Source organism: Sus scrofa, chromosome 5, assembly GCF_000003025.6.
Source record: "Sus scrofa isolate TJ Tabasco breed Duroc chromosome 5, Sscrofa11.1, whole genome shotgun sequence".
Taxonomy (NCBI): domain Eukaryota; kingdom Metazoa; phylum Chordata; class Mammalia; order Artiodactyla; family Suidae; genus Sus; species Sus scrofa.
The window spans coordinates 36,920,065-37,064,243 of record NC_010447.5 but is presented as its reverse complement, the minus strand read 5'-3'; the positions used below and the strand labels follow the sequence as shown (position 1 = coordinate 37,064,243).

Below are 144,179 nucleotides of genomic sequence, written 5' to 3'. Positions count from 1 at the left end.
TGTTTGGAAGCACAAAAGACCCAGAAGAGCCAAAGACATCCTGAAAAAGAGAAATGGAATTGTAGGAATCAGGCTCCCAGACTTCAGACTATACTAGAAAGCAACCGTCATCAAAACCATATGGTACTGGCACCAAGACAGAAATATAGATCAGTGGAACAGGATAGAAAGCCAGAATGAAACCCATGCACTTACATCCAACTAATCTATGACAAGGGAGGCAAGAATATATACAATGGAGAAAGGACAGCTTGTTCAATAAGTGGTACTGGGAAAACAGGACAACCACATGGCAAAGAATGAAATTAGAACACTCCCTAGCACCATACACAAAAATAACCTCAAAATGGATTCAAGACCTAGCTAGAATACCAGACACTGTAAAACTCTTAGAGGAAAACATAGGCCAAACACTCTCTAACATAAACGACAGCAACATCTTCTCAGATCCACCTCTTAGAAAATTGACAATAAAAACAAAAATCAACAAATGGGACCTAAACAAACTTAAAAGTTTCTGCACAGCAAAGGAAACCCTAAACAACACGAAAAGACAACCCACCGAATGGGAGAAAATCTTTGCAAATAAATCAACTGACAGGGGATTAATCTCCAAAATTTATAAACATCTTGTGCAGCTCCATACCAAAAAAACAAACAACCCCATCAAAAAATGGGCAGAAGGTCTAAACAGACAGTTCTCCGAAGAAGACATACAGATGGCCAAGAAACACATGAAAAGATGTTCAACATCACTCGTGATTAGAGAAATGCAAATCAAAACCACGATGAGGTACCACCTCACACCAGCCAGAATGGTCATCATCTAAAAGTCTACAAACAATAAGTGCTGGAGAGGGTGTGGAGAAAAAGGAACCCTATTCCACTGTTGGTGGGATTGTACATTGGTGCAACCACTGTGGAAAACAGTATGGAGATGCCTCAGAAAACTAAACATAGGACTACCATTTGATCCAGCAATCCCACTCCTGGGCATCTATCCAGAGAAAACCACAACTCTCAAAGACACATGTACTCCAGTGTTCATTGCAGCACTATTTTCAATAGCCAAGACATGGAAACAACTTGAATGTCCAACAACAGATAAGTGGATGAAGAAATGTGGTACATATACACAATGGAATATTACTCAGCCATTAAAAAATTAAATACTGGCATTTTTAGCAATATGGGTAGACCTAGAAATTATCATGCTAAGTGAAGTCAGCCATACAATGAGACACCAACATCAAATGCTTTCACTGACATGTGGAATCTGAAAAAAGGACAGACTAAACTTCATTGCAGAGCAGATGCTGACTCACAAACATTGAAAAACTTGTGGTCACTGGAGGAGACAGTTTGGGGGATGGGGGAATATGCTTGTGTTATGGGATGGAAATCCTTCGAAATCAGATTGTGAGATCATTATACAACTACAGAGGTGATAAATTCATTTGAGTAATAAAAAGAAAAGAAAAAAATAAAAAGGTGTGGTATATATACACGATAGAATAGTACTCAGCCCTGAGAAACAAAATGATGCCCTTTGCAGAAATGTGGTTGGAACTAGAGATCTCATACCAAGTGAAGTAATTCAGAAAAATAAAGTCAAATACCATATGATATCACATATCTGGAATCTAATATATGGCACAAGTGAACTTTCTCACAGAAAAGAAAGTCACAGACATGGAGAACAGACTTCTGGTTGCCAAGCGGTAGGGGGACAGAGTGGGATGGATTGAGAATATGGGGTTAAAAAATGAAAACTGATTAATCTTTGACAAGGGGGGCAAGAACATAAAATGGGAAAAAGAAAGTGTATTCAGCAAGCATTGCTGGGAAACCTGGACAGCTGCATGCAAAGCAATGAAATTAGAACACACCCTCACGCCATGCACAAAAATTAACTCAAAATGGCTGAAAGACTTAAATATAAGACAGGACACCATCAAACACCTGGAAGAGAACATAGGCAAAACACTTTCTGACATCAACATCATGAATATTTTCTCAGGTCAGTCTCCCAAAGCAATAGAAATAAGAGCAAACATAAACCAATGGGACCTAATCAAACTGAAAAGCTTTTGCACAGCAAAGGAACCAAAAAGAAACCAAAAAGACCCCTTACAGAATGGGAGAAAATAGTTTCAAATGATGCAACCGACAAGGGCTTAATCTCTAGAATATATAGCAACTTATACAACCCAACAGCAAAAAAACCAATCAATCAATGGAAAAATGGGCAAAAGACCTGAATAGACTGTTCTCCAAGGAAGATATACAGATGACCAGCAAACACATGAAAAACTGCTCAACATCGCTGATTATAAGAGAAATGCAAATCAAAACTACCATGAGATACCACTTCACACCAGTCAGAATGGCCATCATTAATAAATCCACAAATAACAAGTGCTGGAGGGGCTGTGGAGAAAAGGGAACCCTCCTGCACTGTTGGTGGGAATGTAAACTGGTATAGCCACTATGGAGAACAGTTTGGAGATACCTTAGGAATCTATACATAGAACTTCCATATGATCCCACAATCCCACTCTTGGGCATCTATCCAGATAAAACTCGACTTAGACACATGCACCCGCATGTTCATTGCAGCACTATTCACAATAGCCAGAACATGGAAACAACCCAAATGTCCATCAACAGATGATTGGATTCGGAAGAGGTGGTATATATACACAATGGAATACTACTCAGCCATAAAAAAGGATGACATAATGCCATTGGCAGCAACATGGATGGAACTAGAGACTCTCATACTGAGTGAAATGAGTCAGAAAGACAAAGACAAATACCATATGATATCACTTACAACTGGAATCTAATATCCAGCACAAATGAACATCTCCACAGAAAAGAAAATCATGGACTTGGAAAACAGACTTGTGGCTGCCTGATGGGAGAGGGAGAGAGTGGGAGGGATCGGGAGCTTGGGCTTATCAGATACAACTTAGAATATATTTGCAAGGAGATCCTGCTGAGTAGCATTGAGAACTATGTCTAGATACTCATATTGCAATAGAAGAAAGGGTGGGGGAAAAATGTATATATGTAAGGATAACTTCATCCTCTTGCTGTACAGTGGGAAAAAATAAAAAAAATAATAAAAATGCAAACTGTTGCCTTTGGAATGGATAAGCAATGAGTTCCTGCTATATATCACTGGGAACTATATCTAGGCACTTATGATGGAGCATGATAATGTGAGAAAAAAGAATGTATACATGTATATGTGACTGGGTCACCTTGCTGTACAGTAGAAAATTGACAGAACATTCTAAACCAGTTATAATGGAAAAAATAAAAATCATTATAAAATAAAAAAAAGAAAATAGTATTTTTAACAATGGATGAATGGATGAACAAATGGATAAATAAATGTGGTGTACCCATACAGTGGATATTGTTCAGTGTTAAAAAGAAAATCTTGTTACATGGTACAATATAGATGAACATTGAAAACAATGTGCTCAGTAAAATAAGTCAGTCACAAATGCTGCATGCTTCCACATATAAGTTATTTAAAGAAGTACATTTATAGAAAGTAGTACATTTATAGAAATTTAGAGAAAGTAGATGGTAGTTTTGATGAGTTGATTCAATGGAAAATGAGTAACTGTTATTAGAAGAGAATTTCAGATTTGTAAGATGAAAAAATTCTGGACATATTTTACACTAATATGGAATTACTTAACACTTCTTAACAGTACAGTTAAAGATGAGTAAAATGATAAATTTTATGTAGTATGTTTTTAGCACATTAAAAATCATATTTTTATAAGAAAGAGGATGTATGTGTATCACCATAATTATCATATAGTATACATTCCATAAGAATATTGGAATACTGGTAGAATAAAATTTTTCCCAACCAATCTTTGGGAGAACTAGGGTTGGAGCTCTTTTGCTTCTCTGTCAGGTAATTGACCTTTGAGTTACTTCTTGGAAGAGGCAGAGTTCTAACAAGATTTTCATTTCAAACCAGAAGCTAGGTATGTTGGGCACAGTGATGTCTAAGGACTTGTTATATCAGCTGTAAGTCCCTCCATGGATGTCTCAAATGAAAAGGCATCCCTCCCACAAAGTCACACCTCTCCTATGGATGCCTATGTCCAATGAGTGAAAAAGTCAGAGGAGTAAAGTTGTAAACATTTAAGCCCAATATGGTCACTTTAGTTGTGGTGCTACCCATGGGGTCTGCTACGGCTGTCATTGGCCTTATTGCTTTCCTTCCATAGGCATTGATTCCAAGTATAGTCCTGCCAATCATTCTGTTCACTGTATCCATTGCAAGAGTAATCTTTTCAAAGAACTCACTCTCCAACACCAAGTTAGTAACAGTAGCAAGAGCCCCAGCTGGAGCAACAAGAGTTTCATAAATTCTATAAGTTATATCAACAATAGGTCATATTCATATTCTTAAAAAAATTTCCTGAAGTATTGGTGACCTAGAGTGTGTTAATTTCAGGTATACAGCACAGCAAATCAGCCATACATATGGATTTATGTCTATTCTTTTACATATTCTTTCCCCATAGGTCATCATAGAATATTGAATAGATTTCCCCAAGCTATATAGTAGGTCCTTGTTACCAATCAGTTATAGGTACAGTAGTGTGTGTATACCAATCCCGATCATATTCCTATTCTATGCTAGATTATTTCCATCTCACTTTCTTCACAACAGCATGTCATATAAAATATTATAACCCTCATCTTGCCAATCAGAACATGGAAACCCAATGATAATAATACTGTACCCAAGCAGTACCATCCCACTAGAAAATTTAAATTGTGTCAAGAGTGAAGGGAGAGAAAAAGACTTAAAATTAAACTATTAATTCACTGGGCAAAAGCTTTTCAGGAAAGCACATATGTATGCTATCATGCTTATGCTTTCTCTAGCTCTCTTTTAAAGAATGACATTAAGATTCTTGATTGATTGACAAGCTTTCTTTTGCAGGTGTCCTGTTCTACAATGTTTTGCCACTGTAGAAATAGACAATGGCAAGTTTTATCATTTTTTCATTGAGTGAATCATTTATTTAACATCTACAATATTCTGGCATTGTTAAAGGTTTAGGAGTTATAGCATAGAACAAGAAATGCAAGGTCTCAGCTTTTATGGAGCTTGTATTCTCAGAATGGAAAATTAAAAAATGAACCAAAGGTACACAAACACACAAAATAATTTGGGATGGCAATTGCTAAATGCTGCAATGAAAATATATCAGGAGTACAATGCATAGTAATTTGTGCAAAATCATATTCAGTGGTCACTTGAAATGGTCTAGATCTTCTTTTATCCCTACTTTTAAGTCAAATATGACTGCTTTCAGTCTCTTTTGCTGAGCATGTTCTTCCTATCACAGGAAGAAAGGAAAAGGCTGATCCCCTTGCTTGAGATGGGCTCTTTCCCAAATTGCAGGCCAATTAATAGTATCACAGGGAGGTTTTGCTTACCTTAACAATCAGTTTATATTCCTTGATTATAAAAAACTTGGATGTCATAGCACTGGCCATGACCATAGGTTACCTTTTTTTTCAATGTTTGTTGTTGCTTATTTCCTTGACTAGACTGTAGGCTACAAGAGTGAAATGTTAGTAAACTTGTCTTTTTGTTACTTTTATATTCTTAGTACTTAAAAGTGTGTCTGACACATAACAGAAATTCATTCAATTGTGTTAGCTATATTCCCAGTGCTTGGGATACAGAAAATAAACCAGCACATAATTAAAACTGAATCCCAGACCTCAGCGGGCACACAGTACCTTGTGAATGATCAACAGTCAGTACTTTCAACATGAATTAGATGCTCTGTTAGAGCTATTGTTTTAATATTTAATCTATTTCTGTGTAATAATTCTGAATAATTAGATACTTTGCAAAATCTTTACAGACAAACCATATACTCTAGTCTATGCATTATTTTATGGTATAGTTTTACTCAAACCATAAATTTTTAAAATATCTGTGTGAATATGATGCTAGTTGAGTAATACAATTGCAATGTAAACTTTATGCTTATCATCTCCTTAGCTTGTTAGTTATTTATTCCATTGGGGAAGCTATATTCATTAGCAGTGACTTACATAATTAGAGACATATAAATTTACCCTTAAAATGTTAAATGTTGTTCTTATTGAAAGGAAACACCAAAAAGTTATCCTCTGTTCTCTTCAAATAGATGTGAAAACCATCATGTCTTCTGGCTGCAAAATAAAAACTATAAAATTCTGGAATTATTGGTTTTATGTATATTTATGCAGAAGCATAAATTGTGAAGGTACCAAATACACATAGAACAAACCAATCCTATTGCCATCCGTCCTGCTTCCTTTCAATTGTGTAGTAACCAGCTCTTCCAAAGATTATTTAAGGAATGATATATTTAAGTTATTCTAGGTGTTACTTTTCTATCTGAGATCAAAGTTTAATTCATTCTACACTGTAAACCTACACATAGCAAGAAATAAATATTTCTTATGTTATTTTTCAGGATTTTCATTTTTCAATGCAGCCATCAGAATTTATCTCTGGATCATGATGATAGTAAATTGTCTTTCTTCAAGTGTCCAACCAAAAAATCAAGGATGGTTACAAAAGAGAAAGATTTACTGGCATGTGGGCACAAAACTAGCCTAGAAAGTTTACATGTTTTTTTTTTTAAATAAAAACAAAACTGAGATAAATGTAACATCTGATGAAGTTATGCAATATTAGTGAAATAATTTTCCTTCAGGGATATCTGGTTAAGGTATTGATTAATCAACTTAACCAAGCTGAGCAGTTATTCAATGGCAGAGCTATACTCTGCCATTAAAATGCATGCTTTAAGCGTGTAGCTCTCTGCAGTTTTACTAGCATGATGGTACTTCTACAACTAGTTTATTCTACTCATCTCTGAAATATTTGGAAAATATTTATCTCCTATACTTTAATGTTAATACTAAAATGGTGATTGTGAGATATATTAACAATTCCTTAGAAGCAGTAAAAAATTTAATATTGAACATTTTTTTTCTAAAGGGCCATTTATATTCTGTACCGTCTTCTCTAAGCTAGCATCAAGTTCATTGAGAATTTACATTAGGCTATCATTTCATCCTCTAAAAACAAATTTCTAAAATTATGTGATTGGGAATTCCTGTTGTGGCTCAGCAGTGACGAACCCAACTATTTTCCATGAGGACACAGGTTTGATCCCTGGCTCCACTCAGTGGGTTAAGTATCCAGCATTGCCAAGGGCTGTGCTGTAAGTCACAGCCCCGGCTCAGATCCTGCATTGCTATGCTGTGGCATAGGTTGGTACCTGCAGCTCTGATTTGACCTCTAGCCTGGGAACTTCCATATGCCATGGTTGCGGTCCTAAAAACAAGCAAAACAAACAAAAAATGATGTGATAATGTGATTTTTGCAATCAAGTAGCAAGACCATTCACGATTTTCATGACGGTTTTATATGTAAATCCAGAAATCACAAAAACAAAGCAATCAATATATTTATCTACATTAATTTATTTTTCTTTCTATTTACCCAAGGGTATATTCTCCGTTGTCCCATTAATGTTTATGTTAATGAAAATATTGGAAACTTTATATTCTTTTAGATTTTAAAACTTAATTCACATGTTTGGAACTAATACTTTTAGACACTTCTGATTAGTTTCTTGCAATTTATGTGGATTGATATCTTGAGGCCAACATAGTAGCATGGTATCTTAAACATTTCTCCAGTGAAAACGGATCTTTTAAAAACCTGTTATCCTCTCCACTGACCTGAGAAACCTGTTTACAGTACTGCATTCAAGACTGAAGATGGATTAATAGATTCAATTATTGTTTTTTTCTTTTTGGAATCTTTGTTTAACTCCCAATTTCCAGACATTGGATTTGTTTAAGATTATTGATGATTTTAAGTTTTCGCTTGACAATATAAGAGTTACAAGATGGACCTTAATTTTTTTTTGTAAATATCTGACTTAAGTTACATTCAAAATATGATGTGAAGAAAAATAGACCCATTAATATTTGCATTAAATCATTCTATTACAAGAATTTAGAGACAGTTTTAATAATTTTGTACATTTTCTGAGTTTATCTTTTTTAATGGCACATATAATTTGATTACTTATAATAGAAGAAATCTCAGAGCAAATGCTAGAATATGTTTAGAAGAATATAAAATGTTCTTATACATAACATTTGATGTACAGATCACTGAAAATTACCTTCATTACTAATGTCTTGAGATAAAAGACATTGTTTCATAGATCAAAAATATTTCTAAATAATCATATTTTTAATGAACAAAGGAGTTTTGTAATATGCTTCTTCCCTTAAAAATACTTGACATAGACTGTACAGAAAGAGTTATCACTAATGTAAATTAGGACTTGAGGTGATAATGATGTGACGGTGTTGGTTCATCTGTCATGATAAATGCACCATTTAAGATCTCGATAGTGGGAGGGGCCATGACTGTGTGGGGACAGAGAATATGTGGAAACTCTCCATACTTTTCTCTCAATTTCTCTATGAACCTAAAACTACTCTCAAATCTATCTATAAAAGCATATATTATATAGAGAGAATGGACCATCATTCTATGTTCAAAAATACTTTGCATAATTATTATAATATTAATGACAGTTTAGTTTATTTAAACAGATGTATTTTATTTGTGTACATATATTTATCATTGCAGTGGACAAACCTATATCTCAGATAAATCCCCAGATATAGAACTGTTGAGTCAGGGAGCTTCACATTCCAAATATTTTGATTTATATAGCTTCATTTTTTTTCATGTTTTTTCATTTATATAGCTTCATTTTCATCATGTTTAGTCTTAATTCATTTTTCTCAATTTAAGATCTATTATATACCATGCTTATTTTAACTTGCACTGTTATGATTATTTATAAGATTGAATGTTTTTATACATCCCATCCATTCACTTATCCATTCTTTCAACTAAAATTTCTAGCTCTAATATGACTGAGGAGTTCCCATTCTGACTCAGCAGAAACAAATCCAACTAGGAACCATGAGGTTGCGGTTCGATCCTTGCCTCGCTCAGTGGGTTAAGGATCTGGCATTGCCATGAGCTGTGGCTCTGGCGTCGGCTGGTGGCTATAGCCCCGATTTAACCCCTAGCCTGGGAACCTCCATATGCTGTGGGTGCAGTCCTAAAAAGCAAATATGTGTGTATTTGACTGGCAATATCTAGGTCCTATATGCCTAGTCACAGACAAAAGCAAAATGAACCCCTGTTTTACATTTTTTTACATTATACAAAGGGAGAAGCAATGTTACAACAGTTGAGCAAAATATATATTATGCTAGTGACTGATATATGCAAAAGTGAAAACATACCTTGGAAGGGAAATACTTGAATGTATAGGTATGCTGTAATTTAACTTAGAAAGGTTAGAGAAGACTCACAGATTTCATGACTCTCTTGAGCTATGGGATTTTGCTTACCTCTGGCAAGTTGGTCATAGTATTTCCCTCCTTTAAACTTAACTCAGGAAATTCTTATTCCCTTTATTCAATTACCTCATATTGTTTTTTTTTCTTATTGTTGCATCTCTAATTTCTTTGAAAGCATAAAGTATATGATATATAAAATAATATTAGTTTTATCTAAGTAACTTTTAAAACATACACTCTTCCCAAATTTCTTTGTATACTAATTTTATAGCTTTACTTTGCAGATTATTTTTGTTATTCCATGGCTTGTATTGTTATTTTGTTCTCTTTGTTTATGCTGGAATGTTGTTAGTGTCTTTATTTAGCCTGGTCTAGAGCCATACTAAGTTATTATTAATGAATTTCTATTATATCCCTTCATTATTCACTAATTAGATCTTCCCTCTGTTTTCCTCTCAGAGTTACAAAGACAATTATAAATTGACACTTAAATATTTATTGTGGCGTTCCTCTTGTGGCTCAGCAGTAACTAACCTGACTAGTATTCATGAGGATGCTGGTTTGATCCCTGGCCTTGCTCGGTGGGTAAAGGATCCGGCATTGCTGTGAGCTGTGGTGTAGGTTGCAGATGTGGCTTGGATCTGGCATTGCTGTGGCTGTGGTGTAGGCCAGCAGCTGCAGCTCTGATTCAGATCCTAGCCTGGGAACTTCCATATGCTGTGGATGCAGCCCTAGAAAGATGAAAAAAATTAAAAAAAAAAAACTTTATTGTGAAAAACAAAATAAGCAATACACATAAAGTAGAATTCCTCTTGAACCATCTACTTCTCCAGTATTCACCCTCCCCCCAAGAGCTATGAATATTTTCTCTTAAAGTTAATCTATTAATATATATAAATCTAATTAATTGAAATAAGAACTTATTTTTTAAAACTGATGAATGAATTCTAAAACTAATATATAAAATATATTTAGTTTTTTATGGCTATTTTGTGAAAGTACCTCATTGTTTTTCATTCTCTATTTCTAGATATATCATCTTAATCTCTATTAATAGTGATTCTTTTTTTTCTCTGTGTAATTTTTTACACTTTTTTGTTGTTGTTTTGTACCTCAAGTCTTTGTTAATGAGGATGCAGGTAGAACCCAACCTTGTTCCATCTATTGTTTTAGTAATATGTCGTTAAATAACCTTGTGGTAATATCTTATACCAATGTAAGTGTTTTGCATGTATTATCTCACTTCATCTTTCTAACCTGCCAGTGGCATAATGTAGAAACTAAGAGTTTTGAGGGCTGACTGGGATTACTTAGTGGTGAGGTAAAACTCAAACTTAATCTATATGAATATATGAATTACTTAAGTAATTACTGTGCTATTTATCAAATAACATTTTTAAAAGTCCAAGACTTATAAAAGGGAGGGGGGTTGTTTTCCCATTGCAGCTCATAAGGTTAAAAATCTGAATAGTATCCCTGAGGATGCTGGTTTGATCCCTGGCCTTGCTAAGTGGGTTAAGGTCCAGCGTTGCCACAAGCTGCAACATATGTTGCAGATGTGGCTTGGATGCCACATGGCTGTGGCTGTAGTATCAGCTGGCAGCTGCAGCTCTGATTCAAATCAGCCTGGGAACTTCCATATGCCACAGGTGCAGCTCTAAAAAGAAAAAATAAAGTCCAGGACTTATGAGAATGGTGAATCAAATATCAAAGCAGGTATATTTAAGTGTACTAAGATGTCAATGATTCAAATAGCATGTAATAGAAGGTAAATGGATTATTTTAAAAATAAGAGCAAGATTAGTTGAACTTTTATTTCCCTTTTTCACTATTTCTCCCCCCCCACCCCCGTGTTTATGTTTCATCTCTGTCTCACTTAAATTACACTTCCATAAAATAGAGTTGCAAACCTTTGGAGTAGATGAAGCCTATAACTTTGAGCTGAGTTCATTTCCTTGCCTGTAGGCCTTTGTACATTTGACCACCACCTGTATTTTGATTATACTACATGGTCACTTGAAGTCCTGGGCTTGTATTTTGCGTAAAAGTTGTTCTAGGGTTCTCCTTTGGCAAATATTCAAGTCTTAATCTTCTCCTTCATCCTACTAATTTTTCATGGGACAAAAATTACATTTACTTATATCCCATAATATTTCCTGGCTAGAAAGCAAAGCAAAGAGCAAAACCCAACCACTTTCCCAGCATTCTGGCAGGCATTTGAAAGAAATCAGTTGGACTTTGTATTATTTCCCTCATATGCATTGCTGTTGGTGCCTGTTTTGCTTATTTTGAACTAGTTTTTTTCTGAACATTTGCATATGGGAGACAGCACAGCATCATTTATAATAGACAGAGCTGCAGAATCAAGCAAGAGTGGCCTAAAGCCTCAGCAAACACAAACATTTGTCTTAGGTTTTAGGACAAAAAGACCAACAAAACCAATGTACTTCCACAAGCAAAAATAAAAATGAACTAGGAAATAGAGCCAGTGGTGGAGGAGGTAAGATGAGAGGTAGTGAATTTAAGAGTCTTACAGAACTGAAGAGAAAACACAGTTGCACTCATATAAGTTATGTGATTTTGCTAAAAATTACTAGATTCTGAGTCAAGCACCCTCATATTCAAAATGAGCATAATTCAACCTTGGGAATAGTATTTAGATTATATATAAATATAAAAATCAACCAAATATCTGGCACATAGGACATAGCAAGCCATGATTAAGTGCTATCTTTTATAATTGACAAGTCTATATACTTGAAGTAAATCTGCAAGGCATGACTAGCATAATGAAATCATGAAGCCAGTGAATATAAGAAAGGCTGAGGTTGAAGTGGCAGCAGTGCCAGAGGCAATGGCCAAGGTCCAGCTGGCTCACAGGTCCATGGGATGCACACTGTCCCCATGATACTATTTATTGGCTACGTCTTGCCTGCCTTGGCTATTGCTCATGATTGGTTCTCTAGCTTTCCTACTTATTCTATCTATGGTTCGCCTGAAACCCTTCCAAAAAAGTCCATTTCTGCTTTTTTTAAATTTTATTTTTAGCTACAAACCATGACTACTATGGAAATTGGAGTCATTTCAAAGAACAGACCTTCAGGGACATAGAGAAATCTGGGCTTTATCTCTTGTATATTTGGGACTGAAAATAATGAACATCCAGCATAGCATTAAATAGAGAGAGATTTGTGATTCTACAGTGTACAGTAGGGAATGAACCATCTAATATATTTCTATGATCACCTGAAATAAAGTGCCCATTGAAAAACAGTTTTTGGGGTCTGAGTGGCAACTGCCATAAACCAGTATGAAGGGCAAGTGGGAAATAAAATGATCATTTCCTTCACGCTTAATAAGAAAGAGAATGGCAAGATCAGATTTCTAAATTCTCAGCTCAAGGTTAAGGGTGAAATTGAAGCCTCTCCTAGACCCAAGGAATCTCTATAAACGAAGATAACATTTGTTCCAGGAGGTTGTCATATTACAAAAGGAAATACTTCCCTAGCCTAATTTAGTCTCTTACCTGAAATCTGAGACATTTGTGGAGAATGAGTTGAACACTGATAATTGGAAAGGGCATATGGAGTAGATCGAAGAATCAAGGTATTCTGAAACCCAAATCATCTTATCTCCCGTGTCTGAAAGATTATTTTACTGGCTTGAAGATTCTTGGCTGATGCAGTTTCTTTGAAAAGTGAAGCCATTTCTCCTAATGTCTCCCACTCTTGACCCCTCTTGGCTTCTAGCTGGTAACTCCAGATTTCACTAGGAGAAACATTTAATAAACAAAAATGCTAGAAGAGGAAGTCTTGTAACTCTAAAATAACTATGATATTTTAGTAACTTGAGAGAAAACTCCATGAGATATAATTCAGAATGAGTTTTGAGAGTGCTGGGTCAATGGAAGAGAAATCAATTTATCAGTGATTTTTTTTTAAGTTTAACTGGATTAGAATTAAAACTCTAGTGTTTTAGAAAATAAAAGAACAGAGCAATCAGAGGCATGGCAGCCACACCAGCACCAGCAACAACAATCATTAATAATCCTGTGCTCCTATAGAGCTCTCTTGACTTCACCTTGACCTTCTGGCTCCTTCCTGAACCCAGCCTTCCAGTCGATTCTGTGACTTAATAGACTTATGAAATGTTTCTTTCAGCATAAGTTAATCAGTATTTGTCCCTAGGTAGTACAGTACAGTTCAATAATATTAAAGCTATGGGAGTTCCCGTTGTGGCTCAGTGGGTTATGAACCTAACTAGTATCCATGAGGATGTGGGTTTGATCCCTGAACCCGCTCAATGGGTTAAGGATCCTGCATTTCCATGAGCTGTGGCGTAGGTCACAGATGCGGCTCCAATTGAACCCCTCACTTGGAAACTTCCATATGCCACCGGTGTGGCTCTAAAAAGAAAAAAAAAAAAATGAAACTCTATTACTAATTCTCAGAATGACATCACATAAATGGATGGTGTTATTATGAATAATAATGAGTAAAACTTCTAATATGAATCAAGATGCATTTTGAATTTGCTAATATGTAATCAAACTCTAATAAATAGATTATAGAGTGGATCTTACATAAGCATGCAACAGAGAGAAAATAAATTATTCTATTGCCATTATTAATCTCTTATATCTCTCCAGTTATTATGGAAATACAGCCAGGATTTTTTTGCACAGTTAAAATTTTAATTATAATTTTTCATAATAGGCAAGGTTGTTCAGCATCAGTGCTCTGCAATATAAATAAATGGCACTGCCTATAACTAGAGAAAAAAATTTTCATATGGTACCCCAAGAATATGTTTAGTAATTTGCTCAATTTTTAATTTCCTAATTGTCTATTAAGCATCCTGAAAATACCTAGTTACCAGAATCATAAAATCAATCTGAAATCATCAATCACTAATGACAACGTAAGGATGTTTAGGTATTCTGAGACTATTTACCAACATGTGCGTGTGTGCACAAAGGGGCTTTCCCCACACCACTGCTAATAAGCAGTGCTCCCAACACTAGCTGGGTTTCCTACAATTCAAGTTGATTCTGACACTATCTTTCCAGAACCCATATCAGATCCCACAGGTCAAAGGCTTGGTCTCACAAGACTGCCCCAAGCCCGCTTTAGGTATCAATCACAACCTCAGACATTTCTAGCACTTTGAACCAATAGGCTATATAGATTGAAGGGTCCAGCAACAGTTTCTGATTTAGCATGTCAGTCCCAAGTCCAGGTTCCCTATACATCTGAACTAAGTAAAACAATTTACTTACTAAATTACTAGTTTATTGCAATTGGATATAACTCAGGAACAGACATATAGGAGAGCTGCATAGAACAGGATATGTAGGGGAAAAGTCAGAGCTTCTAAGCCCTTTCCAGGCACTATTTTCCCTGCATCTCCGTATGTTCACCAACCCAGAACTGTCCTTCAGGCGTTTTATGGAGCTGTTGTAAATAGGCATCATTGATTAAATTTTTGGCCATTGAGGACTGATTCAGACTTCAGGCCCTCTAATCCTCTCACCTTCGCAGAGGTTGAGGGGTGGGACTGAAAGTTCTAGCAAACCAATCACATTTTCATATCTCCTGGCAATCAATACACATCCTTAGGAGTAGTATAAGAGCCATCTCATTAACATTAAAATATTTTTTATTTTACACAGTAAAATACACAGTATTACAAGGAAATAAAGCTTCCAGCTTTTGCATAAATTAAATTGTTTATTTGATTATATACTGTGTTAACAAATTTGAAATAATTTGTTTTATATTTCTTAGCTGATAGAATAATATATATTGCAATGCAGTTAAGTAGCAATATTGTGTAAATGTTAATAACTAATATTTTAAAACAAAAATTTCAGAATTATAAATTATTTTAATTATTTTTAACATTTTCTTTCAAATTCTAAAGACCTCTCTTATGTAATATTATCTATCCTACTCAAAATTTACTACATTGTACCAGAATTTTTTTCCTTACGTTCATTACTATCTAAAATTATAATATGTTCTTAACTTGTTTAATTTTTTATTTTAGTGTAGAAGTAATCTCCATCAAGTAAAAACTTTGTTGGTCATTATCACCACTGTCCAACCATCACCTAGAGAAATATTCAAGGCAAAGTAAAATAAACTCTTGCTGAATTTCTAGTTCCTTTGGTACAAAAGAAACACAAACTCTGAACTAACTAAATCTACTAATTTTGATAAATACTTTCCTTTCTGAGGGTCTCTTTGCTTACAGGCAAACTAAAGATAATGGTATTTCCTCTCAAGATATCACAAGTATAAAATTAGGTAATGTATAAAAAGACTGACTCACAGCAAGTGTTCAACATATGCTAATTATCTTCTTTCTTTAAACTATTGTATATATTAACTCCATCATATTTTTTATATACCTGCTAGCATTAATAATGAATATAGAGAATAGAATTAGCACTTAAAATACATTAGGCTAATGAGCTAATTTTTCCTATTACTACATTCTATATATTTCCATTAATTGACATATCATTCTCCCTATAAAGTATACCATTGATAACCAGGGTAAACTAAAAGCTCACAGTTAACACTCTGGTGTACTTTTGCATATTTTTCTTCCAACAATTAAATTTGCATGTTCACTAAGAGTCATCAGTTTTTCTCTATTTTCTATTTATGCAAATTGCCCTGTTATCACATTACATAATAAACTGTATTATTAAATAAACCTTAGAAATTAAACCAGTGAAATATATTTAAAAACAAGAAATCGTTCTAGTTAAATTTAAATGAATGTCCTTGAAAACTTTAAAAATAAGAAGTTGCTTAAAAATTACACTTCCAAATTCAGTGTGGGCCAGACAACCAAAAGTATCAGGGAAAAACAAGTCACAGGATCTTTAAAGGTTTATACCTTTACATTGCTTCTCAAATATTATTAATTCTTTCAATTTTTAAGAAATAAATATTTAAAAATTTTCACAATGTTTTATGCAAAAAAGAAATTTAAATAAAAGCAAACTGCCCTGGACTTACAAAAATTAATGGTCATTTATATGTTTTTGTTTTAAACTAAACATTTAATTTATGTATATATCACATTTTATGAGTCCTCATGAAACCGTTTTTTTCAAATAGACAATATACTTCCAGTCTTGATTATGTGTGATAAGAAGCTTTCTCCCAAATTCTCAATGTAGTAATTGGGCAATAATACATAAGACCTCCCTGCCTCAATTAGAGGACATATTGATCCATGCTATTGCACAGATTAGAGTTTGACAAGATTTGATATAATGTATAGTGTAGTGAAAAGAACACAGACTTTAAACTACTGTAGGCTTGATTTTAATCCTTAAAGCATTTAAGTAGCCATTATTCTGAACTTCCTCAACTTCACATTTCTTCAGTATAAGATAAACTTTGTGAAATTGATTAACAGTGGTGGCCACATAATAATAGGTCCTGAGTAAATTTTGTTTTATTCATATTAACCTGTGTATTTAATTTTTTCACTTATTCGAATGAATATTTTTAGTTTTCTCAATTGCCATATCCTTAAGTAATAATTTATAGCTCCATGTTTCTTATTAATGTAAAAAAAAAAGTTTCAAGCCAAAAATGGAATACTGTATATACTCAGAAAGATTGTTTTCCTTCCTACTCTTTTAGAGAATATATATGATTACATATGCTATATTAAATGTCAAATGACAATGTTCCATATTTGCTTACAGGAAATGTTTTTAAACTATCACTGAACAAACCTCACAAAAGTTCTTACATATTTTGAAGTAAAATAGAAACTTACTTTCACTCTATTTATGGCATCTTGACAATTCGTTAGTTCAAATTCCAGCAAACATATTTTTGGTCTGTCTAATGTTGAGGTGTTCCTTTAGCAACACTGCTGGAAAGAAAGAATCTGTGATTTTTCTCTACTTTGCTGTTGATAATAAGCAGGAGGTAGTCACAGCTCAACTGCTTGTTGTTGGTATGTGCATGGTTTGGAAAGGAGTTTTACTTGGAAGAGAAAAACAGAACTATTATCTGTGGAGTAAGAAAATGCCACCTAGTGCAAATCTGAAAGTTTTGTGTGTAAGCCAAGTAATTAGATTTTGGAATGTATCCAATGAACTTCCATTAAACAATCTAACCCATGAAACTCAAGGGTACTTCCTAAAAGGATGTGTAAAAATAAAAAAATAAAACAGAATAGAGAATGTCAACTGAATGCATCTATGACTAATGTACTATAGGATCAAAGATATAAAAATATGTTTTCCAAATTTTTTCACAGCATAATACCTTCTAATCAATTTTACAATGGAATTATACTTCTAAAAGCAATAAATTTGTGTAGTCTTATGCTATTATTAACAGATTATGCCTTTCTAAAATGGAATGGCCTTTACCAACTGTGACTTTTTTTTTTTTTTGTCTTTTTGTCTTTTTGCTATTTCTTTGGGGCCGCTCCCACGGTCGAATCGGAACTGTAGCCACAGGCCTACAGCCAGAGCCACAGCAACGCAGGATCCGAGCCGCATATGCGACCTACACCACAGCTCACGGCAATGCCGGATCATTAACCCACTGAGCAAGGGCAGGGACCGAACCCGCAACCTCATGGTTCCTAGTCGGATTCGTTAACCACTGCGCCGCCACGATGGGAACTCCAACCAACCGTGACATTTTATACCACTGTCTGGTGGAACACACGTTCTCATAAAATGATATCATCATTTTTTATAATAGTATTTTTGCAATTATAAAAATCAGTCATTGTTTCTTGGTGTTAGATTAGCTGACAAAAAAGTAGTGGAAAATTTATAAATGAGAAACTTTTTTTCTACTAAAGAAAAACCTTAGATAAACATTTTAGCCTAATTTAATTCTCATAACATCTCTAAGAAGCAAAACGGTAAACATCTCAGTATTTAAGTCATGAATTAAAATTAGAGATATTTAAAATAGTTTTCTTTTTAATTTAACATTGGAAATATCTCACGTTATGTCCATTCTCCTTTTCTTACCTGCACTTGTCTGTATCTTCTTGCATTTACTTTTGTTTTATTTTCAGAAGGAAATATAATAGTCAGAAGTTTGTATATATATTTAGCCACCCTCCCTTTTTCAAATATCTGGTATTGTACAGTTCTATACTGTCAAAGAGAATCAATATTAGCAATGATGAAAACTGTTCAACAAAATAAAACCATATTTATTGTTACAGCCCAGTAGTCACTGTCATGATGGAATGTAAGTGCCACCTGTGTATAAGGAGGACATACAAGAGCACTCAAATGAAAATACCTTCTAATCAAGAAAGATAGCTCTTCAAACACCCCATGCTTAAGGACAATGCTCTGTTAGGGGTTACAGACAATCTCTGGATATTTTCCCCCAGACATATAATGGTCCCTGAAGATGCCCTGTTATTTTCCTGTGTACCTCTCAGAAACAAGGTAGATGTATGTCAGAGCCAGCAATACACAGTGTGCCAGTGGAAAATGGTACCTTACACTTTTGCAGAGGTTTAGCAAAGAAATGAGGAGTGAGAGGAATGGCGATGATATTTATCATTTAATAGTACTATGGAACATGCTTTTACACTCTGAAGTGCCAAATGGGAAAAAAAAAATCAGGTCGAATGAGAAAGAAAAGCAAATGTAAAAGCATCCCACATAGCTATTGTAAATATTACTTAGTAAAATGTTTTATTTTTCTTGATAAAAAGACAATGAAAATCTGCTCAAGAACCTGCCACAGAACTCCAAAACAAAGATAAGTTTGGACCATGTACATATGCAAGATTGATTTCAGAGAGTTTTGTATGAGCTAAATGAATAGAGAAAAATGGTCATGGCCCCACTCTGCTTATCCTTTCTGTCTGATCTCCAATTGAGATAGTTGGTAATAAGATTATGAAACTTCTCTGTAGAAATCTTTCTCAACTGGACATCTTTTACCTTAAAAATAGCTGAGTGTTTCAGTGTTTAATCACTGGATCTGAATCTCCCATGGCCCCTGAATGTTCATTGACTTGCTGTGACTAAGAACCAAGGTATCATATTGAGAAACAGGATGCCTTCTCCCACAATAATACTGCAAGTCTCTGGCCTTTGTCATTGATTACCTGAACAATCTGGAGGTCAAGAAATTCAAGGGCAAGTTCTAAGTTGAGCCCATGGACTCCATCCATCAGTAAGACGGGCTCTTCTCCAGGATTGTTCTTTTGTTCAGCAAGATTGGATGGGCCAATTGGAGGAATTCATACTCAACAGCTAAATCTATTCTGATACTATTCAAATCTATTTTTTCTAGAAAGATTATATAATTTGGTGTTAAATTAGCTGTACTTACTTATTAAGTCTAGGACTCACTGTTGGTACAATCTTGGGATCTCACTGGCAAGTACCACTCCTAGAAGGAAAAGGATGGGATAGTGATATCTAATTTGGACCTTAGCAACTTGGTGAGAATTTATAGTGGACATTGAGCTCAGGGAAATAGGGAAACACTCCCCTTCTGGCTTTTTGTTTCAGGGCTTTTTTTTTTTTTTCCAAACTTATGTCTATAGCAGTTGGGGAATAGATGAGATAGTTACAAGGTCCCTGAATTATCTCTGCCACTATTCTATATTTGCCTTAAATTTTAAAGAATGTGTCTTGGGAAAATTTCCATGGTAAAGACCAACAATCTGAGGAAACTCTGCACAGGTAGATGGAAGGAAACTTGAGCAGGGAAAGGTGACTATATCCTTGTTTCAATATGGCCATTATTAATACTATCCTTGTGTTTGTCTGGACATCCTTCTGCTGTAACTAAGGGATTTGAAAGAAACCTTATTCAAATGCATGCATCAATTTCCATGTGGATTTCTAAGAATTTGTCCATATTCATTGCAGCAGAAAGCAGCAGTTACCAAGTAATCACCTTAACAAGAAAGGTGTGATGTGCATGTGAAAAGAAATAATTTTATTTGGGCATATTTTACATATCATAAAATTCCCTCATTTCAAATGATCAATTCAGTGATTTATAAATAAATTTACCAAGGTATGCATCACCATAAATAAATTCTACAATATTTTACTCACCCAGTGTGATCCCTCATGTACATTTACTGTTAATCTCCATCTTGCCTCCCTCCCAAGGCAACCGTTAATCTATTTACTGTCCCTATAGATTTTAGAGACTAGATTTGAAGAGCATTTGACATCATGTTTAAATATGTGAGCGATAGAGATCATTAAGGGGACTAAAGGAGGAGAATATTGTATTTCAGATGCTTGTTTCAGAAAGATTTTTTTTAATAGCCTGTAGATTAAAGAGGAGAGCCTAGGCATCAGGAGACTGGTTATGGGAGTGTAGTAATAATCCAGCTGCAGATGATGAAACAAAGGACACATGATCAGGGCTTGGGCAAGGCTTGGTTCATGTATATCCATCTTGAATAGACAGCTTTCTTTGTGATGTGGATTCTCTTCAGCAGCCTGGACATGAAGAGAGTTTCCCAGAGAAGAGCAAGATCATCAGGAAAACGTTGTCCCATTTGTTTAGAGGTCTATGTAACAGGTAGTAAGTGAGAATTAAAAAGAAAAAAGATATTTGGTTTGTATGTTTTCTAGGAACACTATGCATAAGAGCAGAAGAGAAGAAAGTGAAAGAGAAAATACTCAATTGTGACTTTAAATGGTTGCACACAGCAGATAAAAGCCTAGCACTGGTGCACCTAAATGGCGGGGGGGGGGGGGGCACCAGGAGGAAGAGAGAATGCAGGCAAAGTTGACCATCCCAAATACCTCAGAACAAATTGACACAGTGTGAATATTACTTTTACTCGTGTGTTAAGGTTGCTAAAAATCATACCTATCCATAATTACTTCTGCCACAGATCTTAGGGTTGAGATTTACTTATTTCCTTGTATTAGAGCCTGCTCTCTCAAATACCTCTGTTAAATGGTTAATATGTTACTTAGACAATTCATAGTATTAATCCATTATCATCTATTGGCCAGTAGCAAATAAGATGGTAACAAGAAAAGAAGGTACCTATAAGAAGATGAGAAACAAGCTGAACATGTTTGATTGGGCAGATCCTGAGCAACAGCACTACCAAGAATCCTGAATTGAGCCCAGCGGGGACTCCAGAAAGAGACTTTCTCAGTCATGACATGTACAATTGTACCACATATTGACATTCTTATTGCGTGTGACATTTCTTTCGAAGATAAACTTATACTTCTATATACTCTAAGTGAACTCTAGAAGTGAAACTATTATGGCAAAAAAATACTGCCTGCCTTTCAGTAAGCAACAAATTGTACCTGCCATCAAGCCATCAGCCAGTGTAGCCCCTCTCCCAATAGTATGCCCTGAGGAGAATTCAGGATGAACAAAAAGAGGATTTGTATACTAGATAGTTAAGATGCATATCAAAAGAACAATTTCTTTTAGTCCAGGCTTTTGCATCTTCCCATACATGGACAAGCACTAAAGTCATTTATTTGAGATGTCTAGTTTGTGTGTGCATATGTGTGATTAGCAGTAATCTTTTTATGCTTGACTACATTTTTTTTTCAGCAAAAACTCCTATTTATCCTAGCTCCTCTCTTAACTCTTTGCAACATTTCCTCAGAGCTGTCTGAGGCTATAGTCCTTAGTGTTGTCCCTGAATAAAACATAAATCTCAACTTTTAGGCTGTCCATTTTTTTCAGTGGACACTATCCTTTTGCATTTATTTTTTTTTCTATTTCTCCTGGTGATTTCTTATTGTTTTTCCTTTCCAAATCAGCCTATTGACTTGCAAACATTTATTTAAATTTATTGTGCAGAAAGGTCCTATGAGAGCCACAAAGAAATGTTAAATAATAATGACAAGAGACATAGAAGAAAACCAGCATTCATTCTTTTCATCCTTACTAATAAGCTCTGTTTTATTCATGGTAAAAATGGATCCAACAAAAAAATGTGTTATTTTCTAGCTCTCCCCCTGTAGCTAGAAGTATCCACATAACATAAATTTTGTCCAAATTTATACAATTGAAAGTAATATTTGAATATTTAACTTAAAAATTCTAAACATAACTAACTCACCCAGCACATACTTTTACCTTCTGCCATTTTTTCATTGTGTAGAAACTTGTTTTTTTAATTTTTAAATTGTAGTTGAATTACAATGTTCTGTCAATTTCTGCTGTACAGCAAAGTAACCCAGTTATACATATATATATATATATATATATATACATTCTTTTTCTCACAGTATACTTCATCATGTTCCATCACAAGTGATTGATATAGTTCCCTGTGCTATTACATTGCAGGACCTCATTGCTTATCCACTCCAAATGCAATAGTTTGCATCCAAAAACTAGAACAACACACGGCTTCTTTATGTTGCCTACATTCCTAATAGTGTGGTGGTCACAGGGAATTCAAATTTGTTTCACTGGAGTTCCCGTCGTGGCACAGTGGTTAACGAATCCAACTAGAAACCATGAGGTTGCGGGTTCGGTCCCTGCCCTTGCTCAGTGGATTAAGGATCTGGCATTGCTGTGAGCTGTGGTTTGGGTTGCAGATACAGCTCAGATCCCATGTTGCTGTGGCTCTGGCGTAGGCTGGCAGCTATAGCTCCGATTAGACTGCTAGCCTGGGAACCTTCATATGCCGCAGGAGCGGCCCAAGAAATGGCAAAAAGATAAAAAAAAAAAATTTGTTTCACTTACACTTTTTTTTTTTATTCTGAGGTAAGCAGTAACTACTTGTTCACAAGTAGTCTTTTATTTTTTATTAAAGTATAGTTTATTTGCTATGTTTTTTCAAATTCTATTGTACAATGTGACCCAATCCCACACAGAGTCCTGTTCTGTACAGTAGGGCCGCATTGCCCATCCATTCCAAATATAATGTTTTGCATTCCCAAACACCAAACTGCCCATCCATCCCACTCCCTCCCCTTTATCCCCCAGGAACCAAAAATCTGCTCCCCTTGGCCATGATCTGTTTCTGTTTTGTAGATAGGATCATCTGTGTCATATTTTAGATTTCACAAATAAGTTATATCATGTGGTATTTGTCTTTTTCTTTCTGGCTTACCTCACTTAGTATGAGAATCTCTAGTTCCATCCATGTTGGTACAAATGGCATTAGTTTATCTTTTTTATGGCTAAGTATATTCTATTGTATATACGTACCACAACTTCTTAATCCATTCATCTATTCATGGACATTTAGGTTGTCTCCATGTCTTGGCTGTTGTAATGGTGCCACTATGAACATAGGGGTGCATGTATCTTTCTCAATCAAACTTTTGTCTGAATATATGCCCAGAAAAGGGATTGCTGGGTCATATGGTATTTCTATATTTAGTTTTGTAAGGTATTTCCATACTGTTTTCCATAGTAGTTGTACTGATTTACATTCACACCAAAAGTGTAGGAGGATTCCCTTTTCTCTACACCCTCTCCAGTATTTGTTATTTGTGGACTTAATAATGATAGCCATGCTGACTGGTGTGAAATGCTACCTTATTGTAGTTTTGATTTACACTTCTCTAATAGTTAGTGATGTTGAGCATTTTTTTTCACGTGCCTGTTGGATATCCATATATCTTCTCTGGATAAATGTCTATTTAGGACTTCTGCCCATTGTTCAATTTGGTTGTTGGGATTTTTCCTTTTGTATTGAGTTATATGAGTTTGTTCATATATTTTGGAGATTAAACCATTGTCAGTTACATCATTTGAAAGTATTTTCCGCCATTCTAGGCTGTCTTTTTGGGGGTTTTTTTTGTTTGTTTGTTTGTTTTTTTTTTTTAGGATTTTCTTTGTTGTGAAAAACTTGTAAGTTTGATTAGGTCCCACTGGTTTATTTTTATTTCTATTGCCTTGGGAAACTGACCTAAGAAAACATTTATACAGTTGATATTAGAGAATGTTTTGCCCATTTTCTCTTCTAGGAATTTGATGGAGTACTGTCTTATGTTTAAGTCGTTAAGCCATTTTGAGCTTATTTTTTTGCATAGTGTGTGGGTGTGTTCTGGTTTCATTGATTACATGCAGCTGAACAATTTACCCATCACCACTTGCTGAAGAGACTGTCTTTCCCCAATTTATATTCTTCATCCTTTGTCAAAGATTAAGTGACCATAGGTGTCTGGATTTTTTTCCGGGTTCCCTATTCTGTGTCATTGGTCCATATGTCTATTTTTGTACCAGTACCACAGTCTTGATTTCTATGGCTTTGTAATATTGTCTGAAGTGTGGGAGAGTTATACTTCCTACTTGGTTTTTGTTCCTTAGGATAGCTTTGGCAATTCTGGATTTTATGCCTCCATATAAAATTTTGGATTGGTTGTTCTAGTTGATAGGGATTACATTAAGTCCGTAGATTACTTTGAGCACTATGGCCATTTTAACAATACTAATTCTTCCAATCCAGGAGCATGGAATATATTTCTATTTCTTTGAGTGGCCTTTAATTTCCTTTCACCTCCTTGGTCAGGTTTATTCTTAGGTATTTAATTTTTTTAAGGGGTGCAATTTTTAAAAGGTATTGTTTTTTATATTCCTTTCTAGTATTTCATTGTTAGTATACAGAAATGCAACTAATTTCTGAGTATTAACATTGTAGCCTGCTACTTTGCTGAATTCCTTGATCAGTCTGAGTAATTTCTGTGTGGAGTCCTTAGGGTTTTCTGTATATATTTTCATGTCATCTGCATAGAGTGACAGTTTTACCTCTTCTCTTACAATTTGGATACCTTTTATTTCTTTTTTTGTTCTGATTACTGTGGCTAGTACTTCCAGTACTATGTTGAATAAAAGTGGTGAAAGTGGGCATCCTTTACTTGTTCCATGGCTTTTAGCTTTTCCCCATTAAGTATTATACTGGCTGTTGGTTTGTCATAAATGGCTTTGATTATGTTAAGATATGTTCCCTGGGAGTTTCCATTGTGGCTCAGTGGTTAACAAACCCGACTAGTGTCCATGAGGATGAGGGTTTGATCCCTGGACTCACTCAGTGGGTTAAGGATCTGGTGTTGCTGTGAGTAATGGTGTAGGTCACCGATGCGGCTCAGATCTCTTGTTGCTGTGGCTGTGGTTGTAGGCCAGCAGCTACAGCTCTGATTCAAACCCTAGCCTGGGAACCTCCGTATGCTGCAAGTGCAGCCCTAAAAAAAAAAAAAAAAAAAAAAAAAAAAAATGTGTTCCCTCTATACCCATTTTGGTAAGAGTTTTTATCATGAATGGATGTTGGATTTGTCAAAAGCTTTTTCTGAATCTATTGAGATGATCGTGTCAGTTTTTACTTTTCTTTTTTAAATGTGGGATGTGATGTTGATTGATTTGCATATGGTGAACCATCCTTGTGAACTTGGGATGAATCCCACTTGATCGTGGGGTATGATCTTTTTTATATGTTATTGGATTCTGATGGCTAAAATTTTGTTGAGAATTTCTGTATCTGTATTCGTCAAAAATATTGGCCTATAATTTTCTTTTATAGTAGTACCTTTGTCTGATTTTGGTATTAGGGTGATGGTAGCTTCATAGACTATCTTTAGGATTATCCCTTCTTCTTCAACCTTTTAGAAAAGTTTAGGAAGGATGGGTATAAGTTCTTTTTTGTATGTTTCTTAGAATTTTCCTGTGAAGCCATCTGGTCCTGGACTTTTGTTTCTAGGGAGTGTTTTTATTATATGTTCAGTTGTATTTCTAGTGATCAGTCTGAAACAATGATCTGTCTCTTCTTGATTCAGTTGTGGTGGGTTGTATGTCTCTAGAAATTTGTCCATTTCTTCTAGGTTGTCACATTTATCAGCATATAATTTTTCATAATATTCTCTAGTCTCATTATGTGAGGCAAATGGAACTTCACAGCAGAAAGTGATTAGTAATTAGTGCAGGAGAGTCATGCCAATATCTAGCTGAGAAGTAATGAGAACAAGATATTTTAATGTTACAGCTAGACGTTCACATTTTTAAGAACTGCCAATCTTATTGGGGATGGCAGGTATCCATAATTAAACTTTTACAACATAAACTCTGTAATAGTTAGGCAACCATTGTGTTACAGGTCACTGACTTGATTTCAGTGAATGTTTTTTCAAAGGAGGTAAGAATTGAACAATGACTTAAGATTGAGAAGTTTTCCAAGCAATCTTAGAGAAATGAAAAGGATTACTGGGACATGAAAATCAAGCAGAGTGATCAGTCTGTTAAAAGGGACAAAGGCTGATTGAAAAGATGAAGAGAGGTGGATGCACGTATTTCAGTGCAACTGGTATCTCATGTGCATATCATGAAATGGCAGGAAGATGGGCTGAGTCTAAGAACAAAGGCCAGATGTTGAAGGACAGTATAAGGCATGCTGAGGGGTTTGTGCTTCATCCCAAGATTTATAGACTAGCATTCAGCAGTACAATCCCTTTTTCATTTGGCAAGCATAAAATTCAATGTTTCAGATTTGAAGCATTTAGGTAGGATGTGCTCTATATCTGCCACGGTTCCGTAACTCCACCTCACATATTCAGCTTAGACACCTGGCTCCTGAAAATATTGCTGTTTGTGACATTTTAGAGGAAAATTAAGCCAAGTGCTAATGGCCCTGAGGAAGACAACAAAGGTTGAATATGCTAAGTAGATTATAGTGAAGACTAGAGATGTGCAGGAATAAGTGCAAAGCAGAGTCTTCAAATGAGAAAGTCTTGATGTCATAGACAAGAAAAAAAGTATTCCAAGACGTGATGAAAGAAGTTAAAATTTTCTAATGAACTCCACAGAGATAAGACAGGATAAGAAATGGTCCCATTCATCAGTGTAGAAAGGAAACAGAGTAGCCAGGGGGAAGATTTATTTTTATAAGTATTTAATAAATTGAATTTTTACAGACAATTATTTCATGTTTAAGAAATAAAACTTTCAAATTTCTAAAAAAATCTTTAAAATATTGGTCTGTCAGTCAAAATGCTAAACACTTGATGTGTAATTCAATCAAAAATAAACAATTGGTAAGTATTTACCAAGTACAGACATACATTTCTAAACTTTTGGGAGATATTATATTTTTGCCTAATAGACATTATAGCACCTTAAATACCAATGTGAAAATAGTAATTCTTCATTATTGAGAGAAATAAGGTGTATAGAAAGAGGAAAATTAAGTATGAAAAACAGATAAACAGTCAGCATACAAGGTAATATTAATAAGTTAGCAAGATATGCCAATATGTATTATTTAACTCAAGTGGTTTTAGCATCTTTAATAATGAATATAATGTATAAAATGCACAAATAGAAAGTCATAGTATAGCCTGTGAATATTTTTACCAGGATGCTAATGACCTGCTTGGCTAAGCACCTTGGGCTTTGCCTCCAGCCTTAAAATACAGTCAATTATTACCTGCTCAAATTTTAACTAGACTAAATACACTCTAAGGAGAGGTAAATATTATATTGTTTCATTTTTATTCTCAGCTTCTAAAATTATAGCAATTATTCATAATTCAATTGTAGTTTTGAGTATGGCGTAATATACCTTAAGTGAAAATCATGTGCTTGTGACAGGGTTTAAGTTTCTTGACTCATATAATTGGAAATATCTGAGTCTGAAGTAGATTTAAAATAACTTCTTATATAGACCTAAAGAGCATATAATCATTTTTTTCCTTTTTCTTCACATATAGTTATATCTTGGATTATAGCTCTTTGAAATGATATTGAATAACCAGTGGCAAATAAGCCAAAAATAACTGTGATGTTAAAGCCAATGCCAAATTAAAATGGAGACATACAGCATACAGAGCAAATTTCATTTATTCAAGTAACAATTGTCAACTTTTTCATTATTTGGACTAACTCTTTCTTCTACCTCTTTGCCCACAGCCAAAAAGAAATTTTCATTTTGTTAATTATTCACAATTTTTTTTCCGCAGGGGAAAGGCGATATTGAAAATTTAAATGGTCAATGCTGTCTCTGCATTCCTTGTTCATCCAAAATAAAAATAGATAATGTTTGTATAAACAGCATCTTATTTGATACCTAAGAGATTACTATGTTTTAATATTTAGAATTTATTGAAGTGTTAATTAGATTAAGGTCAATATAATCCAATATCTTCTCATGAATTTCCATGGTACCATTCATATTAGTGATCATAATAATATGATAACAATAACAGCCAAGCTATTAAATTAATTAGGCAAATACAGTGTGTCAAGTACTGCATTAAATATTTTTTTCACAAATTATCTCATTTACTTTTCAATGAGTAAACAGATAAATATTTGAAACAGAACTATTATCTCTGTTTTACAGCTAATAATAGCCAATATTTCCTGGCTTCTAATTGTGTGTTCGGTTGGCAACATCCCAATGAAATAGTTACCATTTTCTAGAGGAAGAAACCTAAATTTAGAGTGAGAAAGCAATTTGCCTGAATTTCCGTCTGTAGTGAGGTTGGATCCATGACTCATTTGTAATTTAAGAACGCATGTTCTTAATCAACCACAGTGTTATAGTTTTCAAATGTATTAGTCACCATAAGTAAGTCTAGAAGCTTTAACTACAGAATCTCATCAGAGCAGCCAAATAAAGTTTACATTGTTTACTCATGTAGAGCCTGAGATCCAGTGCAGTTGAAATGTTGTTTATAAGTAATAGAATCTGAGAAATGGAGATCAGCTGTGTGCCCAAGAGAAAAACAAAATGGATTTGTAAGAAATAGGGCATTTTCTCCATCATTCTTTATTTTAAAGTTTTGACTTTTCTACATAAAAGAGGGAACTAATGAATTATTTTAAGCATGGAATGATATAAGTAGATTTCTACTTTACAGTTATACCTGCAGTAGTAGTTCAGAATATAAATCTATTCTTTGGTCTACTCAGGATGAGACCAGAGAAGGGGAAACTGTTTAGGGAGAAAATTTTCTATGAGAAAAGATGAGAGCAGACACTAATACAGTGGCTATAAGAATTAAGAGAAAATGTATGTAAAGACTCCAAGAGATGTTTAGGGGATGGAATCAAAGGGCCTTCTTGAATATTGGGTATAAACAATTAAGGAGAAGAGGATCATTTCTGAAGTTTTACACTTAGGGCACAATGTGTATGGTGGTAAGATCATGGTATAAGTGAGGTATCTATATGAATGGAACAGTTTCAGCTAGGAATCCTTGGTCAGATACATTGATTGTGCTGCATATGGGCTTGCTTGAACAGTTATTAAAACAGACAAACAAACAAACAAAAAAAAAACTAAGAGCAAAACCAAGAAAAATTAAATGAATTGCAAATTAATCTAGTATAACCATTTATACAAAAAATACATGTGAATTGTGAAGCTGTGTGCTAACCTCTGTGCTAGAAATTAGAGGAAACAATGTAAAAGGTGCGATCTCTAGGTTCCGGATGTATAAATCTAATGGAAGACAATTGTGCTTCAACTTAATTAGTGCTAAGTAAAAGCAAACATGGGATGCTATGGCAATTGGTAAAAAGCACACAAAAACCCAGAAGCATAGCAGGGAGGGTGAAAAAAAAATCTTCATAAAAATTGGAAGGAAGGATAAGAGTTAGTTAAGCATAAAAGGAAGATATATTCAGACTGAAGGAAGAACATGCGCATAGACTCAGAAAGAAAACAGGGAATGCCATGATTAAAGATAGCTGGAAGGTAAGTATGGACTGAGTAGAGAACTGAAGAAAGGCTGGCAAGTGAATGGGCTTGTGAGGTCAAAGTTGCTGAGATATGAAAGATTCTTACATGCTAAAGCCTTTTGAAGATTTCAACTTGAAAGTTAAAAAGCCACTGAAGGATTCTTAGCAGAGAAATGGCCTGGTCACATTTACACATTATGGAAGTCGTTCTTACAACAGCATGGAGAGTGGATTTGATGAAAAGGAGATCAGAGGCATGGGAACCCATCAAGGGGTTTTTAGTGAGATCTAGCAGGAGTTGATAGTGGTCTGAAATAAAGCTGTCACAGTGAGGATGGAGAGGAGAGGAGGGATTCAAGAAATATTAAGGTGGCAAAGTGGATAGATTTTATCCCCAGTGAGATTAAAGGCTAAATGAGAGGGAAGAATGAAGATAATTCTCAGCATCCTGACTTAGGTAACAAGGTATCTGATGGTGCTATTCAAAAAGAAGGGGGAATGAAAAGATGAGCACAGGTCTGGGGAAAGAGGAAAAAAAAAACAAACTTAGTTTTGGATGTACAGGTATCTCTGAAGCATTCAAGTAGAGATGTCCAGGAGGAAGCTGGGTATCATTTTCTAAGTGCAATATAATATGACTGGAAGCTTCATGAATAATCTATTTCTATGTTTACTTAGCACTTTAATGAAATCAAGTAAAGGGTCTCAGTGTACTTTCTTCTTCTTGACTTGGCTGGTCAATTTCTGCAAGTGACAAGTAAGAATAGTTAAGAGAGAAGAAAAGATTAAGGGCAAAGTACATTGCCTTAACTAATTGTTGGTCAGGAGTATCATCTTTTTTAGAACTTAATTATTAATTGGAGAACGTAAAAACTTTTTTATATCTTATGCCTATTTTGAAAGAAAGTAACTTGAGAAGAAAAATTTAAGCCACAGATAAAATGACACCTAACAAAAACCCATTAATAGTTTAGGCTGATACCCATATATCTATCATTATAAACTATTGTAAATTGAGCCCAACCTTTTCCTCATTTCCTAAAAGAAAAACCAAATAATGAATATAAAAAATGGACAGATATCAAACCACAAGGAATGTTATGTAATACAGATTACAAAACTACAATGTAGTTTATAAAATTACAGTCTTTATGAGATAGGATGAATGTGTTCAACCAAGGAAACCGCATAGTTGTGGAGCAGAGACTGAAGCATCTAGATCAAATAATCAGAGTTCTTAAAAAAGGAAATCTTTTAGACAACATAGCTTTCAGAAAAGTTTTACAGAAGTTATCAGTACAGTCTACATATCTTAACACATGTATTTACAAATCTAAATTAAGCAAGGAAATTAGGACTAAGGAAATTAGAAATGGAGCTCTCTGAAATAGAATCTAGAGAGACTCTCAGTAGGCCCCATACATATGGACTGGTAGGGTTTCCAGACACATGAAGCAATTTAAATATGTCTGAGTATTTGATATCACTAACTCAAAGTCTCTGAGTCACTGCCAGCCAGTGTGGGTGACTGTTCCATTTTTCCCTCCTCAGAAAGAATAATGAGAGTCCTCACCTGGCCACCTTAAAACTGTATAATATCATTAGGAGATGATTTTTCTTTCTTCAAAAGAAAAAGAAATTCTCAGGAACTTGCATTAGAGCTGTGCTTTCTTTGCTCTCTGGAGCATGTGGATGTGGTATCAGTAGTTCCAATCTGTTTCTTTGCTCCTTTATGAAAATAATTTGTCTGAAAAGACTTTTTCTCTAGAAATTATGACTATTTCAGTTCACAATTTGAGATCATATAATCTCTAAGCAAGCTCTTATGTTAGCGCCTTAATCAGAAAATGTCTCTGCTGAACAAAGTTTTGTTATTAATATGCAAATGAATGCTGTAAGGCAGATGACACTTTTCCCCAAACCACATTCAATTAACATACCAATAACTTTAGGTGCTCCTAGTGTAATCAGAATTAGTGTTTTACATGACAGGTTTTTTAACACTTCTTAGGTTGTGAGAATAAAGAATCTGAAACTATCATTTATTATCATGATGCAAGAAAATGTCCAAAGATGACATAAATACAACAGTGTTATAAATGCTCTTATACAGCTTCCTGAAAGGATTGCTGAACCGGGGAACCATGTGATTACCTTAAATAAGGCATTTCTTTAACAATTCTTAATCATTCATTTTAATACTATAATAGAATTATATAATAAAGTTCTCTTCTACCCTACACATAAAATTGAAACAATAAAAATAAAGGCAATCACACCAGATCATATGATAAACTGACTGCTCAAACTCTTCAAGTATCAGCTAAAGCAAATTAATACAGCTGAAGCATTTTAAGAGATTTGAGTTCAAAATTAAGAATTAACCTGAAAACATTGTCTGTACACTCTTTTTTATAAGTGGAAAATAAGCTCTTCAGTTTCTAAGCATGTTATTAGTCAGTGTTTCTGACCATAGACTCATCTACTTGGCCATCAGGCAGGTTAAGCTCAACATGGAACGAAATACTGAAGTCTCTTGTTTTATTTTCTACGCGTTGACAAATGATTATGTGAAATTTATTCAACAGCCACTTGTCACCTATTATACTTTAGTCACTAATGGAGATTCTGGGGCTGTAATATGAAAAAAAAAAAGTCTTTTAGTATTCAAATGTAGCTCTTTATTTTTTAGATAGCATTTGAAAAAAATCTAGGTTATATTTCATAATACACAGTGCTATTATCATAGATGTAAAAATACAGTTTTGTGGTTTTTTTTTTTTACTAACGTCATTGAATTGCTCCATATGTTCTACTACAAAATTTTTGAGCATTCAAACATATTAGTTCTAATAGGAAGATCTCTGTGTGTCAATTTGTTTTCAGTGTACTTACTGCTTTCTGTGAAGTGTTGAGTTTGATCATGGTTTCTCCTGGGGAAAAGGCTGGCACCCCATTTCCCTGTTCTAGTATTTCAATGTGAATCTAAATCACTCAAGAAGATAAAAATTATTCCACTGAACATTTCCAGTGGTCATAATCAGCACTTACGTCATTAATATTAAGTGAATTGGGGTAGCTTCTCTGTAGTCAAAAACAAAGATTTCACTTTTATTTGAATCTCAACCCATTATTCACTTCAAACATTAATTTGGGGGCAATCTGTTTCAGACATAATGTAAACTATAGACATTACCAACAGAAAGTTGTTCCCTATAGCACTCCCACCCTCAACACATTTTTAAGTTTAACATATCACTTTTCAGCTTAATACGTCACATGTGCTTGTTGTGTTTTATTAGGCTATTGTTTTTTGCCACTTACATGATTGACATCTAATACACTGCTGTCCAGTAGATCAGCAACAACATAATTTTCAGCAGCTCCTGTTGGCATGCTACTATAACTGCTTTAAGAGAAGTATCACATTCCCTTAAGACACTACTCTGCATTTTTTATGTGTGTATATTATTTTTAGCTCTAGCAAGAGTTTAAAGAGTGTTTGCTTTTACATCAGAAGAAGTTAGAGAGGAAAGAAGGACAAAATCCTAGGGATATGGATGCATAATTATGTAAACACACAATTTATTTATTTTTGTTGTTGTTTGTTGGTTGATTGATGTAGTTTTTTAAAATTTGTTTTGTGGTAGTGGTGGTGGGGGGGGGTCATTGGTGACTTTCCCATAAAAATTAAATGAAATGTAAAAGCAAAAGCAAACAAACCCTTCCCAGAATACTTTTACCTAAAAGCTACCACTTAACCTCCTAATTTTAAACCAAATCATATTTTTCTTTATAATATTTTAGGTCAGAAATGAGTATATTGCATGGAAACTTTTCAGTTTTCATTTTATTGGATTGAAATGCATCATTTGATTCTTGCCTGCTTGCTTCTTATTTGAAGCACATTCCTCAGTTGGCTCCTTGACAAGTGTTCCCTTGCTTTCCTCTAACTTTTCCAACTACTACTACTTCTTCTTTTCTATCTTCCTCTTACTTTTCTTTCTACTTCTCATGCAAACTGACCTTCTTCTACTTGAAATTTTTACGAAGACGTAGCTCATCAATGTTTCTCAGTATTCCTCCTATGTAATTTCATCTGCTTAAAATGTTTATCCCCAGCAGGAATCTCTCTCTAAAATTCAAATCTTAAAAATTCAATTTTCTGATTACTATCTATTTTTGGATGTGTCAAAACTACCTTCAATTATTATTTCCAAAGCAGAACTTCTTATCATGATCCAAATCTTTAAACCTGGTGCCTTTCTGCTGCTGCTTTTTCAATGAATGACATCATCACACAAATTATCAGTCCAGAAAACTCACAACCCTCTTCACTAACCTCCTCTCATTCTATCCCTGTAATCAAGGTATCATTAAATTTTATTGATTGTATCTCTTAAATATCTTCCAAATTCATCCACTTTTCTTTTTCACCAGCTCTCTCATCCAAGTCTAAGGAACCACAGTTTATGAGGATTACTACAGAGTTCCTCTAGATAGATGGATAGAGAGAGATAGAAACAGGTAATTGCACACCATTGTGCACACATAGATGTATAGATCTTATTCCTCAATATTATATAAAAATACTTGTAAAAGTTAATGTTATCATGTTATATTTCTGTTCCCTCTCTGCCCTCTTTCTCCTAGACACACACACACACACACACACACACACACACACACACACACACACACTAAACCTTTTCCATAGCACAGTACATTATTAGATGAGCACTCACATTTTTTCACTGTTTTTCCATCCCCAACAGAGGAGTGAATACATTCTCCCAACTCCTTGACTTTTTGTTTGTTTGTTTGTTTTGTATTTTCTAGGGCCGCCCCTGTGGCATATGGAGGTTCCCAGGCTAGGGGTCCAATCGGAGATGTAGCTGCCAGCCTACACCACAGCCACAGCAACACCAGATCCGAGTCACATCTGTGAGCTACACACAGGTCATGGCAACACCAGATCCTTAACCCATTGAGCAAGGCCAGAGATCAAACCCGCAACCTCATAGTTCCTAGATGGATTTGTTAATCACTGAGCCATGATGGAAACTCCTCAACTCCTTGACTTTAGATTCAGCTGTATGGCTTGCCTTGGCCAATAGCTGAAGCTGGAAGTAAAAGCGATCCAGTTCAAAGATCAAGTCTCCAGAGGCCTTGGAATTTTCCATCTGCCTTCTCATGCCTTTGCATCACTAAAAAGAATTTGTCCATGCTAGCCTATGGCCAAAGGAGAATAAAAGACATGAAGAGCAGATTTGAACTGCCCCTTTCAAGCCCAGGTCCCCTCAAAACATAGGTTTGTGAGCTAAATTATCTTACTATTGTATGCTGCTGAGATCTGCGTGCTTGTTTAGGCAGAGTTATTAGGGCCGTTGCTGATATTTATGATTTCTTATTTTTCCAAATATGCAGTAAAATGCCTTAAACATGGCCAAAAATACCCTCCATAGTTTGTCCTACAACTTTGTGTTTATCCTCATGTCACACTCAGTTCCCTCTCTCCCTATGCTCAGTCAAGGTAGCTTTCTTCTAGATCTATGAACTTGACAATACTTCTTCAAACCACTGGAACTTACACTTTGTTATGTTTCTTCTTTTTTTACTCCTTTCCTTCTCATCCTTTAGAATGTCAGCTCAAGCACTACTTCTTCAAGATTAGCTTGACACAATTACTATTCTCCTTTGCTTACGTGATTTTTGTAATTTGTTTCCATCACTAACTTTTAGTAACAATAGGGCTGTTTAAATGTCGAATGAAGTAATTAGCAAAAGAGGTGATCCAAACCTGATGTGAATCACATTCAAATGTGCCATGAATTATATTTTTGTACACTTGCTAGCCCAATAGCATCTACACAGTATTTATTTTGCAAATAGTTACATGTGTAGTAAAACAAAGTATAAGTGGTATGAAACAATGTTGATAAATATATTCAGAATTACTTTTTTCTCTTAACTCTAAACAAATAAAAACAATATCTTTCTTCATCAACTTCTCTTTGATAGAGTAAATCAGTCCAGTTAAGAATCCATTCAGGGAGTTCCCGTCATGGCACAGCAGAATCCAATCCAACTAGGAACCATGATGTTGTGGATTCAATCCCTGGCCTTGCTCAGTGGGTTAAGGATCCGGCATTGCCGTGAGCTGTATGTAGGTCACAGATGCAGCTTGGATATGGTGTTGCTGTGGCTGTGGCACAGGCCGGCAGCTATAGTTCCCATTAGACCCCCTAGCCTGGGAACCTCTACACACCACAGGTGTGGCCCTCACAAAGACAAAAGTCAAAAAAAATAAAATAAAAAGAATCCATTCAGCATCCTGCTCTGTCTGCACTTGCATGGTGTCCTGTCCTCTCATAAAATGCTTCACTTTCTATCAAGAAAAAATAGTAACTTTGCCTCCTGTACCAAAGCTACAGTCTTTAATATTTTCATTTAAATAATAATTAAGCTGTCTTTAATATTTTCATTTAAATAATAACAGATGTGAGTTAACAAATTTCTAGATTTTCTTCCCACATTCCAGCCTAAAGAATCAAATCATTCCTATATCACTGAACTGGACTTAAAATGAGTTTTTCAGACCATAATTAGCATACTTGTGGTTTGGAATCCTTATGCAAAATTGTTCCATATTTAGAGTACAGTCAATATTTTCAACTACTTTTATCTCTTTCTCAAGTTCATACATTATGGTGTGTGCAGATCTGTCTCCCTAACTAGACTGCAAAGTCATCTTAAGGCTAAGAAATTCTTATTAATCTGTGTTTCCAACTCTCCACCCCCACTCCACTTAAAAATATGGTATAGCTTTAAACATGTAACAGATGATTAATTTGTATTTGCTACATGTTAAAATTTATTAATTATAAGAAATTAGCTTTTGCATTCATACCATGTTAGCACCAGGACCAGATGCTGGATTTATCTTAATTGCCTCCTTCCATTTCAAAAAATTGTTCTACCACATTCAAAAAGTTCTCCTTTTTGGAAGTCTATATCATATAATTTTAAAGTTCTTCTATTTTTGTCACTTTCTTCCTTACACTCCCCAATTTGCTCAAGATCATTTTAGTCACTCATTCAGTTTTCCCTTTTACCCAAACTCTTGTTAACATCCTGGTATATAAATAATTCAATATTCATATTTCAAAAATGCTGTATCATTTCAAAGCCAAGGATTTTTATTTCCCCCATATCAAGAACCCACTAATTTAGGCTAATTTTGGACAATGCCAGAAATTTTCTATAACAAAACTGATAATATCTTTTCTAGTGTTTTTATCCATCCAGATGGTCAGTTATTTCCTTTCTTCCAGTGAAGTTGCACTGTTTCCTCAGCTGTCCTCTCTTTCCCATGCTAATTTCTAATCATTGCAGCCTATCATCCCCTCCTAGTTCTATAATCATTTCAATTATTCCTAACCCTTTTGAAGCACTGTTGCAAATACTTACTCCCCAGCATACTGGATATTCTTATTTACTTGATTTTTCTTTTTATTTTTTTCCTATTATTTGTTTGTTCCTATCTTGCTAGTTTAAATTCCTGGATAACTTTATTTATATTTTAATTTATTTTTTATGTAATGATTTTTATTTTTTTCTGTTATAGCTGGTTTACAGTGTTCTGTCAATTTTCTACTGTTTAGCATGTTGACCCAGTTACACATACATGTATACATTGTTTTTTCTCACATTATTATGCTCCATTGTAAGTTAGCAGGCAGAGTTCCCAGTGCTACACAGCCGGATCTCATTGCTAGTCCATTCCAAAGGCAATAGTCTATATCTATTAACCCCAAGCAACCAATCCACCCCACTACCTCCTCTACCCCTTGGCAACCGCAAGTCTATTCTCCAAGTCCATGATTTTCTTTTCTGTGGAAATGTTCATTTGTGCCTTATATTAGATTCCAGATATAAGTGATATCATATGGTAAATGTCTTTCTCTTTCTGACTTACTTCACTCAGGATGAGAGTCTCTAGTTCTCTAGTTCATGTTGCTGCAAATAGCATTCTTGGCCATCTGTACATCTTCCTGGGAAAAATGTCTATTCAGGTCCTTTGCCCATTTTCTGTTGGGTTGATGGCTTTTTTGCTGTTGAGTTGTATATGTTACTTGTATATTCTAGAGATTAAGCCCTTGTCAGTTGCATCATTTGAAACTATTTTCTCCCATTCTGTAAGGGGCCCTTTTGGTTTCTTTTTTGCTCCTTTGCTGTGCAAAAATTGTCAGTTTGATTAGATTCCATTGTATTATTTTTGCTTTTATTTCTGTTGCTTTGGGAGACTGATCTGAGAAAACATTTGTAAAGTCAATGTCAGAGAATGTTTTGCCTATGTTCTCTTCTAGGAGTTTGATGGTGTCTTCTTTTATATTTAAATCTTTAAGCCATTTTGAATTTATTTTTGTGCATGGTTTGAGGGGTGTTCTGGTTTCATTGATTTGCATGCAGCTATCCATGTTTCCCAGCACAGCTTGATGAAAAGACTGTCTTTTTCCCATTTTATGTTCTTGCCTCTTTTGTCAAAGATTAACTGACCACAGGTCTCTGGGTTTATTTCTGGGTTCTCTATTCTGTTCCATTGGTCTGTATGTTTGTTTTGGTACCCGTACCACACCATCTTGAGGACTGTGGCTTTGTAATATCACCTGAAGTCTGGGAGAGTTATGCCTCCTGTTTGCTTTTTGTTCCTCAGGATTGCTTTGGCAATACTGGGTCTTTTGTGGTTCCATATCGATTTTTGGATTGTTTGTTCTAGTTCTGTGAAAAAATGTCCTGGGTAATTTGATAGGGATTGCATTGAATCCATAGATTGCTTTGGGTAGTATGGCCATTTTTACAATATGAATTTTTCTAACCCAGGAGCATGGACTATCTTTCCATTTATTTACATTTTCTTTATTTTCCTTGATTAATGTTTTATAGTTCTTGGCATATAAGTCCTTTACCTCCTTGATCAGGTGTATTCCGAGGTATTTTATTTTTGGGGGGTGAAATTTTAAAAGGTATTTTATTTTTGTATTCCTTTTCTAAGATTTCATTGTTAATGTACAGAAATGTGACTGATTTCTGAATATTAATCTGACATCAAAAGCAAAGAATGTGGGGAGGAGAGGATTAAGATGGTGGAATAGAAGGACTGGAGCTCAACTTCTCTCCTAAAAACAACAAAATGCACAACTAAAAGCTAGGCAGTCTCCACCCAAATGGACAGGAAACCTTAAAAAAGATACCCTACTAAAGAAGAAAAAGAGGAGGCCACATCAAGAGGTAGGAGGGGTGATTTTGCAATATAAAAAACTCCATACCTCCTGGGTGGGAAGTCCCACAGACTGGTAACTAACTGGTTTACAGAGACTCACCTACAAGAGTGAAAGTTCTGACCCCACATCAAACCCTCATGTGTGGGGCTCTAGCACAGGGAGAAAGAACCCCTGGAGCATCTGGCATTGAAGGCCAGTGGGGCTTTTGTGCAGGAACTCCATGGGACTGGGAGAAATGGAGACCCCATTCTTAAAAGGCGCACATGGACGTTCACGTGCACTGGATCTCAGGGCAGAGCAAGGTCTCCATAGGAATCTGGGTCAAACCTAACTGCAGTTCTTGGAGGACATCCTGGGAAAACAGGGGTAAATATGGCTTGTTGTGAGGGAAGAACATTGAGAGCAAAGCTCTTGGGAATATTCAGCAGTGTGCCTTTCTCTGGAGGTGGCCATTTGGCAAAAATCTGGCGCCACCCATCAGTCATTTCTGAGAAGCCCCAGGGCAAACAACAATTCAGGTGGGATCACAACCCTGCCCCTCAGTAAACAGGCTACCTAAAGACCCCTCAGGCACAAAGATGCCTCTAATCCCATCCAGAGACTAAGCCCCACCCACAAGAGGGACTAGAATCTGCTTCACCTAGCAGTGGCCAGGCATCAGACCCTCCTGTCAGGAAGCCTACAGCAAGCCCCCATACCTACTTCGGCCACAAGGGGGGCAGACACCAGAAGTAAGAGAGGCTACCACTCTATTATCTGTACAAAGGTCACCACACCAAAAACCTATAAAAATAAAAAGACAGAGAACTATAACTCAGATGAGGGAGAAAGGAAAAACCCCAGAAAAGCAATGAGGAGATTCTTAATCTTCAGGAAAAAGACTCTAGACTGTTGATGTTGAAGATGATGCAAGACATTGGAAATCAACTGGAGGCAAAATGGATAACTTGCAAAGAGATACAAGATATAAAACTTAAACAGGAAGAGATGCAGAATACAATAACTGAAATAAAAAATTCACTAGAAGCAGCCAAACAGAAGAATACAGGAGGCAGAAGAACAAATAAGTGAGGTGGAGGACAGATTAGTGGAAATTACGGATGCAGAACAGAAAAGAGAAAAAGGATTGAAAACAAATGAAGAGAGTCTCAGAGAACTCTGGGACAATGTTAAATGCACCAGCATCTGTATTACAGAGGTTCCAGAAGGAGAAGAGAGAGAGAAGGGGACAGAATAAATATTCGAAGAGATAATAGCCAAAACTTCCCTCACATGAGAAAGGAACCACTCATTCAAATCCAGGAAGCACAATGAGTACTATATTTAAAAAATCCCAAGGAGGAATACACAGAGAGATTATTAATCAAACTGACCAAAATTAAAGACAAAGAGAAAATCTTGAAAGCAGCTAGGGAAATGAAACAAATAACATACAAGGGAACCCCAATAAGGTTACTGGCAGATTTTTCAGCAGAAACTCTGCAGGCCAGAAGGGAGTGGCATGATATACTTAACATGATGAAAGGAAAAAACCTCCAACCAATGTTACTTTACCCATCAAGGCCCTCATTCAGATTTGAAGGAGAAATCAAAACCTTCACAGATAAGCAAAAGCTAAGAGAATTCAGCAATACTAAACCAGCCTTACAACAAATACTAAAGGATCTTCTCTAGGCAGAAAAGAAAAGAAAGCAACAGGAAACAAAAATTCCTCAAATGACAAGGCTGACCAGTAAAGGTATACATACAGTAAAGATATGAAATCATCCATGCACAATTATACCACCACAATCAGGAATCATGAAAAGAGGTGGGTACAAATGCAGGACACTTGAGATGAACTTGCAATTAAGAAAATAGCAACTTCAAAAAATCTCATATACCTATAGGCTCTTATATCAAAACTTTAGAATAACTGCAAACCAAAAATCTACAATGGATACACAAACAAGGAATCTCTGGAGAAGAAATACATCTCATAATAAGTAAGTCCATAATCCACCACAAAAGGGTTAATTTGACATCATTCTTGGAATGCTGAAGTCTTCTTACATCAGATTCTGATTTCCTCTCCATCAAAGAATTTATGATAATTATAATTAAATAATGCAACTGTACAATTAAATAATACAGTTCTACAATTGTATTATTAATAACCATTTCTCTCCATGGTACAATGTAAGGTCTTAATGTCTTATCACATCACCTAGAATGGTGTAATGCCTATATTGAAGAATCAATAAGATGTAACAAATTGTGAGGACATATTTTATAGTTATGCTGTTTTTTTAAACAATTTATGCATTTTGTATTTTACTTATTTTCAGAGGGTGTATTTTTGTTATTCTTACCATTTAAGTTATTCTTTTTATTATGCTATATAAAATATTTAATGGTATATAAGGCTTTCTTCTTTATAAATTTTAGTTGCATAATATACACAATTGTAATATAATGCTAATTTTTAAAGAAAAATTGAAATGTAGTAGATAATACTAAATAGTAAAGATGAAAGCCATACAAAATGGGATAAAGTATAGAATAAATTTCCTATTTGTCTCAGCATATTTTCCATTCCACTTCTCCAGAGGGAGTCACTTAATTTGTTTCTTAAGATCTATGATATAATAATCTGTGTGAATGTAATTTTATTTAAATATATGTATTTTATGTTGTGAAAAAACAAAAATAAAATTTCACAATAAAGATATACTTATTATTTAAAAAAGCATACAATGTGGGGAAGAAAAGTAAGAAAATATAGATTATTTTTTATTTTAATGATGTGTTTGAGGCTATATGACTATTAGGCTAAAGGAAGCAGATGTAGGTAGGGTTTAACATACTTAAAAAAACAGGACAACCACAAATCAAACATTGCATTCACAAAAACTGAAAAGAAAAGTACTCAAGTATAAAATAAATGGAAACCATCCAACCCAAAAAAGAAAAGAAGAAAAGAGAAACTTAGAATCAGCTGGAAAATACGGTTTAAAATGCCAATAAATACATATCTATCAATAATCACCTTAAATGTCAATGGACTGAATGCTCCAATCAAAAGATACAGAGTGGCAGATTGGATGAAAAATCAAAAATCTTCAGTCTGCTATCTACAAAATACTCAACTTAGGGCAAATGACACATATAGATTGAAAACGAGAGGATGGGAAAAGATATTTCATGCCAGTGGATGAGGCAGAAAAGCAGGAGTTGCAGTACTCACATCAGACACAATAGACTTTAAAATAAAGGTCATAAAGAAAGACAAAGAAGGACACTATCTAATGGTTAAATGATCCATTCATGGAGAGGATATTACAATTTTCGATATATATGCTCCTAATATAGGAGCACCCAGATACCTTCAACAAATACTAACAGACATAAAAGGAGAAATTGATGGGAATACAATCATAGTAGGAGACTTTAACACCCCACTCACATCAATGGACAGATCAGATCCTCTAACAGAAAATCAATAAGGCAACAGAGATCCTAAATGGCACAATAGAAAAGTTAGACTTAATTGATATTTTCAGTTCATTACATCCAAAAAAAAATCAGAATATACATTCTTCTCAAGTGCACATGGAACATTCTCAAGGATTGATCACATACTGGGGCACAAATGTAACCTCAGCAAGTTTAAGAATATAGAAATTATTTCAAGTATCTTCTCTGACCACAATGACATGAAACTGGAAATCATCCACATGAAAAGAAATGAGAAAAAACTGACTACATGGAGACTAAACAACATGCTACTAAAAAAAAACCAAAGGGCCAATAAGGAAATAAAGAAAAAAAAATAAAGAATACCTGGAGACAAATAATAATGAAGACACATCAACTCAAAATTTATGGGATGCCGCAAAAGCAGTGCTCAGAGGGAATTTCATAGCAACATAGGCCTTCCTCAAAAAAGAAGAAAGATCTCAAATTGACAACTTAATTCATCACCTAAATGAATTAGAAAAAGAACAAACAAAACCTAAAATCAGCAGGACGAAGGAAATCATAAAAATCAGAAAACAAATAAAATAGAGATTCAAAAAACAATAGACAAAATCAATCAAACCAAGAGCTGGTTCTTTGAAAAGGTAAAAAAAAAAAAAAAAAAAAAAAGACAAACTCCTGGCTAAATTCACCAAGAAGAGGAGAGAGAAAACCCAAATAAACAAAATAATAAATGGAAAACAAGTCACATCGAATACTACAGAAATACAGGAAAAAAAAAAAAAGAGAATACTATGAACAATTGCATGCTAACAAATTTGATATCCTAGAAGAAATGGACAACTTTCTAGAGACTTAGAGCCTGCCAAAACTGAATTAAGAAGAAATAGATCAACAGACTGATCACTGGAAATGAAATTGAATATGACATAAAAACACTGCCTACAAATAAAAGTCCAGGACGAGATGGCTTTACAGGTGAATTCTACCAAATATACAAAGAGGAACTTATATTCATCTTCCTTAAACTTTTCCAAAAGTTTGAAGAAGAAGGAAAACTCCCAAAGACATTCTGTGATGCCACCATCACCCTAATTCCAAAACCAGACAAAGATACCACCAAAAAAGAAAACTATAGGCTAATATCTTTGATGAATATAGATGCAAAAATTCTCAACAAAATTTTAGCCAACCAAATCCAAAAACGTAAAAAAGATCATACACCACGACCAGGTGGGATTCATCCCAGGTTCACAAGGATGGTTCAACATATGCAAGTTAATCAAGGTCATATACCACATTAACAAAACAAAAGTCAAAAACCACATGATCATCTCAATAGAAGCGGAAAAAGCATTTGACAAAGTCCAACATCCATTCATGACAAAAACTCTTACCAAAGTGGCTATAGAGGGAACTTTCCTGAACATAATTAAAGCCATTTATGACAAACCCACCGCAAATATAATACTCAATGGAAAAAAGCTGAAAGCCTTCCCACTAAAATCTGGAACAAGACAGGATACCCACCCTCACCACTGTTACTGGAATATTGCAAGACCTAGCCTCAGCAATCAGACAAACAAAAGAAATAGGAGGCTTCCAAATAGGAAGAAGAGAGGTAAAACTGTCACTACATGCAAATGTCAGGATACTATATATAGAAAACCCTAAGGACTCAACCCAAAAACTACTTGAACTGATCAACAAAGTAGCAGGATATAAATCCCTGGATAACTTTAAACATCTCTGTGTCAACTCCTCTTTCTGAAATGCTACTATTTACAAAAATAATGAAACTGATACTTTTACCATCCCAACCCCATTGTCTCAAAGTGTTTGGCATGGTCATGCAGTGCTGAGAGTCTGCTGTAATAAAGAAGTGTCTGAAGAAATGATGAAGTAAAATTGTTGCTCCAAATTTTATCAAAAGGGATTGAGTCTGTCTTTAGATAATAGTTATTATTTGAAGTTACTAGAAAAAGAAAATAATCTTAGTCTGTTCCAGACATTAGAAAGTGTTTATCATGATATGTAAAAAAAAAAAAAAAAAAAAAAACCACAACAAATTATTACAATGAAACTGTATAGTATATAAAATATATGGTATACAGGACATGAAGATGATAAAATAGACCTCATGTTGAGTAGAAGCTAAACATTTTTGAGGGACTACCATAAATTTTTTCCTTAGTTTTGGTTCCAAAAGTCACTATTTATGATAATCATCTATGAAACATTTTAAAAATATTGAGACCAAGGATCCATCCTTGAGGTTATAATTCTCCAGGTCTGCAGTGAATGTGAGGAATCTTCATTTTTCATAAACATCACTAATCACCATGACTTATGTGCAAGTCTGGGAATCATTACCTTATAGGAAGCAAAATTCAGGTCACCTTTATTTCTCAATATGTGGAGTTCTACTTTTTTTTCTTTCTCATAATAAGTCATTTTAGGAGAAATCTCTAAGCTAAGATTGTTTTCCTATTTATTCTAGTAGAAACTATTTCTCAGGAGTTGAAAAAGCTCCTCTATGGGTCGCATTTCCCTCAGTCAGAGATGTTTTGCGTTGTCCTTCTGTCAATCACTTTTTCAGTAGTAATCACCTATCAATGTCACCTCTCCTGTCAAATGATTTTTATGGTATCTAAGATTTATGTGGCAGGAACTGCATTCCAGAGCAAGTCATCAGATTTGAACACTGTTTACAGGGCTAAGATCTATTTCAATACCTTGCTAGCAACTAGCTTGATTACTCTGAATGCTGTTCAGAAGTAGTTTGAACAGCCTGAGATTCAGTGGCAATTCTCCCTATACAATCATCAGACAAACTCGACATGTTGAATTTCTTTTGCCAAAGGAGGTAAGCAAATAAACATCTCCAAGTTCAAGAGAGTTTGGTTTATAATTCAAAATATACTAAATATTATTATATGAATTATTAAATAATATGTGAGATTTCAATACATAGGGCATCAATAATGGTATAATGTGACTTTTTAATCATTAAATCCTAAATTTTTTATCATTTAAATAAAAATAAAAATATTTTTATTTTTTTGCAATGAGATTTTAAACCTGAAGTTTTAAATAATTTAAATCTGACTCTGATATTTTGGTCACTAATTATTTGAAGAAACCATTTACTTAGACCCAAAGAGCAAGTTTCATTTCATGAAAAAATTAGCTTTCTGTTTATCCCATCAACAAAATTAAAATGTCTGGTTTTATGTGTCCTTGCTTTGTGAATACCAAAAATTCTCCCAGCTCCCTTCCCTCTACATACCCAATAAATAATAGAGGAAAATATTCAATTTTTTCTTACCTAACATACCTGAGGAAAGCCAATATATTTATATTATAAGTGTATTAGGTGCAAGATGATGAGATTTAAGTATCATTGAATATATCCTGAATTGCTTTAAATCCATCTTCACATATATACAAAATTTTGCTACATTATCTTATTAATTTCTTCTTGGGGCATATTCCCCTATTCTTGTCTTGAGGAGTGTTTAATAGAGCCAGTAAATGCCAAAACATAACAATATCAGAGAATAAAATTATTTCTAGAGCTATCATCTTTTTCTTTTGTAAAAATTATGATAATATATTTTTTAATGTAATATTTCAATTTACTGAAATACTTTACAAGGCCTCTTTACTGGTCTCAAGGAAGGCTGAGGTGGCTGGTAATCTAACCACTCTACTTGAATAGATTATGTCACTTTAGGAAACTATGGCCATGTGAGCCACATGTAGGGTTGAAAAAATGTCCGTCATTGTACCTTATCTCCATAACTTTAGAGAACATCTAAGTATACTGTCCATAGGAATTCTTATTAAAAAAATTTTTTATAAAATTGTTGAGAGGGGAGTTCCCATGGTGGCACAGCAGAAATGAATCCAACTGGGAAACATGAGGTTGCAGGTTCAACTCCTAGCCTCGCTCAGTGGGTTAAGGATCTGGAGTTGCCATGAGAGCTGTGGTGTAGGTCGCAGATGTGGCTTGGATCCCAAGTTGCTGTGGCCCTGGCGTAGGCCTGTGGCAACAGCTCTGATTAGACCCCTAGCCTGGGAACCTCCATATGCCACGGGTGTGGCCCTAAAAGGACAAAAGAAAAAAAAAGTTGTTGAGAGGCTCTCATCCCCAGTGAGCTCACTTTCCCATATCTCTTCCCAATTTATTTCTCTTATTGTTTTGCCCTCTGCTATGCTTGAGTGGAAAGCAGTTCATCCTTCACTCTGTCCATTTTCCTGTGATATTCTTAGCTGCCATTTTTCTTTCTCCCCTTTAGTCCTTCCACAGTCCTCATCCTGCAAGTATGGAAAAGCAAATTTGGTTAGAATCTCAGTGATCAAAGAGAGGAGAAAGACTAAGAAATTCATTAATTTTTTTTAGTCTTTCCACAAAAATATACATAACAGAAATAGTACAATCAGTTAAGTCTTAAACTTGATATATTAAAAGAGGGAAAGAATTGCTTAAAAAATATTGTGTATGCTAGATAAAATATGAAGTTAATACATAAGTAAAAATAAAATTAATACTATGGTTACCTATTGAGTACAATGTATTTTATATTGTAAGGCTTATATATGTTTCCCACCAAATTAATTTTATACATATATATGCTTATGTAAATATTTATTTATATACTATATGTTTATATGTAAATATAATACATATTATGTGTATGTGTGTGTATATATGTGTGTATATATATATGCACCACACATATTTAATTGGTTCATTCCAATATAAAAAAAAATCATAAAATGGATTGTGTTTAAAAAGAAGACATCTATTGGTGACTCTCTATCTCAGGACTAATGGAATAACCATCTCCTTTTCTTGTTCCACCAAAATTTCTAAAATTCTTACATGGCCTTAGCCTCTGTTGTTTCAGCATGAAATCTAATAAATTATTGAAAATGAGAGAGCGGACTCTCCTAAAAAGTTCTAGTTTATAGTCCATCTAAATGTTCAAAAGATGGCTGGTGTTTAAAGAACTAGCATTCTTAAGTATTATTTGAAAGATGAAATTGAAAACCTGGAGGTAGAACAAGAAAATGTTAAGATAATACTCTCCTTTATTCTTTTTCCTTTTATCCTTAAACTACTCATTAAGTTAAAAAATCAAGATGATCCATGGATATCTAATCCTTTCTTTTTTTTTTTTTTTTTTTTTTTTAAAGTAAAGTATAGATTTGGAGTTCCTATTATGGCTCAGCAGCTTTAGAGCCTAACTAGTATCCATGAGGATACTGGTTCAATCCCTGGCCTCACTCAGTAGGCTAAAGATCTGACGCTGCCACAAGCTGCCACATAGGTTGCAGATGAGGCCTGGATCTGGTGTTGCTGTGGCTGTGGCGTAGACCAGCAGCTGCAGCTCTCATTTGACCCCTAGCCTGGGAATTTCCATATGCCATGATTGAGGCCCTAAAAAATCAAAAGTATAGTAGACTTACAGTGTGCCAATTTCTGCTATTAATCAAAGCAACTTATTGTCTATCCATTCTAAATGTAATAGTTTGCATCTGTTAACCCCCAAATCCTAATCCATAATATGCCTCCTAATTAGAAATTTGCAAATTTGAGAATTAAGCCATTATGTGGGAAGAGGGAATATAACAGAAATGAGTAAAAAATATAGACAGCAATGAGAGTCCGAAGCACGGTACTAATGATTCCAATTTTCATTTCTTTAGAGAGAGTCTTCATCATACATCTCAATATCAAGCCAAAGCCACAGAGATTACTTAAGTATCAGAAAATATTCTATATAGAATTTAAAATAATGTGATTATATTCTTATCTGCTGATTTAGTCCTGGGGTACCCAATCTGTCACTCCATTAGTGATTGTTGATATTGTTAATTAGCAATTCTCTTTGATGTGTTCCTTAGAGATCTGAAGACTCAGCAGTGCAGCCTAAATTATTTCTACTAACCTATCCTATAAGTGTTACTTCTTTTATTTTATACAAAGCTTTACACAGCCACATGCCTTGGGAAAGACTAATTAAAATTACTGAAGGAAATATGATCAGCCAGATTAGGCAGAAAATAAATCTAGGGAAAAAAATTATTTAGTAGTGGCTGCATTTTTGTAATAACATGCCTTTCTTAGATGCTGAAAAAATATATTTCATTAGAAGTTATTAGCCAGACTTTGTGTGGTCTTCCCCATTTTATTTTCATGTATAATAACATATTTAAATGTTAAATATATTTTAAATAAAAATCATACATATTAAGTAGGAAAAAATATAACTTAAGGCTTTGTTCTAGAGTGTAGAATGCACATAAAGAAGTAAGATGTATGTTTAGTAGGCTAAAGAGCTTTCTCTAAATCAAGGTGATTATCAGAATTAATTCTAGTCAACAGTGATCCACAGGAGGAAAGAGTGTGGCCAGGTTGGGCCTTGATATTATCTAATATATTTTAGGTCATAAAATATACATTCCACTTACAAAGACAATGTAACTTCTACTTCCAAATAATGAATCATAGCTCAGAAAGCTTCCTCAAAAGATATCTCTTTCTGGAAAACATAACCCCCAAGCTAAAAAGCTGGAAATCAAAATATGTGATTCTATTTAGTAACAATGCCCACACTAAATTTTATAGTCAGTAGTCATGTCACATAGTTTCTAGAATTTCGAATTTCATGTTTCGTCTTTCTAAGAAGATTGATGATAATGATTTTTAAAGTAATTACCATTATTTAACTAAACTAAACTACTAAAATTAAAATTTTCACACAAATATACACACAATTACATATGCAGAATCCTAGAGAGATTATATTAGAGAGAAACCTCAAGAATCATCATGATACAATTATTTTTATTTTTTACAATTTTATTTTAAATATTATATATTCAGTTTCTAAAATCTGTTTTGTTTCTTTTTTAAGCAAACATTTTCAAACTACCTCCTTCTTGTGTTATGAGTTTAGTTCTTAATTTTTATCTTCAAATATTTCAAACATTTATCTTAAAGTTTCTTAGAGATTGCTTTGTTAACACCAGCCTATCACTTGTGAATGCTTCAGTGACTCACTCTCATGATTGTACTACATTCTTCTGATCTGGAATTTCTGCCAGTTCATCCTCAAAAGACCTCTCTCTTAAGCATTTCTATACACATTGGCCCTGGAAGGCCAAGTTGGTCCTGTGATGTTATTTTGGATCTACTAAAGGCTGTTCAGAGGATGTTCCCTTTTGGTGCAGCTGGTTAAGGATCCAGTGTTGCCACAGCCATGGCACAGGCCACAACTGTGTGTGGGTTCCATCCCTGGCCTGGGAACTTCCACATGATGTGGGTGAGGCCAAAAAAAAAAAAAAAAAAGTGGTTCATAGCCTAAGTGTGTATTTTTAAATTCAATAAAATAAGAATATTTCCAAATCGAATGTAGAAAACAGAAACACTAAACTTATGTAGACTTATCCGGAAGCATGTGGCTAGTCTACAGAATTTCTGAAAAGAAGTTGTGATTAATTCCTGCATTCTACAGGAGCATCTCCTTGCATGTGTGGATATTAGGTAGGAGATAACAGTAGGACTAACTTTAATGATGTTATTGGTTTGACCAAATATGGAAAATATATTTCAAGGCACTACATCTTATCAACTTCTGTGTTAATGGAAGTGTAAGCATGTGTTCTGAAAGATGCAAATTACAATTTTTCTCAATATACTAAAAGAGTAACAGGGAAATATCCTTCTCAAGTCACATGAACAGAGAACAATTTAAATTATGGTATTACTGGATATCACAAGGCCTAAAATAATGGGCTGTAAAATCAGAGACTTAGGTTTGAATTTTTTTTTTGTCACCTGTAAGCTGTGTGACCTTGGGCAAGTTACTAAACTTATCAGTAGTGTTATATGTAAAATGAGATAAATTATAGCTTCCTTATTAGGCCGTTGCATAATTTCTTTATATTACTCCAGGTTCTCCAGGTAAACAGAACCAATGGGAGCTCTTAAAGTATAGAAATAGTCACATTGTTATCTGTTTAGAATATCTGTATCTATCTATATATTGAAGAAAGATGCTTATTTTGAGGAATTGGCTGGCACAATTCTAAGAGCTGGCACATACAAAATCCATAGGGCTAGCCCCAGGCTAGAAACTGTGGTAAGAGTTGATGCTAGTCTTGAGACTTAATTTTCAACTAGCTGGAAACTAGGCAGGGTTTCTATGTTGTAGATGTATAGACTATCCCTTTGAGGGTGCTGGGGGAGAATTTATTTGATTCTTCTCCCCTATCTTCTGCCGGTTTGCTGAAAATTTTTGGTATTCCTTGGCTTGTAGATCTCACCCTTCTCTTCACACAGTGTTCTCTCTGCATCCAAATTTTCCTTTTATAAGAACACAGTTCAGGAGTTCCTGTTGTGGCATAGTTTGTTAAGAATCCAACTGCAGCAGCTTAGGTCACTGTAGAGGTGCATGTTCAATCCCTGGCCTGGCACAGTGGGTTAAAGGATCTGGCTTTGCTGCAGCTGTGGTTTAGGTCACAGCTATGGCTGAGATTCAGTCCCTAGCCCAGGAACTTCCATATTCCACAAGTACAGCCATACTTTTTTTTTTTTTTAATTTTTAAAAAAGAACATAGTTCTCAGGGAGCTATATCCAGTCCCCTGGGATAGACCATGGTGGTTAAGTAATAGAGAAAAGAATGTGTGTGTACATGCGAGTGTGTGTGTGAGAGAGAGAGAGAGACTGGGTCACTTGGCTGTACAGCTGAAATTGGCACAACATTGTAAATCAATTATACTTTAATAAAATTTTTTTAAAAGAACACAGTTATATTGGACTAGGGCCCATTTTAATTACTTTATTTTAACTAATCACATTTGCAACAACCCTAATTCCAAATAAGGTCACTTTCTCAGGTACTAGGGCTTAGAACTATAATATATGAATTTGGGATGTCCAGAATTTAACTCCCAATATCCTTGTTATAGAAACTGCTCTGTATATATAGGTACCATTTTCAAATACAATAAGGAAGACTGAATTTAGATCTCTTTAACAAAATAATATATAAATTAAAAACTCAATCTAATTCCAAAAAAGGATGCTTATTTTCCTCTTAGTTCAGGATATCAATAAATAGAAAGATAAGATATGGTGCTTTCTGAAGGAATACAGATTTAAAAATAATAAGTTGTATTGGCTCTAGAAGTAGCTACTGATAAATTGAAAAAAAAAAAAGACAAATTCTACACGAGCCATAGCTTTTGAGTATATTTTAACACCTCCTCAATTTCTGAGTTCTCAGATTTATAGTTTCCCTCCACAGGATAATAAAATTTTGAAAGTCTTCAGGAGCATATCCTGAAGAATATTGATTGAAAAGCTCACAAAGAGAAGGTATGAACTTCCCCATACAGAGAAAAAGCATCAAAGGGGAGGAAATGGGAGTAAATGTCAGTTTGCAGGGGGACTGTACTCCTTGAAAAGGAATTCTAGTTTTATGTTCTTAACTGGTCATGGTGATCTCTAGCAGGAATTCCACTTTTTCCCTGCATCAAAGGGGAAAAAAAAAAAAATCAAATGCTGCCTGGTCAAATGCAATAATCTCAATATGTTGTGTTCAAATGTAGATTCTTTCTTTTTGACTTTTACGTTTAGAAAATGTATCCCAGTTCCAAGGTACAAGAACTCAGAAGCGATTTTATCTTTTATTCTCATGTGGAAGTCCTATGCTTTTGTCAGTTATAACATTACAAATCAGCTTTTCTATTTATTTTAAACAAAAACTAAAATTCAAGCTTTCATTACAATGGTAATATATATTTGAATAATGTTCACACCTTCAGTTTACCCTCATTTCCAATCCACGTTAATCTTGTAGTGGAGCTAAACTTGGCACTTCAAAGATATATCTCTTTCATATAGGATTATTTTAGGTTTATTATTTTTAAGGAACAGAGGACTCTGGAAATCTCAAGTCAGTTTAATTCTTAGACCATCCAAAAGAACTGAAAATGTAGAGAGAAGTGTTTTTTTCCTCCCCTACAATCTCAAAAGCTTAATTCTAATTATGATTCCTTCTGCATATGAAAAAATGGGATAACTTTTCATCACCCTTTTATATCACAAATCTTAACTTTCCACTTATTGTCTATGATAATACTGGTTGCTAAGCGTTTGCAAGTCTTTGGCTTCATACCTTTTACTGTGTGATTTTGCAGCTCCTTTCATCCAAATGTAAATACTACTTTTCTACCTTGATATTTGTTTTGTCAAATAGAGTGTTCTGGAAGGGACAGTTGGCCAATTCCAAATCCAGGCTTCAGGGGACCTTACATGCTTCTGTTCTGTTTGTACCCTGATATCAATCTGTGAATAAGCCTACTAGATGGTGAGAAACACCTGGCCTGGTTGTCTCCATTGCCTCAGCTGACAGCTGACCTAGGACTAAATATGTGAATGAAGCCACCCTAAACCAGCCCACCCCAACCAATATATTACTTGACTACAGATGCCTGAGTGAGCCAAGCTGAGGTCAGCCAAGTATAGCTCAGATCAACAGTACCCTCTAGATCAGCAGAACCACCCAGATGAGACAAAGTTTTTTTTATATAACAGAGGCTTGTCATTTAAACCACTGAGTAATGGGGTAATTTGCTGTGCACCATCACTAAATGATTACAGAGCCCTTCAGGATGGGCTCGGTTTAACAATTCAGTACTCCATAACTCTTGGAATACATTCTGCATCTCAGTAACATCTGCTGAAATTCCATCCTTTAAGACCAACTGCCAGAAAAGCTAATGGGTTACGAGAGCTGCTATCCAACCACTAGATGTCCTGTTAGATCCTGGTTGCTACTGAATGTAGGTTTTCATTGTCTTTGAATTTTCTGATATTTTTTATGGTCTAATGTATCTTTACTTTGAAATCTTTTCATCTGAGGTTGAAATCTTTTCATCTGAGGTAAGCTAAAGATATTATTTCAAAGAAGCTAACATAACGATTGTGTTAAGCTAGGTGAATAGCTTAAGTCCTAAGATATTGAAAATACTCACTTAGATGTCTAGGAAATGGATAAAGGTAATAGAAAGAATCCTTCTTCATTCCTCCGAATATACCTAAAACAAACAAACAAACAAAAACCATAGTGGTAGAATTTCCGAGGGAATAAAGATTGTACCAGAGTTACAGAGGATTTCCAGCATTAAGATCAAGTAAAATTAAAAGTCTATTAATTAAGAGATTTTTCTTCCAATATGGCTTATATCCACAAAGTTGAACTTGATAAAACACGTGTCAATTATTTGTCAAATATGTAATTATGTGTCTAATGTTTGAATTTTGCCTGCTGATTTAAGTTACTCTTAGTTCTAAAATAATTTGATCTTCAAGAATTTATTTAGAGGAAAGATGCATTCTGTTACATAATCTAAAATATCTAAAAAAAGAAAATAGATACTAATATAAAGCAACATCTGGAAATTGATAATAAAGATTGTAAATATTTAAAGTATAATAGGACTTTTTAAATAGTATAGTTATATTGTATTTTTAAGGAGGTTTTGATGTTGTCAGTGAATTTATACTTTCACAGGAGATCTTTATTTTATGTCATTTTATTTTATTTACTTTTGCTTTTTAGGGCCTCATGTGTGGCATATGGAAGTTCCCAGGCTAGGGGTCGAAAGGGAGCTGCAAGGGTATGCCACAGCCATGACAAAGTAGGATCCAAATCACATCTGCGACCTACACTCCAGCCAACGGCAACGCTGGGTGAGTCCTTAACCCACTGAGAGATGCCAGGTATCGAACCCACATCCCATGGATGCTAGTTGGGCTTGCAACCCATTGGGCCACAAAAATATTTATCTTTGATGAACAGAAAAGAAACCTTGTACTCATGGTGCTTAGTTCTTTATTACAAGTTGATAAGAAATATAATGTCCACTAGTATATTTCTGAGAATCAGGAGGAGTGGCTATTACATAGAACTTTGGAATTTATGCAGTTTGGATATTCAAATGTGAATACTTTGAACGCTTTTATGTATTTTGAGATACTTTATTAGCATTTTATTCTTTAACCTAGATTGACATAAACCATATTGCAGTTATTATTACCTTTTAAACTTCATTTTCCCTTGTAGAATTTTTACACTCACTCATGTTTTTAGCTTGTATTGTATAATAATATGCCATGTCAGATGTATTTATTCATTTATACAACAAATAATTATTGGGGACAAAAATATTAGATACTGTACTAAGCCCTAGTATTTAAATTCTCATAGTACTTGTATTTGTCTTCTAGCAGGGAAGAGACAAAAACAAACAAGTAAAAAAACAGCTATACACACACACACACACACACACACACACACATTCTGTAAAATGATATGAAACAGAACAAAGGGGGAGTTCCCATTGTGGCTCACTGGTAACAAATTCCACTAGTATCCATGAGGATGCAGGTTCTATCTCTGGCCTCACTCACTGGGCTGGAGATCTGGCGTCGCCATGAGCTATGGTATAGCTCACAGATGTGCCTTGGATCCTGTGTGGCTGTGGCTGTGGCTGGCAGCTGTTGCTGCAATTCGACCCCTAGCCTAGGAACTTCAATATGCCATGCAGTACAGCCCTAAAAAGAGAAAAAAAAAAAAAAAAAGAGAGAGAGAAAGAAAGGAACAGAATAAAGGGAGTGTGGAGTACTACAGTACTACATGGAAGTGGTAAAACAAGCCTGCAGATATATCGGGAAAGATGTTCCAGGAAAATCTGATTCAGTATGTTTAAGAAATGAGAAGAAGGCAGGTATACAAGGGAAATGGTAAAGGATAACATCAGTGAAAATAGAAGCAACAAGTTTTGATAGAGAATTGGATGTGGTAGTGAACTATAGAGTGGAATTACAGAGTGGAGTCAAGAATAACTCCAAAGTATTTTTTCAGAACTACTGAAAGGATGAAATTGGCATTTATGGGCTAGGGAGCATGACAGAATTTTGCTGTTGCAAAATATTAAGTCTGAGTCACCTGTTAGAATCCCAAAGGGTGATGTCAAACATAAAGTTAGATATATTTACCTGATTTTTAAGGGATTGTCCAGGCTATGCATATACTAAATATACAGATGATTTTAAAAACCATGAGAGTAGTTTAGGATCTCCAAAAAATGCAAAGGAATTCCTAAGACTGAGCACTGATTCACAGCCCAGTTTAGAATTTGAAGAGATTAAAGGTAGACCAGTACAGGAGACTGAGATGGCAAAACCAGTGTTGTGGGAGGGAACAAAAATACAGGTGCTTCACAGTGTCTGACTTGGGAGGTAGGGGGAAAATGCTTAGGAAGAAATGAGAACAACTTCGTCACTAACCTAATGTTCAGTTGTATCTATCTTGTAAACTCTTAAACTCTTTCTCTGTGCAACCCCCTTGCTTTGTTTTACTTTCCCCCCCCCCCCCCGCAAAGGCCAGCCACACCTGGGGCATATGGAAATTCCCAGGCTAGGGGTCAAATTATTGGAGCTGTAACAGCTGGCCTACACCACAGCCACAGCAACACAGGATCCAAGCCATGTCTGCGACCTACACCACAGCTGGTGGCAACACTGGATCCTTAATTTATTGAACAAGGCCAGGGATTGAACCCTTGTACTCATGGATACCATTCAGGTTTGCTACTGCTGAGCCACAACAGGAACTCCTGTTTTACATTTTCTAATTACAAAATAAATTTACATTAACAATAAAAAAACCTTGAGCAATAAAGGCTAAGGAAGGAGAGGATAAGGATAAAGAAAATGAAGAGGGGAAGGAAAAAAATAACAAAGGAAAGAAGGGCATCCACTATTAAAAAGGGTGTATTAATTGCAGCTCACTTAAAAGACATTTTTAAAAACATAACTGAAAATAAAAAGTCCACAAGTTTGTAATGAATTTTACATTTTTAAAATTCAATATTACATTGTAAGCATTTTTAGGACATCATTTTAGTAATACTTAAAATTCCATAATAAGATGCTTCTAACTGTTTGTAATGATTTTCCTGGAATACAATATCACTTATTTTATTTTTAAATTTTATTTTATTTTACTGGGAACAGTATTGTTCTGAGATTAAATCTAACAGGTCTGAATACGTACCTGATGGATAATAGTCAAGGCAAAATGCTAGTTTTCAATTGCCTGTGATTTCTTTTCCCATGGTTTTGATGTAGAAACTACATCTACATTTTTTTTAAGTATCCTCTCCCTTCTTCTTTAGAGTGACTGCTAGCCAAGCCTTTTTATTCATGCAAATATAAAGGAAGTTCTGAATATGGGATGGTGTTCAAAGACTGGTGCTTCTGACCAAGATGTTAAGCTCTCTGTTTAATAATGAAGTAGATCTTCATTCCAAACACAGGGGCATCTCTGATAAGGTTATTAGTTATAAATGCTTTATTCTTTTTCTTCATTATTTTCCATTTGTCAGGAGAGAAGGACACCCCGTTGGAAGCTAAGTTTTTCTAATCTAAGGATCTAAGGAGACAAATTTTTTTAAAAAGAGAATACTGTTGAAGCTAAATCCAAAAGAAAGGGAGCTCTGGGTGGGTTCTAACCAGTGGACCAGAGGATAAATGCGAGCTAGTTATCTGGTTTTTAAATTTCATTCTATGGATTGTGATTCCTTTATACTGTCTTCAAGCATTTGATACATATTTTAAGCCAGATAGCCTAGTTTTGGCCATAATTTGTGGAATTAAGAGGATAATTTGAAGCATAAGCGTTTAGGATGAGCAGCAGCAAATTGGATAACTACTTATGGAAACAAAAGACTTGTTACGTGTAGACATCTCAGAAGCAACTTCTGTGGGTAATTTTGTGGATAGTGGACAGTTCCTGGGGAACTCTCAGGAATACTTGGGTGGTGGGGTGACTCCCAATGTGATGAGGTTTTCTCATGATATATCATTTTTGATGTTACAGTAAAGGCTTCACACACACACTCACTACTGCCTCCCTCAGACACCTATACACAATTCAAATGATTAGAGATGTTTTGACATGTGTAGGTGCCATATAACTAGCTGGTTTTAAACTTTCTTATTAAGTCTAATATTTCTCAGTTCATTCTCTAGGACTTCTAGATGTATAACTGTCATTTGAAAATTATAATTTTATGTTTTTCTTTAGGAGTTGTACCTCTTATATCTGTTTTATTTCTTCGTGTATTGGCCAGAACATCCAGAATCATGTAAGTGAATAATAGCATTGGCAGATGCCTTTGCTTTCCTCCTGGTTTTAATGAGTATGATTATTTTCTACATCACCATTTAGGTCACTGTTGGTTCTTGATTTAAAGTACATGTTTTTTACAGTTTTAAGGAAATATTCCTGCATTTCTGCTTTTCCTAATTTGTTTATATTATTAGCAAGTATTAAATGCCATTGGTTCTCTGGTGGTAATATTTTCTTATTTCATTTATTCATGTGATAAAATATTAGTAATTATTTATTAATAATTAATAGATTGTCATTAAATGGCTAGGATGTCTTATTTGTTTGTGGTGGATTTTAATTGTTTTATATATTTTTGGCTTTGGTTTCATGTAACAGAAACTCAGTTTTAAGAAGAAAGGGAGCCAACTTATTGACATGTAATAAAAATGTAACTAGGAAGGATAAAATAGTCTAATAAGCCAGATTTCTTCATTTTTCCACTCTTGTGACAAAAGAGCAGAGAGTGCCAGTCTAAAGCTTCAAAAAAGCCCACATGACAAGGGGAAAAAAATTTTGTAAAACAAAAACAGAGTACTGTTAATAGAAAGAGTGGTAAAGGATAGAAGGCAGGCAAATTTTTTTAAAAGTTTTAAAGATAAAGGTATATGTATATTAAGTTAATGTGGACTTTGATTTGCTGATAGTTTTATTTAGAATCTCCATATTTACATTGTGTCATTAGTCAATGATATTTTTGGTCCTAATATTTCAAACTCTGTGTACAGATTAATATGGCTAGATAGAGGGATCTCTGTCTGCATTTATTTTCTTCATTCCCTGTTATAGTTGAATAATCATATTTTAAACTGAGAAAAAACTTACGTAAAGAATTCTGGGTCTGTGGTCTTCTGTAGAAGTAATTTCCTCCAACATTATAGGTCCCATTAAGTTGAATATCAAATCTATTTTAGGTTTTTATGCTTTCCAGAGCAGTCATTGAGTTTAATTTCAAATCAATAAACAATGAGCATACGATGTTTAATTGAAAAATATAGTTTATTCAAAATCAGTTAGATGATAATTGTAAAATTTAAAAATTTATTTAAATTCACTCAATATTTGTTCTCAAATTTACTTTTTCTGTTTATTCTCTTTTAAATAATATTTCCAGATATTAGTCCATTTTACTTTATACTTTTGTTCTACTTATTATTTTCTGATTAATTATTTGTTACATATTTTTAAAGTTACAGTTATTTACTTCTTGAGTTTGATGCTTATATCTTGTCTTTTTACTGGTGAATAATAAAGTGCAATTTTAAGATGTGAGTTCATTTGTGAATTCATAGCCAATACATTTCTATCCTTCAACCAATTCTTTTTTTAATATTATGGTGGAAGTTTTTAAATTTTAAATTTTTGTAAACTTTTTGTCCTATGTGATAGTGTGAATAACACAGAAATATTACTTGAACAGAGCCTAGAATATGCTTGCATCATGTACACATTATCTGACCTAATATATGATCTATGTTTTTAAAATATTCAGTCAATCCCAAAAATAAAATAAATTTATTTAATTTGTAGTGAAGTAATTTTATAACTACTAGCTAACTTTATTTTTTCTTTATTTACTTATTTATTTTTGCTATTTCTTGGGCCACTCCTGTGGCATATGGACGTTCCCAGGCTAGGGGTCGAATCAGAGCTGTAGCCACCAGCCTATGCCAGAGCCACAGCAACGCGGGATCTCAGCCGCGTCTGCAACCTACACCACAGCTCACGGCAACACCGGATCGTTAACCCACTGAGCACAGGCAGGGATCGAACCTGCAACCTCATGGTTCCTAGTCGGATTCGTCAACCACTGCGCCATGATGGGAACTCCTATTTTTATATTATATGAATGCATTTCCCCATCTTGATTGCCTGATTTGTCACTGACTAAGGGATATTTGCTAAGAATCTCCTAATTAATTTTTCTCTGAACTTCTTTGTATGTTAAAATATTTTGTTTTATTTATGTTGAAGCTGTATTATTTAACACATAATTATCACTCGCATACTCATTATGGATTATGAATATAAACTTACTTTCTAATTTAATATATTTTCTTGAATTCTACTTTTTTTGGACACTAGGGGTTGAATTGTGTTCTCTTTAAAATTCATGTTGAAGTCCTAATCAGCAGTACCTCAGAATGTGCCCTTATTTAGAGACAGGGTCATTGCAAATGTAACTAATTCAGAAGATGTTGTACTGGATTAAGGTGGACCCTATCCAGTATGACTGATGCATTTATTTGACTGATGAGAAGGGTGGACACATACATGCATGCATAGAGAGAATGCCCTGTGAGGAGATACAAAGGGACAGACATTTATTTACAAGGGAGGCATGACTAAGGCTACCAGAGGTTAAGAGAGAGGCCCAGTGTCCATCCTTTCCTAGAATCTCCTAAGGGAGTATGACCTTGCTGACACCTTGACTGTAGGCTTCCAGCTTTCACAACTGTGAGAGAGTAACTTTCTGTTTTCTAAACCACATAATTTGTGGTACTTTGTTACTGCAGCCTAAGACACTAATACATGGAATAACAGTTTTGCCATTACTGATTTTTATTTTTCCTTTGGTTGTATTTTTGACTCCTCTGATATGTCATCTAGATTCCTATTTACAACATGATGTAGATTTAAATTTTTCTTTTGTAAGTAGCATATGATTGAAATTTCCTTCTTAGATAACCTGAGAGAAATACAATGATTTTACTTATTCTTTTTAAATTAGATGCTGATATCTTTATGCTTCAAAAATATTTGTTTATATTTTTGTCTAAATACCTAGTCAGGGTTCAGTTGGCTTATATATTCTAAACTGATTCGATAAGTATATCAAATGTTTCCTTTACACTTAGAAACTATAACTTAAACAAAATTTATTTATGAAAAGTAAAAAACAAATAATGTTTTGATTTCCATGTTTATTATAATAACTTATTTCCCTTGCTCTTCTCTAAAATATCTAATAAATTTCCCTTTCTTGCTACTATTCTACTACTCTTATACCCAATATCTTGTAATAATCTATAATGGAATACAATCTGCAAAAACCAAATCACTGTGCTATCCACGAAAACCAATGAAACATTGTGATTTATCAACTATACTTCAATTAAAAATGAAAGTTGAGGGAGTTCCCATAGTGGCACAGCAGAAACAAATCCAACTAGGAACCATGAGGTTGCGGGTTTGATCCTTAGCCTTACTCGGTTAAGGATCCAGCGTTGCCGTGAGCTGTGGTGTAGGTCGCAGACGCGGCTCAAATCTGGCATTGCTGTGGCTCTGGTATAGGCTGGCTGCAACAGCTCCGATTAGACCCCTAGCCTGGGAACCTCCATATGCCAAGGGTGCGGCCCTAAAAAAAAAGACAAAATACACACACAAAAAATGAGAGTTGATAATAAATGATAAGTAGAAAAATAACAGTGAAGAAAGATACCTGAGAAAGGAGTGGTGATTTTAAATAGAGTGGTGAGGGGAGGGCCCAATGAGGAGGTGACCTTTGAACGAAGACTTGAGAAGGCAAGTTAGCTCATGTAGAAGTCTGAGAGTGGGGCACACCAGGCAGTTGGCAACATGCTTGATGTGCTTCAAAACATCAACAAGCCAGATGGCTGCAGCAGAGGAAGGTAAAGTGATAGTGGTATGAAATGAGATCAGAAAGTTAAAGGAGAAGTAGAACTTTTAGGGGATTGAGGGTTTTGGTTGGACATTCGCTTTTAATCTACATGGAATCAGAAAATTTTGGAGGGTTCCGCATTGACTTGATATATGGTCTTAGTTATGTATCTATTGTGTTGAGACTGGAGTATAAGTGGACAGGTACAGGAGTGAGGAGATCAGTTAGAATACTAATAAAATAATCCCAATTAGATTATTAAATCTACTTAACGGTACTCTATGCCAGAATAGTAGTTTTAGGGGGGTGAGGAGAAGCTGAGTGATTGGATATGGGGTATGATAGAAAGGGAAAGTGTAAGGATGAAACTAAGTTCTTGGTCTGAATAACTAAAAGATGGAATAACATTTATCAAAATGGGGAAAATTAGAAAGAATAAGTTGGAGAGGGGATTATCAGTATGGGTTTTGACATGCTAAAATTTTAGATATTAAGTAATCCAGTAGATTTGTGGATTATATTTATATATTTTATTTTGAGATTCAGAGGAGATAAAATCTGACATTATCAGGGCATGAATATAAATTCAGAACAGGAGAAATCTGAGAACTGAAATTTATACTCTAAAGGTGTAAGTACAAGAGATGAAGAGAGTCAACAAAGAACTGGGGATAAGTGACAAGTGGAGAGGAAAAAATACCTGAAGGGAGTGCTGAAAGCCAAATGAAGAAAATGATTGAAGGAGTTGCAAGTCACCAACCATCAAACACTTTCTGAGTCAAGTGAAATGAGTGTAGAGAATCAACATCAAATTTAGCAAAGTGGAGGTCACTGCTGACCATGACAGTAGCACTTTTGTGGAGAAGTAGGAAAAAATGATTTACTGCAAAAAGTTCATGCAAAGATAAAAGGAGGGGAATTGGAGGTAGTGAATATAAGCAAGTTCCACAAGGGGTTTTGCCCAAAGAATTAACAGAGAAATAGAAGAGTAAATAGACAGGGATGTAGACTCAGGATAGATTTATTTTATTTCTTTACATTTTACTTTAAATAGTGGAAATCAGCAATATGATTATATGTTGATGAGAGTGATGTATTAGAGGAAATAATTGATGATGCTAGACATACAGAGGAGAATTACTAAAGCAATGTCATGGAGCAAATGTGAAAATAAAGAGTCCAAGCAAGCAGACTGACATTATTAAGGAGCACAAACACTTCATCTGAAGGAAAGGGGAACGAGGAAGTATACATGAGCACAAGTGCAGGTAAATATCAATAAAATAGGAAGGAAGATAAATAAAATAGGAAGGTGAGGGTGAAGATAGCAGCCGTGCTGTGTGGAAGAGTGTGAGCATATGGACTAGAACAGCAGTTCTAAAAATGAGATTCAGTGACCCCAGAGGGAACAGTCCCAAGACTTTCAGGGTTCCAGAGATCTTTGCTTTTCTAAGGGCATGACAATAGGTAGTGGAATTTTCTTCATATGCTCCAAACAAACAACAGTGCAGAAGATGATATGCATATCTGTCTTTAACTATGGCATCCATTAAGAAGCTAATTGCAAGAATGGAAATAATGTCACTTAAAGTGAAATTTTTGTGTTCAAAAATGCACTTATTTCTCATAAAAATGTTATTTCATAAGCTTTATATTAATCAGTTACTGCATCATATATTCTGATCTCATTCTAACAAATATATGTATATTTATAACAGATACCAATAATAATTGTAATATGCTAAATATTGTCATAAATAACATGTTGTTAGTTATTCCTTAAACAGGGATTCAAATGTTTTCACAATAAATTTACATTATTACATTTTGACAGGGCTAAATATATGTCAAAATGAGAAAGAAGCATCCAAGCCCCTTAATACATCAAGCAATATTGTAAATACTTGCCAGTGTGCAAGGATGATCTCTCAATGCCCTGTCCAGAGTGCTCTGCTGAGTTATCTCCTCTTTCCATTGTCTTTTAAGCTATTTTCAGACTTAAAAACTATAAAAATATTATATATATATTCTTTAGCCTCAGCATACAGTGGCTTGGTGTGTGATCTTAGTACCCAGACCTGGGATCAAATTCTGGCCGTAGAAGTGAAAGCTCCAAATCCTAACCACTAGACCACTAGGGAACTGTAATGCAAATTATTCTCATCCATAGAAACGTAAACACATTCTATTGTGTCTTTTGGAGATGCCCCTGATCATTGCCTTGTGGATATTGACCACTTTTGCATTTGCTTATAGATTCATTTCAGCATTCTGCTATTCGATGTCTCCTTTGAATTGGTTTTAACATCCTATTGGTTTTCTCACTAATCAGTGATTTACATGAAATCAGTGACAGGTGTTTATTTTATATTTTGTGACAGTCATGCTACTATGTTTTTTTAAAATTTTTTTCTGGAGTTCCCGTCATGGCTCAGTGGTTAAAGAATCCAACTAGGAACCATGACGTTGAGGGTTCAATCCCTGGCCTTGCTCAGTGAGTTAAGGATCCAGCATTGCCGTGAGCTGTGTTGTAGGTCCCAGACAAGTCTCGGATCTGGCGTTTCTGTGGCTGTGGTGTAGGCCTGTGGCTATAGCTCCGATTAGACCCCTAGCCTGGGAACCTCCATATGCTGTGAGTGCAACCATATAAAGACCAAAAAGAAAAAAGAAAAAAGAAAGAAAAAAAAATTCTAACAATATTGTGCCAAATACACATTTCCTTCCAATTAGTCAAAAATACAATATTTTATAAAATGATACAGAAAGACAAGTGCTTCTCAGACATTCACAGAACATTATATTTTCCTGTGTTTCACAGTTTGAGCTTAAAGTACAAATGTACTTTGGGTGAAGGGAGATGTTGTGGAAAGAGGTGGGGTGAGAGTTAAATTTAAGACTTTCAAAACCAAACAAAAGTTGTCTTTGAAACTTGTCCTTTCCTGAAAGGATATTTTAACAGCAATATTTGAGAGTATAAATTTAAGAAAATATATCTTTTTAATAAAAATATGTTGTGTTTATGAGAGCTTATTCTATCACCTTTATTTTCATCACCTCACTGCACACAGTTGAAAAATTCATCAGAGGTTACCATTGGGCCAAAAACTAAATTTAGAGAGATTGAGATTTAATAAGACACTTAGATGACTGAAGCTTTTTCTGACTTTCTGAAATTAACTATATGTATGTGATTGTTATTAGTTGTTTCACAGTGCATCGTAATTGTCATTCTCATCCAGCAGACAGTGAGTTTCAAAAGGCTATTTGTTAGAGACTGCTAGCTGTCAAACAAAATCCCTTTCTCCCATCTTCCTTGGCAATAGCTAGAAACTTGGCTGTCTCTCTATATTACATTTCCAGTCTCCCTTGCAATTAGGATTGTCACATTTGCTAAGTTTTCACAGACGGAGAGGAAGCAGATAGAAAGTGTGCACTTCACTCAAGGCCCCTTTAGAGAGTGGGCATGCCTCTTCCATGACCTCTTTTTACTTCCCAGAAACTACAGTCTAAGTGTGGGGGCCACCTAACTGAGACAGTATAGTTGGGGGTGTGAAAAAACATTAAAAGAATCTGGGTTTCTGAATAACTGTGTGAACAGATCTTTCTAACATCTTAGAAGTATTATACAAGAGAGACATAAACTTCCATATTCTTCAAGCTTCTTTAAGCTGGCTCTCTGCAGTATGACAGCCTTGGCTTAGGCTAAGTAGTAAAATAATATAACTATATTTTAATAACTCAGGAAGTTGGCATGATTACTGGCATAAAAAGAATGTTCTCCAATTAATAAATAAATACAACATTGAGTTATAACTTCATGAGAAATACTTTGGCATGGTTATTTAAGAGGGATTTTTTAGTCAATTGTAGTAGTTGCTCTGTGAAGCTAATATTTGGTGTAACAGCATTACAGGGCTTGACATATATAATATACATATATATATACAAAAAAATGATTATAACATCCTTTGATTTAGAAATTATGATGATTATTATTATGTGCATTTACAAATGTGGACATTGAGACTAAGAAGTAAAAGTGACTTCCCCAAGGTTGAACAGATATTTATGCTGGATACTGAATTTGGATCCCACTATATTAACATTAATTCATTCAGAGGGTAACATTTAAGTAGCATACCATATTTGAGTAAGTGGTTGTTTTAGCACAAGGGTTTATGTAGAAGTAAAATCAATCCCAATGTATGTTTCTCTCAAAGACCGCATTTTCAGAGACGAAATTATCAAGATAACTTTTACAATCCAACTTGCTCAAAGTTTTATAAATTTACCCATTTTCCTCCTACCCTACCTCCCCACACAGTCATTTCAAGTCCATAGCATGGTGTAAAATAAAGTGATTTCTTCTAGGAACATTTCTGATCCCTTCTTTACTAAAGTGTGAAATTTGAGATTGAATACGTGAAGGTCAAAAACGTATCATCTGTCCACATGGAGTTAATGTCTTGAAGGATTCTGATTCTCTCATGTCTATGGCTGAAGCATTCCAAACTATCACAATGACTTCTCTGCCCACATATTCTTTGGGCAATGCAACTCTTTCCTCTGAATCATATTTGGAATGCCTCACCTAGTTTGTTTCTTAATAAAACAGAGCATGGCTCTTTCACTTACTTATAAGGAAAATAAAGAGTAAATACCCATCACAGTCAGAGACTATTTATTTGGCAAGGGTTATACATTATTTCCTCAATATTTGGAATATACTAGACAATTTCCTTTGTGAGTTTATTGCGTTTAATCTATTGATTACAAATATTTTTTTCTCACCTTTACACAAAATGGTATATCGAACCTTGAAATAGCCTTTCATTATTTTTCCTATATAATATGTTACCTTTATACACTAACCTTCATCATTGCAACACATATTGGCATAGTTTAACCATCCACATGAAAGCTTAGGAATATGATTTTAGCATTTCCCATTTGAATTTCAGCTTCAGCCTGAATCAGGAGCCAGCAAGAGCATCCTCAGCCAGACAGGTACACAATGGTAAAGCATTACTTCCAACACTGTAGAGCCAAGGAAACTTCTAGGTTATTATTGGCTTTAATTATCACTCCCATAAGCTGTAATATTCTTTACTTTTGGTGAAGCAGCACTCCTCAGAGTGTGAAATCCTTCCCTGCTTTTGAAAATATCCAAGAAATGAACTGAATCACTTCCAATCTGCTGTAACAACTGAACACCCACTGATAAGTATAAGCAAGGGGCAAATTTATCATCACCAATAGAAAATAGGCTTTTTGAAAGTGAGATTTGAGACATCTAGCCAGCTGCTTACTACCAGCAGTGATCATCCAAACCAAATCCACTTTCATTTTAAACTCACATTTTATTTTCCCTGATTGGTATTCAAGTTAATAAAAAAGTGGTCTTTTTTAAATTTTGTCCTATTTATTGCTATAAAATTAAAACACTAAAATATCAAGATAAATAGTTTTTGTAGTTAAAACCATTAATTTAAGTCCTACTCTTATTCACAATATCTGCTTTTTTCTTCCATCAGCTGCTTCAAGTACAAATCAGACCTGGGGATTTGAATAGGCTCCATTTAGTCTCTCTTCTGGAGGCTCAACCCACACAATCCTCATTTTTTTGCCTCTTAAGGTAAGGCTTATATAAACACACTGCACAAAGATATATGCTATTCAGACTGAAATCAGTGCACTGTGATTCACTTCTCAATATTACCTCAGGGTTTCAGCAAGTCCTTTGGTTTTCATACTAAGACCACAGTGAATTTCCTTCTAGCTCCATGCTCTGAATTTCAGTTCTATGAGGAAACAGCTATTAAAGGAAGATAATAGAAAGAAGGAAAGCAACTATATGTAAGAGTTTTGAGATATTTGGTAGACCTTCTCATTCTTTATTTTAGCTATGAAAATAATGTGACAGAGTTCATTATAAGTTGAAAGACTCAAAAATATTTTTGAATAAATTTCAGTAAATTCACTTTCAAAATACATTTAATACAGCTATTTAGCCTGAAAAAATCATCATTGACAAAGGACATCAGATTTTCTCATTTGCATTAATTCTTGTTGAAAGAGAATTTTTTCTCTGGCCTGGTGTTTTCATTTTTAAGTCCAAAAGCTATGATTTGACTTATTACTATATTAAAAATTCTGCAATTGTCTGTAACATAGCAGGTAGCCAGTGATATGGCAAAAATGTATGAACACAAGACTGTCATTTACTGATGTTCAATGTAACATTTCTTGTGTGTGCCTGCAATTTTTAAATCTTGTAGTTCTTAAAATTATAGGTATGAAAACCACAAGCTAAATCAAATCAGAGAAAAACAATAACTGTGAAATCAGTTTCCTTTGGTTTGACTGTCTTGTTTCTACCAATGTTGGAAATGGAAAATGTTGTAGTGATTTTATAAGTGGGAGACTAACCTTGATTTTAGAAACAGGAGATTTTAAAGCCTCTCTCCTTACAGAAAAATAGTTTTATTTTTGTCTTCTCATGTGGTGCACATTACCGTAACATATATCAGCAATCAGAATACTTATAGCAAAGTCTATATGTTTTAATTGTGTGGTTATTCAAAAGATCATCATTTTGATAGTCATATATATTTCATACATGTGTCTATTTCCTGTCCTCTGTATTTTCAGAAACAACTGTTCTCACGTGGTATATAATATAGCGTGGTATTGCATACAGATGGTGTACAGATTTCTAGGAGTGAAATAAGTATGAGGGGAGTCCCCATTGTGGCTCAGTAGTAATGAACCTGAGGATATTGGTTCGATCCCTGGCCTCATTCAGTGTGTTAAGGATTCAGCATCACCATGGGCTGTGGTGTAGGTCACAGATGTGTCTCAGATCCCATGTTGTTTTGGCTGTGGTATAGGCTGACAGCTGCAGCTCCAATTCAACCCCTGGCCTGGGAACTTCCATATGCCATGGGTGCAGCTAAAAAAAAAGTATGAGGAAAAAATAAAAGCATAGATAAATGACATCAAAGGGAATAATTTTGCTTTAAACAAGTATTCCAAGTGATTATGTAGAGTATTTCTACAGTTTAGACGAACATTTTCCTATTTCTTAAAAGAATGACTCAACCATATATTATCTCAAGTAATTCAATATCATGAACTCTTCAGAATGAGCCATCCTCTTGCCAATTTTCTGAGCTGTGTTCTGTCAATGGCAGGTACCCTTAATGCCTACCATGTAAGACTAAAATGCAAATATTCTATGTGTTATGGCACTTCAGGGCACTTGCAGACTTGCCATTTATGCTATTATGATAAGAGCCAGAAGCCAGTTTTCTTCAAACCATATTTTTTAAGATAGCATTAGCCAGGAGCAATCAAAATGACAAGGCACTAAGTATATGAACAGAATGAACATTCGGCAAAGAAGTTTAAAGGAATGCAGCTGCAGTAAAAACTGGTAAAAACTGCCCAGTGAGTTAAGTGGTGAATTATCTTCGAGTTTTAAACACTTTGAGGGATGGTGTGTGAATTACTGTTCCAATTCCATGGTATTTTTTGAGAGAAATAGGAATATGACTAGACCGCATTTGCTCTTGAAATACTTTCAGGTTTGGTCTGGGTGAAATAAAAATGGCATGAAAATGTCAGCTGAGCCTTTGAAGATTTAGGGTATGCTGCTCTGAGATTTAGATGATGGCAGGTATCGGTAACCTAAGCAGTTCATTTCATTATCTGATTTCATCTTCAAGGGAAATTTTTGTAGACATAACTTATAAGAAGAATTAAGAACCCTTCTCCTAATATCCATGCTGTCAAGATCAGTTTAAGTGGGAAATGCTTAAGTAAGATTTCTAAGAAAAGAAGATTTTAGAGAATCAGCTGAAAAATACAACTCAAGTCCAAATCCACAATGCATTAACTTTGGTTCTTCTTTAGCTCATTCATCTAATAAACATTTCATTATTGTTGTTTGCTTTAGTATAACAGGCACATTGAAACAAAGATGTTATATTGAGCTCTAACCATTTCTGGAGTTGTAGCAAGATGAACTTTTCACTTATGTGATTACTAATTCACAGTAAAGAAGAGCAGTAGAAATGACTAATAACACTGGATGGAATGGTTTACAAAAAGCAAATTATTACTTATGATCACTTTTTGCTTTGGGGGCCTCTGGTTGCAAATAGAAATTCAAGATTAAGAAAATAAGAAGACATGAAGAATGAGTAGTTCATAAATATGGGGACTGTGTTCATGTCGTGTTACTCAGGTTTGCATGGAAAGGACCATCTACAAAACAAAATAAGAAAGTACCAAGACGTTAAAATAATTATGTTGAGTTACATTCCAAATGGCAGTTTGGAGTTTGGCACATGAAAATTTTGAAACTAGAATACAATAGATCCCTTGTTACCAATCCTCTTCTCTGTATGTAAGGTCCTCCTCATCAAACTTCTGCCTGAAAGCCATACTTCATGGAGCCTCCTCAGGTCCATTTAGTCCAGAACTATGTTTACCTAAGCCCCTACTCTTTTATTTGTACCTTTTCCTTACAACACTCACAATCTCCTGAATTCTGGAGCCATGACACCTTTCTCTGAGTTCCTAGAAAGTAGAGACCATGTCTTGCTATTATTTTATCCTCACTACAGGCTTTGGCATATGTCAATTTTCCAGTAATTTTTTCAGTAAATTAAATTATTTTGTTCTTTTCCTTTTGTATAATCAAACAGATATATTCTAAGAAGTTTTAAAAATCAGGATTAATCTCAAGACTTAACTAAAGAGAAAAATGTTTCAGCTCTGAAAATGAAGCATTAAGATTTGAAATGAGAAATAATCAATTTTCCTCTAATATGTTTAGAAAGTATATTTGTATACTTCCAATGTATTTTCTTTTAATCTTTTCTGATATGCTTATTTTTAAAGAGTAGATATTATATTTTATCTTTTATATAGTAACATAATATATGTTTCTCATAATAATTGATATTCTTCATAACTATCTTAACACTAGCATTCTAATCCATCCTATTGGCATAGTACAATTCACTTACATTTCTTGTTGACATTGAGTTTTACTTGTAGTAGATATTACAAAGAACATTGCAACAAATATTGTTGTATTAAAAAGTTAAAAACATTATTTAAATCTTAAATTGTTAGAAATAGGACCTTCATGGTTTTAGTGCACAAAGAGTAAGTAGTGGGATAACACTGAAGACATAACAAGATGGAGAAAAGATGGCTAAAATAGCAGGATGATTTAAAACATATTTTTCAGACATATTTGCATTACTGGAATTTTACCTGGAACTTAAAGGGGCAGGGAATAATGTCCAGAAAAGAAACACACCCTCAGCTAACATAGAAGGCTATATATTCTATAAGGCTGAGAAAGCTACCTGCACACACTTTTCACACTCGGTACTTGGAGTAGCAAGCTGGAAGGAGGTTGTGAAGCCTAGGAACAATACCCCATTAGATTTTATACTGAGAAATTATGCAGTGTGGGAAAATCATTTAACAAATGTTTAGTAGGGAGCTTCAGTGTATCAGATTGTGAACTAGAGCCGAACTTCCTGGGTTCACATGACATTGCTTCCACTGATTAGGTGCGTAATTTGGGGAAAGTTACTTAACTGCCCTGAACTTATTTTTTCAATCCAAACAGGGAAATATTAAGAGTACCTGTCATCTAAGATGATTTTGAACATAAAATAAGCTAATAATCATAATATGAAGTTTGGACAATTTTATTCTAAGTATTTTGTGTATAGTAATGTATTATATGGATATATACAATATGTGAATATATGCATATTTATGAGTACATCATATGAATTATATATATATATGTAAATTAGGATTTGGAGAAGCATCATAGCTTAGTGTTTAAAAGTATGGACTGCAGAGCTAGAGTACATGGGATTTGAAATCAGCTATCCACCTTACTATCTAAATGATGTTGGACAAGCTATTTAATTTCTCTGCACCTTTATTTCCTCATTGGTATAGTGAGAGAGTAATAATACCTACACCTCATGTTTTGTTATAAAGATTAAATAAGTTAATCTTTTTAAACTGCCTACAACCTCTGTCACCTAAAAAGCTTTATATTCATTTGTTATATTGTTGCAACACTAAAATATAAGAAGATAAAGATTGACATACAGAAATGATTGATCTCTATCAATAACTTTCCTTTTTAAAAAACCCAAAACTTCCAAAATTAAAAGAAAAAAAAAGTAACAGTAGGTGCACCACATGAGCATTGGCTTTTCTTTTTGTTTTTTTCTGTCACTTGAAATGTTGCCATGACTAAGGTTTACATACTTTCAAACATGTAAGAAAATCTCCCAATATTTCAGAAAACTTCAATAAATCCTGAAAGGTAAAATATAATTACTCAAATGGAACATGACCAGCATTTTGGGGAAAGAAAGGTATCACCATCACTGTAGGAAGTAAAATAGAAAAAAACTCTTAATTTGGTGGTAAAAATGAAACAAACAAAAATGATGAAACAAACACAAAAGGACTATATGCCAAGTAAAGTCTAATGGAGAAAAAAAAATGATACAAAGTGAAGCCCAGAATTTGGATGTAAATTAATTTATCTTAGAAAATGTGAGAAGCATAGAACACTGTGTTACAAAACGGTACATTGGGAGTGTAGCATTTTTTTTTTTTAACCAACGCTGACATTTCTGAGACTTAAGTCCCATAAACATGGAATAGGTTATACTTTACTAAATGCAAACAGTTTTTTATTAATTTAGCTTAGTATTTCCCAACTCAGCTGTATCAACATTTTTGACTGGAAAATTCTTTGTTATGGAATACCATTTTGTGCAATGTAGGATATATATCATCCCTGGTCTATACCTACTAGATGCCACTGGAAGCACCCTACTTGTGGCAAATAAAAATGTACTATAGCATTGCCAAATGTCACCCGGATGGGAAAAACTACCCCTGGTTGAGAACCACTGCTTTAGCCAATCAAATGAAATAATCTCAGGTTTGAATGACAGCTAAGGAAATCACATAGTCCAGTTCTTAACACATTTTTTTCCTTATTTGTAGATGAATCAGTGTTCATCTAATGCTCCCTTGAATTGTATCTGTGATTAAGAAATCAATTTGTCACACTCAAATTTTACACTATCTGTTGTTTAATAGTTCTTTCTTACATCTACTTCTCTAGGGATAATTTTATCTTACATATTTCTGTTTCAATTCTGCTAAGTCTTATTCTCAATTAGGGAAAGGGAAGATTCCTCCTTTTTCCTGCCAGAATACTCAAATACTTGTATGTCGCAGCTTTAACCCCTCCCAACAGTGTGCCAGTTGTGATACTTGTAAAAAGAATTTCCACAGTCCCTGTGAGCTGAGGAAAATACACTTAGAAACGTGATTGTATTTTCACATTCTTTGTTCCAAATTCTATACAGAACCTTGAATCATTGGTCCCTTATTAGAAGCCTTATCAAGCTGCTAAGTCATATCAAATTGGAAGACCAGAAAATATCCAATCAGGAATTCCCATCGTGGTGAAGCAGAAATCCGACTGGGAACCATGAGGTTGAGGGTTCGATCCCGGTGTTGCTGTGGACTGTGGTGTAGATCTCAGATACGGCACAGATCTAACATTGCTGTCGCTGTGGCGTAGGCTGGTGGCAACAAATCCAATTAGACCCCTAGCCTGGGAACCTCCATATGCCATGAGTGCAACCCTATAAAGACCAAAAAAAAAAAAAAAAAAAAAAAAAAAAAAAAAGAAAGAAAGAAAATATCCAATCATTTACATTTGCTCTACTACTACATTTATTGCATGTATCCTATGCTTTTAGAGCTTTTAAAAGTAAAGGAGTTCCAGAGGTAATCCATAATTTTATAATAATCAACAATCCTCATTTATAGTTGCTTACAGAAAAGATAGTCAAAACATTTCACAGTGGGGTGTTAAGAAACACTGATCAATTAAAACAGATGCCTGCCCAATGAAATTGGAATTTTGCCAATAAAGAACCAGTAAGTAGCATCTCTATACAAACCAACTAAATACCAGGCAACTCTCAAGGGTGATTGTTAAAACTGATTTTTGGACTTTATATCAAGTTCCATTAATTTTCACCTACTCTTTCACTCCGTCTAGGCCATTTTGGATCCTGACCATTACTCAGTGTAAACAATCCAAACTAACTATCTTAATGGTTAAAAACTTTATCTGGCTTTACTCAGAGTGAGAAACCTAAAAGAAACACAAATGAAGTGCTAGAGGTTTTATTAGCTAATGTTGCACAATCAACTCCCATCACATGGAAATGTACCATCTTTGTTCTTCTAACTCCAAGCAAAACCATAACCTACTATGTTGAGTGTATGTTTTCCTTAGTGATTTTCCTAAAGCTCTCTCTCATACAGGGCTTCTCAGAAATCTTGGTATCTTCCAACTTTTACTCCCCTTACTGTGATGTGAGGTAATTTTTTGCAAGTCAGAGTTGTTCATGCGTATCACATTTATTCTGCAACTCATTTTTTTATCCTAAGTCTATTTATAGTGTCAAAATACGAACAAATTGTATGCCAGGCTTTTTCACAAAATTTATCAACATATTTTTATAGGCAAATTGGTATACTGTCTGCTTTGAGTAGCATAAATAATGAATTAAAAATCAAATATAGAAATTTATATGCTAAGCATTTTACTTTATAATCTATAATCCTTTTTAAACATTTTATTACACTTTTATCCTTCCCCCAAAAATGTTGGGAATTTGACATGGCTACTGTAAGATTTACTGAAAAAAATAGTAGCATATAAATAGAAAACAAGATCATGGAGAAAATGTTAAAAGATGTATACAAATTTGCTAATATAAAAACTGCTAAAGCTATAGCAAATTAGTCTTCTTTGTATCTCAATTGTCCAGCATAACATCTGGTATCTAGAAATTATAAATAAATGTCTGCTATATTTAAAAATGACCAAAATAATTCTTCATATAAGCAATATTCATAGCATATCCGACTTTTACTCTAAAATTTTATTACCTTGAGTTTCCATATTTTAGGCACTAAAACCTTAGGAATCTATTTAGGAACTACATTTTATGAAAATAATTTTTAGCAAAATAAATTCTTATTAATAAAATATGGATTTGCAGAACAAAATATTCATGGATGCTGCTAATTTCTTTCAATGATATATAATATCATTAATTCTAATTCTTTGATTAAAATCATAGGATCATAATTAAATTTAGGAAAAATGTTGCTATAGAAGATCTAGAGAATTATTCTCCAAACACTGATTAGGCAATCTCAGTTTCTAACAATCTTTTTGCTAGAGTTTAGAGATATTAAAGAGAACCTATTTCATTACCTTTCTACTAGAAAGTTTTCTTTCTGTTTTTTCTCTAGAGTTTAACCTTAATATATCAACATATAACAGCCTCTCTAGTTTTGCTCTCTGGAGAAGCACAGAGGAAGTTCTTATCTATGTTTGCCAAATCTAGTGTATGTTCAGAAATCCCAGGAGGTGGTGGTGGATACTACACACACACACACACACACATTCTCCTTAAATTAAATCATTTGAGAGTATATATATTCTCCATAAATCACATCATCTGAGAATTTTGTTATAGCAGACCTTACTTTAGAGCTCTGAAATATTTATTTGTAAATGTGGCCTTGGTTATACTGATCACCAACCTGCACTGACAATCACTGATCCCTGCTATCAACTTCATATCTTAATAGTGAAAACAGAACATTACTTGGGAAGTGAGTTTGGTATTGAAATTAGAAAACAGAAAAGAAGACTAAATTTGACCTAAGTTTATATAATAGACCATTTTGCAAAAATGTAGCCAAGGTAGAGACTTCGATTGTGAGGATATCTTGAGAAACTAGGTATTATTTTGTGTAGTAAGCTTGTTGATGAGATCTTGCTTTCTGCAGAATGAGAAGAGACTGAAGTGTAATTTTCAATAAAGCTGACTCAACTCAACACATATTGTTGAAATAAAAAACTCTTCTTCAACAGATGGATTTTGATGACCTTATTAGAAACTCTGTGGGAAAGACTTTTTGGTGACGAAATCTATAGCTAGTTCCTGATGAAATGTTATTTGATAAGTAAACTGTTATGAAGTTGAATTGTAAAACTTCAATGGCCTGCTGGAATTCCTTCTTTTGGTACCTTGCCTGAGTCAGTTCACACTAAATTTGCCACAAACATATTAAGTAAAAACTTCAGGTTTATATCACAGGGAATATTGAAGAGTATTTTTTGCAACTAGGATGGAGAATTAATAAATATGAATCCTCCTTCTTTCCCTGACACCAACTGGATTTACAAAAGCAGGCAAATAACTTCATTACACTTATGTTCTTTGTCGTTTCTTTGTCTTGAAAATAATTAAAAGTAGTACATTGATTTATTGAACATATTTTTTAAATTTCTTTTATATTAAGTATTCTGATAGGTATGAAAGGATTTACAAATAAGATAAAAAAAAAAGAGCCCGTTGGCCAAGGAGTGTATAGAAATCAAAAGTTATATGCATCAATATTTACAATTCAGCATAAAAGGGAATATATGAAATAGAGATATATGAAAAATGCTGTGGGCATTTGAAGAAGAAAGATAATATTTTTGTTTTGGGTTCTATGGAGCTACCACTTGAAGAATAAGTAGGATTATCACATACTAAGTTGGGTGATAGTGGTACTTTATGAAGAGAGTTAGTGGTTTTCAGGATTGTTTGCCTTATTATTTTATTTACAAATAAAATTTTACCTAGAAATCCTATGTATCTGGTAAGTCACAGTGCATACTCTCTAATTGAGAGGGAAGGGAGAAGGATAGGACCCAGAACTCCACAGGAAGAATCACTTGCTGGGTTCATTTTTGTTAAATTTAATTTTACCGGAGTATAGTTGACTTACAATGTGTTAGTTTCAGGAGTACAGCAAAGTGAATCAGTCATACATACAAATATATCCATTCTTTTTTCCCGTAGAGGTTATTACAAACTATTGAGTAGATTTGCCTGTGCTGTACAGGAGGTCTCGTTAATCATCTCTTTTACACAGTCGTGTGTATGTATTATTCCCACCCTACCGGTTCCTCCCCCTCAACCGTTTCCTCTATGATAACCTTAAGATTGGTTTTGAAATCTATGAGTTTGTTTCTGTTTTATAAATAAATTATATTGTATCATTTTTATTACATTCCTCATGTAAGTGCTATCATATGGTATTTTCTTTCTTTATGGCTGATAGTATTCTTAGGCATTGGTGAGGAATGTTATGTTTACTCAGAAGAGGCTGAAAAACTGTGGGCAGAGTAACTGGCAACAGGATGATACCATGGACAGAAACCAGCTCAGTAAGAGGAGCAAGTTGAAGATAGAGGTTAATGAATTTGCTGGTCACACTGAGGTGCCAAATTCACATTCAGCTGTAAATGCCTAAGAAGAGACAGTTGGAATGAGATAATGTGAGAAGTTGAGGTGAGGGATATCATTTGGAAGGATTGCTGACATCTAAGTGAGAGATAATATTGCCAGAAAAGATGCAGAAAGAGAAGACAGATGGACATGGACAGGGACTGAGTCTTAGGGAATTGTAGCTATTCAAGGTGTGGCAAGCAAAACAGAAACTGTGAGAGAATAGGGAAAGACAAAGGGATGGAACAGGCAAATGTCACGTCAAAGATGCTTAAATTACAGCTTATACTATCAGTAAATAAAGAATGGCATGTTTGTTGGCTGGCTTTGTTTATTAATATAAGCTTTTGATAAGGACATTCAAAATTTATATCATTCTGTAAACTGTGATATGAATAGACACAAAATGTCCTCTTATTAAAATAAAGAGCATGTATTTAGGAAAAAGTCTAGATTAATTAGATTTGCTAGATTAATTCATAACTGAATGGAAATATTATTTCCAGTTTGAATTTAATTCAAGGGAGAAGGACTAAACACCAGTGAAGGCAAAGAGAAAAAAACTTGAAAGCAGAAAAACAAAACAAAACACCATTACCATGTTGGATTATATTAGATTTACTGGAGTCAGAAACTTTTTTCTCCTATGATTCTGTTGAAGAGACCAAAATGTTAAATAAAATGCTATATTAAAGGAAATAACATAAACTTATTAATGTCATTATTAGCTGAAAAAATACATCAACTATCTAACAAAAGCATGTTTAATTTCCAGAGAAGGTCATGACTAAATGTAAAGAAGCAAAAAAAAAAAAAAATTGATGACTGAGAAATGATACCAGATTGGAAGATTAGATCAATTTCAATCATTAGGGCTAAATTATCCCCTAACACTTCTAATAGTTATAGGCTTATTCCTGACTATATATTTATATATTGTCTATATATATTTATTTTATATGTGAATATTTTATTTTTATATATGAAAGATGCACATGCATCTTTACACACATACATGCAAACACGCACAAATGCTTAATTTCTATTCTAAATGACATTTACACTGATCATCATAGCATATATAGTATTTTCTAATAATGTCATAAAATTTAAGTGCTTTTCTGATGATGCACTTTACTAGAGTAGTATCAGTACTGCAGATTGTGAGGAATACTGGGTAAGTTATCTGCATTAGCAAAATATTTTAAAATTGTGTTGATGTTCTTTTTATTCTTTTAATACATGTTCTTTTTTAATATTATTTTCCATGAGTTTGGATATAGTTTTCTGTGATATACAGTAAGACTTTGTTTTTAATCCCTTCTATATGTAATAGTTTGCATCTACTAACCCCAAACTCCCAGTCCCTCCCACTCCCTCCCCCCCTTGGCAACCACAAGTCTGTTTTCTATGTCTGTGTATCTCCATATTCTTGATAATAAAACACTGTGTCACCAGACTTATCAGGGTGGGGATGAGCTATAAATCTCATATGACATTCCTAAAATTTACATTTGATACATTTGAAAATGCACTTAAATTTCTAATGTCAAGGGTGAAAATGCTTCATTGCATGTCAGTTCTCTGATAGATCTTTTCTTCTGCAGTTGGTAATCATATCATGCAATGTTTTTCAAAATGTAGTTTGTGCCTCCCCAGATAGATGCTGTGTTTACAGAGTAACTTTTGGTGTTCTATATTATTCCATGTTGTCGTCAGTGAATACTTAAACTGCTTTTTCTTATCACAGTTTACTCATATTAAAACTATTATAACTATATGTTTTACATTTAATTCTCTTTCCAAAGAAAATTAATATGCAGAAAGAACTCTAGAGCAGCTTTAGAAAAGAGAAAAAAATTATCAAAAGAAGTAGCACATGAAAAGAATTGCATAGAAAAATACATAGATAATAACAGATAAACACCCCTTGTCATAATAGTTCTGGCAATAACTTACTTAGTTGAAGGTAAAAGTATAAGAACAAAAGGCAGCTTAATGTTACTGACCTAAATTATTCCAAAATTTTACTGATCAGTTAGAGTAAGATATTTCAGAGTAAAAATGCTTTTAGTTGGAACTGATTTCATTTCCCCCCATGGCAACAGTAAGTTCTCCCTGAAGCAGCATCTCCTCATCTTGCCTCAGCACCACCAACCACACAAAGTGTGTGAATGCACTTGGCATCCTGCTAGACTCACTCTTGGAGATTTTGCTTATTTGGTCACTATAGGTGGTTGTGTTTGTGATCGTGAAGTTAATAAATTGAGAATTCGTTTAGGAATTATAATCTGTACAGCAGAAATTGGCACAACATTGTAAATCAATTATACTTTTATTTAGAAAATAATTATAATTAATTGTCAAAATATAAGCAAATACAATCAAAAGATAAATATGTTTTAATAATATGTTACCTGTATGACAAAAACATGGTAGCTGAACCTGCAAGTAGAGACATAAGACAAGGTGTGTGCTATTAGAAAGAAAATGTATTAAGTACTAATCAAGTCCTGAATTACAGGCTAGACAATTAAAGATGGCAGAAATTATATATACCTTAAAAGCTATATCCTTTCCTGATTTTCTTTATTAGCCTCTGTGACACTAGAGGAGGTGAAACATAAGAAGAAAGGCAGAAAATCATGGGAGATAAAAAGTGTTTTTGATGAAGTCCACCCATCCCAATATTATATGTCCTTCCACAGATAGAGTTATTTCATATCCCATGATTTGTGCATATTTCATATCACTCATCCTGTAATATTCTTCCTTTTTTATGTGGCCTGCCTCTTCTACTCAGTCGTCAAAGAGTGATTCAATTATCACATTCTGTGAAAAACAGTTCCTGATTGTGTCCTACTAACTTTTTTACTGAAACAGCAAAGACTTTCAACTTAGCTCTTATTCTTGAACATAACACTCTTACAACATCTATCACATTGTGTCATAGTTACTTATGTATCTCTGGTTCTAAATACCAAGTACCTTAGGAGTGGGACAAGGGTCTTTAGGAAAACAGCCAAGTTCTTGGAATATAGTAGGAGTTCAGTAAATGCTCAGTGAATAATTAAAATGGATTTTCATTAATTATCCACTGTATCTATTTCTCATTTGACCATTATGTGGCTATCCTAGTTGATATCTAAAGTGCTTCCTACCTCGAAAATAAAGAACAGTTGTATGAAATTCTGACCCCCCCCCAATATCTCCACTAACATTATTGACCACTTTTTTTTTTTTTTTGGCTTTTTTAGGGCCGTGTATGCATCATATGGAAGTTCGTGGGCTAGGGGTCAAATCTGAGCTGCATTTGCCAGCCTTCACCACAGCCACAGCAGCATGGGATCCAAGCTGCATCTGGGACCTATTCCAGATCCTTAACCCACTGAGTGAGGCCAGGATTGAACCCACATCCTCCTGGATACTAGTTGGGTTTTTAACCTGCTGAGCCACAGTGGGCACTCCCATCGACCACCTTTTTTTGAAATTTTTATTGCTTTGCTCTGAGAAGATTCTTCTTTTTTCTTTCAAAAGGGATCCTTCTCTTGCCCTTTCATATTGTATTCCAGTATTAAAGAAGAAAAAAGTTTCATTTGCAGTTGCCTTCTTCTCTCTCCCCATTTATAATCCCCTCCTTGACATTTACATATGTTTATATGATATCAACTACCAGTTCTTTACTCATTATTTCAAAGCTTACTTTTCTAGTCCTCAATACAGATTGTCAGTAAAAAGCTATGTTTCTGTAGAGCAATTTTTGAATTCTGGCCTGCTTTTGAATTCTGACTATAAATGGCAATAAAGTTTAGAGTCCATCTGAGGGTTGTTGTGAAACTTAAATGAAATCATATACATAAAATGCATAGCATGGGGTAAGAATTCAAAAAAAGAATATGGATGTCCACATAGGGTACATATTCAATAAATACTTGTACCTGTGTGCACTTTGACCCATGGTAGTTTTAGAACCCACAGTCGTGAATGAATTTAGTGTTATTTATAGTTGTGGCAGTTAAGTTTGGAATTAATCTTAGGCAATACTTAGCCTTTTTTAATGTTTCTTAAAAGGGCCACCAGATTTAATGGTTCAGCCCAGGCAATCTGGTTAAAGAAAAAAATGTTTATCAGTTAACTTTCTTTACTTAGGCTTATCTAAAACCCATTTTAGAAAGGAAGCCTTATTTGTGTGACATGATCTCAAGAGACGCAATCTATTTGTAAGTATGCTTTCTTAAACTGATAATAATTCAGGTAGCTTGAATTTCAGCCTAATAATCTGGATTCTGTGGAGACAGGCATTTTTTTTTTTTACTTGAAGATTAATAGTTTATAGGAATGCTGTAATATCTAAAATCTAGGGAAGAATTTATTTCACTTAAGAATCATGTTTGGAGTTTTTAGTGCTTTTTATTTTATTTATTTATTTATTTGTCTTTTGTCTTTTAGGGCAGCACCCTCAGCATATGGAGGTTCCCAGGCTAGGGGTCTAATCTGAGCTGTAGCAGCTGGCCTTCCACAGATACTGGCCTCACCCACAGCACAGCCACAGCCACAGCAGTGCCACAGCAATGCCAGAACCAAGTTGCGTCTGTGACCTACACCATAGCTCACGGTAATGCCAGATCCTTACACTGAGCAAGGCCAGGGATCACACCTACATCCTCATGGATACTGGTCAGGTTCGTTAATCCACTGAGCCATGACAGGAACTCCAATCAGTGTTTTTTAAGTGAACATTTATTAGCCCATCATCCTTGCAAAGATGAAAAGAGGATAGAAATACCACCCTGAAAAAGACTTCCGAATTCTTTAAAGCTACATATTCCCTTATATTAAAAAATTTCATGAAGGAATTATGCTAAATATATTTCAATGTATTATTTTAGAAGTGCTGGAAAATTTATAACTTAATCCATTATGCCAGTACAGACTAAACTTCCCCAAAATTTGAACTTGAAGAACTATGTTTTGTCAAACATACGATACAATAAAGACATCCTGCAGAGTTGAGCACTAGGGAATAATGTCTATTCAGTTCAGGTTTTCACTTTTATTTCTGAAAATCATTCTCCATCCCTCCCTACAACTATAGTACTTCTTTTCCATGCTGTCAAACATAGAGGCAGATATGGTATAACCTTAATGTTTTTGGAACTTTTATAATAAAATATTTTATATTAGACTTTTTTCCCACAGCATCATTAAATTTGCAGCAGAATTGCTATGGGCTTAATACAATTTAGAAAACAAAAGGAAAACATATTATTCCATGTACTGTTCCATCAACTGTCAACCATGGGCAAGAAAGCTAGTGGCAAAATGCCTTTTTCTTTTTGAACTAAATTCAGTTCACTCAGAAAACACATTCTAACTCATTCAATACTTTAAACTTCTCCTATCATATATTTATTAGAATGCTTATTTAAATTTATTTTGAATTGTGAAAACCTCAATAGGATAAGAATAATGTTTGGCATTAAGTGTTCCAAAGAACAATAGTTGGGAGATGTTAATAGATAACTATTTAAAAACCAAACAAGAACAAACATTTCATGTTCAAAAAACCTGTGGAAACTCAAGATCAAACAAAATAAAATAGGTTTCTTTACTACAAAATATGCAGAGCCTTTAATATGCTAATTTGTATCATAAGTCTCTAAGGTATAAAAAACAGCATTCCTCAAAAAAAGGTAATGGAAGCTTTTTTCTTTCTATCTTGTTTCCATTTATTTGTGCATGAATCAAATAAATATTTATTTAGTGTTTACTATACTTTCTCCAGCTTGCATTCTTATAGGCAGAGACATAAACATACACACAAATTGTGTTAAATGTTGAGTGAAGGGCAAATGACATAATGGGGAAGGAGGAAAGGAACTTTGTAGTCACATAGGACCTTTATGGAGATGTGACATTTGAGTTGAGACATGAGTGACATTAGTAACCCAACCAAAAAAATAAATAAATAAAAAAGAGAGAGAGAGAAAATTTTAGCCAGAAGAAGCAGAAGCCAGAAAGGGTTGTGTGTGTCTGTGTTGTGGAAATAGAATGAAGAATATATCTGCGGCAGAACTGCACAGAGGAAGTAAGAAATGAGGTGGAGAGGGGCACAGATTTTATCATTTAAGACATTATAGGTCTTGGTAAGATGTTTAAATTTTATTATAAATGCAACACAAAGCAAATGGCTAAAGTGGGCAATGGAAGGTAATGAACGTAAGCTCTATGAGAGCAGGTAAGTACAACTAGCCATCTGTGCCTAACCCATAATAAGCATGTTATATTTTTTATTGAATTAAGACCCAAAAAGTGATTATTTTTAGCCTGAAAATATAGATTTAATACAAAACAAAACCAGGAATATCCAGTTTGGCAATGTCTCACAATAATCCATGTGAACTATTAAAATTTTGAAGAGACATTAAAAATGGTTTCAATGAGAGCACATTCTGAATATATTTGTATAGTTTATAAATGACTTTAGCCCTTTATTTATAAAATCATTAAGGGTCTCCATAGGTTGTTAACATTTTTCAGATTTACTTCACTGCATTTTATTGGTGAGTTGAATCTTATGTTTTACATATTTGAAGAGTCTCAAAATTCTTAGGATATTTACGTTATATTTGACAAAGGTCTATTCCATTTGCAGATGGGTAAACTGTAAGGAAGTCAGAGATTTCAAGAAGACAAACTGTCCCTAAAACAGAATTTCTTAGGAAAAATATGTTTGTTTTTTTTTTTTTTTTTTTTGTCTTTTGTCTTGTTGTTGTTGTTGTTGCTATTTCTTGGGCCGCACCCGCGGCATATGGAGGTTCCCAGGCTAGGGGTCTAATCGGAGCTGTAGCCACCGGCCTACGCCAGAGCCACAGCAACTCGGGATCCGAGCCACGTCTGCAGCCTACACCACAGCTCACTGGCAACGCCGGATCGTTAACCCACTGAGCAAGGGCAGGGATCGAACCCACAACCTCATGGTTCCTAGTCGGATTCGTTAACCACTGCGCCACGACGGGAACTCCGGAAAAATATGTTTTAATTTATGTAAAACTTCTCAAAATTACTTCAATTTATAATGACATCCTTTATATTGGCTAATAGTTTACTATGAAATATTTTTGTAAATATACAGATAAATATGATAATTTTCATGCAGAAAATTTACTATGTAAATGTTGTAATATGGAGGTTGGAAAAATATCTAATTGCACATTAATACCCTTCCATATTTGGTATAAACATCTTTAGCTAAAATTACAATATAATCACATGAACATAAATATTTAGTTAACTAGCAATTATGGCATAATTATTACCATGTTTATGATGAAAGTGATATATGAAAAGGTAGTTTCAGTAGTTTCAGAATCATGAATCTGCTTTTCTTATTAATTATAGCTAATTCCAAAGGTTATTACAAATACAATTTTACTCCTAACTTCATATAATTTTTTTAACCAGTAGGAAAAGTAAGTTTAGGAAAAACATGTAATTGTTTGGAGAGGGAAAAGTTAATATTTATTTTTATGCATACTATAATTTTGGTAGATAAAGATCATCTCAATTATGCTAATTTCTAATAACCAGTATCTGCCTTTTAAAACATTTTTAGATTTAAAATTACATAATTTTTAACAATACTAGATTTAAATAGTTTAACTTTTGGATTAGTGCTGGTTAGGAATATCAACAGTAAGGTTTCCATATTTACTAAATTTGGAAGGACAATTATAAAGTCAAGATCCTGGAGCATTTCTGAAATAAGCATGAGCTAAATGACATACAAATTTAATCCCCAAATATTTGAGTTCCATTTAGATATCCTTAGAATTTTACTTGTTAGGAAACAGCCCAGAGGTCTTTTATCTACCAATGCAGTTTGTGTTTTTTTGTAGCTACTCATGTCATTTAAATGCAGGAGATAATTTTCGCATTGACTGATCTTGAATGTGGATGATATAAAGTCTTGAAATTAGGAATAATAATCCCTACTCCCAAAAGCTGTCATGATGTTTTAAATAAAATTTATTATGTGTGTTAATGTGCTTTCCCTATTTAAGATGCTCAGTTTATTTATCATTATTATTATTATTAAATGAAACAACTAGCTAATAGGACCTAGGACATTCTTAAATAGTTGCTTGGGTAATGAAGAGCCACACGTCCCTCAAAGTCCTTCAGTGATGCTTCCTGTGGAATTATTCCTGAGAAGAAAGGAATTCTTGTGGAATTGATAATACCTACTCTCCAGTAGACAGAATCTACTCTTCTTAATACATACATAGCTACATATATATACAAATACATACATATAATATATCTATATATCCATTATATACATTTATACATAGATATACATATGTATTGTATTTGATATAATTGCCAGAGATTTTGAAAACACTAGTCAGTGTCTCTGCCCTCTTTTGGGATGAGGGTATAACAGTTTATTAGTACCAGTCTGTCAACTTCTGGGTTTCCTTTTTGGGGGGGGGGGGCTTTGAGGGTTTTTTCCAAATGATTTTGATTTTTTCCATTATAGCTGGTTTATAGTGTTCTGTCAATTTTCTACAGCAAAGCAACCCAGTCACACACACACACACACACACACACACACATATATATATTCTTTTTCTCACATTATCCTACATTGTGCTCCATCATAAGCAACTAGATATAGTTCAAATTGCTATACAGCAGGATCTCATTGCTTATACATTCCAGAGGCAATAGTTTGCATCTATTAACCTGAGACTCCCAGTCCATCCCACTCCCTCCCCCTCAGCAACCACAAGTCTCTTCTCCAAGTCCATGAGTTTCTTTTCTGTGTAAATGTTCATTTGTACTATATATTAGATTCCAGATATAAGTAGTATTATACAGTATTTGTCTTTCTCTTTCTGACTTACTTCACTTAGTATGAGAGTCTCTAGTTTCATCCATGTTGCTGCATATGGCATTATTTCTTTTTTTTAATGGCTGAGTAGTATTCCATTGTGTATATGTACCACATCTTAATCCATTCATCTGTTGTGGAACATTTAGGTTGTTTCCATGTCTTGGCTGTTGTGAATAGTGCTGCAATGATCATACAGGTGCATGTGTCTTTTTCAAGGAAAGTTTTGTTCAGATGTGTGCCCAAGAGTAGGATTGCTGGATCACATGGTAGCTCTATATTTAGCTTTCTGAGGTACCTCCATACTGTTTTCCATAGTGGTTGTACCAATTTACATTCCCAAAGTGCAGGAGGGCTCCCTTTTCTCCACATCCTCTCCAGTATTTTTTATTTGTGGACTTATTAATGATGGCCATTCTGACTGGTGTGAGGTGGTACCTCATAGTAGTTTTGATTTGCATTTCTCTAATAATCAGTGATGTTGAGCAACATATGTGAATCAATCAACATCATGCACCACATTAACCAAAGAAAAGTAAAAAAACACATGATCATTTCAATAGATGCAGAAAAGCATTTGACAAACTCCAACATCCATTCATGACAAAAAGTCTTACCAAAGTGGGTATAGAGGGGAACATACCTGAACATAATAAAAGCCATTTATGACAAACCCACAGCAAATATAATACTCAATGGAGAAAAGCTGAAAGCCTTCCCACTAAAATCTGGAACAAGACAAGGATGCCCACCCTCACCACTTATTTATTTATTTATTTTTAATCATTTTTATTACTCAACAAATTTATCACATCTGTAGTTGTATAATGATCTCACAATCCAGTTTCACAGGATTTCCATCCCACAACCCAAGCACATCCCTCCACCCCCCAAAATGTCTCCTCCAGAGACCATAAGTTTTTCAAAGTCTGTGAGTCAGCATCTGTTCTACAAAGTTCAGTCTGTTCTTTCTTCAGATTCCACATGTCAGTGAAAGCATTTGATGTTGGTGTCTCATTGTATGGCTGACTTCACTTAGTGTGATAATTTCTAGGTCCATCCGTGTTGCTAAAAATGACGGTATTTCATTCCTTTTAATGGCTGAGTAATATTCCATTGTGTATATGTACCACTTCTTCTTGATCCACTCCTCCGTCAATGGACATTTAGGTTGTTTCCATGTCTTGGCTATTGCAAATAGTGCTGCAATGAACATCAGAGTACATGTGTCTTTGCAAGTCATGATTTTCTCTGGGTAAATGCCCAGGAGTGGGATTGCTGGATCAAATGGTAGTTCTATGTTTAGTTTTCTGAGGCATCTCCATACTGTTTTCCACAGTGGTTGCACCAATGTACAATCCCAACAGTGTACTAGGGTTTCTTTTTCTCCACACCCTCTCCAGCACTTATTGTTTGTAGACTTTTAGATGATGGCCATTCTGGCTGGTGTAAGGTGGTACCTCAGAGTGGTTTTGATTTGCATTTCTCTAAGAATGAGTGATGTTGAACATCTTTTCCTGTGTTTCATGGCCATCTGTATGTCTTCTTTGGAGAACTGTCTGTCTAGATCTTCTGCCCATTTTTTGAGGGGGTTGTTTGTTTTTTTGGTGTGGAGCTGCAGAAAGTGTTTATAAATTTGTTAGGTTTCCTTTTAAAGATATTCTGATGCCTCAAAATTTGAGTTCCTCAAACTGCAGTGAAAAAAAATAATCCAAATAAAAACCTCAGAATGGAGTTTCCATAGTTGCTAAGTGGTTAGCGAATCTGACTAGCATCCATGAGGACATGGGTTCAATCCCTGGCCTTACTCAGTGTGATAAGGATCTGGCGTTGCCCTGAGCTGTAGTGTAGATTGTGGACATGGCTCAGATCCCGTGTTGCTGTGTCTCTGGTGTAGGCCCACAGCTGCAGTTCCGATTAGACCCCTAGCTTGGGAACCTCCATATGCTGCGGTGCAGCCCTAAAAGGCAAAATGACTAAACAAACAAACAAACAAATAAATAAACAAACCCCAGAGCAAAAATTATTATTCTTTCTGTAAAGAAACTCCAAAGAAAAATTTTAAAGTAAGTATCTTTAAAGGTAAATAATCACCTCAAAGATCAATTACTGGTAGAAATGATGAAATACATATAATGATATTAAAAATTAGAAGTTTTAAATCTAAGCATTTATTTTAACAACTTCTGGAGTGCATATAATTGGGCAGAAGTAAAATATGAGACTGAGTGGGTAAAGGCTTTTATTTTAAAAAATGAAGTGTTTTAGGAACTTACAGTTTAACTACCTAGTGATAGAAGGACAGATAAGCCAGAGCTGTGAAGTTTCTTTCAACCCCCAATCATTCTATCTTTGGAACTCATTCTGAAAAAATAAATATTATCAATAAACTGACTAAAACCATATGGTGAGAAAATCACATTTTGAAATAAAACATATATTGTGCCTGGGAATATGGAATAAAAATTGCCTCTTATGATGAAGAGGAATTTTTTGTGAAGCGTGATACAAGAAAGTCCAGTAAATGTGTTTAGACATTTCAATACCTTTTGAAACAAAATAGGAAATGAAGAAAACCACTTCAGGACACCTATTGGAACATGGTAATATTTAAAAACTAACCAAGTAAAGGTCATCTTGCTTCCAGACTATATAAGACTAAATTCCGTGCCACAAACTACTAAAATTCCACAAATTCAAACTGAGTAAATAAATAGAAACAATACAAAGCACCTTGACCAATGTATTCCCCAACTTCAGAAATGGGAAAATAAACATTTTGACAGTCAATAAACTGATGGATAAGAAATTATTAACCATTTTTTAGCAACACTTATAGAAAAAGATAAATAACTATATTTTTCACATTGCTACAGTCAGGGGCTCACAGATTTACCTTTCATATGATCATAAGCTACAGGTAGTATGGATGTCAGGCTTTTGTTTTCATACAAGTCCACACATTCAATCCTCCTCATTAAGAGAATGTATAGATTGGAATTGGCTTTGGATGACCACAATATCTCCATCTGCATCTTGATTTCTCGTTACGGAAATCCAATCACAATATTCTATTTGTAGAACATATTCAAAATAATTAACAATAGTTATTCTACAAGCCCAAATGCTCAAGAAAAAAAAGCCATCTGTAGTTATCCATTATAGCCAAATACATAGAATAATAATTGAATATCAGTTTTTTTTCTGCTAAATTATAGAATATAGAAGTTTTCAGGTTTATATATTTAATTAAAATATAGGCATTTCCATTTAATTTCCTCCTGGGTATCACAATTTGATTTTTCAAAATGCCAACATATACCAAGCCTGCACAAAATGTAATGCATATCTAAATCACAAACATATTCATGTGATTTTTATTTAGAGAATAACATTAGCATCCAACGCAATTAGAAATTTAAACTGTTGGATAGATCAGAAGCCTAAGAATCATTCTTGATATTCCAGAGGTAGGGGTAGAAAGACAGAGGCAAGTAGAGAGGAGAAGCTGTAGAAATTTTCCGGAGGCAGTTCACTGAAGATTTATAAACCATTTTAAAGTTATGTGAACTTTATTCTAAGCATAATGGTTAGGTCTGTGATTCTTAGACTACAATGTAAGATAGGCTAAGATCTAGTTTTGCATTCTGAATTTTTTCAACGTTATTCAGTGTTGCTGATTTGTAATTCATTTCAGTATCCAGACATGTTATTTTCTATTTTTCTAGATAGTATAATTTATATTTTTAGACAGAGAATTCCATTTCATCTTACTTTACACATATTTGTAACTTTCTTGTATACCATTTGATCATGTGCTCCCCATGGTTTTTGAAATACCTTCAATTTAACAATAACTAAAAATGTTTTGAACTCTCCATCTACCTGTTCTCCTAGCTTAAAATTATTAAATGGCATAAAGCATAGTATCTTTCTCATTATTTCCCTCAATGTATTAGTTCCCACATGCTTATTATTTTCAAGTAAGTCTTTCAACACATTAGATTCACAGAAAATTGCAGTTGTCACTGCAATTTTATCAGGCATATATGAAATATTTATATATGAAATATATATAAGTAATACTTATAGTGATTTTTTCTTATATAATATGTATACTCATGTGTATCCTATCATATTTTTGCACAAGATATAAAAAGTATTAAATATATGATTAATATTTCCTTTTAGGGCAATGCTTTCAATAAATTTTAAAATTCAACCTGCTTATTTGAAATGTAAGAATGAGCAATATTATCTTTTACTTTTAAAATTTATTTAGAAGATAATACAATAAAGATACCTTCATTTTCAATCAAGAGTTTGGTCAATAAGAATTCCAGCTCAGTTTTTCTGAATAAAGAGGCATATATAAAACAAGTATCAGCCAAAAAGTATCATTCAGTCATTAATGCTTTTATTTATTCATATATCAATGTTTTAGTTGCCTATTAGGTTAATCTTGCAGTGAATACAAAATTGAACCAGACTAGAATATCCTCTTCCAAGAATTACTGTTCTTTGTTTCAGGTAAAAGATGTTAGATAATCAGAATGATGAGATTTTTTTTATTGTTTGTTTGTTTTCTGAGTTTATAAAAGTCTGTCAAGAAAAGCAAATGAAGGACTTTCTTCAGTTAAGGGAAATGAAAAGTTAAGTAATTATTTATAATTCCTATAAGAACTAAAATATCTAAGCATTAATATATAAATAATATTCAATGCAATTTTTAAAACCTCACCAATTGAAAAATAGGTAAATTACATGAAAAGCAAATTCACAAAATAAAAAATCCAAATTATTTAAAATAATGTTATGTTTGTCATTATTGACGAGGGTTGGAAAGTCTATATGATTTGAATATAAAGTAGAATAAAGCATTCAGACAGCAAAGTGTCACTTTTTACCCTTTTCTTTTTCTTTTTTTTTTTTTTTTTTTTGTCTTTTTAGGGCAGCACCTGAGGCATATGGAGGTTTCTGGGCTAAGGGTCGAATTGGAGCTGCCAGCCTATGCCGCAGCCACAGTAATGCCAGATCTCAGCTGTGTCTGCAACTTACACTGCAGCTCACGACAGTGCCCCATACTTGACCCACTGAGCAGGGCTAGGGATTGAACCTGTGTCCTCATAGATACTAGTCAGGTTTGTTACCACTGAGCCACAAGGGGAACTCTGAATTGTTTTGTTTTGCTTAATAGCAATAAATATTAAAAGTCAAACTTCTGTACCTCAGATTAATCCTTAGAAAAATAAAAAGCCTACAGAAAGATTAGCTAAAATTACGTTATTGATTTTATTTTAAAATTATAAAACAATATGTTAAATGTTTAGATATTGATGAAATAAAATACATTCTAAAGATGGATATCCATACAGTGTTAAAGATATTAAGATAAAATATTAAGGGGATTATCTTCTGTGATAAAAACACTTTATTGTGTAGATGTATATGTGTATGTACACAATGATAACAAAAACAGATTTTTTTTAATTAAAGTATAATTGATTTACAATGTTTCTTCAATTACTGTTGTATAGCAAAGTGACCAGGTCATACACAGTCTCCTGGGCTGTGCTGTACAGTAGGACTCCATTGCCCACCCACTCCAAATGTAAGTTTTCATTAACAAAGATAACTTGGGGGGAGTATAAATATAGGTATATTTTCAAATTTTTTACAATAAAATTTAGAAAGTATAGTATTACTTAAGTCATTTTAACAGGAAATTTGACCCATGCTATAAACATTTAAGGATTATATAGTACATACATATAGAGCAAGGATTCTGCAAGACAAAATGAAATTCGTGCTATAATAAAAGATTCAGCAGAAGTTAAGGATTCTGAGATAGAACAATTATTTCCACTGAAATAATTCATCAACAAAGCTTTTATGTATAGCATAGAATTTTAACATTCCTTATAAAAGTACTGAGGTGTACCATAATCAAAAGCAACGAGACATTAACATGTGTATTTTTGGGGTAAAAGAAATAGTTATTTTTGTGAGACCAGAGAAGAGCTTTAAAGATGGAAGCTGTTCTAAGGAATATATTTTTTCTGTAAGATTATATTTAGCTTCATTTCTATAAATTTCTGTCTCAATGCTTTAGAGCATCTAATTTGGGGCAAGTTTTACAATAAACACTTTTTAAAATTGCACTGCTAGTATTCTAAACTGCTTTACTCTTGCAATTTGACATAGCCTAAAAGAAAATATTTTCCAAAATCAAATGAGCTTCTGAATATATTTTTCAGAATAGAACATTGAGAGTATTCTCATAATACTATAAATTTAGTACTCACATTTCTATGTTACATCAATTTATCAACAACCTTGAACCGAAAACATCACTCAGCTGTTAAACTGATATATTGTAGACATCCATTATTTTATGATTCTGGACATATTTATAATATTTAAGCAATACACAGATAATTAAATCTTTTGTCTCGTGAGTTTTTGAAATTTAGAAATTTACAGAAAAGATAACTCTAGAAGTCTCCATCAACATTTTGGAGGGACTTTGGCTCACAAGTGACAGTTGGAAAAACTAATGTGAAGGACTTTAGGGTACTCACACAGAAATCAGTGATAAGACTAAAATGAAAACAGCTCGGGGGTCACAACGATGGCATTCAAAGAACATGCCTACCTGTAAGTACTTATGTGACTTTTAGGAAATGATTTGGTCTCTCTGTGCTACTATATCCTAATCAATAAAATGAAGGTAGCAATGTAGTTTGTTTAACTCAAAAATTTTGAGTTCAATTATATGATAACATTCAAGCACCAAGATATGTACCTGACACAGAAAAAAATGCCCAATAAATATATGCTATTATTTTCTTTTATATAGGTGTATAAACATACAGAAAATAGCAGGTATAATTCTATTGTTTCAAAGGAGCACAATCTAAATGCTGAGTAAGTTCTTATGAGACCTTACAGATATATTATAGCTTTTTTTCCCCTATTGTTTCCTCTGGAATTATTCAGAGATGCATTTCCTTTAAACAAGTTCTAATGGCTGTCACTATGATTTAAAGCTTTCTACAGAATCTTTCACATAGGGTATGGCTGCCTAAATTACTTGGACCTAATTTTAGATAAACTGCCATAGCAAGTGTTGAATAAATGCACGAGTAAGCAAAGTAAAGCAAAACAGATATTTAACTTTTGTGACTGGTGTTATCTTTTTGAAGTGTTTGAATAGAAGTAGTTTAAGTTGGTTAATTAGGTTCCCCCCCCACACACACAAAACTTCATGTTCAGAAACATTACATTACATTCATCATTTCTCTAAAATGCTTGTCACTGAATTCCCTCAGAGGGAGGAAAAAGAGAGAGCGTGAGAGAGAGAGAGGATGAATGAATGAATCTGATCAATTCCAGATACATTTCCCTCAAAGACAGCATCTCATCTTTTAACACAATAATACTGAAGTATAAGGCAGAAGTCCCATATTAAAATACATTTAGGCTAGCAGTATTTTCAGCAGAGAACTTCCATGATGTAAATGATGTTGTTTTGGTAAAATTAAATTCCATTCTATTGCCATGATGTACATTTTGATTATATACATTAGTTATTAAGCTGGATGAACATCTTAAAATAAATTTAATACAATTAATTTGACACAGTGAAAAATGGAATTAATGGCAAAATTCTACCACCTGTAGTTGGGTTTTAAATACAGCTGAATGTATAATGGAAACAAAGTATGGAGAGACTGCTACCCTCTTCCTTTACATCATCTTTCCCCACCATTCATAAAAAACACAAAGTCTCCTTACAGAGCTTTGAGTAGAAATGTATTATAAAATCATGTAATTTTAGCAGTATAATCTACTTTTAATTGCTGTATTTGAATAATTTCCTTTTTATCCAATACGTTTTCTTCAGGCAGCCTTAGCAGATAACTTAGACATTGGTCTATGAAATTCCTCGTTAATACTCAGTACTTCAAGTGCTTCTACTGAACGGAATGCAAACTTTGAATGCAAATTGACCACAGGGTGAAATCAATAAAGTGCACCCAAATGCTAAATGAGAGCAAAGAAAAAAAAATAAGAAAATAGGCAAATCAATAAAGCGATGAAAGATGACTAACTGTAAAAGTTATTATTATCAATCATAAGCTCCATACTCACTTTTAAAATGTCAAGAGGAAAGCTGTGCATTTAAAAGAAAGGGAAACTACGTGCTTTATTAATTTAAAAAGCATCGTGCTCTTGTCTAGAAAATTGAATACGTTCAAATTTATGCTATTCTTATAATTACAAAAATGTCTTTATTGATAGTTGAATTATTTAAAATTTTTCCTAAGGCTGTTTAGTTTATATTCAGTCATTTCAGATTTAGTTGACTTCAAACACAGTGGGTATCATACAATTTTAGGGAAATATTGTTCTGAGCCCTTGGAAACTCATTGTCTATGAAAAAATATATTTATTGACGAAAAGCCAGTTCTAGTATTAAGCCACACCCATAGTGACAGACTTTTAAAAAGTTATTGAAAAATTTATGGTTTCCAAAGGAGACCGTTTGGGGGGTGGGAGGATGCACTGGGGGTGTGGGATGGAAATACTATAAAACTGGATTGTGATGATCATTGCACAACTATAAATGTAATAAATTCATTGAGTAATTTTTTAAAAAGTTATTTTAAATTTGGAGCTCTGGTTCTCAACCGCATGATTTCCACACTAAACCATCAAAGCCAATTGCTGCTAGGCAGTTGATCTAATTCAAAAAGACGTTCTTTGCCAACAGTATGCTTTATAGTTTGCTATGATTTTACTGCTACTCTGTATTGGCTATCCAGTCTTTTCCAAGCCAGAGGACTGGCTGTAGCTTCAGCAGATTTTCTACATAAGCATGGATACTAGTTTCTTCCAAGGTGTTCACCCATTCCAATTTCTGCTCCATCACTTTTAACTTCATTCTTCCTGGCTCTCCCTAACCTCTTAATGTTCTGTATCCATATATATCCCACTATTCAAGAACATATTTTTCCTTTTTCACTCAACAGGTAGCCTCTATCACAGCCTCACAATCATTGCAGGTAAGTTGAGGTTCATAGCTGCAGTTAGAATAAGACTATTTTTTAGCTCATTGATCCTAGAGAGATTGTTAGAGATGCAGAATACATACCACCCAGACCTATAGAATCATAATCTGCCATTTAACAAGAGCACCAGGTGATATAAATACACAATAAAATTTGCAAAATACTGAAGTTAGCACAGTTCTTTCAGCTGAGAAGTTAACATGACTTCCTTTCTCTGTTCTCTCACGTTGGTGTTGGCATAGTTGGAAGTAGATGGATGGAAAGAGCATGAGTAATTCAAGAAAGGCTATTCTCTTTCCATTGTTCACAATACAAATAAAGATTCTATGAACACACTCCACTGAAGCACACTGGCTACCAAATAATCCATCTCACCAAAAGAGAGATCTCCAACACACAGTGCTCTTTTACCGCCCATGAGCCACAGAATGGTACTAAAATACATAAAGATTTGAAGTAGATATAGTACTATTTTTTCTTAAAAAAATTTGTGATAAGCATTTCCAAAAACAAACTTTATTTTGTGAAAACCTACCAAACATTATTTCACTATTAACAGTACAGAAACCACAATCCCAGAAGACACAGTAAAGGGAAGACAAACATGCATTTTTGGAAACTGAAAAATTGAAAATAAACATACTTTTCTCTTTCTTAAAATAGCAAATACCTGTCCCTTCCATTGACATATGTGAGTGTGTGTGCTGTTTTTAACACTGTCTTATTCTCCATGCTATGTACTTTCAACATGCATACAATATTTAGGCAGAAGACTATGTCAAATATAGTTCAAACTCAGAGGCTGAAAATTTGAAGTCTATCCAATCTGCACCACTGATTCCATCTACAAAGCAATAGCAACTGCACAACAAGGGTGTGAAAACACTGTATAAAATGTGTATAGGGCATGTCTACCACAATGAAATAAAAAGGCTGTATTTCAAAACATGGCACTCCATTTTAGCAAAGGTGTATGTACACTGCCATTTTTTAAATAAATACACTGGGCTCCTGATGCACCTTTCATAGTCATATAGTACAATGTCTACACTTCAGCTTTGATAGAGTAATATTATTTTTCACTGATGGTTCACAATGTACATTGTTGTTATTTTCATATGTATATAAAATGCAATAAACATGAACTATTTTCCAGTAAAATGCAATGAAGAAAATTTAAGTTGTAAGAGTAATAATAATTAATCCAAAATTTTTATAGGCACATGCCTGAATTATTATTTTAAAATTTAAACTTATTGCTAATAGTTTTATTAATTATAACTCCTTTGAAAACTTCTTAAGAACAGTAGCTGTTAAAAATTACAGTTTTTTTCTGAATTTATTTTTGATATGAAAAATAAATAGTTGGTAGTGTTTCCATATGCATGGAATTCACTTTTTTCTCTCTCTCTGCACAATACATTTCTATCATAATTCCCAGAGGATAGTTAAATAAATTTTTGGAATTATGACCAACTCTTTTTTTTCAACACACATGCAGTCTAAAAATCCTGTAGGTCAATATTGATTTTTATGAAATGAATGGATCCTTTACAAAACTGTTTTTTATTTTTTTTGAGGGATATGAAAGAAGTCTGTATTCTTTTTTGTTTTAATTGAACTATAGTTGATTTATACTGTCTCAGGTATATTAGCAGTGCGATTCAGGTACACACACATATGTATGTGCATATATATTGTTTTTCAGATTCTTTTCCATTATATGTCATTATAGGAATATTGAATATAATTCCCTGTGGTATCTACTAGGTCCTTGTTTATCATTTTTGTATATAGTAGTGTGTATCTGTTAAACGCAAATTTCCAATTTATTCCTCTTTCTCCTTTGGTAACCATAAATTTGTTTTCTAAGTCTATGAGTCTATTTATGTTTTTTAATTAGTCCAATTGTATCTTTTTTTAAGATACCACATATAAGCAACATCATAGGACATTTGTCTGTATCTGATTTACTTCAGTTAGTATAATAATCTCTAGGTCCATCCATGTTGCTGCAAATGGCATAATTTCATTATTTTATACAGCTGAGTAACATTCTAGTGTGTGTGTGTGTGTGTGTGTGTGTGTGTGTGTGTACGTCCTCTTTATCCATTCCTGTCAGTGGACATTTAAGTTGTTTCCATGTCTTCGTTCTTGTAAATGGTGCTGCTATGAACATTGGGGTGCATGTACCCCTTTGAATTAGAATTTATTGTTTTGTTTTGTTCTGTTTTTAGGGCCATACCTGCAGCACATGGAGGTTCCCAGGCTAGGGGTCAAGTCAGAGCTGTAGCCACCTGCCTATGCCCTGGCGACAGCACAGCTCACGATGTCAGATCTTTAACCCACTGAGCAAGGCCAGAGATTGAACCTTCATCCTCAGGGATGCTAATCAGATTTGTTTCTGCTGAGCCACAGTGGGAACTCCAAATTAGAGTTTTTCATATTTCTTGGATGTATGCCCAGGAGTGGGATTGCTAGGTCATATAGCAACTCTATTTTTAGTTATTTAAGTAAACTTAATACTATTCCCCATAGCAGCTGCACCAATTTACGTTCCCACCAACAATATAGAAAGGTTCCCTTCTCTCCACACCATCTTCAGCATTATTTGTAGATTTTTTGATGATGACCATTCTGACCTCATTGTAGTTTTGATTTTCATTCCTCTAATAGTTAGTGATGTTGAACATCTTTTCATGTGCCTGTTGGCCATCTGCCTGTCTTCTTTGGGGAAATGTATACTTAGGTCTTCTACCCATTTTTGATTGGCTTTTTTGCTTTTTTGATATTGAGCTGTGTAGACTGTATACTTTGGAAATTTATCTCTTGGTCACATCATTTGCAAATGTTTTCTAAAGTCTTAATTCTTGATTCAATTAATATTTCTATTTTTTAAACTTCTCTAAACATTTTGTCTATACAAAAATGGGTTTATAAATTTACAAATTATCTCAAATTGATGAAAAAGTAGATTACAAATGGTAGATAGAACAAGACATTTTCTAAATAGATACTGAAATAAATGGTTCCCCTTTCTTAATCTATCTTGAAAAATACCAGTAAAATATTACAAACTCATGTGATATGTGAGGTTATATATCCTAAAGTTCATCTAGTGATAAAAATCTGTATTATCTAGACCAAAATCAGAGGTCCTGATCCCAGATATGGCTAATGATTTATTCTCTCCTATACCATTTTGCTTCTCAGTAACGAAAGCTTTGGTTATCCGCCAATCACCAATATGAATTGGTCAGTTCTTAGTCCCTTAGAGAAGGAAGGTATTGCCAGACATGGTCTATAATCCATTTTATTCATGTCTAATAGCCCTGCCATGACAAATTATGAGGGAAGTATTTTGTCTCTGATATTATGAGACATAAAAATTGGAAGTTTAGACCACTTGAAGGGAAATCAAGTGTAAACTTCCATGAATAACAGGCTGAAGCTTTACTTCTCCATGTAATTAAAGAAAAGTCCATGGCTCAGCATCTTACCAGGAAAGCAATGTAACAAGAGTGTTCATATGATGAAAGGCTCCTTGTGGCCCCCCACATAATGGTGTTGTGGTGCCAGAGAGTAAAGCCTCAGGTAACATTTAAAGTAGGGAGTACCAGGACCTTATACTTTAAATTCTCTTCATAGAAAGAACAAGAATAGGACAGCAGGCAAGTATAAAAGGAAATGCCTAGCCTTTCTCAAGACCCTTTGGCAGTAAGATGCCTTGACTTGTTTCCTGCCTTAAAGCTCCTAGTTGCCTATGAAGGTTGTAGAGCCCAAGGAGACAGCACCTCAAGAACCAACGGTTGAGAGTATATGAGATTTTATAGGTCTTTGACCATCAGCCACATTAGTACATGCAAATATTAGCTGTTTGGCTTTCAAATATATTTCAGACATATATTGAAAATGCACAAGAAACGAATTTCCAAATTTGGGAAAATATACCCCAGTATCCATTCCCATAATTTGTTCATATATATGTTTTTATTTCTACTCAATAGTAATAAATAAATTTTCCAAATAATTAAAACTGATGAGCCCTTGCAGTCTTTCTGATGTGGTTGGATCAAATATCTACCATTTATTCATTTTTCCTATTATATTTGCAAAATTATAATCACTATATGATTTAGCCCAATTCTGTATTCCACAATAAGATGTAACCTGGTGGTGTTGTATAATTACTGCTGCAAAGTTATGCTACCAGGAAAGTATCCTGGATAGGAAATGTTCATGTCTTGCTACAATGATCAAAACTGCCAGAAGCAATACCTGCATATGAGTCTCAGCACCTGACGTTTTTGACATGCTGATGGATCCAAGGAGCAGCTGCTAGAGCTTAGTGACAAATCAAGGTTTTAAGAAGCTTGGGGGGGTTTTTGTCAAGTGCAGTCAAATGCAAAGAGAGATGAGGGTATCGTTAGGGCAGAGAAAATGGTAATGGAAAATGAAGATCTGTATTAAGTTCTTATCCCAGAGTTCAGAATACAGAGATATAATGATAGAAGAATGTAAAGCATGGTACAGGGTGAGTACAAATTTTGAAGTAATAATGTGAGAAAAAAGAATGTATACATGTATGTGTAATTGGGTCACCATGCTGTACAGTAGAAAATTGACAGAACACTGTAAACCAGCTATAATGGAAAAAAATAAAAATCATTATATAAAAAACAAAAACAAAAAACAAAGTTTTATGTAATTTGGGATAAAAATCCACAACCCCCTTCTCCATATAGTATTCCAGTTGTTCCACAGGGACAATGTTTACTTTATTGTCTTTCTTTCCCCTGTCCTTCAGCAATTCTTGACATTTTTTATCTTCTTGTTCTGTTCCTTTGCCTTTTTTTTAGCCCTCGAATCATCTCCCATCTCTCTTATGCCTAATCTTTCAGTCAGGCAGCAATTTCTACAGGCCTTGCTCATCCACAAGAGTAATACTTAGGGATAAAGGGATTGCTCTTCAGGTTCCCTAAGGAGTAAGATCAGAGCTGGGAAGTCATCCCTTACAAATAAAAGCTTTCTGCAAATCACTTTATAATCTATTGGGATGACAAAGACTGTGTGCAAGAATCATTCTAAAAACGAAAGAAAATGAAATGTCCGTATTAAAATTATAAGGAAGAACCAAAACCAATATGGAATAAACTGTCAAGAAATAGAAAATAAAGTAATAATAATAGTAATACTTGATGACAAAACATCATAAATTGTAAATCAACTATTCTTTAATAAATTTAAAAAATACTTGAGAAAATATAAATTCAAATTATATTAGAAATTGTGAATGAATTAAAGCTAAAAACATACTCAGGAAATGGAAGCACTGGACAAACCAATGCTGAAAGCACCACTAAAAAACCATAATATTACACTGTCATAGGACAATGAATACCTCTTACTAGCCCTTAGAGAACTTAGCAATTTGAAAGAATTTACTTCAAGAAGTACAATGTGATTTCTTAATTCTAAAGCCTATGAGGATATCAAATGCGTCGCAGAAGAGGCAGAAATAAAAGTCAATATAACAGAACTTTTGCCCAATACTGAACAGCGTTAATAGCCAGCCACTCAGGAAGATCCCAAAGTGGCATCAGGACTGGCAGGAAATAGCAAAAGTTTGATAATTCAGGAAAACAACAACAATAAATCCTTGGACTCTTTTATTCCCAGTGATGCAGATGTAGGTGTGTCTATTTGCTATTCATTCTCAATTTTTTTTTACTCTTTGACAGGGTAATATATGTAGGGATTCAGAAAGGAGGGAATAAAATATCCCCCTTATGGCTATAGGCTTGTTTTCGTAGGGCTGAGTTTTATGCGATTTGATGGCTCTAAAGGCTGGTTTAGAACTATCATAGTCATGTTCAATATTTGACCTTTGGAGTGCTTACCAGTGGCCTGAAAACTCAAAAAACACTATATAACATTCTCTCCTTACCCATGCTATCATCTGTCACCCTGACACTTGTTTGAAAAAGAAAGAAATAAAAATACAAAGCACATTGCTCTGTATGGCAAGCATCACTTTTCAACCACAGGCTTTACCATATACCATATATTGTCTAGTCAGTGCTGTAGGTGGTATGTAGGTCAATAAGCAATTTTACATTCTTTCTTTTAAAATCCTCTTGGCTTATTACACTAGATTTATAAATCCCAACTTTGTCAAGTTTCTCAACCTCTCTGAGCCTTACATTAGCCATCTATTATATGAAGATAATAGCTATCCCTGTAGATTTTATAAAGAATAATGAGATTCTTTGAGTACACAGAGATTAGCACATCGTAAAAGTACAATAAATGGTAGCACTTATTATTATTGCTATTGTTGTGGTTGATATTCTTAAATTTTATCGCTGAGAGTGCATATTCACATGAGTATGCATAAGCATTAATGTATACATACAGGACTTCAAACGAAATGGTTTCAACAATTATAGCCTAAGAAAAGGTATATTTTATTTTAGCAAAAAGATACAGTGTAATGAACTGAAAATGTCCCCAAGGCACTTAACTTGTATACAGTCTATAACTATAGACTTTTTATTGCCTTTGAATTTCATTAACTCAAAATTATTACTCTCTTCCTTTCTTAGCAAAAAGTGGAAGGAAAAAAGAAAATCATTGAAATTCTTATGTCTCATATCAAAGTATGTAAACACATTATTTCTTGGTTTAAAAAAAAACACTGTCACATGCACAAACGCACACACACACACACAAAGTTCCTGCCTTCATCCAATGCTGCTTTTGTTATCTTGGAAAGCCTTTTAGTGTTTAAGTCTTAATGCATGACCTATAAATTGGGTCAAAGGAGTTATTTTGGTGATATTTTTTTGAAACTAAAATGAGATAATTTATGGAACAGTGCTGTGTAATTTAAAAGTTCGATGCAAATATTTGCCTTTGCCCTTAACTGAAGAGGAGGAAATAGAGTTATCTGTAAAAAAATATGACCCTATCCCATAGATTTGTATCCCTTTTGTAAAGAAATGCTGTTTATGTATAACTCATGAATTTATTTAAGTTCATTAAAATGACACAATGTTAGATGAGGTTTCCAGTTGAAGTCTTGCAAGTCTCCAAATATTGGAGTAAGACATTTGCTGTCTGAAAATTCATAACAAAAGGGATAGATCATGAGAGAGACAGATTCTCAGAGAGTGCCCTCCATTTTCAACCTCATTCAGGATTCTGTCTCCTTCTGCTCCCTCCATCTTCCAGCCTGGTCTTCTCAGACCATTTTCCATACCCTCAAACTGTACCATCATCTGCTCCATTCAGTTGCTTCTACAAATTACTCCACCTAGAGAAGATAAAACATATCCTCAATCAATCCTGGGCAAAATCTGACCTTATATTACTTTATTTGACCCTATTCTCCTTAGGATTAATCAAATCTAATTTGTGGAAAATATGTTTCTACGTGACACAATTTGAACAAAGATCTGTTGTGGATACATATTCTGCTGATAGTTTTACACTCAGTTGACACTCACACAATTACAAAAGGAGTGACCTCTAGGTTTGGACTACCCCAAATTGTTCTATATCCATTCAAATCATTGAAGTATTTCAGAGTAGTTAAGGATTTTCTTTTTCTTTTTCTCTGTAGAAACAGTCTCAACACTGATTATTTTTTAATTAAAACAAAATAATGTCTTTGTGGTTTGATCTTACCTGTATAGGACTATGACATGAGTTATATGCAATTCTAAAAATAAACAAGTTTTCCTTTATAGTCCACCTTTATGGATACATAAAAATACATTTTTCTGTTTGAATACTTTTAGTAACTCATAAAGATTGCCAAGGGAAATTTCTGCAAACTGTACTTGTATGAGTTTGGCACATTTAACGTCTATACCCAAGAACCAGTTGCAAATCCCTAAGGAATAGCAGTTCCCTCTCCCCTCAGATCAAATCATTTCACCTAAGAATTGGCAGATGTTGACATGGTAATACCTTCAAAGAGTGTTTTTAGCTTTACATGATGATCATTATTAATATGCATGTATGTATCTGTATATATATATATATAAAACTTTAATTACTAATGAGTTGCCTAAGTAAAAAAGGAAAGATTTGGAATAATACAAATAAGTAACATATTGGTCTGAATTGCTGGATTTAAAGCAGAGTATAATTCTGCTTAATAAAAATCACTTTTGAAAGATGCAGCAGAGTATAGAACAACTAATTATTACCAGACCCTATCCAAGTAAAAATGAGTATTTCAAAAACACCCAGCGGCATGTACAGTCATCAGCCAAAAAGTGATTATTCCCAGGTGGATTGCCCATACTACAGTCCCCAGGCACAGCAGATTTCCTTGCTCAGCTGCTTCATATCACCTAAGGCTAACTGCTCTCTAGCACAGCATTTCTGCTGCTCAGTCAGGCTACCCTCCCCTTTGCAAATTTTACAAGGTATTAGATAGCCCAATCCTCATGCCTCAGCTTTAAGAGGTACAGTAACCCCTTTCTGGCCTTCTACTGCCTTTGCTTTCTCAGGTGGCTTTCCAAGGTCCATAGGTAAGTGCATACCTCCAAAACATTTCAACTTTGTTTTCCGCTAGGAGTCTCAACCATTGTCTAAAAAATCCTGTGCACAAGCATAAATCTCTTTCTAATCCCCTCTCATCCTTACTTCCCTGCCTAGTATCTACTGCAGGGGAGTGGGAGAGTGTAAACTAACCCAGTGACATTTCTAGCTGTAAAAAGCAATGCTTAGAGACTAACCTACAAGGACCTGGGAGCTTTAAAACAGCAATATAGAAAATCAGAAAGCCTTCAGATCACTCAAATTAGGACCAGAAAACATTGAAGACATATGTACTTTTGAGGTATCCTAATATTTACATAATCACCATATATTCAAGAACTTAGTACAATTATAATCAAACATGCATCTACATTTTCAAACTACTGCCTTAAATAGGCCTCATAAACTAAGAACTATACATATCTGTGTTACCCATGTATTTCCAATGCCCTATAAGATGCCTAGTGCAGAATTAATTGAACAAATAATAATTAACTGAAAAAAAGAATAGACATATAGAGAAATGATTCATTTATGGCTTTTAAGAAATCCTAATATGACCTAGTGGGGAAAAAAATTCAACTAGCTGGTAGTAGTTAATAAAGCACTTGAAATCATGAACGCCCCCAAAATAAATCCTCGAAATTATTTTATGTTATTTATAGAGTCAATTGGAAAGGAATTTGATCCCCCAATTAGAATGAAAGGTTAGAATATCTTATGAATGTTACAGTGACTTTCTTATAAGGTCAGGTTCTCTTTTATGTCATCTCTTTTATGTCATGGGAGCTCTATCATTTTCTCTCAGTCCTTTTTTCCTTTCTTTGCTCCATTTATTAATTTATTATTTACTGTGAGTCAACTTCATGCCAGGCACTAAGCAAAAACCAAATATTCCCTGTGGTAAACTTCTCAATGTTATAAAAGTATGATATTATACAGAATATGATCTGTTCTGGAACGTCAGGAATGACTACTCTGAGCAAATGACATTTAAAACACGATCTAAGGAGTTCTTGTCTTGGCACGGTGGAAACAAACCTGACTGGTGTCCATGAGGATGCAGGTTTTATCCCTGGCCTCATTCGGTGGGTTAAGGATCTGGTGTTGCCATGAGCTGTGGTAGAAGTGGCAGACATGGTTTGGATCTGGTGTTGCTGTGTCTGTGGTATAGGCTAGCAGCTACAGCTCCAATTCAGCCCCTAGCCTGGGAACTTCCATATGCCACACCAGCAGCCCTAAAAAAATAGTAATAAATAAAATAAGATCTAAGAGATATTGCTGTTGATTAGATTCCTCATAGTACAGATATTAATTTGAGTGTTTCTGTGCAAGTAGTTTATTGAGGGTCTGCTCTCAAGAGTAGGGAAAGCAGGACAGGAGAGGTGACAACAGTCAAACAAGTGTGTGATTTTTAGGGAAAGCAACACGTAGCAGTAGAGTGAGGGCACACCTCCAAAGGAAATAGTAGATGTGAGCTCTTAGATGCAAAAGTGTATGAGAAGAGGTTGGGGAAGTACACAGAATTGATAAAAAGTAAGATTAAGAAATCTGGGCAGACCACTGATGATATCTGCCAGTAATGCCTGGAAGTAAGACTCATAAAGGTATTAGAGAGCATTCTAGGCAGAAGGAATACCATGTATCAAGTTCCTGTGAGAGAATAAAGCAGTGAATGAACTGAATAAGGCTTAGTGTAAAGAACGTAATGAAACAAGTAGAACAAAGTGAGGCTGCAAATATAAGTTAAATCAGCTCAGGACCTGTAGATTATATAACCTAGAATTATAATAGCTATTCAAATATGCAAATCCAAAATGTCTGGTTTAGCATAACATAGTTTATTCCTCATTTACCTGAAAGTCCCATATAACTTTCTGTGATAGGTCGATGGCTTTTTGCACAGGACAATTCATGATCCAAACAACTTGTCTTGGGATTCTGCCAGCTCTGTGATCTTAGAATTGTCTGTGTATATATGCAAAAGGGAGCGAGAATTGAGAAACTCCAGTGACTTTTTTTTTTTTTTTTGTCTTTTTGCTATTTCTTGGGCCGCTCCTGCGGCACATGGAGATTCCCAGGCTAGGGGTCCAATCGGAGCTGTAGCCACCGGCCTACGCCAGAGCCACAGCACCGCGGGATCCGAGCCGCGTCTGCAACCTACACCACAGCTCATGGCAATGCTGGATCCTTAACCCACTGAGCAAGGGCAGGGACCGAACCCGCAACCTCATGGTTCCTAGTCGGATTCGTTAACCACTGCGCCACAACGGGAACTCCTCCAGTGACTTCTTAAAACCTGACCTAGAAAGGGTAATTACTATTTCTACTCATATTCTATCAGTGAGAACTAAGGAAGTAAGAAAAGAAGAAGAAAAACTAGGAAGTGGAGTCCCATGATAGGTTTTGTCTTGACAAGTCCACACAGTGGGAAAGGGAACATAAATTTTGATGGAAAGGTAAATTGTTCTGCTACTGCAACCTTGTTATGGTTTCGAGTATTTACTATAAAACAATGGAAACATTCTTAAGGAAAAATATAAGAAATAGTAGGAATGGTGTAAATTACATTAACTGACATACAAGGTAAATATTGGATGTGGGAAAGAATGGACATATTTTAAAAAATTGAGTCAAGAGCTAATAGTAAAATAGTCTTTTGTAGAAATAAAAGAGTTCATTAAATTCAAAAGATTTTAGTAGATAAGTTGGCTTTACTAGGATAAATGGGACATGAAAAAGATATCAAGAATAAATTCTAGGCTGGACTATACCATGGTATGAATAGTATTTCCATTCACTGTCATTGGGAATATAGAAGGGAGATCATACTTTTAGGGGATGGCTTTGGATGTTGTAAATTTGGCTGTGTAATTCCTGGTACACCCATATTGAAAAGTCATTTAAATTCCTTTACTTGACAGACTCTTCATATTTGAATATATTGATTAAAATGTCTCTATTTGAATAATCAAGTATCAATAAATAATACTTAACTCTTCAATTCTCAAATTCAGACCAACACATACACTGGAAAGTCATATAGATGAAAATCAAAAAATTACTGTTATTACTCTTGAAGCTAACTGGAAAAGTGACTTGAGACTGAAGACAAGTTTGGTTTACTAATTCTACATCCCAGGATTGAACTTACCTATTCAGGCACAGAGTGTGTGATTGCAAACTTCTCTGAATGATCTTGTCCTATAGATTTCAAGGCATGGAGGAAGAAGAAATGCCTTCTTTAGGTATGTGGAATAATACTGCCTGGTTCCTCTTCCCAAACTAAGACAAAGCAATCCTACTTCCATGAAAAGGTGTAAGTAAGAAGCCAGAGAGAGGCACAGTGGCACCATTGTAACTCTCCTCATATGAATTTTAAAGTCTAAATATTCCACCTTAGGTCCTTCATCAGGGAGGATTCCTTAGATTTTTTTCTTCGTCAATCGTAATTTTATATTACTAAGCTTTTTAAAAAATGTTCTTCTTAGCCCTTATTACTATTTAAAATTATTTTACAAAGATCTTTACCTGTTTTCATTATTATCTCACCCCCTCTAGATTGTAAGATCAAACTGAGAAGTGATTTTTTAATCTTATTTACCTCTAGTCCCCAGAGTCTAGAATAGTAACTGGGGAAAAAAATAAATGCTCAATGAATATTTTCCAAATAAAATAAAATAGGTATAGAGCACAGTGGAAGAGTGTATAGAATGACAAGATGAGGTCTAGGGTAGATAGTGATAATAAGGGCCTTCAATTAATCATGACTCCCAGTGTTCATGGTCTGCAACATGATAGTGTCATCACTCCTTCTATCTAGAAATGGAGTAGATTTCCACATCACTTTGAATATGACTGGCCTTATGGGTTTTTTGCACTAAAAACATTTAACTTAGATGACTTTGTGAAAGTTCCAGAGCGTAAGCCTTAAGATATAGTACAGCTTTTGCTTTTATACTCTTGAGACACAGACATGGTGTAAAGAAGTGCAAGCAAAACTACTGAATGATGAAGGACCATGTGGAAAACGAGGCCCTAGAAACCCACTTACCCCTCCCAACATTCTGGATGTGAGACTGAGGGCATCTTTTACTCTATAGGTCCAAACTTAGCAGATGAATAAAGACATGCAAGTATGCCCAGGTGACAACCCACAGAGTCATGAGAGTTAATAGGTTATGATTGTTTAATGCATTAAGTTTAGGGATAGTTTTGCTTTATGCATAATTGAAACAAGGGCTTATGACCAAGTGTTGAGATTCCACAATATTCAATTGCTAGAGAAAAGTAAGACTGCATGGAAGAAAGAATAACAAGTAGCAGGCAGAGAGGCAGAAGAAAACTTAGAAGACTATATATTATAGAATGCAAAAAAAGAAAAGAGAATAGGAGAGATGGGGAGGGAGAGGGAGAGAGAATATCTCAATACAAAAGTTGTCAATATGTCAAATACCACTGAGAAAGAAAATGAGGTCTGAAAATGACTGCTCATATAAGGGTATTGATCATTGATGACCTAGAGAGAATTATTGTGGTAGTAATATGGGTGGAAGTCAACTCAGAACAGATTGAGGAGGGAATGAAAAGATAACAAATAGAAATAATTAGTTCAAGTAATTTCTTTTGAGACATATTACTTAAAACATGGGAGGAAAATAGAATGGTGACGGGGAGACTTGTGGGTTCAGAGATGGATTTTTTTTCTCAGTGTTTATGAATTTTCTCTTTTTTGTTACTTTGCTATGATTTTTTAAAATATGAACATACTTAGTGGGAACTCCCAGAGAACATCTGAATATATAGGAGAGAACAGGTATAACTGAGAGGGTCTGGCTTCTTAACTGGTGAGTCAGGTAAAGGAAGTATAGGGAGAGGAAGTGGCTACAAGTAAGAAGAGGTAATGGCTTCCTTATTATAAGACCCCGGAAAAAGCATGTAATGAATATAGACATAAGATTATCACAAAAGTATATGGAAAGAAAGTTGGAGTTTTCATTTAATAGTTACCATACTGCCCCCATTTTTTCCCTTAAATTAGGAGGCATATTCATTCACTGAATATAAGAAGGATTGTGAGTGAGAATGGGGAAGGTTGGGGAATGACTGAGAAAGTTTGAAATAATCTGCACACATTTGGGAGATTGAATTGAGAGAAAAACAATAGACTTCTTGAGCAATGTAAAGATTCTATTTGTGACAGGAAATTATTCATTTATAATGATTTATTGTGCTATATTATTTTACTCTCTTAATCTTCTCCAAAATTGTTACAAATCACATGCATACACAGAGAAAGTAGACAGTTGAGTTCTACCACAATTAGGGTTAGGTAGGTAAGTGAAAAGACAAAAAGATAAGTTTATTACCAAGAGTTTGGTAGACACCATAAAAGTCCTTTTGGAATTAGAGAAGCTTAGTGTTCCTGGTTATTTCTTTAGGGGGTGATAGCTTAAATGAGGTAAAATGTTAGAGAAATCCACAAGAGTTGACACAAAAATACTGAGACAACACAGTTTACAGGTATATTAAAGTCATCCGGGATGAGATTGGTGCCAGTATGTTTACAAAAGGCAGGAGAAGGCTTAAAAAATGTGCATGTACAACAACAACAATTAGCCCTTTCTATCTGCAGATGCCACATCCTTGGATTCAACTAACTGTGGATCCAAAATATTTAGAAAAACATTCCAGAAAATTCCAAAAAGCAAAACCTGAATTTTCCCTGCCCAAGCAATTATTTACATGACATTTGCATTGTTTGGGGTACTATACATAGTCTAGAGTTAAAATAAATGAGAGGATATGCATAGTTTATATGCAAATCATTAAATATAAGGGGCTTGAGCATTCCAAAATTTTGTTTTCACAGAAACCAATCCCCTATGGATATTAAGGGACAACTGTATTTAATTAATAATTATTTTAACCTATGTTGTCTGGAAAGTACTAGTTATACAGAAGTGATTTAGAATTAAGCTTCATTATTCCTACAGAAATGTGGCTAAGAGCTACAAGTCACTTAGGGCATCAAGTAAATCTACTGCCTCAGAGACCCTGCTGCCCAGAGATGGACTTAATTTCTGTCTGTGAAGACTGTCAATGGACAGACCTTGTTGAAATGACCACTCCTATTCCAGAAAACCATTTCTTTGCTGTTTTGCAATGCTCATTGAAAGAAAAAGAAATATCTTCGAGGATCAAATCATTTTTGAATAAAGTACATATTTCACATCCTTCTTAAAGATCTTCACATGATACAAAATTCTGAGAAGTCTTACATAATTTAAAATTTCTGATTTATTTAAACTTGAAACCCATTTTTCACACTGTATCTATTAAAATACTTAGCAAAACAGTGCAACAGAATAACAATAAAAGATATAGTTTATTTCATGTTCACCATGGCTGGGTAAAGTGTTTTATACACTATTTCATCAAACCCACACAGTAAATTATGAAATAGATTTCCCTAATGTTATAAGCTTAAAAGTCACTTAATTCGATGGAAGCAGGATTCAAACCTAAAGTAATCTGACTCCAAATCTCTTTATTTATATACTATGCAGGACTCTCTACATAATCTTTACGATCCATTGCAAACTAAAAATGCAGGGCCCCTTGTTGAAAAATTATTAAGAATCTCAAGACAGCAACAGCAAAGCTTTAAAACAAATGTGGGGCCATCTGAGCATGGAGCCTTGTATGACTGCACAGATGGAACACCCACAAAGCCAACCTTGTCATTATGAATATTGCCTCCAAGTATGCTATAGTCACTATAAATAAAAATACAATCACTAGAGTGGGTACCATTAACATTTAAACTGTTGAGCAAGTTCCCTGAATAGAATAGCTCAGACACTTCCAATTTAAGGAATTGCACTCATTATTGTGAAGACTAAACTCTGCCTTTTAATAAATATTTGTTAAGTAAAATCAGTAAGTGAGATATCCATTTGTCCTAAATTTATTAACATTACTGTTTTGTGGTTCCAAAGTCATTGTTAGCCTGAATGACTTGTCTGCTTATCACTGTAGCTGACCATTCAGATACTGGAAATTTTTTATTTTAGTTCTAAATACTTGAAATTGTTTCTACAACTAAATGGCACAAAATATTAATGGCAGAGCCAATTTGAAAAACACTGCATATAAACCAACTTTTCAAAATGTAAAAATCTGAGAAGAGCATATATCTTGTCAGAGAAGTTGCTCAATACACCTTTGTTGAACATTTACATTTCTAAAGAAAAGTATTGAACACATGTTATTGTTCAGAAGCAAGGGTAACCTGGCTGAAAAAAAAAATCATATGCTAAGGATCATGAGAGTTAATTAACAGTTATCATGTTAAATCCTATGAAGAATTCCGAATTAGGAAACCAAATATAAATGATCCTCATAATCTACCATAATCCTTGAAACTAAAATCACTTTTGCCAAGAACTTGTGCTGTCCTGTTGTGGATTCTGCTTCTTTCTTTTTCTAACAAAATATGAACAATTTCCTAAAAATGTGTTAATTGATTCATCACTACTTTCTTGAGTTATTTACTGCTGTTCTAATTGTTTCCTTGATTGATTTAAGTTGGGTATATCTGGCCATAGTAGATGAGGAACACTCAGTAAATTCTGAACAGACACAAGGTTGAATGTTGCAGTCAAACAAAATTTACAGCCAATTTAACCTTACATTTGCTTATTTGCATAATCATTATTACACTGTTGGGTAATTAAGCATAAATGGTAGGGAGTTTACCAAAAGGACTGCAATTAATATTACCTTTATAAAATAAAGTACATTATAGAATCAGCTCTGGGTCAGGAGGTTTTATGGAAAATATAAGCCTGCCTTTAGGTATTGAATACTTACAACAGCACCTAGGTTTCTAAAATCAGTTTAGTTGGGTGTGAGTGGGGAAAAGAGCAATTTGAAGTGTGATATATAAGGAATGATAAGAAATTTTCTTTGGAAAACCCATTGAATACATACTGCTGGACCCAAAGGGCAAATGCACGCAAGGACCCAGCACCCTCTTCTCCAGAAGTTTATGGACATAATGTTAGTTTTCCTCATTATTTTTTCTGATAGATGGAACCACTGAGTGATACTAGGAAACACATAGAGGAGACACTGGGATCCTACAAAAGCCAAATTTGCTGGATTTGATATAGCTCCCAGTGACATGAGTTGAGCAATTATAAGCCAAAATATTGGGGTGGAATAATGAAGAAAGTCCTGACAACAAATTAAGGCATGGGAATTCCCACTGTGGCTCAGCAATAATGAATCCAACTAGTATCCATGAGTATATGGGTTCGATCCCTGTCCTTGCTCAGTGGGTTAAGAATCTGGCATTACCATGAGCTGCACTGTAAGTCGCAGATGGGGCTCAGATCTGGCTTGGATGTGGTGTAGGCCTCTATCTGCAGCTCTAATTTGACCCCTAGCCTGGGAACTTCCATATGCCACAGGTATGGCCCTAAAAAAATTAAATTAAATTAAATTATGGCATATATGCCCACTGAGTCAAGCCAAAGAAAGTTAGAACAAATGAGGAAGGCAGGGTATGATTTCCCATTGTTATGAAAAACCTGGCAAGTATGTAAAATGCCTCTGTGCTGGGATAGGTAAAAGTGTCACATCAAAAGCCACATGATATTAGAAATACAGAAAATGGAGAAAGATAAAAGAGTATTAGAGTAGCAACAAATGGTAGGCCTTGGAAATTTTTAATATTGAAGGAAAGGGAGTGGAAAAACTCAGCCAGCACTCCAAAGTGACAAAAAGAATAGCAGTTTATAAATAGAAAGAGGGAACACAAGAGAAAGAAAAAGTTTGAGGGAAGATGATAAGGAAATTCAGTTTATCCATGTTGTATTAGAGGTGACCTCAGAGTATACAGGGCAGATGTCAATGAATCCATGTAAGTAAATATGGGTGAAGTGAAAGAAGGGGCTCACAAATGGGGAGCCCCACAAATGGGGATGCAGAATGAGGATCTTTTGAATAGTAATGATAATTGGAAGTCATGAAAATGGATGAAAAGAGGGCTAAGGATAAGAACTGAAAATCATCTACATGAGAGTGAAAAAAGGAAACAAACAATAGTGAAGATATTATTCACTTTGGAAAACCAAAATAACTATGAAAGTATTTTGCCCCACACTCCAAAGGATAAGAATACTCACTCAAGTGTTAACTGCTAGGAACCCAAGTTCAGAACATCCATGACCTAGACTTTTCTTACTAAATACTAGATTCTCAATCACTATTGCACTCTATCGGCTAATACAATTTCTTATGTAGATCAAGTAACCTATTTGTTTCCTCTGCAATTATTATGTTAAATAAAAGTTGGAAGTGTCTCTGCTTTTGACAAGCAAAGTGCTGACTGCTTTTCCCTTCAGTCAATATTAAAATTCTTATTTCTCTTTGTATTTTCTCTCACCCAATTACAGTCTATAGTAATCTGTAAAATATGGCTCAGTCGGGAACATTAATTATACTATTATTTGATTCCCTTTCCTTTGTAATTCTCTGGCGAGTCTTGTTAGAAAGAGCCTAGCAACGCTGTACGTATTACTAATATATTGCTTGTCTTATGTCTTCCCTTGATGTCTCTTAAATCATAGCTCAAATGTTAATAGTAATCTCTGTATTTTAATAGGATGCTCTTGTCTACAAACTCAATACCAACTCAATTATACATTCTCAAAAGCTATTTACAGTTTTAAACCTAATGCAAATTAGGAAATTTAATTTAAAACCTGCAAGTTACTCAACAGTAATAGAAATTTCAAAAATAGAAGATGACTTTTTTCTCTAATAGATATGAATTACCCATCATTTTAAGTTTATGCTAATTCTAATAACAGTATTATATTCTGAAAATGAACTTGGAGCTGATGAACATTATCATTGGAGGCATCAAGAAAATTGGTTGTTAACTTCTTACACAGTTGAAATGCCTTTCATTATTGCCATATTCTGTTTCAACCAAAAAAAAATCCATGTTCCAGCAAATTTTAATGATTTATATAAAAATTCAACCAATGAACAAGAAAGATCATTCCCTAGTTTAGTTAACCAGTTTCCATTCTAGAAATATTCAATAGAAAATGAAACTGGAGATACCAAGAGGTGCTTTTTTAATTATAAGAATCTCTTTTCTAATTGGCAAAGAAATATACTATAAAAGAAACAGAAAAGAGAACATTTCTGATGTTGAGGTTTTCTAAAAAGGAGAGAAAGTAATGTTTTACTTTTATCATTTTGTGGAAAGCCATGCATAAGTTTAAGGCGGTTAATTTCTCTTCCATTTCTTTTCTCTACCTGACCCTTTCCCTTTTGAGTCTCGATGAACTCATACACACACAAATTTGATTTTCACTGACTTAATAGGGAAGATCACTCTTCCTCCTTTTAAAGGAATCAAGACATTTATGGCTTGGGTAACATGGTTTGATTTGAAATTAAGTGTGTCCAGGTTCTTATTATTCTGGTAACTATTTGCTATTCTAAACTCTTTGGTAAGAATGAGAGGAGAATAAATAAAACATGTAGGCACAATTACTGAAAATAACAAAAAGGTAAAAAACAACCTAAATACACTTAGCTATTTATAGCGAGAGATTGGAGATTTTTACTTCTGAAACATCCTGAGAGCATATGTTTCCCCTCTAGGTGTCTATATCTTTCTCTCTCCTCCCTCTCTCTCTTTCTCTCTCTCTAATAATCAGTAGGGCTAGAAGAAAGGAAAGCTTCCCTTGCCCCCTCCTAATAAGAAATAACAAGGAAAATGGTCATTTAAATTAGAAAACTTTAGAATAATTATGTCTTAGCCAAATTTTGATGAATAGATAGCAGAAGGATTTTTTTATTTTTGCTCAATTACCAACACATTACAGAGTAAAGCTTTTAACAAATGAATAAAAACATGGAGTTGGTGTCAAATACAGAAGTAAAAATTCCTTTTACTAAATATGCCATAGAAAATAAATAGATTTATACAATTATTAAGGAGAATTGTTTTGAAGACAAAGTTTTGACAGTAAGTAGAAAGTTAAAATGATCTATAATTGTGTAAAATATACTTAAATGAAAGAATATGCAGACAAAATCTTCCTATGGAGTCAGCTTCCAAGGGTAGCACAATTTGCTTACTCTTCTATTAAATGCCAGCATCATGAAGCAGAGGGACAATATTGCTTAGCTACAGGAGAGTACAATGAGTCCAAGGATGGAGGTCTCCAGGCCTGTGTCCCTGGGTCTGAGAAATCTGTGCACATAACCATTCCTCAGAGGAGGCTATAGGAAAAGAGAGAGTGCACACTGATGCCAGAGTGTTTCTCCTGCAGCTCCTAGATGATGCTAAATCGAGTAAGTTTTCCATTCATACCCTGATCCTAGGCAGAAGACTCTAAGCCAGAAAGATCAAGATGGCCTATTCAGTTATCTTATCCTCCATGGTTACAAGTTTCAGAGATAATCTGTACTCTGTGAGAGGACATGGAGTGCCTGCTTGTAAACTCTTCAACAAATTCAAGATGATTTGGGTGTGTAAGTCACCATTCATAACTACTCCTATAGAAATTTATGAAATGATGGGTAGTATGTAACGCTAAAATGCCTTCCAGGGAACTCAATAAACCACTTTTTTTTTTTTTCTCCACAACTGTTCCCAATTAGTTAACACAATCATAAAACCTTAGATTCATAAAAAATCCTAGGGATGAACTCTTTCGTTTTACAGAAAAGTAAACTGAAAGGAAGTGAAAGAAAGGCATTCGCTGCCTATTATATACCTGAGGGTTTTCTAGTAAGCCAAAGTTTCATTCACCTGTCAGACTTTTAATTTAGTTTTAAAATAATGATCTTGATGAAAGACTAATATGTTAACGAAGTGCACACATATTAATGGATAAGTCACTCAAGGCAACCAATGCCATTTACTAAATTCAGCTCTTTAACAAGTATCTAAGGGCAGACGGGGGCTTTACTTTAATAACATGTGTCTTTTTTTAGGTTCCAGTCATGATCGTTTTGCTATCTGCCATAGAATTCCATGGGAAATGTCTGAAAATAACAGATGGTCTTTTAAACAAACATATTTCCACTGTATCATCAGCATAAAGTTAGATACAGATTGCTTATTTTTGCTCTGATGCAGCTTCAGTGAACTCATCATTAGCACATCTTTGTTAAACTCAGTTTTAATAATAACTCAACTGCATCTTCAGAGTGTAATGTCAGAGGTAAAAATGCTGTAGCTAAAAAAAAAGCATTAATAAGCCAATTATTTTTTTTCACTTTGTCACATTTGAAATATAAATTCTGTTTTGACTATTGCAGCAATTAAGTTTGTTCAAATTGTAATCCAGATACAAAGCCACATTAGCATAAATATGCTTCTCTTTGCTTACCCTGACAAAGAAAAGTACTAACCAAATGATAAAAAGAGTGAATGTAACTCAGAATTCCCTGAAGACCATTCTCCTGTTCTGCTGACTGAGAATTTTCTAGTTCTTCAAATATTTGGAAATTTGACAGTGTACACTCAAGCCTAACCTATAGCACTTTAAAACTCTAAATTACTGGTTTCTCTATGATAAGTATCGCTAAACTACAGATATTTTTTCACTGAAAGGCATTTTAAATTAAAAACAAACAAAACACTCAGCATTTCTAATCCATGGGGTCAATATTAGGAAATGTGACAGAGACCATGACTCCTGAGATATGACTTAATGATAGGTATTTCCACAGAATTCATTTTGAACTCAAAACTAATAGTGGGAAGAGTAAATGAAAACAAAACAAACTGCCACAGCATTGCCTTGCAAGTACATGAAGAATTTATGTTTTGGCGGAAGGCTATACTTGTGAAAAAGTAGTACATAAACTTACTAAATATTAGTATAAATAAATTTACAGTATATAATATAAAATATATGCATACAAATATGAACATATTTGTAAGCAAGGACAGAAACACAATAATATACTTAGACATTAGTTTAATTGCCAAAGAATATTTAATTAATATGTAAATTTTAATATTAACTATTCATATTTTCATTTAATAATTAAGTGTATATTTCCAGAGAACTTACTGTATTCCAAGTACTGTGCTTTAAAATACATACATATATATATATATATATATATATATATACACATATATATATATATAGCGGTGAACAGAAGAGACAGGATCCTTGCTTTTATAGATTTTTAGACTTAATAACATTTAGCTGTTGCCAGAAATCTATTTCTTAAAATAATGATAAAAATTGGGAATTCCCATTATGAATAACATATATATACATATATATGTACATATATATATATATATATATATATATAGTAACATTTAGCTGTTGCCAGAAATCTATTTCTTAAAATAATGATAAATTTGGGAATTCCCATTGTGGCTCATCAGTAACAAATCTGACTAGAATCCATGAGGATGTGTGTTTGATCCCTGGCCCCTCTCAGTGGGTTAAGGATCCAGCATTGCTGCATTGCTGCATTGCTGCAAACTGAGGTATAGGTTTCAGATGTGACCAGCAGCTGCAGTTCTGATTAGAGCCCTAGCTGGGGAACTTACATATGCTACAGGTATAGGCCTTAAAAAAAGAAAGAAAGAAAAGAAAAATAATGACAAAATTAACATAATGCAATCTGAATTATATTTGATACATTTTATGTTTTGTTATTTAAGAGAATGCTCTATTTATTCCTTTAGAAAGAAGCAAGCATTATTTCCCTTCTTTTTTTTTTTTACTTATGGCAAAATATACATAAAATTTAGCATCTTAACCATTTTTAAACGTCAAATCCAGTGGTATTAGATCCATACCACTGTGTATCTATCACCACCAACTATCTCGAGAACTCTCTTCATCTTAAAAAGTAAACCTCTATACCCATTAAATAATAATTCCCTGGTTCACCTTACCTCACTCCTGAAAACCACCATTGTATTTTCTGTGATTTTGACTACCCTATTTATATGAAATAAGTGGAATTAAGCATCATTTCCTTTTCGTGCCTGACCTATTTCAACTTAGCACAACATCCTCAAGTTTCCTCTATGTTTTAGTATATGCCAGAATGTCTTTCCTTTTGAAGAATGAATAATAGTCCATTGTAGGTATGTACCACATTTTGCTTATTTCTTTATCTGCTGGAGACAGCTGGGTCATTTCTATGTTTTAGCTGCTGAGAATAATGTTCCAATGAACATAGTTGTACAAATATCTCCTTGAGACCATACTTTAATTCTTTTGAGTATATACCCAGAAGTGGAATGCTGAATCATATTTATAATACTGATTTTAACCACATAGTATTAGAATAATACTAGCTTTTATAATTGCAATGTATTTATCTTTACTGAGATCTTCATTTATTCATATAACTTTTAGTTGCTGTCCAGTTTTTTTTTTCTTTCTTTCATTTCAACCTGTAACTCCCTTTAGCATTTATCTCAGGGCAAGTATAATAATAACAAACTCACTCATCTCATCTTTTGTTTATTGAGAAATGTCTTAATTTCTCCTTCATTTTTGAATAACTATTTTTCAAGATATAAAACTCTTGGTGGGCACGTTTTTTCTTGGAGCACTTCAAATATATCACCTCATTGCCTTCTCATTGTCATAGTTTTTGAAGAGAAATCTGCTAAAAATCTTATTAAGGATCCCTTGTGTGTGATGAGGTGCTTCTCTCTTGCTGCCTTCAAGGGTCTCTCTTTGTCATTGTCTTTCAACAAGTTTCATTGTAAGATGGATTGGTTTTGGTTTGAGTTCAACCTACTTGGTTGTATAGTGGTACCTGTATATGATTTGTGAATAACATATATCTATTTCATGAATTATACTCTCTCTCTTTCACACACACACACACACACACACACACACACACACACACACACTTATAGGTGTTTCAAAAGTATTAGAATAGTTAAGTGACTTATCCAAATGAAAAAGGTTAGGAAGTAAAACAGATTTGAATCCCAAATCTCTAAACTAGTTCTTCTATACTGGAACTAGAAAATCTTGAGATCATATCACCTCCTCTTTTGTTCTACATGATTTTGTTCATGCAGCATATCAGCAAATTCATACTTATTCTTCAAGACCGCACATCACCACCTCTACCGTAAAATCTTCTAGTCTTTCATGGAGCTTCTTGCATATATCTGTTAACATTTACCATATTATATTCAATTTGTTTGCATCTCTTACTCTTCACACTGTTTTTAAAAAAGCAGTAAGTATTCCTTATTTATATAACACTCAACATAATCCCTGAAACATGACAAGATCTCCAATAAATGGTAAAGAGGAAAGGGTGGGACTTAGAGCTGAGATGAGAAACATTTGCTTGGTAGTGAAGTAAGTTCTGTAGCTTAAAACTACAAATAAGAATACAATGTTTAAGGACAGTGATGGCATTCTGACTGGAATAAACAATTTAGGAAAACAACATATGGTCTCACGTAATATTTAATTCAGCAGAATTGAGTAATATAGAAAACTCTAGTGTCATAAAAATTATAATTTATGATTTCAGTCCATTCAAATCACTGTATTTAAGTACTGCCAGAAGGAAGAACAATATGTATCATGTGAAATCTACAATTTAGTCTCCATGGACAAAATTAGGAGCTGATTCCAACAAATTCTGGGTTAGTTCATTCTAACACTTACCACAAGATGGACTACCATGTCATTTAGCTTGTTGTCCATCCTTGACAAGATTCAAGTAAAGTCCAGAAATTCCTTGTCTGGGCATTATTAAGAATAACCAAAGACTGAAACAGATATACTTAGTCATTAATGGCTCATCAGGAATTTCAGTTTTCCCTAAAATAAAATATCATATATTAGGATGCCAAGATTCCAGACCAGAGAATTGCTGACTCCCTAGTCATTATATAGACAATAGATAGAAAAACCTCTTCAGTATGGATTTACATAAAGATATTTGAAACAATCAATAAATGCACCTTTACAGAAAAAGTAAGACTCATAACATGTCAGATCCTCAAGGAGTAGACATCTCATTTTTCTAAACATCTATGAAATATATTTAAGTTCTGTCCTTTACTGAATAAAAAGGCTGTAGTATTCATTGTAGCACTGTTGGATTGATCCAAGGCTGGAAAGAATCAGATTCCCACTAAGAGGTAACCAGCTGGATAAACCATGGACACACACACAATGGAGTACTGTGCAGCAGTATCAATGAGAACTAACTTTGTATGTGGTGAAGTGATACTAAATTATACTATTGAGTAAAAAATTGTGGAGCAATGTGTGTGTGGTATGCTATTGGTTAGCTAAAAATATTAGAGAAGTACAAATATACATTATTATACAAATTATTATATTAATAATAACCCAGTAGAAGGTTAGACAATAAAAATAAAAATTATTTGTAGGGGATAGAGAAAATAGAACAGACAGAACAGAATGTAGACCTCTTTGGATGTATCTTGTTTTGTAGATTTTATTTTGGAATTCTGTAAATGTTTTTACAAGACAATATTGTTTGTATAGATAAACAATCCCTGAAAATGAAACAAATTAAATTATGTGTGCTGTTAGCAGTGTAGCCTCAGAAACAGGAGTTGTCATAGAAAGAATCATGGCTGTCTTCAATAGATGTCCAAGCCCTAGTCCTCAGACCTGTGAATATGTTACTTTTGTGGCAAAAGAGATTTTCCAAGTGTGACCTTCAGATGCAGACATTGGGAAGGGAAGACTCTCCTGAATTATCTGGATGAGTCCTTAAAGTGAAAAATCTTTCCCAGCTTTGTTCAGAGAGTGTATGAGGGCACAAAAAGCACCAGAAAGATGGCAACCTTGATGGCTCTGAGGATGGAGGAAGAGTTCCATGAATCAAGCAAAGTGGAAAGCTTCTATAAGCTGGAAAAGGCAAGGAAATAGATCCCCCTCTAGAACCTCCTGAAAGGAAAGCAGACCTGCCAAACTTTGATTTTTAACCCAGTATTGAACTTCTGACATTCAGAAGTGTAAGATAATAACTTTGTCTTGATTTAAGACAAAAAGTTTGTAAAAATGAATACAGGAATAATTCCAAGTGATTTTATAAAACAGTAATTTGACTATCTTTAATAGAATCTACCCTAAGAACTAATAGTTGACAAATGTTCTTAAACTATTTTCATTAATCATATTATGAGTTAGTTTCTGTATATTTAAAAAGAAAAATTATCACTGTTGTTGAGAACTAAGATATTCAGCAAGGGAGAAAAGATATAAATATCTAAGATTGATTACATAAGGAGAAAACTCTATAGTCTTAAATTAGAATTAGAATTGTCCTTATGATCCCAGGAACTATTTTATCTTGAAAAAAACGATTATCCCAATGAAAGTCTTAAGAACAATAAATAAGTTCCCTATTTCTGAAAATGGTCTTTTCCCTTAAAACAAAACAGGACTTCTTGAAGAAATGGCTGATTTGAGATTTAGAGTAGGAAATGTACAAATGAACCTTTATATACTAGCAGACAAGGAAGCCATCAAAACTACTGAAGTATTCAGGAGTCAATTGAATAGGTTTTACTGATCAGAATCAGGGAAACTTGAACATCATTAAAGATAATAACTGTAACAGATTTAAACATATCAAATATCTATGGGCTCATAATGATACTCAAAAAAATTTGGGAGTTCCCGTCGTGGCGCAGTGGTTAACGAATCCCACTAGGAACCATGAGGTTGCAGGTTCGATCCCTGCCCTTGCTCAGTGGGTTAACGATCCGGCGTTGCCATGAGCTGTGATGTAGGTTGCAGACGTGGCTCGGATCCAGCGTTGCTGTGGCTGTGGCGTAGGCCGGTGGCTACAGCTCCGATTCAACCCCTAGCCTGGGAACCTCCATATGCCGCGGGAGCGGCCCAAGAAATAGCAACAACAACAACAACAACAACAACAACAAAAAGACAAAAGACAAAAAAAATTTGGTCATCTTTTAAATGACCATAGCAAACTCTTTCACTATTTTCAAAAACAGGAACTGCTTTACTATTTTCAACATTGGGTAATCTAGTATTTACTCTGCCTTTTTTCTCAGACTATACCTCTATGTAACAAAAGTAGTAGGTGAAGGAATGTTTGTATTATAGAAATATTCAAGACAAAAAATGAAGACGTTCATTGGAACATCACAACTTTATAACCTCTACTGAGTTAACATTCAAGGTGTTATTGAAAATCAATGGATAAAAAGAAAGAGAAATGGATCCTTCATGATAGAAGTATACAGCCACTCTTAAAAGTCTTTTTTTAGGAGTTCCCATCATGGCTCAGTGGTTAACAAATCTGATCAGGAAACATGAGGTTGCAGATTCGATCCCTGTACTTGCTTAGTGGGTTAAGGATCCAGCATTGCCATGAGCTGTGGTGTAGGTTGAAGATGTGGCGTAGATCCAGAGTTGCTGTGGCTCTGGCATAGGCTGGCGGCTACAGCTCCGATTAGACCCCTAGCCTGGGAACCTCCATATGCCACAGGAGCAGCCCAAGAAAATGGCAAAAAGACAAAAAAAAAAAAAAAGTCTTTTTTGAAGAAAAGAGGACACAAAAATAAAAACTTGAACAGTGACCTAGAACCTGGTTAAGCTTGTAGATCATATCCAATTGAGAGGTAATATAGGAGAGGCATATTTTTTATGACGTCATGTGTAAACAGTAAGTAAACTCTACACCTTGTGAAACTACAGAGCAAATGACTGTTCCCTCAACAGATAACTTACAAGGAAAATAAAATAATGATAAAAAATAAAACAGACTGCAAGGACTTAAAGCATTTCAACTAATTGCAACACATGCTGAGAGAGAGAAAGAGAAACAGAGACAGAGAGATGAATAAAGATCCTACATGTTCTACATGCCACAGGTGTGACCAAAAAAAAAAGTCACAATGGAGTAGCTGTGGTTCAGACATCCATGGTAATACTAGGTGACATAGGTGTAATTTCAGGCAAGTCTTTTTTATTGCTGAGTGTTATAAGCTGTGTTAGACTTGATGCCACTGGCTGTTCTCAAAGCAGCATCAGCAGAGGACAAAAATATATATGACTGTTCCTTTGGACATGGTAGCCCAAGCTGACTCTGGACCATAATTAAAATTATTATCAAGCATAACCTTGCTCTTACCCCTACTTTTCATTAATCAAGGAAATTAAAGAGGATTCAAAGACGTGGAAAGATATCCTATGTTCTCAGATTGGAAGAATTAATGCTGTTAAAATTATCATACTACCCAAAGCTATCTACAGATTTAATGTGATCCCTATCAAATTATCCATGACATTTTTTCACAGAACAAGAACAAACAATCCAAAAATTTATATGAAACCATAAAAACACAGAATTTCCAAAGCAATACTGAGGGGGGAAAAAAAGCAGAAGGCATAACTCTCCCAGACTTCAGACAATATTATAAAGCTATAGTAATCAAGACAGTATGGTACTGGTACCAAAAGAGACATATATATCAATGTAATAAAATAGAAAGCCCAGAAATAAACCCAGACACATACAGTCAATTAATCTTTGACCAAAGAGACAAGAATATAAAATGGGAAAAGGAGGAAAAAAAGCCTCTTTAGCAAGTGGTGCTGGGAAACTGGACAGCTGCATGTAAATCAGTGAAACTAGAACACAGTCTCACACCATGCACAAAAATAAATTCAAAATGGCTTTAAGACTTAAACATAAGACAAAGCACCATGAAACTCCTAGAAGACAACATAGGCAAAACATTCTCTGACATCAACTGTACAAATGTTTTCTTAGGTCAGTCTCCAAAGGCAATAGAAGTAAAAATAAAAATAAACAAATGGGACCTAATCAAACTGACAAGCTCTTGCACAGCAAAGGAAACCATTAAAAACAAAACAAACAAACAAAAAAAAGCTTAAAAGCCAACCTATGGAATTGGAGAAAATAGTTGCAAATGATGCAGCCAACAAGAGCATAATCTCCAAAATAAACAAAACTCACATGACTCAACAACAAAAAAACAAACAACATAATTGAAAAATGGGCAGAAGACCTAAATAGACATTTATCCTAAGAAGACATATGATGCCAGCAGGGACATGAAAAAAATTGCTCAACATCACTAACTATTAGAGAAATGCAAATCAGAATTACAATGAGGTACCACCTCACAGCAGTCAGAATGGCCATCATTATTAAGTCTACAAATAACAAATGCTGGAGAGGGTGTGGAGAAGAGGGAACCCTCCTATACTGTTGGTGGGAAGGTAAATTGGTACAACAACTATGGAAAGCAGTATGGATGTTCCTCAGAAAACAAAATATAGAATTAACATATGATCCAGCAATCCCACCCCTGGGAATATATCCGGACAAAAATACAATTCAAAAAAATACATTCTCCTGGATGTTCATAGCACCACTATTTGCAATAGCCAAGACATGGAAACAACCTAAATGTCCATCAACAAATGGATGGATTAGCAAAATATGGTACATATACACAATGGAATACCTAACTATTCAGCCATTAAAAAAGAATGAAGTGATGCCATTTGCAGCAACATGGATGAAACTAGAGATTCTCATACTAAGTAAAGTATCAGAAACAGAAAGACAAATACTATATGATATCATTTATATGTGGAATCTAATGTATGACACAAATGAACCTACTCTACAGAACAGAAACAGACTCAGACATGGAAAACAGACTTCTGGTTACCAAAGAGGAAGGGATGGTGGAATGGACTGGGAGTTTGGGGTTAGTAGATGCAAACTATTACACATAGAATGGATAAGCAATGGGGTCCTACTGTATAGAACAGGGAACTGTATCCAGTCTCTTGGATAGAACATGATGGGGGAATGATATAAGTAAGGGAATGCATATATAGATGTATGACTGTGTCACTTTGCTGTACAGCATAAATTGACACAACACTGTAAATCAACTATAAGTTAAAAATAAAAAATTTAAGAGCCCAAACCACTACCCCAGGGCAGAGGACTCGCCTGCCCACTTCGTCCCTTAGCAGTGTATTCAATAAATATCTTCTAACCTACTTAAAAAAAAAAAAAAAAGAATTAGAAAACAGTGAGGGGAAAAAAGAAAGGAAAATCAAAGGAAAAAATTTTTAAAGTTGAACATTAAACTAGATATTTGATAGCTAGAGATACTTTGTTTATAGAATTGTGCACCTATTTTAAATGTGACGTGGGAATTTAGAATATTTTTGAGGAGTTCCCATCCCGTGGCACAGAGGAAACGAATCTGACTAGGAACTATGAGGTTGAGGGTTCGATCCCTGGCCTCACTCATTGGGTTAAGGATCCAGCATTGCTGTGGACTGTGGTGTAGGTCACAGATTAGGTTTGGATCTGGTGTTGCTGTGGCTCTAGCATAGGCTGGCAGCAACAGCTCCAATTAGGCCCCTAGCCTGGGAACTTCCATATTGCACAGGTGTGGCCCTAAAAAGAAAAAAGAAAAAGAAAGAAAAAAAGAATATTTTTGAGAGTTTTTAAGTTTTGGAGAAACATGCAAAGATTTATGGAGAAAATGAAATGAGTATATTGTTTGTTTCAAAGTCATCTTAAGGGGATGAGATGGTATTGGATGGGAAAGGGCTGATAATTGGGTAGGGATTGATCGTGGGTGTAAGCGGTTTGGAGCATAGATAAGATTAGTCACACTGATTATTATTGAAATTGAGTGATAGGTACAGAGAGGTTTCTAATAGATGTCTCTATTTTGTGTATATTAGAGTCTTTTCATAATAAAAAGATAAAAGAAGTGGAAGAGTCACTGTGGGGAGATTTCAAGCTGCTACTAAGACATTATTTTTAAAATTACTCTAATAATTCCTTTTCTTATAGTCAGCAAAATATGAAAAAAAATTCCCCAAAATGTTATTTGTTAGAAAAAAGTTTGAAACATCCTCTTCTTTCTTAATTCCAATAGATAGTCATCAGTTATCCCTGATTATAAAATTACTATGTGATAGATAATAAAATAATTTTACTCTACAATTGTCTCACTTTTCTACTATCCACTGCTCGTGTGTAGCACATTCTCTACCCAAACTCCAGTATTCATTTTTTTAAATTATGAGTTATTCACAGCAAGGATTAAATGTAGATAATTTAAGAACTCTTTCACTGGAAGTTCCCAGCCCATCTTTTATATTCTGATTTTTCAGAATTAGAGCCTAACAAGCTTTCATGGGAAACCCTAGGATATACTCTTTTTAGAACCGCCCCAAGGTCTTTAAGTTACGAGTGAGAATCAAAGACTACAAAAATTACTGCTTTCCTTTTTTGTCAAGCCCGTCACTAATAGTGGGATTTTCTTTCCTTATAAATAAAAGATCTATTAAGATGTATTTTTTTTTTCCTTCAGCACTCATAGAAAATAAAATATGCTTTTTCAGGCAGGAAGGAAATTGGGTCCTTTCTCCCCTTTGAAAAATTTAGTTTCAAAAAACAAACAAAAGAATCCTGCAATTCCTTGAGGTAGTAAAATAAGAGTATCCCCACAGTCCAGGAGCCACTATCAAAAACTGAAAGAGTGGGTGATAGGGGTTGGGAATTCTGCTTATAGTCTAATCAAATTGGGAGTAGAATCATAAAGAGCACATAGCCATTTTAAGCACATAATAAATGTTTAGAAAAAATGTAAATAATATTGCTACTGGTAGTAACAGTGCTATAAAAATAGAAATGAAAAAAAAAAAAAACCTGAAGATTATTGCTTAGGGAGAACTATACAAGGAAAATAAATTAAGAGAAAGGCTATAATACTGTGAAGGTCAGTTTTAGTTTTATCAGTGGTTCCTCTCTGCTTAGGCACTTCTCTCTTTCCTTAGATTTCCAGTGGATTTCTGTGCCCTGAGATGAACTATTTTGTAAGAGCCAAACAGTACCTTGAGAATGGACAAAGGTTGCCTCTCCTAATAATCTCTCAGATGCTGACTAATTATTTCGATAAACTGAAAATCAGGGATAGTATCACAAGTTTTTTATTTTATCTGATGCCGTTAATGAGCTATTTTTATAAAAATAAAAATCACCCTAGCTCAATCTGTATTTGGTCTTCAATATGAGTGCTTCCTTCTTGCCCTTCCTCCTCTTCCAGCCAAATCACTCTTCAATTTAGTTTAAATATTTGTAATTTTGATCAACAGTCCTTTATTCTGATTCAGAAACAGAGCTGATGACTTCATCTCTAGTAATCCAACCAAAAATTTCAGATTTCAAAAAATTATCTTTTAAATATTTGAATTCTCCAATCTAGTTCTTGGGAATAGCAGTGTTCAATACATATTGAACAATTAATTAAGAGATTTTATAAATTAGGCTTTAGGTTCAAAGTCAATATTTATTTTATTTTAATGAAAATGAAATTATTGTAGCTCATATGTATAAATACTAAAAATCCCATTGAAATTTAGAGTGAAAATTGGATTTGTTAACTTTCCTGCTTTAGTACTGAAGAGACTACTGAAAACAAAAATCACCATTCATCATCTCATTGAATTTAATTGAAATAATGTAAATGAAAGTACTTTGTAAACTATTATGGTATATACAAATAAGGTATTATTACCAGCCATCTGTTCCACCATATGATGTTATAGTTTTGATTATGCAGATAAAATTTTACTGTAGAAAAATTTTAAATGGTAAAACCCTATTAAAAGAAAGTGCAAAATGGTTTACATTTGGTTAGATATGTGATTATTGATATATCTGTATTCATTTGAGTATTTTAAAAACATCAAAGTCAAAGGCATGTTATGAAGTTATAACTCTGTAAGAGATAAAATAAGGCATTAAATTTCTATATCCTAAATTAGCAATTTCTAGACTCTTATAAGTGAAGTTTCATCCACAGGAAGTAAAATGATATAGACTGACCAATACATTATTTCATCAAAAAGATGAAATTAAATGACTGAAGTCCATGCATTTACTATTATTTGTACACATGGGCATATGGAGGTTCCCAGGCTAGGGGTCTAATCAGAGCTGTAGCCGCTGGCCTGCGCCAGAGCCACAGCAACGATGGATCCAAGCCGCGTCTGTAACCTACACCACAGCTCACAGCAACGCCGAATCATTAACCCACTGAGCAAGAGCAGGGGTCGAACCCGCAACCTCAAGGTTCCTAGTCAGATTCCTTAACCACTGCGCCACGACGGGAACTCCTCTCATTCCATTCTTAAAAGTTAATCTCAAATAACTCTGTCATGATTAACCTACATCTTCATCCAAAGAATTACTAATAGAATACAAATGAGATTTACCTTCAATTTCCATTATAATCACAGCAATTTACATAAAATTTACATAATAACAATCATAATTAAGTAGCATTATAGTAATGGTTATAGAAACAACCGTCATAAATAGTATACACTGTTATAAGTTTGAGGGAGAAAGAAGCTTTAAGCTATATCCATATTTATTTTATTGTCTCATTTTATTGGAAATGTATTCATGCCACTAATCTCTTGTAATATTTGTGTTTAACTTCAACAGAGAGTATATTACTATTTTATTTTGAGAATAATATGATACCTTCTGATTCAGGAATGAATTTACTAATTTTCCATTTATGGCCAACACTTAGAGATAAAGTCTGGGTAAAAGAATCAAATAATCAACTTTTGTTTTGGTTACTGCACCACTGTGATGCTATTTTCTTTTCTTTTCTTTTACTTCACCCAGTTCCTCTATTATTGTTTTGCATTAGTTTGGCTTCTCATCTTTTTACCTCCCTGTTTCTTCTAAAACTGTGCTTCTACTCCTCCAGGATAATTAAATCTTTCATTGGCTATGATAACATGGCATAATGAATAGATAGTTTGACGTGTTGTGAGAGGAATCTTTCCTTACACAGAGGATATATTCATTAGGGCTGTCGCATTAAAATTGCTCTGGACAGAATCAAACAAGCAAGGAAGACTTTATTCAAGATAATTGCAAAAGGGGAGATTGAGTTCAATTCCACAGAAACAAAAAGCAAGAAAGTTTTTGAGCATTGGGGTGAGCCAGTGGCTGAAGGACATGAGGAAGAGGTCGGTCAGTGTGACTAAATCGTCTATGTTTGCTAATTGGTGCTTAGCAAGTTTAGGCTCCTACCTCTTACAGAAACTGAGAGATAGAGGCATGATCTGTCTTGATTGTATTTCAAAAGGATGGCTGTCAGATTCTTGAAAAAAAACATCTTTTGGTTGTAAAACCAGTAAAAGTCTAAGGGAAATTTTGCATTTTAAAGGGGGGATGCCCTAAGAACATGGAGAACAGGTGTCTATATGCAGGAGGAAAACTGTCCAAAGATTAGTCAAGCTTAGGGGAACATTCACCTTGTCTTGGTCATTAGGTTTGGCTACAAATACAGAAAAGTCCAAAATAACTGTGGCTTACCTATTTTTTTTTAAGTTCCTTTCTTTCTCACATAAAAGAGTAGAAATTTTCAGTCCAAAACAAACAGCAGTTTTGCCCTAAAAGGTCTTCAAAATCCCTCTATTCATAGGTGGTGTGCCCATTTTCTTTAAAGTCCCACAGCATCTCCATTTACATTCCAGGTAGCAAAATGGAGAAAAGGAACTGTGTTTGTGTTTGCTGTCTCTTAAGGGAACTTCCTAGAAGCTGCAACAGGACTTAGCTTTTTACATTCTATTTGTCAAAGAGTCTTCACAGTCCAGAATTTTGGATACCTAAATAACTCCACATTTTCCTTCCCACATGTACAACACACTCTCTCCTCAAAGAAATGATTCTACTTGCATAATCATGTTCACCTCACTTTTAAAGAATTCATGCAAAGTGCCATACGCAGCCAAAACACCAAAATTTAAATTTTTTCCTGCTTGTTCCCCTGACACTATACTTTTGTCACCACATAGTCTTCTAAGAAAATTCGGGAGATAGTGTTACAAAATGCTTTGCCAAGAAAAATGAGGTTGCTTTCTGAACTTGCAATATCTGAGTTACTGCCACATGAGTGATTACATTATGCCAATTAAAAGAAAAGGTTCAAATTTCACTAATCTAAGCATATCATTGCAAGTACCAAATTCTTTATTTCTTATCCCTACAGTAAGCAGCTAGTAACATAAAAACCTAAAAAAAAAAGGAACTTAAATGACAGAAATTTCTTACCTGTATAAATGTCAGAAACATTATAGTTCAGCAGTGGAAAAGTAGTTTAGAGCTTCCAAATACTTCCAGCTCTCTCTCTTTGTCTTCATTATTCAAGGCAGCATGTACATTCCAGAAAACAAGATAGAAGAAGAGATTTTAAAAAAGAGAATGTGAGTGGTTTGTTCTAGATACCTCTTAAAGAAGTTCCTGGAAACTGCTACAATTCACATATGCTTGTATTCCATCTGGACAGAACTTAGTCACATGGAAACACCTAGCTTTAGGATGCTTGGGTGATATAATCTTTCCTCTTTTAGGCATGCATATGCCTGGCTAAATATGTTATCATTCTGGAAAAAAAGGAGAGAAAAATAATGGGATAAAGAGTCAACTTCTGACACAAAGTGATGCAGCTATTGCTACTTTTATAACTTTGCTAATAATTTGAGCATCTCTTGGGCAAATTCATTAATTCCTTCAGTTAGTAAACACTTGTACAGCGTATCATCAGCTATGCTCACCAACCCTTGGAGCAATGCTCTGAGGTATGTAAACAGACCTGATAATATATTTTTTAAGAGATGAGGAGAGAGAGAGAGACACAGACAAGTTAAGTGATATCCTGAATACCTCAATGTAACTGATTTGTAAGGCCCTTGCCAATCCATTCTCTGCACAGTAGCAGAGTGAGTTTATAAAAATCCATCTAGAGGAGTTCCCATCACTGCTCAGTGGTAACAAACCTGACTAGTATCCATAAGGATTCAGGTTCAGTCCCAGTGGGAAAAGGATCCAGTGTTGCCCTGAGCTGTGGTGTGGGTGACAGATGAAGTTCAAATCCTGCCTTTGCTGTGGCTATGGTGTAGGTTGGCAGCTGCAGCTCCAATTTGACCTCTAGCCTGGAAACTTCAGTATGCCACATGTGCATCCCTAAAAATAAATAAGTAAATAAAATCCATCTAGAACTACCGTATGATCCAGCAATCCCACTCCTGGCATATATCAATAGAAAATCATAATTTGAAAAGATACGTGCACCCCAATGTTTGTTGCAGCACTATTTATAAGATCCAAGACACGGAAGCAACCTAAATGTCCATTGACATAGGAATGGATACAGAATATGTGTAACTGGGTCACCATGCTGTACAGTAGAAAATTGATAGAACACTGTAAACCAGCTATAATGGAAAAAAATGCATTATATTAAAAAATTAAAATTAAAAAATAATTTAAAAAGAATATGACACAATGGAATGTTAGCCATAAAAATAATGAAATAATGCCATTTACAGCAACATGGATGGACCTAGAAATTGTACGGTAAAGTTAGAGAGTAAAAGACAAATATCATGTGATTGATATCACTTCTATGTGGACTCAAAAAAAAAAAGAAAAAGGGATACAAATGAATTTATTTGCAGAACAGAAACAGGGTTATGAAAGGAGACAGATTGTGGGAGGGATGGACTGGGGGTTAGAACTGGCATATACACACTGAAATATATGGAATGACTGGTCAACGGCGATCTACTATATAAGACAGGGAACTCTACCCAATATTCTGTCATAATCTATGTGGGAAAAGAAACTGAAAGAGAATGGATGTGTATACATATCTAACTGAATCACTTTGTTGTTCAGTAGAAATTATCACAACTTTGTAAATCAGTTGTAGTTCAGTAAAACTTAAAAAAAATTAAACAAAAAAATCTATCTGATGGTGTGATTACATAGCTAAAATTTTTTGATCTCCTTCTATGTTCCTTGAAGAAAGTCTAAATTCTTCAACAAGGCCTTTTCTAAATTCCAAGTTCTTCTCACTCAGGAAGCACTTCTTACTCTGTTCTGTCCTTCACTTGCTCCCAAATATATGCTCATTATACCACAGCCCTTAATATAGGAGACAGCTCTCTTACTTCCAAGCAGCTTTACAAGATGTCATGTCATAAGACATATTTTTTCTTTATCTGGCACTCATGATTCTTTGTCTAATTTATGCCTACTATTTTTTCTCATTTTTTTCTAAATTGAGCTATAACAAGCATATATTAAATGGCATAAAGTTTACTATCTTAAGTGTACAGCTTGCTAAATTTTTATATTCATGTATGTTTGTATAACCACCAGCCAGATTAAACTATAAAATATTCCCAGTTATCCAAAAGCACTCCTGCCCCTTCCTGATTAATAGCTATGTCCCTACCCAAAAGAAAATAATTTTATGACTTCTATCACTATTAAAGAGTGTGATATTTTTGTGGAGTGTCTCTTGGCTATGCTAAACTATATTCCCCCAAATTCACGTTTTAGTGTGTTTCCAGGGAGAGTGAACTATAAGAGAGATTCTTACCTGAGAAGTAGAGGACAGAAGGGATACAACAGCCATTCTGTAGCTTATACACATGTCTTCCCCTTTATTCAATTAAATGCTAATCTAAGTATTTCTGTAAAGGAATTTAGCAGATATAATTAAAATCCCTAAGCAGACAACTTTATATTAGGGGGATTACCCTGGTCATTCTGACTAAACCAGCTAGAAGTCCTTTAAAAGAGAGTTTAGGTCTTCCCTGAAGGGTAGAAACTCCCACTTACAGACAGTAGATAAGCTTCAGACGTGCCAATGGGATTCCAGCTTGCTCATGATCTTCCTTTATGACTGGTGGCCTACATGGCCTATAGACTTTTAACTTGCATAGCTCATCTACATTGCAGAAACCACATATATATATATTTAATTTTAGGTGTAAAATCTATATACTATTTTCCTCTGGTTGATCATAACTGGAAACATCTTTTCTCAATCATTTTAGCATATAAATAGAATTGTACCGTATGTACTAAAGAAACAAAAATTGTTACTGGCCTCTTTCCCTCAATATAACAACTTTTTAAAAAAATAAATCTTATTGTAGCAGAGTTGACTTACAGAGTTGTGTTAGTTTCAGGTGTACAGTAAAGTAAATCAGTTATACATATACATATATTCATTCCTTTGGAGACTCTTTTGCCATATAGTTTATTATACAATATGGAGTAGATTTCCCTGTGCTATATAGCAAGTCCTTCTTACCTATCTATTCCACATATAGCAGTGTGTATACCAGCATAACATCTGAGTTTCATCCTTGTCAAGTGTGTCAGTGTTATGTTCATTTTTCTGTCTGAGATATTTTCCATTGTATGAAGCTAATACAATAACCATTTATTCGTGTGTTCTCCTTTGGATGAACATTTAGTTTCTTTTGAGTTTTTTTAAATATATTATAAATAAAGGTACCATATTTTTACTAAGAATTTTATTAAACATCTGTTCTCATAAGTTAAGTATTGGGCATATATCTAGGAATAGAATTGCTGGGTCATGATATAGAAATATATTTAACTTTGTAGGTATTGCTGAATCGATTTTCAGAGTGGATTTTCACAGTACACTCCTTCAAGCAGTGTTTATGATTTCCTCTTCCAGTTGACCTGATCTATATCCTCACCAAGACTTGGAATTAACTTTTTTTTTCCAGTCTCAATAGATAGTATACCTTTTTTTAAATCAAAGCATTAAATCTGTGTCACCTTTCTTTTAATTGTGTTTTCTGTCTTTCATTGATTTGAAGATGCAGTTATTATATTTCTAATAGGAATCTTTTGTTGAGTATATTTGTTTTGAATATGCTTTCTCAATCTATATTTTTTATTCTCTTAATTATGTCCTTTCATGAACAGATGCTTTCATTTTAGTAAAGTCCAACATACCGATTATTTTCTTTTATATTTGATTCATGTTAAAGACATTATTTCCTATCATAATATATCTCTCTCTGCTTTCTTATAGAAGTTTTATTATTTTGCCTTTCACATTTAGGCTTATGATCCCTCTCAGATCACTTTTTTGGTTAAGATGAGTGGCAAAGAGTAAATATCATTTTTTTCCCCGTATAGACACAATGAAACCAGTGACATTTATTGAAGATATCACTGCATTGGCATCTTATTGAAAATCAAACAACCATATATGCATTACTTTATATCTGATTTTTTTTTCTTCTGTTCTATTTCTCTGTTTTTGTATCCTCACAACAGTTCCACAATGTCTTAAGCAATGCAGATTTACAACATGTTTTGAATCTGACTGTAAGTGGTGTCAAATACCGAACAGTCGCTTTTAAGGTTTTTAAGGAACTCCAATTTAACTATCATTTGGGCATGTCTTATAGCCATACATTTCAGTTTATAGTATTTTAAAATGATAAGAAAATATATTTTATATTAAATAGAGTTGTAAAAAACACTTAGGAAATCAAAAATTGTCTCTTGGTATATAAACTTTTAATTTTCCACCATTCTTGTGTAATTAAATTTATTCATCCATGATAACTGGCAGCAATAGTTTTAGTTTCATTATAAGAAATGCATGTAAATAATTTGGAAGTTTTGGCCCATTTTAAGTATTCAACTAATATTAACTATCATTTTTATTATTTATAAATTGAGGCAATTTAAAGAATATAGTATCAGTTTGGTAATATACCAATCAATCAGTTAAAGCAAATAGAGAGCAGCTAAAACAAAACTTTTTTAAGTGGGAATTAAGTGATATATAGGTCATTTCAAGTCAGTTGGAAAGACTGATTATTCATTAAATGGCATTAAGTCTACAGACTGTCAATTTAGGAAAGTTTTAAAGTTAAACCACAACTTCAAATCTTCACAGTGATAAATCCCAGATGACATAAATTCCTACATGTTGGAAAATTAGGAAGGAAAATACAGGTAAAAGAGTTTACCATTTTGATTGTAGAAGAAATTACAAAATAAATAACCAATACCACTGAGCTTTAAACATTAAATAAACTATGATTGTACCAAAAAGAAAATACAAAACCTAAGAGAATGTATTTATCAAATTAGATTAGGGAAAACAAACTTAAAAAAGTAAAAATACATACATACATACATATATACATATATAAAAGAAAATATTGAAAGTGTGGAAATTCTTATGAACATGTGAGAAAAGTTTAACTCTTGTGATGATAAAATATATACAATTAGGTAGAACAATTTGGTATTATTTAGTGAAGGTAAAAGTGTGCACATCAAATCCATTCACACATGCACACAGTGAGACCTTTATAAGGATTAAGATGTAATGAATGCTATAATATTAAAATATCCATAGAATAAATATGACAAAATTTATCTCATACAACAAGACAAACAGGTTAGACATCCCAGGGTCGGTGATGGAATCTCACACCTTTCGTTTTCCTTATCCATCGGCCTTACTACATAATTTTCTTCCTTGTGTGTTAAGGTTGTTTTGAGTCATTGAATTCTAAGCAAACAAAATAGTAAAGAGAAGAAGTGGCACACTAAAAGTTCTCTTTACTTGTTTTTTCCACAATTGGAAACCCTTAGCTGCAAGGGAAGCTGAGACTAAGTTTCAGGTTTTTTCTTACTCATGTAGAGGCAAGCATTAAACAAATAATAAAACAAAACAAGAAAAACAACTTGTAAGATATTCCTTTTACAATTTTGAAATTTCTTTTCTTTTTTTTTTTTGTTTTCAAATCTACAGAATGTTATTTATTAAAGAACTAAGCTTTTATTCTCTGTTTCTTTTTTTATGTATATAATGATTTTTATTTTTTTCCATTATAGCTGGTTTACAGTGTTCTGTCAATGTTCCACTGTACAGCATGGTGACCCAGTTATAGATACATGTATATATTCATTTTTCTCATGTTATCATGCTCCATCATAAGTGACCAGACATAGTTCCCAGTGCTACACAGCAGGATCTCATTGTTAATCCATTCCAAAGGTAAGAGTCTGCATCTATTAACCCCAAGCACCCCAAATAACATTAGATTTACAGATAAGTTGCAAAGATAGTTAAAGGAATTTTTTTCCTAACCCTCACCAAGCTTGCCAAGATGATGAAACCTAACATAATCATGGTATAAAATAATATTGGTGGAAGAGGAAAGTAGAGGCTTTTTTGGATATTCTAGGTTTTCTACCATTACCTTTTTTGCTGTAGTTATAGGATGCAATGTGGAATGCCTCATGGTGTCTAGTCATCATACCTCTGTAGTCTCTTCTAATTTGGGAATGGTTTCCTTGGGCTTCATTTTGTTTTTTATCCTTTACGAGATTGTTTGCAAAAGTTACGGTTACAGGTTTTGTAGAATATTCGTCAACTGGGGATTTTTCTCATAATGAGATCGGGAATATGGATTTTTTGGAAGAATATCACAGTGGTGAAGTATTCATCTCATCACATCTTTTAAGGTGGTACATTTTATCTGTGTGACTTAGCATGATTACTGTTAATCTTCCTGTTCTCAGGAGAGTAAATGGAAGAGTAAAAGCCATCTGATTTACAACAAATGAAGAAAAGGCTTTTGGCAAAATTCAACATCCATTTATGATAAAAAAGACTCTCAACAAAGTAACTGTAGAAACATATACGACAAAGCCAGAGCTAACATCATAGTCAGTGGTGAAAAGGTGAAAAACATTTCCCCTAAGTTTAGGAACAAGACAAAGTTGCCCATTCTTGCCACTTTTATTCAAAACAGTATTGGAAATCCCAGCCACGGTACAGACAAGAAAAAGAAATAAAAGGAATCCAAATTGGAAAGGGAGAAATAAAACTGTCACCGCTTGCCAATACCATGATGCTAAACATAAAAAATCTTCCATATGCCACCAAAAAACTAAAACTCATCAATGAATTTGGTAAAGAAAAGGATACAAAATTAGTATAGAGAAATCTGGCACATTTCTATAAACTAACAACAAACTACCAGAAAGAGAAATTAGGAAAATCCCATTTGCAGTCACATCAAAAAGAATAAAATGCCTGAGAATAAGTAAGTAAAAGATCTGTCCTTGAAAAAACTCTAATACACATGAAAGAAGTTTAAAATGACACAAACTGAAAGATACATTATGCTCATATATTGGAAGAATTAATATTGTTAAAATGACCATACTTCTACATACAGTCTACATACAGTCTACATACAGTCTACATACAGTCTACATACAGTCTACAGATTGAGTGAAATCCTTACCAAAATACCAATGACATTTTTCACAGAATCCAAATAGATAATTCTAAAATTTATAATGGAAACATGAAAGACCCAAAATACCCAAAACTGGAGTTATTACACTCAGTGATTTCAAACTATACTATAGAAATACAGTAGTCAAAACAATAAGGTACTGGTACAAAAACAGACACATAGATTAATAGAACAGAATAGAAAGCAGAGAAATAAACCCATACTCATACTGGCAATTAACCTACAGCAATGGAGACAAGACTATGCAACAGGGGAAAAAACAACTCTTCAATAAATGGTATTGGGAAAGCTGGACAACTACATGCTTAGAACAAAATTATACCACATTATCACATCACATAAAAAAATAAAGTATATTAAAGACTTAAACATAAGACCTGAAACTATAAAGCTTCTAGAAGAAAACAGGCAGTACACTCTTTGACATTGGTCTTAGCAATATTGTTTTTAGATGTGTCTCTTTAGGCAAGGGAAACAAAAGCAAAAGTAAACAAATGTGATTACATCTAAAAAGCTTTTTCAAGCTGAAGGAAACTATCAACAAAATGAAAAGACTGCCTACTGAACGGAGAAGATATTTGCAGATGATATATCTGACAAGGGGTTAATATGTTTGCCCACTGGAGGGTAGGGCCAGGTCCTATGCCATCTAGTGGGACTGGGTCCTGGGGTGGCTTAACACTCAGGGGGTCCTATGGCAGCAGGTCTGCTGGTGGGTTGGGCTATGTCACTGCTTGGCCTGAAGTGTCCCAGGACTGGTGCTGACTGAATGGTAGGCAGGGCTAGGTCCCTGCACCAATAAGCCATAGGGAGGATTCCAAAATGATGCTTGCCAGCATCTATATCCTCATTGTGGAATGAGCTCCCCATAATGGCAACTGCATGTGTCCATGTCCCCAGGGTGAATCCCAGTTGTCTCCTAACTTTCCAGGAGGCTTTCCAAGATCAGAAGGTGAGTCTGACACAAGATCCTTTATGATCACTGCTTCTGCTCTGGTCTCAGAGTGTGTGAAATTTTGTGCATGCCCTTTTAGAATGAAGTCTCTATTTCCCCTAGTGATCAGGCTCTTCTAAAATTGACCTCAATTGACCTTCATAGCCAAGCATTCTGGAGGCTCATCTTCCAAGTGCAGGACCTCTGGGCTGAGGAGCCAGATGCAGAGCTCAGACCCCTTGCTCCTTGAAGAGAATCTCTGCAATTGTAATTATCCTTGCCTGGCTATACCACATCTCTATCTCTCCTATAGGTCTCACTGTCATTCCTTCTTTATATCTTTAGTTTAGTAGATCTTTTCTACCAGCCTTCAGGTCATTCTCACTGATACTTATTCTGTAACTAGCTGTAATTTTGGTATATTTGTGGGAGGAAGTAAGCTCAAGGTCTTTCTACTCTGCCATCTTGGCCCCTTCTGCTCCACAAACACTTTGATACTCATTCCAGAAAAATATGAGTCTAATTCTCCTTCTCTTGAATATGGACTGAATTTAGAGACTTGTTTCTTCTAAAAAACAGAATACTAGAAGGTAGTGTAAATGACACTATGGGATTCTGAGGTAAGTTAGAAAAGTAATGGAGCTTCAATCTCTCTCTCTCTATTAGAATGCCCATCTTTGAAAACCCATCATACTGTGAGGAAACTAGGCTGTGTGGAGGAGCTATATGTACATATCCAAGTCAGTAGGGCCAACTAAAGTCACAGCCAACAGCTAACATCATCCGTCAGACACAAAACTTTTCATGATTCCAGTTTTTGAACTGTACCAGCTGGATACTAAGGGGAGCATAGATAAGCTATTCCTACCCACATATGCCCAAATTGCAGATTTGGAAGCAAAATAAATGTGGTTTTTGTGCTTTGCAGCATAAGATTTTTGGGGTGTTTTATTATACAGACAGATAACTGAAGAGTTAAAGGGTGTATATATTTTTCATCAGGATCCAAAATAATAATAAGTATTGTTTTATTGATACATATGTGTGGTAATAGTATAACAGTGTAGAAAGGAATGATATACCAGAAGTTCAGTATTATGGAGACTTATCGAGAGGGAGGAAGAGGAGACTTGGGAGTTTACAGGGAAGTCTAAGATATATTTTAAAGAAAATACATGACCTAAAAAAGCTAAAATTTGATGTTTAGTGGTGGGGATATGAGTTTTTTTTTATATTATTCTATAATTTTAGTATTACTGAATTATTTTCTAATCAGAAAAATAATCAGAATATATGTATATGTATGGCTGAATCACTTTGCTGTACAGCAGAAATCAACACAACTTTGTAAATTGACTATACTTCAATAAAATTAAATTTGAAAAAGTAATAAATAAAAAAAATTTTAAAGAAAAAAAGAGCAATATTAGTCACCTGAAATGAGTAAAAAAAAGTTTGAATTTCACAGAGGCTACACAGTATAATGGAAAAGGGCAGTTTGGAATTAGAAAACTTGGTGTTTGGTTTATGGAATTATGTGGATGCTATTACTTACTACAAACAGCCATGTTAAAGTAAACATCGGAGACCAAATAAATATCAAAAAGTATCGTATGTTTTATTACAGGTAAAACTAGGCAACACAGTTGAATAGAAACTTGTATTTCCATCTTCCCCTGGATATTGGGACTCCAATATCCTTATTCCCATTGAAGCACTGGTAGGACAAGAGATGGAACCAATTAAAAAGATCTAGTTGGATGGCTTACTGCGTGGAGTTTCATAACCAACACTATGTTTGGTTTTTGGTTCTGCCGTTTGCTAGTTTTGTGACCTTACACAAGTTATTTAAACAGTCTAAGCCTGAGTTTCCACATTTAGAAAATGAGGCTATTTACATCCGCCTTACAGGGTTTTATGAGGATTAGAGATAAGGTGCTTATTGTTTAGGACAGTGCTTGGCATGAACACAGATACCCAATAACAAAAATAGTTCTAAATACTGAAGATAATCCCTCTTGGAACAAGTCCTAAGGTATTTGAATCCTTGTCAGATCAGAAGGATACCTATTCATGATTATTTCAAACTGATTCTAAATGCATATGTGTCTTCCAAGTGAATGTGGATTATAATTACATGGACAGCATAGAAATTATTTAAATAATACATTTCAATAAGCTTCAGAAATCTGTTGTAATTTTAACACAAGGTAAACTGCCTACTATGATCTGTTTGACTTAAAATTACACATAACCTAATTAACTATTTAAAATGTTTTCATGCTTGTTTAGAACAAACATGAAAATAGATCACTCATAGTTTGGGAATATAAAAGTTGTTGAAATAAGCTTGAGATAAAAATAGGAGATGATGGCTTTTGTGGATATACAATACAGCAGTTTTAGGATGAATATCCATACCAAGGAGAATACTCTCCCAAGTGAGGAAGAAAATGAAAACTGTTTCCCAATCAAAGGTTCCCCCCTCAATCTTCTGCTTAAGCTAAAGGGAAATTTCTGCTACTTCTGTATTAAGAAAATGAAAGCAAGTTTTAATGAAAATAACATGAGCTTTATAATCATATAAAAAGAGACTTTTAAGTCCAATCCTGTCACTTCTTTTCTAAATTCTTTTTTTATTTTTTTAAACTATAGTTATTTACATTGTTGCGTTAACTTCTGCTGTATAGCAAAGTGGCCAGTCATATATATATATATATATACACACACACACACACATTCCCTTTCTTACATTTTATTCCATCATGGTCTATCCCAAGAGACTGGATATAGCTCCCTGTGCTATACTGCAGGACTCATTGTTATACATTGTAGATGTAATAATTCGTGTCTACCAACCCCAACCTCCTCATCCATCCCACTCCCTCCCCCTGCCCTCTTGGCAACCACAAGTTTGTACTTTATGTCTGTGTGTCTGTTTCTGTGTTGTAAATAAGTTCATTTGTGCCCCATTTTAGATCCCACATGTAAGCTATTACTTATTTCTGAGGATTGGTTTCCTCATGTGTGAACCCAAGAATAGTAAGGCTTAGCTCACAATGTTATTTCAAAAATTAAATAAAATATAGATGTAAAAATATATGATAACAGAATTGCTGCTCAGTAAACACTAGTTCATTTTACTTTTCCCCTCAGGCCCAAGGACTACCCTGTTTATGCTCAGTTCAAGCTCAAAATAATATGAAATGTTACATGAGGCATAGATTCAAATTCTCCAGGTATGGGTTAGTACTAAGATAACTAAACTATACCTAAGAGTGTTAACCTCTCTGATCGGAAAGTTCATAAAACAAAACAGTAACATTTTCTCACCAAATTAGGAGGAAATTTTCTAGGTGTTCCCTGGGAATTTGGAGGAATATTTAGGGAGAGGAAGGACAGTAAACTAGTCTTGGAAATAGGGTCCTATAATAAATAATAACACAGAGATAACTGTTGGGGACAAGGCTATCACTGTGATCAGACTATGTGGACACAGAGCCACATCAGGTATTATATTCCCCATGTACTCATTCACTCTGATGAAAAAACTGAGTCAATTCAATTAGTCTTATGGTACAGTTCTGCCAACAATTTGATGTCCAACTGATATTTTATAGTGAAAATATCCCTCCCCCAGGAACTGTTAAGGCTTGCTAGGGAATGTTCAGTGAGAGAAATTATGGAACTTGGGTTGATGAAAATTAGTCTGAACTTATTTCCAGGCCACAGGGAAACATTGCTGCTAGCCCTTTGGTTTGTCCTCTAGAAAATGTCTGTAGGCTCTCAGGTGGGAAATTTGAAAGCACTGAAAGCAACTGAATTTCAAAATAAAATTGTTACACTTCCTCATTTGAAATGAATGAATATGGAGGTCATCTTCAACATGGGAGAAGAATTCATAGGAATATAAAAATGCCTTATTAAGAAAATGTGAGGAAATTATAATTCTGTGTGTGTGTGTGTGTGTGTGTGTGTGTGTAATGATATTTGATAAGATGAGATGTGGAACAAATAAGAGAGAATCCTAAGGGAAAAAAAGTCCAGTGTAAATAAAAATTCAGCATGAATGTGCTATTCTACTTCAGAAAAAATAGACTGGGAGTATTATAGAACAAAGAAAGGAAACGTCTCAAGTTAAAAAAAAAATACCAAGAGATTATCAGACTGAAAAGAAGAGCGTGGGCAGAAAATGTGAACAGGACCTGCTTTACTGATCAGCTGAATTAAATCAGCTATAATACTATGACATATCTTTAGTACAATTTGTCATTATACACCACTTGCTTGGCTCTCTGTGTCCCTCTGTTGTTTGTGATAAGAGCAATCATGTTATTTCCCATTGTTCTTTAAAATATAAACACAGCTAAGACCAGAAGTAATATTACCAAAGAGACTGCCAAAATGTGCTGATAACAACTAAGACATTTCATAGCTGTCACATTTAGACTCCCTTTACACAAATAATCCAAAATAAACCAGTAAGCATCAACAGATTATGCCTGCACAATGGAATTTTGAACTGATATTGTGGCTATGTAAGACAATGCATAAAACGTAGAATCTATTGAAGAAGTTCTAATATTTCCATTCTAAGACCTTTGTAATTCATTTACTCTTTTGTAACATTCACCTTGAGGAACAGTACTTTTCTTTGCCTCTAAAAAAGCTCATGCCTTTTAGTAAGAGAATGAGGGTTAACCTGGGATAAAAATATGAGGAAATTAAGACCAGCTTTGCCATTTTATTTCTCATTTTGGTCTGAAATAAAATGGCCATGATATTGTCAGTGGAGTAGGCATCATTTTGTTCAGCTAATACTGTGCTTAGATGTATGACCCATCAGAATTGATGCTGGGGAAAATAACTATATTTCACAAAAATGTTAGTTATATACTTGAAAAAGCTTCCAAATGGATTCTTCAATCTAACAAAATTTGTCATGGTTTGAATAGATACCATTGTGAGAAAAAAAAAAAAGTGCTATTTTTTTTTTTACAAACTAGAATGACATTTTTAACTAAAATGTAACCTTCTGGAAGGCAAGATTGCTATGCTTTATTCTTTCTCTCTGTATAGCATTTTTCTACCTACCTACAAGGAGCTCAAAAATAAGAATTGTTTAACAGAATGAATTCTTATAAATTTAAGTATTCACTCTGGAGAATGCAAGTGTCCCAAAGTCAATTGTTATCTGTACCCAAATATTAACTTTTCTCTTACCTTCCACTCTTTGTTTTCCACCAACCTCTTCTCATTTTACACCTTTGCTTCCTTTTCTTGTATTGTTCCTTTCCTAACTGTGCCTTTCTATGGTAAAAACAATGACACCAATGACTATTTTTGTATTCCCTCTGATGGACTCATAGCTAACAGGGTTACTGACCACTTTCCTATTTCCTAGGAAACGAAAAAGTGATGCTCAATTGAGTTAGCTTCACAAGAAAATGTGCACATTAACCTCTAGCCATAGTACAGGTGAAACAAAAGCTATTGCTAAAAATAATCCAAAACCCAAATAATCCAAAACAAACAAAAGCTATTGCTAAAAATAATCCAAAACCCAAATAATCCAAAACAAACAAAAGCTATTACTAAAAATAATCCAAAACCCAAATAATTCAAACCAAACCAAACCATAATCAACAGATTATGCCTGCACAATGGAATTTTGAACTGATATCATGAGTATTAGTGTTAAAGAAAAACTATTTATTGATATCTATGTTTCTAGTTCATTCAATGACATTATTGTGTATTGGTTTAAATTTAACATGTAACTAAATTCATTTCAAGTTAAAATATAGTCTTTAAAAGCAAGTAAATGTAGATATTGATTTTCTTGTTAGAAACGTTTTATCATTCAAAAAAAAAAAAAAACACACCTTTTTTTCTTCTCTCACTCCAGTAGTTTATATGGAGCTATATTAAATTAGGCCTGCCTAGAGTCTTTAATACTTTATGTGCTAACATTGGTCCAAAGGGAAAAAAGTTACCAAAAAAAAAATGAGAAAATCAGGATTTTTCTGAGTTCAGTGTTTCCTGACAGAGGGAAGATGTATGTTCATCAATATAAAGCACAGAACAAGGATTTAATTGAAGTCATCAAGAATGCACTTTGTAAAGCTCTCCTCTAGCATCCCTTGGCTTTTAGACATCGATTAAATAAGAAGAAACTTTGAAAGGGGTAGAATCTCTGGTACATTTGAAATACTCAAGTTTTAAGGAAACTATTTTAGATAAAATG

At 34.3% G+C, this 144,179-nt stretch overlaps 1 long non-coding RNA gene across 1 annotated transcript; it reads right to left on the bottom strand.

Moving 5' to 3' along the window:
• On the bottom strand, positions 46,942-130,110 carry LOC110260708. The gene is made up of 3 exons (XR_002344046.1): positions 129,920-130,110; positions 53,919-53,981; positions 46,942-47,185 (listed from the first exon to the last, which is right to left on the bottom strand). It is a non-coding gene; the product is annotated as an uncharacterized LOC110260708 (long non-coding RNA).